At 44.5% G+C, this 144,179-nt stretch overlaps 2 protein-coding genes across 5 annotated transcripts; both read left to right on the top strand.

The window, feature by feature from the left end:
• The first annotated feature begins 3,142 nt into the window (after positions 1-3,142).
• On the top strand, positions 3,143-48,478 carry SUPV3L1 (Suv3 like RNA helicase). The gene is made up of 15 exons (XM_077259027.1): positions 3,143-3,907; positions 5,415-5,492; positions 11,530-11,637; positions 12,388-12,502; positions 12,696-12,864; positions 13,028-13,139; positions 13,227-13,304; positions 13,435-13,526; positions 20,061-20,241; positions 27,051-27,144; positions 28,306-28,525; positions 34,638-34,718; positions 34,930-35,106; positions 43,815-43,963; positions 45,015-48,478. The coding sequence occupies exons 1-15, from the start codon at positions 3,649-3,651 to the stop codon at positions 45,418-45,420; spliced, it is 2,319 nt and encodes a 772-aa protein (XP_077115142.1). The 5' UTR covers positions 3,143-3,648; the 3' UTR covers positions 45,421-48,478.
• An 11,931-nt stretch (positions 48,479-60,409) lies between these two features.
• Positions 60,410-135,630, top strand: LOC143769934 (hexokinase HKDC1-like). Of its 4 annotated transcripts, XM_077259002.1 has the most exons (18): positions 60,410-60,564; positions 73,438-73,600; positions 82,536-82,684; positions 82,791-82,907; positions 84,510-84,605; positions 85,349-85,448; positions 86,091-86,274; positions 95,205-95,360; positions 95,465-95,698; positions 98,545-98,849; positions 106,995-107,143; positions 108,553-108,672; positions 110,710-110,805; positions 123,570-123,669; positions 124,010-124,193; positions 124,743-124,898; positions 132,089-132,322; positions 135,276-135,630. In XM_077259002.1, the coding sequence occupies exons 1-18, from the start codon at positions 60,502-60,504 to the stop codon at positions 135,427-135,429; spliced, it is 2,760 nt and encodes a 919-aa protein (XP_077115117.1). In that variant the 5' UTR covers positions 60,410-60,501; the 3' UTR covers positions 135,430-135,630. The 4 variants fall into 4 exon arrangements, with proteins under 4 accessions (XP_077115117.1, XP_077115118.1, XP_077115119.1 ...); XM_077259003.1 differs by lacking the exons at positions 60,410-60,564; positions 73,438-73,600; positions 82,536-82,684; ... (8 more) ...; positions 108,553-108,672; positions 110,710-110,805 and adding an exon at positions 114,158-114,307; XM_077259004.1 differs by lacking the exons at positions 60,410-60,564; positions 73,438-73,600; positions 82,536-82,684; ... (8 more) ...; positions 108,553-108,672; positions 110,710-110,805 and adding an exon at positions 119,827-119,865.
• Positions 135,631-144,179: the final 8,549 nt, after the last annotated feature.

Below are 144,179 nucleotides of genomic sequence, written 5' to 3'. Positions count from 1 at the left end.
GGATATTGCGTTTAAGACCAAGGGATACTGGTCACGTGCCCTTAAGACCAGGGCATACTGGTCATGGCCTTGAAAAAACCCAGGACGTACTAGTCATGTGCCTATAAGACCGGGGCATACTGATTATAGCGTTTAAGACCAGGGGATACTGGTCACGTGCCTTTAAGACCAGGGCATACTGGTCATGTGCTTTTAAGACCAGGGTATACTGGACACGTGTCTTTAAGACCAGGGAATACTGGTCACGAGTCTATAAGACCAGGGCATGCTGGTCATGTGCCTTTAAGACCAGGAATACTGGTCATGAGAGGAATGTAGGAACAAGTGCCTTAAAGACCAGCAAAGCTGGTAATGTGCCTTTAAGAACAAAAAAAGCTGGTCATGCTCCTTTAAGACCAGGGATGCTGGTCATGTGTCTTTAAGACGAGGGCACACTTGCCATGTGCCTTTAAGACCAGTGCCTACCGGCCCTGTGCCTTTAAGACCAGGGCATACTGGCCTGATTAAGTACTAAGGAAAAAGAGACCGGCTTCTGGCAGAGCAGAGAATGCTGGGGATGTAACCCTTTTAAAACTAGGGGACCCTTAAGACCAGGGAATGCTGGTCCTGGGTTTAATAAAAAGGCATGGAAAGCTGGGGATGCACCTATGGGCCCAGCGACTACCGAGGCAGAGTAGCAAATACCAGGGAATGAGTCAGGAATGAGTCACCAGGGAATGAGTCAGGAATGAGTCACCAGGGAATATGAGTCACCAGAGCTTCGTTGCTGGGAACTCACAGCTCTCCGTGTGCAAGCCTGCATACTGTACTATACATTCTGTAGTGTGCAGGAGCACCAGAAAATTGCAGCCTTAAGTATATAAAAAAACAGGGAAAGCTAGTCCCTTAATGCTGCCGGGATGCGGGCAGCACCTAAGGCGATTCACCTTACTCAGGTTCTGAGTCCCCCGACTGGAATAGCGCTGACTTCAGCGCTGAAAAACCGCCGGCCGCAGCCCCCTCCAGGAGAAATAGTGACCGCAATGGAGGAGGAGGAAGATGGCCGCCGAGATCTCGTCTGGAACGAGAAGCGCCTGAATAGGGGGGCGGAGCCGCTAGAAGGGAGCAAGCGGTGGGCGGGGCCTCCCGGGCTGCGGCCTAAACAGGGCCGAAGCCGGGGACTAAAGTTATGGCTTCGGCCGGCGCGCACCCGCAGACTGAGGGGAAAAGTGCCGCGAAGCTCTGTGGGGACCCAGTCGCTATGGAGCCCTCCTCTGACCGTCGGAACACCCAAATCTCACGGAGCACTTACCCCAATATGGAGGGGGACCATGGCAGATGCTGCAGGTAGGAGCTGTGCCTGGGTAGATAGGCCGATGCAGGGTTGGGGAGCCTCCATCCACCATCCCTGCAGAAGAGGGGTGGAGAGGAACCGTCTGCCTCCTTCCATCATCCGCTTTTTCAGTGGTGATGCAGTGGGGGCTGCTCGGACGCCACGCTGGAAGGTGCCACTGTACAGCCGAGGGTAAAACCTGGTGGACAGGGCTGAATGTCCGGCAATAGGCCTGGCTGCAGAAGAGGATACTGAAGGTAAAACTCCAGTGCTCGTCTGATAAGGGAGGGGGGAGATCGGTGCCCTTGAAGGGGCCCGTCGCCCCTAGAATCAGCTCAGGCAGTGGCTTCCCACGTCGCAGGAGAGGATACGGAGAGGTAAAACTCCCGTGCTCGCCTGTTGATGGTTCGAGGAGATCGGAACATGAAAGAATCCGTCGCCCCATTCGACCGTAGTAAAAAGTAAAAAACGGAAAAAAAGAGTTCTTTGGGTCTGAATAGCAGACCCGTCCGTGTGCCTCCTACGGACACTAAGCAAGAACTGGTTAGCTGGGAGCCAGCAGAGGGGTGTATACTGCAGGGGAGGAGCTAACTTTCTTTGTAATACTTAGTGTCAGCCTCCTGGTGGCAGCAGCATACACCCATGGTCTGTGTCCCCCAATGAGGCGAAGGAGAAATATCCAAATTGGAGAAAAATTTGTAAAAATTAGCAATTTTCACATTTTGAATGATTATCCCTTTAAGTTAGATGGTCATACCACAGCAAAACATGAATACATAACATTTCCCACATGTCGGCTTTACATCAGCACTGTTTGTAAAATATTGTTTTATTTTGTTAGTATTTTAGGAGGTTTAAAAATGTAGCAGTAATTTTTAATTTTTTCTAGGAAATTTACAAAATTTATTTTTTTTAGGGACTATCCAGGTTTGAAGTGACTCTAGGGGTCCCAGATACTGGGAAACCCCCAAAAGTTATACCATTTTAAAAGCAGCACCCCTTGAAATATTGAAAACGGCTGTCAGGTAGTTTATTAACCCTTCATGTGATTTTCAGGAATTAATGCAAAGTGGTATGACAGAAATGAAAAAGTGTATTTTTACCACCTAAATGTTGCTAACTTCTGAACAGGTTACAACAGCCGGCAGATTGTAAGGCCACTATTTGGTCATGAATTGCCAATCGCAAACATCAGGATCACAAAATCATGATCTGAGGGCACCAATTGGGATTTAGAGGAAAACCCCCACACTCCGTTAACCATTTATATTATGTAGTCACTATTGACAGCAGCATCTAAGGGGTTAAACAGATATGGACGATGCCAACACTGATCGTGGCTGATGCAGCAAGTTGTCAGCTATAGTGCACAGTCTACAGCTGCTGGATTGTCACCTGCATGGGGAGGCTATTCTCTTATATCTCAGGTCAGTTAAAAGACGTATTGGCGGTCATTAAGGGGTTAATAATTATACACATGTACAATGAATATACTGCGCTAGTAGGACTAGCAACCTGGAAACGAGTCCTCACCTATAGGTGATAGCTCATTGACTGGCGGGGAGCTGACCGCTCAGACCTGCCAGATAGACTGGAGCGGCGGGGCACATGTCAGACCCACGATCCGATCATTCCCTGGGGGGCTGCTCAGCTTTTTCTGATCGCCCCATAGAGAAGGAATGGCGCACTAGTGGAGTATGTGCCCTGCCCCTCCATGGTACCTGGGCAGGTCTCAGCGGCCGACCCCACCGATCTGCAAGTTATCAGTTATACGGGGTACGTTTCCCTGGACAACCCCTAAAACTTATAATGGAAGCCAGAACTGGTTACTATGGAAACTTCACTAGGGTCATTTTAACACCTTTGAAAAGTGCAGCAAGTTCCACTATTCTGACAGAACCGGGATGGAGAATAACAGGTGTGAACAGTCGAAATATGGCAGATTAGAACACGACACGTGACTGGTTGCTATAGACACCGGCTCCATTTTGTTTTCCGTCCGGTTTTTCACGCTTCATCTATGTCTCCGGCTCTGACCTCACCAGCTGTAATCTATACGCGGCTCCCGGGCCGTCAATGTCATGCAGGCGTTCTCCGAGCCACCTAGATGTTGGGGCCTTCAGCAGACGTCATCATCCCGCAGCGCTCGCTCAAGGTTTCCGTGCTGGGGCTTGTCAGGTGACGTCATCACGCTGCGCCTCGCTGTCATGCCCCTGCTCTACTTGCTGGGTCACTACGTCATTATCCTGCGCCCAGGCAGTCATGCTGCTCACGCCGGCGGCTTGCGGGCAGGAATGGTAGCCTCCATGTAACGCTGTGTACGTGGCCTCCCCGCGATGTACACGAAGAGAGCGTCCTCCTTGGCTCGGTGCTGCCTGCAGCTTTCTATACGGAGCCTGCAGCCGCCCGTTCACCCCGGGAATGTTGTCCCCTGCTCGGTGACCGGATGGTCGAGGACGCGGCCGCTGTACAGGACGTTCTCCAGTGATAACGGCAAGCGGCTGGACACGTCATTATTCATCCCCGTGGAGCTGAAGAACACTGACAGCCCAGAGGGAGATATAGGGGCCGAGCTGACCCAGCCTCTCAATAAGAGTAAGTGTGGGGAGCCCACCGCTGTGCAGCGCAGCCGGACTCCCCAGGGGGCTATGGTGTATGCTGTGTGTTCTCACTACTTCCAACAAAAAAGATGAAAGTGGTGAAAATGTTCCCCATGGATCTGCATCCAGGTGACTATGGCCGCAGCACAGGTCGTGTGGACAGAGGCCGCGACATAATGCAGCTGAATGCGGCCACGTTGTGACTCCTGAGGTACCACGACCGTACAAACCACTCACAAAATCGGAGTCGTCTCAACTTTTTGCGCCCTTCCCACTCACGTGCGCTTTGCTGTGATGGAGCCGAGATCTTTGTCGCTGCCGAAGTCACCGCGTTCCTCCAGCCTAAAATAGGACCATGTTGTCTCTGATACTGCACCTCAGTCCAGATGGGGAAAAGCTGCAGTGTCGGCCTCAGCCTGTAGACCAGACCTTGTATCTCATCCAGTCCTTTAATGGGTTTTACCAGTGTAAGAAGCAAAGGCAGCTTTCACTCTATGTAACTGCAGCTGCTACCCCGTGACAGTGTGTGACATTCACGCTGTCACAATTACCTGTGACTCTCAGTGCGAGTGGACGGTGATGTGATCCAATGTAGACGACGTTTATACAGCTCTGGCAAAAATTAAGAGACCACTGCAGAATGTTCCGTTTGTCTGATTTTTCTCTTTATAGGTATATTTTTGAGTAAAATGTAAATTGTTCTTTTAGTCTATAAACTTCTGACAAGTAAGTCTCTGAAGTTCCAAGCAATACATTTTTTATTTATTTTCTGAAAATGACAAATGGCCAGGGCCATAATTTGGTACAAAGCATAAAAAATAGTCCTTAATCCCAAAGTAAGCCACAGGTTTGCTGCATGTAGCAAAGTCGCCAGAGTCTCTTTTACTTTTTCCCATGCAAAGCATTTTTCTTCCAAGTTATCCCTCTTCTGGATTTGCCTAAAACTTCCAAACGGTTAACCCAGGCTTGGCATCTAAAGATTGCATGCTTTGGCCTATACACAAAAGTCTAAGGACGCCCTATATTGTACATGAAGAGAAGGTCTTAATTTCTTTGCTGTTGCTTCCAGGCACAATCTGCACCAAAACTGTACAATTGGTTGTGGATTTCATTATGAACCCACCCTAATTTCTCATCTAAAATGGGTTACTGAAAAGTTTAATCCAAAGACATTTGTGAGCTATAGCATGCATTATGCCCTCCTACTTACATGCATTGGTGTTTTCCTGGTGTTCTCCAGAATTAGTCCCTGTGCAATGATATTGAGGACTGAGAGTATAGGGGTTGGCTGTGACTGTTTATATAAACACTTATAGATGTGGGATTTGTCTATGAATGTGGGACATCGAATTTTATGTGTCTCTAAGCAATCTTGGGGGGAGGGAATTCTTTATTTTTTTTTCCCAGGTGGGCTACTTTGTACATTTTTTTTTTTTTTCTTTACCTAAGGTTATTGAACTGTTACATATCCTTTATAATCCAATAAATATACTTGTTTTTAGGTGAAGTTTTGAACATTTTAAACAAGTTTTACAGAAGAAAAGAAATACAAAAACTGGCCGCAGAGAATGGTTTGGATGGTAAGAAATTCTATCTGTTGACTGAGGACAAATTATTGAGCAGTAATGTGATTGTGCTATTACTAGACTGGTGAGGACTAACTCCAGCAGCCATGTAGCTAATGCCCTTTGAACTTCTCCTCTGGAACATTAGTTGTTATGTAGTGACGTTTATGGCCATGTGTATTTCCTGGCTACCAGAATTACTAAACAGGCCAGTAAAATACCTAATACCTTCACTGGCTCTTTCAGTCTCTAGTAATTTGTCTCTCTTTGAGATAAGGCAGAACCAATCCCTCAATATTAACTGAGTGTTGCTCCACTATTCAGTCTATGTTTAATGTTGGTCAGTTGTGTTTAGAGAGAATCTGTCACCCCCCAAAAAGCTAATTAACAAAAACAGGTATACATGTGTGTAGGGGACTTCTCCCCTATGAAAATCATAGTTGTAGTGTGGATTTTAACCCCTTCACGCCACGGCCCTTTTTCGTTTTTGCATTTTTATTTTTCGCTCCCCTCCTTCCCAGAGCCATAACTTTTTTATTTTTCTGTCAATATGGCCATGTGAGGGCTTATTTTTTGCGGGACGAGTTGTACTTTTGAATGACACCATTGGTTTTACCATGTCTTGTACTAGAAAACGGGAAAAAAATTCCAAGTGTGGTGAAATTGCAAAAAAGTGCAATCCCACACCTGTTTTATGTTTGGCTTTTTTGCTAGGTTCACTAAATGCTAAAACTGACCTGCCATAATGATTCTCCAGGTCATTACGAGTTCATAGACACCAAACATGTCTAGGTTCTTTTTTATCTAAGTGGTGAAAAAAATGCTAAACTTTGCGGAAAAAAAAAAAAAAAAAGCGCCATTTTCTGATACCCGTAGTGTCTCCATTTTTCGTGATCTGGGGTCAGGTGAGGGCTTATTTTTTGTGTACCGAGCTGGTTTTTTTAATGATACCACTTTTGTGTAGATACTTTCTTCTGATCGCCCGTTATTGCATTTTAATGCAATGTCGCGGCAACTAAAAAACGTAATTCTGGCCTTTCAAATTTTTTTCTCGCTACGCTGTTTAGCGATCAGGTTAATGCTTTTTTTTTTTATTGATCGGGCGATTCTGAACGCGGCGATACCAAATATGTGTAGGTTTGATTTTTTTTATTTTATTTTATTTTGGATGGGGCAAAAGGGGGGTGATTTTAAACTTTTATATATTTTTTTATTTATATTTTTAGAAACATTTTTTTTTAGCTATTGCCACGCTTCAATAGCCTCCATGGGAGGCTAGAAGCTGGCACAACTCGATCAGCTCAGCTACATAGCAGCGATCATCAGATCGCTACTATGTAGCTGAAATGCAGGCTTGCTATGAGTGCCGACCACAGGGTGGCGCTCACAGCAGGCCGGCATCAGTAACCATAGAGGTCTCAAGGACCTCTATGGTTACCATCCTGACGCATTGCCAACCCCTGATCATGTGACTGGGGTCGGCGATGCGCTCATTTCCGGCCACGCGGCCGGAAGCGGTAGTTAAATGCCGCTGTCAGCGTTTGACAGCGGCATTTAACAGGTTAATAGCGGCGGGTGAATCGCGATTTCACCTGCCGCTATTAAGCGCACATGTCAGCTGTACAAAACAGCTGACATGTCGCGACTTTGATGTGGGCTCACCGCCGGAGCCCACATCAAAGGGGGAAACACGACATGCGCAGCACTAGTACGGCGCATGTCGAGAAGGGGATTAATGGTTTTGTTGTAAGAGAAAAAAAATCAAACGTTTTATTTTGATTGCAAATGAGGTGCCTTTGGTGCTCCCTTGGCATGACCAAGTGCTCGATACACTTACTCCCCTCAATTTGCATACTAAGTACTGCGATATCTTGATTGACAGCGATTATGCAAGCACTGCCTGAACTCAATCAGCGGCTCTGCACTTTAGTAGCGCTGATGCTGCAAGAGCCCAGCCATGCCCACATTGTGTCATTGTGAACTCTCATTGCTTGCTCCTCTCTGCAGCCGTTGCTCGGTATTGTATACATTCTGCAGACAGTGACATTGCAGGATCTTATCGCTGGCACCTGTCTGCAGCCGTTGCTTGGTACTGTATACATTCTGCCGACAGTGTTATTGCAGGCTTCCATCGCTGGCTCCTGTCTGCAGCCGTTGCTCGGTACTGTATACATTCTTCAGACAGTGACATTGCTGGCTCCTGTCTGCAGCCATTGCTCGGTACTGTATACATTCTGCAGACAGTGTTATTGCAGGCTCTCATCTCTGGCTCCTGTCTGCAGCCTCTGTGTGGTACTGTATACATTCTGCAGACAGTGACATTGCAGGCTCTCATCACTGGCTCCTGTCTGCAGCGGTTGTGTGATACTGTATACATTCTGCAGACAGTGACATTGCAGGCTCTCATCACTGGCTCCTGTCTGCAGCGGTTGTGTGATACTGTATACATTCTGCAGACAGTGACATTGCAGGCTCTTATCACTGGCTCCTGTCTGCAGCCGTTGCTCGGTACTGTATACATTCTGCAGACCGTGTCATTGCAGGCTCTCATCACTGGCTCCTGTCTGCAGCTGCTGTGTGGTACTGTATACATTCTGCAGACAGTGTTATTGCAGGCTCCCATCGCTGGCTCCTGTCTGCAGCCGTTGCTTGGTACTGTATACATTCTGCAGACAGTGTTATTGCAGGCTCTCATCACTGGCTCCTGTCTGCAGCCGTTGCTCGGTACTGTATACATTCTGCAGACAGTGTCATTGCAGGCTCCCATCGCTGGCTCCTGTCTGCAGCCGTTGCTCGGTACTGTATACATTCTGCAGACAGTGACATTGCAGGCTCTCATCACTGGCTCCTGTCTGCAGCGGTTGTTTGATACTGTATACATTCTGCAGACAGTGTTATTGCAGGCTCTCATCACTGGCTCCTGTCTGCAGCCGTTGCTCGGTACTGTATACATTCTGCAGACAGTGTCATTGCAGGCTCCCATCGCTGGCTCCTGTCTGCAGCCGTTGCTTGGTACTGTATACATTCTGCAGACAGTGTTATTGCAGGCTCTCATCACTGGCTCCTGTCTGCAGCCGTTGCTCGGTACTGTATACATTCTGCAGACAGTGTCATTGCAGGCTCCCATCGCTGGCTCCTGTCTGCAGCCGTTGCTCGGTACTGTATACATTCTGCAGACAGTGACATTGCAGGCTCTCATCACTGGCTCCTGTCTGCAGCGGTTGTTTGATACTGTATACATTCTGCAGACAGTGTTATTGCAGGCTCTCATCACTGGCTCCTGTCTGCAGCCGTTGCTCGGTACTGTATACATTCTGCAGACAGTGTCATTGCAGGCTCCCATCGCTGGCTCCTGTCTGCAGCCGTTGCTCGGTACTGTATACATTCTGCAGACAGTGACATTGCAGGCTCTCATCACTGGCTCCTGTCTGCAGCTGCTGTGTGGTACTGTATACATTCTGCAGACAGTGTTATTGCAGGCTCTCATCACTGGCTCCTGTCTGCAGCCGTTGCTCGGTACTGTATACATTCTGCAGACAGTGACATTGCAGGCTCTCATCACTGGCTCCTGTCTGCAGCGGTTGTTTGATACTGTATACATTCTGCAGACAGTGACATTGCAGGCTCTCATCTCTGGCTCCTGTGTGCAGCCGCTGTGTGGTACTGTATACATTCTACAGACAGTGACATTGCAGGCTCCCATCGCTGGCTCCTGTCTGCAGCCGTTGCTCAGTACTGTATACATTCTGCAGACAGTGTCATTGCAGGCTTCCATCGCTGGCCCCTGTCTGCAGCTGTTGCAGACCAGAAAAATGAAGGAGATTACAGAAATCTCAAGCACAAATACCTTGGTTTTTTCCTGTTTTGTCAGAAGAGCTTGATTTTTGCAAAATGCAGCATATGACTTCTTTCAGTATTTATTCCCATGTTTTTCACTCATTGAAAGCAATTGGTAGTGCAAACGCGAAACTAAAAAAAAAAAACGGGTATCAGGTTTTGCTGCCAAAACCTGATGAAGTTGAAGTAATTTTTTTTTCATGCACTAAACTTTACCAGCATTCACGAGACAAAAAGTGGTATCAACTAAGCAAACCCTGCTTTTTGTAAGTAGCTTAAACTTGGCAACGTGTGAACATAGTTTTAACTTTGTCATTCTTAGATTTTGGCAGCGAAAAAGGGATATTCCAGCTCACCGTTGCTTATTCCTGTGCTGTTTGGTGCTCGGATGATGCTATAGCACGTAGACAAAAAGGAGAGAGAATCCAGTTCTGATCGACAAGCAATCTTCTTTATTCACATAAATGTGACACAGGACATATAGCAGAACTTCATGTTAAGATAGCGCTATCATCGCTTTTCAGGTGTCGCAGCACCCTTCATCATGCTACCTAATTTTAACAGTGCATTTAAGTAATTTTGTATTTCAGTGTAGCCACCCTTGCTTAATTAATTATCATGAATAATTAAACCTTCATTCACAAAGCACGCACTGCTAAGACTTTGTACTAAAAAGTGAATATGTACAAAAAGGGTTTAAAATCTAACATTACTATGGAATATGCCAAATGAAGAAAAGAAATGCGGCACTCACCATTCATCTTCAGCTAAAAAATCCTTTATTTAGCACTTTAAAACTTCCAAAGCATATTGCGGCATCGGCAGCATAATACGAGGGAGCGGGGAGTGAGAAAGGTGGACGACGGCCGTTTCGCGCTTGAGCGCTTCTACAGGTCTACACATGGACCCGTAGAAGCGCTCAAGCACGAAACGGCCATCGTCCACCTTTCTCACTCCCCGCTCCCTCGTATTATGCTGCCGATGCCGCAATATGCTTTGGAAGTTTTAAAGTGCTAAATAAAGGATTTTTTAGCTGAAGATGAATGGTGAGTGCCGCATTTCTTTTCTTCATTTGGCATATTCATGGATTTACACAGACATAATGCTGAGCACCACTGAATCTTGAATGGAGGCAAAGGCGTGTACTCCACATAAGATCACACAGGAGATTGCTTGAACACATTACGTTGTCAGTGCCGGTTACAAATTCTCTTTTTTTGCTTTGGATTACTATGGAATAGTCCATATGATCGGGCTCTAGATAAATGATTTGTTTTTAAGATGTTTATAATAATACTGATAACAGAAGATGATCAGATCATGTCCACAATTGTAGCGCTAAGTCCAACTGGGACTATACCTGGATATTAGGATATTTAGGATTTATCGTACTTTAGTATTATTATACTAAATATATAGAATGAAAGTATACCCATTTATATGGATATTACAGTTTGTGAATTTTTTTTTTGACATTTAATAATTGGATAAGACACTGATCAGATGTATTCTTCTAGAGTGTGAGTGATAATCATGAGACATTATTTCAATTCAGATGGTGTTAAGGCTTTAGTAATATTTAGCCACAATATTGTTGTTGTTATTATTATTCAAATATATTTTTAGATCGTGGTTTAATCAATACATAATATCGTATGGTTCAACATTTGGCTGTAGACATTGTTATTGATCGGTTTCATACTACATACATGTTCAGAGGGAACATTAAGAAACCGGAGAGGACATGGTGAAAACTAATAGTGCAGCACCATGTCCTTCTTTAGATTTAACCCTAGAGGTACTGTGGTATTAAGTCTGAATATCCACCATGCCTCTCTGTTCCCAGTATCCCCTCTGCTTCTCCACCTCTTGCTGGTTTTCTTATCTTTTCAATGCCATACATGTTAATGGTAGATAAATGGCAGTGTTGGTGACTTACAAAATGTCTTGAAGCCTGAGATATATTGTTATTTATTTTTTTGTTATGTCATGTAAACTTCTTCTGGCTGCTTGATGATGTGATCTCACATCTTTTAGTTACCCGTTTTCTTTCCCTTTCTGTAAGGAGCATTTTGCACCTTTATTTCCTAGGACTGACAGATTCCAAGCAGGACACAGAGTTGTGCAGAATGTGAATACAGTGAATACATGTTGTAACTTAAGAGGTGCAAACAGCAGTTCACACAAATTGATTTGAAGTCTTATTTTCTTACAGCTCGTCTTTTTCATCAAGCTTTTATCAGCTTCAGGAGATATGTTATGGAAAGTGACCCTCTGCAGGTGGATCTGCACATTGTCTTGAACGATATTTGCTGTGGAGTTGGTATGTGTACCACAATTCATAAAGAACGGCTCCTTTTCTTATATACACATGTTCAATACTTTATTGCTCCCCATCACATTTGTCATCTGGAGGTCTGTGAACAGAGACCACTGTAATGTAGAGCCATTGAAGAAGTACAGCCTTCTGGCTTTTATCTAGCTGATCTCCAAAGTAAATATTGCTGGACTTTTTAAAGACATACATGGAGTGTTGTAAAAATGTAGTGGTCTGAATCACTAAAGTAAAAATCCATTGGGACCTCTCTGTTCTAATGATTGGTAGAGAATCAAACTCTCTGACCTCCGTAAATGAAGTGTTTCTGAAAAGTTAGAGGTTGTCCTCTACTTTAGCATTGATGACCTATCCTTAGGATGGGTGATCAATGTCTGATGGGTCAGGGTCCGGCACCCCTGCTGATCAGCTGTTATCAGCAGCCTCCAGTTAAAATATTCTCACTTGCGGAATTGGCCATCAACTGACATTGGCCACAGCTGCGTACTACACATCTGCCCTCTGTTCAAATCAATAGGAGGAAGATGTTTAGTACCCCCCCGCAGCCACTGTCCAAACACATTGATGACCTGTTCTAAGAATAGGTCAGTAATGCTAAAGTTTTGGACAACCTCTTTATACTATTTTGGTCGTTGCCCAACATTTGGACAATAAATCAGTGTGCCACTGCTGACTTCTTTGCTAAGTTGCTTGCATTGAAGCTGCCCTTCTTGAAACATGGTGTCCTTCTTTATTTAGGTCACATGGATGATATTTTCCCATTCTTCATGAGGCATGCGAGGCAGGTCTTCCCAATGCTGGATTGTATGGAGGATCTTCGGAAAATAAGCGACTTGAGATTACCTCCTAATTGGTATGTGGGTTTTTTGTTTTTTTTCCCCCATTTGGCTGCCATCGCTCATACACAGCATTTGATGGGGTCAAGAGTGTCAGAAGCATTCTTCTGACACTCTTGACCCCATCATATGCGGTGTATGAATTAGTTTGCTAATGTGCGGTTTTCAGATTTATCAGTGTGACCCATCTTTTTGTGATTTTTGATATAGGTATCCTGAAGCAAGAGCAATTCAGCGCAAGATTATTTTTCACGCTGGACCCACGAACAGTGGCAAAACATATCATGCGATCCAGAGATACATGGGGGCCAAATCTGGGATATATTGTGGCCCATTAAAACTGCTTGCGCATGAGATTTACAAGAAGAGCAATGATGCTGTGAGAATTTTTTTTCCCTTTTTAATATTGTAATTTATCTTTTCTGCTAGAATTGACGTATTGCTTCTAACAGAGCATTCACCTTCCTGTGTTTTCTCAGTCTGAAATGATGAAAACAATTCAATTCATTTAGTGTCTATCCTGTATTTTCTTCTTTCTGCAGGGTGTTCCATGTGATTTAATCACAGGAGAGGAGCTGATCTATGTAGATCCAGAAGGAAAGGCTTCGTCACACGCTGCGTGCACAGTGGAGATGTGCAGCGTGATCACACCTTGTAAGCAACCTCCTGTGCAACTAAAACGCTGCATCCGTATTGCGGTATTATGATACAATGATGTTTCTTTCTTTATATTTGTTTAAGATGAGGTAGCTGTGATAGATGAGATTCAGATGATAAGAGATCCTGGTAGAGGTTGGGCTTGGACAAGAGCACTTCTAGGTATTCTACATTATTATTTCCCCTTTCCTAATCCTCCTTTTGTTCCCTTTTCTCCTCTCTCTGTGCTCCCTTATCCTTTTCTGATCTTTTTCTTCTTTTTTAATTGAAGCTGTTGAATTTTCTGTTTCAGGCATCTGTGCTCAAGAAATCCATGTATGTGGGGAGATGGCCGCTATTAATTTAGTGACCGAGCTGATGTACACAACTGGTGAAGAAGTAGAGGTAACATTACATTACGTTTGGTTTCTTTTCTAGTTGCTCCGTATAGAGATCAGGAGTAAGAATAGCTACAGATATCAGCAGTGTAAAGACTTTAGTTTTTGCTATAGTCCTGCAAAATATATTATACTTGTTAGGTACCTGGTGGATTATTGAAGTTCTCCAGACCTGAGAGCTGCATTAGATACCTTGCCTAGATTTGCCTTTTAAAGGATGGGATGTATTTGTCCCCATAAAAAAAAATAAAATAAATAAATAATAATAATTTAATATAGAAGTTGTGCTGCAAATTCTTTCTAAACGTTAACACATGCAATACATTTTTCTTTAATAATGGCTGCTTGTTGTCACATAATAATGATGGTGCCTCGACTTCCGTCGTTTGATGCCTCTGTAACTTCGCATACTATGTCGTATGCCAGAATTTTGTCTTTTTGCAAAACTCTTTGAGGAAGAAAAAAACGTGTATGTAAAGTCTGAGGCACGCAGAGGTATAGTATTTGTCACCGGCAGATTCCTGTGGCCGCCGTGATTAGATTACATGTGACATTGATCATGGATAGGGCGGCCTTATGTTGAATAACGGGGTAAATTAGAGACCCCCTAACTGATTGCTCTGCACTTGTATTGTATACAGTGTCCTTATTTCTCCTACGCCTCATTGGGGGACACAGGACCATGGGTGTTATGCTGCTGCCACTAGGAGGACACTAAGTAGACAGAAAGATTAACTCCTCCTCTGCAGTATACACCCCTTCACGGGATACAATTTCAACCAGTTCTTGCTTAGTGTCTGTAGGAGGCACTTGGGTCTGTTTTCAGACCCCAACTTTCTTATTTTAATTTTAATTTTAATTTTTCTGTGAATTTTTATTTTTTATTCAACGGAGTGAAGGGGGCGACGGATCCTTTTTTATGGGACCCGCTCTCCCCCGAACCAGCAACAGGCGAGCACGGCGAGTATACCTCCCCGTCCCTCTCCTGCGACGTATGGCGCACGAAAAGCTTGCGCCGGGGCAACGGTTCCTATACGGTCCCGATTTAACCCCCCCCTCCCGCCTGCAATAGAGCATTGTGCTCAGGAGAAAATGCAGCCGGAGGGGAAGATGTGCCGCACAAACCCCTCTGATCAGACGAGGATGCTTCAGGGGCCTCTCCATCCCCATCCAGGGTGCATGGATTGAGTTCACACCCTCACAGACTGCAGATGTGAGAACCGGGGAGCACCACGGCTGTAAGTACATTCCCCCCCAGCTCCCCCGTGTGCGGCAGTTGTGCGCAGTTATGCGGTCCGGGTCCCTGGGGAGAGGCGCCGCCGACCGGGGGTCGGCGGTGCTGGGCGGAGGTTCAGAAAGCTCCGTCGCGGCCGCGGCCGCACATCGCCGGCAGGCCCCAAAAATTTAGTCCCCGGCTTCTTCAGCCAGAGTAGGCCGCAGTGGGAAAATCCCGCCCACGGCCGTAGCTCCGCCCCCTACACCGGCGCTTCTCGCCTGGGACGAGAAGCGCCTTCCAAATCTCGGGGGCCATATTTCCACATCTCTGTGCACGGAGCCCACGCTTCTACAGCGCTCCACCGCCATATCTCTCCCTGGGGACACAGTCTGGACCGTGGGTAAGCTGCTTCAAGAAGGCTTAACCCCTTCCCGGCGTATACTGCCCGCTCTGTTCCAAAGGCACTATGTCTCAATCCAAGGAGACTAAAAAGGGTAACAAGAAGCACACAGTGTTTTTCACTGTATGTGCCACTTGCAATACGGCCCTACCCCGTGCCTACAGTAGCCCAATGTGTGCGGATTGTGCCTCGCCCTCTGTGCAGCCGCCTCCTGCCGCCGCTGGTACTGTCGCCGATGCCGCAGCCGTCGACCCTGTAGAGCCTAGCCCCCCTGAGTGGGCAGCCTCTCTGTCACGATCTGTGGCTTCCCTAGCCAGGGCAATTGACTCCCTCAGGGGCCCCTCTCCAGGTCGGACCGCGGAGGATTCAGACGACGGTATGGATCCGTCTACCAGCAGGGGGTGTACCCGGTCACTTTCTACCCGGGGCTCTAGAAAACGTGTTCACGTTTCATCCCCTGACCATGAGCTAGCGGGCCCTTCAGTGCCTGCAAGCTCTGCTTCCCGGTCCCCTTCCCCAACCTCTGATAACTCTGAATATGAGTCCGACATTTCCTATGTTCAGGACTCCCCCTCCTCCCAAGAGTCTCTCGACTCTCTCATCGAGGCGGTCAACCAGACCCTGAAAGTGACTGAGGACTCCGTATCGGAACCCGAACACGTGGTGTCTTTCAAAAGGACTAAACGTGTTCAAAAGGTTTTTGTCACCCACCCTTACTTTAAGGAGATTGTACAAAAACATAGGGATCACCCAGATAAACGTTTCATGGGACAAAAGTCCATTGAGGCAAAATACCCTTTTTCTAGGGAATTAATCAAGGACTGGCTGCAGTCTCCCTCAGTGGATCCTGCTGTGTCACACCTCGCGTCCAAGACCATCCTGTCTCTTTCGGACGGTTCCTCCGTTAAGAACCCCTCCGATCGCCAGATTGATTATCTGGCTCGTTCCGCCTTCAAGGCCACAGGAGCGTCTCTCTTTCCGTCCTTCGCCGCCTCCTGGGTGGCGAAGGCTATGGTCTCCTGGACCGAGACTCTTTCCTCTACCATCCAAGCCAGTGACTTACCTCCAGAAGCCAGCATCCTGGTTAACCAGATAGCGCAGGCCGGAGACTTCATCGTCAACGCCTCTATGGACGCAGCCAATTGCGCTGCACAGGCAGCCGCCAATGCAATCTCCATCAGGAGAGCCCTGTGGCTCAGGGATTGGCGAGCAGATTCGGCTTCCAAGCGTTCTCTAACAGCCCTGCCTTACCAGGCTGGTCGATTATTTGGAGAAAAATTGGACCAAATGATCTCGGATGCTACCGGAGGAAAAAGTAAATTTCTCCCCCAGAAAAAACCTACCCGGCCCTTTCGGTACCAGCAGCAACCTCCATTTCGGGCTTTTCGTCCCAATGCCAACTGGTCTTCTACATCCTCTACCTCCGCATCAGGACGTGGTTCGCGCGGTGGCCGAGGCACCCAGGTCTCTTACAGACCTAATCGCAACTGGAGACCCAGGCCTAAACCACCCGGGTCTAAGGGATCCACATCCCATGGATCCTCCGCCCAATGACTCCTTGCAACAGCCGGTGGGCACCAACAAAGTAGGCGGACGCCTGCTCTTGTTCCGCCAAGCCTGGCTCTCAGTCGTTTCCGACGAGTGGGTCAGAGAACTGGTGTCCACCGGATACAAAATAGAATTTTCTTTCCCCCCCCCCCCCCCCCCCCTACGCGCTTCTTCCAGTCTTGCCCTCAAAGGTCAAAGGCCACTGCGTTTCTCCAGGCAATACGGGCACTACAAAGGGACGGAGTCATCATTCCGGTCCCCCTAGAACAAAGATTCAAGGGTTTCTATTCGAATCTATTCGTGGTCCCAAAGAAGGACGGATCACTACGTCCGATACTAGACCTGAAGCTACTAAACAGATTCGTAAAAATCCGTCACTTCAGGATGGAGTCCCTCCGTTCTGTGGTCGCGTCTATGGAAACAGGAGAATTCCTGGCATCCATAGACATCAAGGATGCCTACCTGCACATACCAATCTTCCCTCCGCATCAGCAGTTCCTCCGCTTCGCTTTTCGCGGGGAACACTTCCAATTTGTGGCCTTGCCCTTCGGTCTCGCCACCGCTCCCAGAGTCTTCACGAAGGTCATGGCGGCTGCCATGGCCATTCTTCATTCCAGGGGAGTGGTGGTAATTCCGTACCTGGACGACCTACTGATAAAGGGTCCTTCCTACCCAGCGTGTGAAGAGTCCGTCGTTCTCACGGTGGATACTCTTACTCGCCTGGGATGGAAGATAAACTTCAAAAAATCTTCTCCAATTCCAGCTCAACAGATCTCTTTCCTGGGGATGATACTGGACACTTCCCGCGGTCTGGTCATACTCCCTCAAGACAAGGCTTTGGCCTTGCAGCAGGGAGCTCAGTCTTTCCCGTCCAGTCTCCCACTCCATTCGTACCAGCATGCGAGTTCTCGGGCAGATGGTAGCTGCCATGGAAGCGGTCCCATTTGCGCAGTTTCACCTCCGTCTCCTGCAGCATGCGCTACTGTCGGCTTGGGACGGCAACCCGTCCTCCCTTGACCGCCGATTCATCCTGTCCCCACGGGTCAGGAAGACCCTCAGGTGGTGGACGCTGAAGTCCTGCCTAACCCAGGGAAAGTCCTTTCTCCCAGTACGGTGGCTGGTGGTGACCACCGATGCCAGTCTCATAGGCTGGGGAGCGGTCTTCAACCATCACACAGCCCAGGGGCGGTGGTCCACTCAAGAGTCTCGCCTTGCCATCAATATCCTCGAGATTCGAGCTATCAGGCTAGCATTGTTCCAGTTTCACCGCCTTCTGGCAGGTCACCCAGTCAGAATCCAGTCCGACAACGCCACGGCCGTGGCGTACATCAACCGTCAGGGCGGAACCCGCAGCAGGACGGCCATGCTCGAGGTGTCTCACATCCTTCATTGGGCGGAGTCAAACCATTCGCCCATCTCGGCGATCCACATTCCAGGTGTGGAGAATTGGGCGGCGGACTTTCTCAGCCGCCAGGGCCTCGCCTCTGGAGAGTGGTCCCTTCACCCGGAGGTCTTCCAGCAGATTTGCCATCGCTGGGGGACCCCGGATGTGGATCTCATGGCTTCCAGGATGAACAACAAGGTTCCTCAGTTCTTTGCTCGGTCCCTCGACCCACGGGCCCTCGGAGTAGACGCCCTGGTCTTGCCTTGGCGCCAATTCCGCCTCCCGTACATTTTTCCTCCTCTTCCCCTGCTACCGAGGGTCATCAAAAAGATCAGGGCAGAGGGGGTGCCAGTGATTCTCGTTGCGCCAGACTGGCCGCGTCGGGCATGGTACGCCGAACTGGTTCAGCTGGTAGCCGATGTCCCCTGGCGTCTTCCAGATCACGTGGATCTTCTTTCACAGGGCCCGATTTACCACCAGAACTCAGGGGCCCTGTCTTTGACGGCTTGGCCGTTGAGTCCTGGATTCTAGGCCAAGCGGGTTTCACTCCCAAGGTGTCCTCCACCATGATCAGAGCCAGGAAACCTGTTTCCATGCGCAGTTACCACCGTACCTGGCAAATTTTTTTCTCATGGGGGGATGCTCAGGGACGATCTCCTCTGGTATTCTCTATCCCTTCCATACTAGAGTTTCTTCAGTCTGGACTAGAGTCGGGACTTGCCCTTAGCTCCCTAAAGGGTCAGGTTTCGGCTTTGTCAGTCCTTTTCCAGCGGAAGATTGCCAATAGGTTGCCGGTAAAAACTTTCTTCCAGGGAGTTTTCCGTGTGGCGCCTCCCTACAAATCGCCCTTGGATCCGTGGGATCTTAATTTGGTTCTCGGAGCTCTTCAGGAGACTCCCTTCGAACCACTACAGGACGTTTCCTTGACCTTCCTTTCTTGGAAGGTAGTCTTCCTTGTAGCCATTACATCCATCAGAAGGGTTTCGGAGTTGGCTGCACTCTCCTGCCGCCCTCCCTTTTCTAATTTTTCATCCGGACAAGGCAGTATTGAGGACCTCTCCCACCTTTTTGCCCAAGGTTGTCTCTTCTTTCCACCTCAATGAGGAGATTGTTCTGCCTTCGTTCTGCCCGGCACCAGCCCATCGCATCGAAAAGGCTCTACACACTCTTGATGTGGTGAGGGCTCTTCGTCGGTACGTCTCGAGGACGGCTCCCTTCCGCACGTCGGACGTCCTGTTCGTACTTCCAGAGGGGCCCAGGAAGGGTTCTCCCGCTTCAAAGGCCACTCTGGCTAAATGGATTCGGTTGGCCATTCAAGAATCCTATCGTGTCAAAGGTGTTCCTATCCCAGAGGGGATCAAGGCCCATTCTACTCGGTCGGTGGGCGCCTCGTGGGCCATCCGGCACCAGGCGTCAGCACAGCAGGTCTGCAAGGCTGCGACGTGGTCCAGTTTGCACACTTTTACCAAGCATTACCACATTCATTCTATCTCTTCTGCAGACGCCGCCTTTGGCAGGCGCATTCTGCAAGCGGCAGTTCCTTAAGCCGTAGGCCAGTGGTACATGGGGTATTAGCATATTGCTCCCCACCCAGGGACTGCTTTTGTACGTCCCATGGTCCTGTGTCCCCCAATGAGGCGTAGGAGAAAAGGAGATTTTTGTATACTCACCGTAAAATCTTTTTCTCCGAGCCACTCATTGGGGGACACAGCACCCACCCTGTTAGCCTGTTTTTTTTTTTTTGGCTTGTTGTTACTTCTTGGTTTTGACATAGTTTGTCTTTGTTCATGCTCCTACTGCTTTACTACCGAACTGGTTGAAATTGTATCCCGTGAAGGGGTGTATACTGCAGAGGAGGAGTTAATCTTTCTGTCTACTTAGTGTCCTCCTAGTGGCAGCAGCATAACACCCATGGTCCTGTGTCCCCCAATGAGTGGCTCGGAGAAAAAGATTTTACGGTGAGTATACAAAATCTCCTTTTTTGTCTTTTGAGGTACGGAATTATGAAAGACTGACATCTCTTAAGATTTTGGATCATGCGCTCCAGTCACTGAATAATCTCCGACCTGGCGACTGTATAGTTTGTTTCAATAAGAACGACATCTTCTCTGTGAGCCGGCAGATCGAGGCACGGGGTTTAGAATGTGCTGTAATCTATGGCAGCCTTCCTCCAGGTGAGTCCTTCTGTTCTTTGCTTGAAAACGATATATGTTCCCCCATAACATAAGAGAGTGACACTTAACGAGCATTTATAAGGGCGCAGTCAGATGGCCGTATGAATCGGAACGCAGTGCGCGGGATTGGCCAGCTGCTCTCCCGAGCGTGACCGCTTTATGTATTTCTATGCGGCTGTCACGTTCGGGTCGGGAGAGCCACCAGCCAGTCCATGCACTGCGTTCCGATTTATACGGCTGTCTGACTGCGCCCTAAGGTGTGTACGTGTTGTTAGAATCGCCCCTTCTAATCGGAGCTGCTTGCTGAATCCTCTCAATAAGACTTGCATAATGTGTTTCTTAGGCTACGTTCACATTTGCGTTGTTGTGCGCAGCGTCGGCGACGCAACGCACAACGCATGCATAACGCAGCGTTTTGTGACTCATGCGTTCATTTTTTTGACGCCAAAAAACTGCATCATGCAGCGTTGTCTGCGCCCTGACAGTTGCGCCAAAAATGATGCATGCGTCACAAAACGCTAGACAACGCATGTCCATGCGCCCCCCATGTTAAATATAGGGGCGCATGACTCGTGCGTCGCCGCGGCTGCGCCCGATGCAACGCAAATGTGAACGTAGCCTTACAATGGCCCTTATTTTTAGAGCACTGTATTTTAAAGGGCTGTCTCCCACAATTGAAACCTTCTGAAACCCCATCTCTTCAGGAGAGCGTACAACCGTCAATAACCCCGCTGCCACCTCCGTCCCCTGACCTACTGTCTCCTTCTCCATTACTCTATACATTATAAGCCGTAAGGGCAGGATCCTCTCCCGTGTACCAGTGTATCACTGTTTGTTTATTGTATTATATATATCTAGCACTCTTAATTGTGCTTTAAAAATAAATTACAATAATTTCTCCTACGTATCATTGGGGGACACAGGACGAATGGGTGTTATGCTGCTGCCACTAGGAGGACACTAAGTTAAACACACACAAAAGATTAACTCCTCCCCTGCAGTATACACCCACGGGCTGGACAATCCAGAGCCAGTTCTTACTTAGTGTCTCAGGAGGCACTTGGGTCCTCTGGACCCCACCAATTTTTGGATTTAACGGAGAGAAGGGAGCGACAGGCAAATTTTCAGCTCTGATCTCTCCCGCACCAACAACGGGCAAGTACATGGAGCGTTCCTCCTGTATCCTTTCCCGCGACGATGGATGCCAGCCCTGGCTCACGTTTCAGTGTGGCGACGGTTCCTTAGCGTTCCGATCTCCCTCCCTCCCTCTCAGGCGACCACGGGGACTAATCATCCACCTAAGTTTCCTGGAGCCAGGGCACAGCCGGACAGATTGACATGGCGTCCGTGCAGCCGCCCACTGCATCACCACTGAATATAGCGGATGACGCACGGCGGCAGAAGCTCTCCACCCTCTCCCTACCAAGGTGAAGGTGGATGGAGCATCGGTTCCATCGCACAGGGTAAGTGCGGGGACCGACGAGCTGACAGGAGGGGGCCCCTTACTCTCTTACTAATGCGGCTCTGCAGCCGCGGGGCAGCGTTGTACTTCTGAGGGGGCACGGCGGGCAATCCGGCGCTCCGTTGGCGCATTGGCAACCCGGCCCGGGCCGGACTCCAGCGCCCGCCTACATGCACGCCAACGCCCGCCCATGACACGCCCCCTCCCTGGGCGCTTCTCGTTCCCGAGAAGCGCCCTTCTCACATCTCGGCGGCCATCTTGGACCGGGAAGTACGCTGGTGGCTCTGCAGCGCACAGGACTTCAGGATCTACCTGCCAGGCCACCGCAGGACTTTGGTGAGACGCACTCAGTAGGATTGTCTCCCCCCCCCTGCCAGTACGCTCTCTTAATCACAAATATGTCACAGTCTAAGCAAAAACGGACTGGAAAGACCCACTCTGTTATTTTTGCTGTGTGCACCTCCTGCAAGGTATCTCTGCCCCGAGGTCACACTGCTCCGCTGTGCACCGCCTGCGAAATGTCTGCGGCACAGGATACTCCGGCCTCTGTCCCGGAATGTAGCGAGCCTAGTACCCCCGCATGGGCGTCCTCCCTTGCTCGATCTGTGGCATCCTTGGAAAGGACGATACAGTCCCTCCGTGAGCCGTCCCTTACCCAGGGCACTTCCACGGATGATGTAACGCGGTCTAAGAACCCCTCTCGGCCTAGAGGTCGTACCGCTTCCAGAAGCCCTCACTCATCTAAAAAGAGGTCCAGGGTAATATCTCCGGTCCGTGATCAGCCCTCCGGCTCAGAGAGCGATGTCTCTCGCCACTCATCCCCGACTCATAGCAGGGAATCCTTCCTGGACGACGCATCCAACGCGTCCTGTTCCCCAGAGTATCATCACGATCAAGAGACCCTAGATTCTCTCATAGACTCTGTAAGTCAGACGCTACAGTTAGAGGAGGAAACCCCGTCCAAGGCGGCTCATCCCGTGTCATTCGGGCGAACCACAAAGGCTCATAAATTTTTTCCTACGCACCCTCAATTCAAGGACATTGTTGATCTCCATAGAGTCCGTCCGGATAAACGTTTCTCAGGTCAGAAGGCTATGCAATTGAAGTATCCGTTTGCTCAGGACCTAGCTAAGGAGTGGTCTCAGTCACCCTCCGTGGACCCGCCAGTGTCGCGGCTAGCCACCAAGGCGGTTCTATCTTCCTCCGAGGGTGCGTCCATCAAGCATCCCACTGATAGACAAATTGAACAGATGGCTCGTTCGGCTTTTGAAGCCTCCTCGGCTTCTCTCTTTCCTTCGTTTGCCGTCACGTGGGTTGCAAAAGCCATGACCCATTGGGCCGAGTCTTTAACCTCTACAGCACTACGTGCCGACTTACCCCCCGAAATTTCACACCTGACCACTCAGATTGCCAGAGCGGGGGACTTCGTAGTTTCCGCATCCTTAGACGCGGCCAACTGTGCCTCACAGGCAGCGGCCAATGCTGTCACGATCCGCAGATCCCTTTGGCTCAGGGACTGGAAGGCGGACTCGGGCTCCAAAAAATCCCTCACGTCTCTTCCATACCAGGGCGAACGCCTTTTTGGGGACAAACTAGACAAAATAATCGCAGACTCCACAGGAGGAAAGAGCAAATTCCTTCCCCAGCAACGAACTTTTCGGCCCTTTCGCAACCAACAGGGCCGAGGCCGATATTTCCGTTTTAGCTCCAATTGGTCCAATCCCTCCTCCGCGCCACCCGGCGTCGGGAGAGGTCAGCGCAAGGACAGAGCCTCCCAGCCGTCTTACAAACCTTCTCCCTCCTGGAGAGGCAGACCCAGACAACAGGGATCCCGAGGGCCCAGACCTAACAGGTCTCCACCTCAATGACTTTTGGCAAATGCCGAAGGACACCGACAGAGTTGGCGGCCGCCTACTCTTTTTTCGGGACGCGTGGCTCTCGGTAGTTCCCGACCGATGGGTCCGCGACCTAGTGTCCTTCGGTTACAAGATAGTTTGTCCTCTTCCCCCATCTCGTTTCTTCCAGTCCCCTCCTCCCAGAGCAAGGGTCCGTCAGTATTTCCAGGCCATAAAGTCGCTATGGGAAGACGGGGTCATCATCCCGGTACCTCAGAACGAGAGGTACCAAGGTTTCTATTCCAATCTTTTCATCGTACCAAAGAAGGACGGATCAGTACGTCCAATATTAGACCTCAAGCTTCTCAACAAGTACGTTCGCGTACGTCAATTCCGCATGGAGTCCCTCCGCTCGGTAATTGCCTCTCTGGAAGAGGGCGAGTTCCTTGCATCTCTAGATGTTCAAGACGCTTACCTGCACATTCCCATCCTACCGTCTCATCAGCGCTTCCTCCGCTTCGCGGTCCAGGGGCACCATTTTCAGTTTGTTGCCCTACCCTTCGGGCTGGCCACCGCTCCTCGGGTGTTTACCAAGGTCATGACAGCTGCCGTGGCCATTCTCCATGCTCGAGGCATAGTGGTGTTGCCCTACTTGGACGACATTCTCATAAAGGGCTCCTCTTTTCGATCCTGCTCAGAAGCAGTAGACGTCACCATAAATACCTTTTTGCGCCTGGGTTGGAAAATCAACTTCAAAAAATCTTCCCTGGTCCCGGCTCAAACCATATCCTACCTGGGAATGATCCTAGACTCCTCTCAGGGTCTAGTACTCCTACCTCTGGAAAAGGTTTCCACTCTACAGAGAGAAGTCCGAAAGCTTATCCAACCTCGCCCTCACTCCCTACGCTTCTCCATGAGGGTACTCGGCAGGATGGTGGCGGCGATGGAGGCAGTGCCTTTTGCTGTTTTTCACCTCCGTCCCCTACAGCATGCCCTTCTAGCAGTATGGAACAGGAATCCCGCCTCGCTCGACCGCCGTCTCCTGCTCTCTCGCCCAATCAGGCAGTCTCTTAGGTGGTGGACCAAGAGGTCCTCCCTGACTCGGGGGAAGTCTTTCCTTCCGGTGCACTGGCTGGTTGTCACAACGGACGCCAGTCTCTTCGGATGGGGTGCAGTGTTCCAACGCCACTCGACTCAGGGTCGCTGGTCCCTGCAGGAATCCCAGCTGCCCATCAACATCTTAGAGATTCGGGCAATCAGACTGGCTCTCCGCCAGTTTCATCCGTTCCTTTCCGGCCGCGCGGTCAGAGTCCAGTCCGACAACGCCACTGCGGTAGCCTATATCAACCGCCAAGGGGGCACTCGCAGCAAAGCGGCCATGGCCGAGGTAACGCTCATTCTCCGCTGGGCCGAGACCAACCACTCCATACTCTCAGCAGTTTACATCCCAGGCGTGGAAAACTGGGAAGCGGACTTTCTCAGTCGCCACAGTCTCGATCCCGGAGAGTGGTCTCTCCATCCCGCAGTCTTTCACCAGATATGTTCTCGATGGGGGACTCCGGACGTGGATCTAATGGCATCTCGCCTGAATTGCCAGGTTCCCGTTTTCGTGGCCAGGTCTCACGACCCCTCAGCCCTCGGAGCCGACGCTCTCGTCCTCTCATGGCAGGGTTTCAGACTCCCATACATCTTTCCTCCAATTCCCCTTCTGGCGAAGGTGATCAGGAAGATCAAGGCAGAACGGATTCCAGTAATTCTCATCGCTCCGGACTGGCCACGCAGGACATGGTACGCCGAGATGGTACAATTGGTCTCAGACGTACCTTGGAGGCTGCCGAGCCGCGCAGACCTCCTGTCTCAAGGGCCCATTTACCACCCGAACTCAGAGGCCCTGTGTTTAACGGCGTGGCCGTTGAGTCCTGGGTACTGAGGCAGAAGGGGCTGCCCCAGACGGTTATATCTACCATGCTCCGCGCACGCAAGCCTTCTTCCATGCGCATCTACCACCGCGCCTGGAAGGCATACTTCGCCTGGTGCAGGGATCGGAGACGTTCTCCCCTCCGTTTTTCTATTCCTCACATTTTGGAATTCCTTCAATCAGGCGTGGACTTGGGCCTTGCCCTTAGCTCTCTTAAGGGCCAAATTTCTGCTCTCTCGGTTCTTTTCCAGAGAAGGATTGCAAACAGACTGCAAGTCAAAACCTTCATCCAGGGAGTTTCTCATATGGTTCCGCCTTACAAAATGCCCTTGGAACCATGGGACCTGAATCTGGTCCTCTGTGCTCTTCAAGAGCCCCCCTTTGAGCCCTTGCATGAGGTGTCCTTGCTGTTCTTGTCGTGGAAGGTCGCCTTCCTCGTGGCTGTCACGTCTATTAGACGTGTCTCTGAGCTGGCAGCTCTGTCGTGCCAACCGCCTTTCCTCGTTTTCCACCAGGACAAGGTAGTTCTGCGGACATGTCCGACTTTTCTTCCGAAGGTCGTTTCCTCTTTCCATCTTAATGAAGAAATTGTCCTTCCCTCACTGTGCCCTGCTCCTTCCCACCGCACGGAAAGGGCTCTCCACACTTTGGACTTAGTGAGGGGTCTCAAACGTTACGTCTCCAGAACGGCGTCTCTCCGTAGGTCAGACGCCTTGTTCGTTCTTCCGGAGGGGCCACGGAAGGGTCTGCCCGCTTCCAAGGCCTCCATTGCCAAGTGGATTCGTTCCGCCATCCAAGAGTCCTACCGTGTCAAGGGTCACGCCGCACCTCCGGGGATCAAGGCTCATTCTACCCGGTCAGTCGGCGCGTCCTGGGCCATCCGGCACCAGGCATCGGCTGCACAGGTCTGCAAGGCTGCTACATGGTCCAGCTTGCATACATTCACGAAGCACTACCATGTGCACTCTCAGGCTTCGGCAGACGCGTCCGTCGGTAGGCGGATCCTACAAGCGGCAGTGTCTCATCTGTAGCTCGTAGGCACGCACAGCATTTATAACTTCTTGTTACCCTCCCAGGGACTGCTTTGGGACGTCCCATTCGTCCTGTGTCCCCCATTGATACCTAGGAGAAAAGGAGATTTTTGTGTACTCACCGTAAAATCTTTTTCTCCGAGTCAATCATTGGGGGACACAGCACCCTCCCTGTTAGCCTAGTTGGCTCGGTTATTCTCTTCAGTCCGTGTTTTGACTATAACATGTTTACTGTTTTTAACTGGTTTACTCCTACTGCTTTGTTACCGAACTGGCTCTGGATTGTCCAGCCCGTGGGTGTATACTGCAGGGGAGGAGTTAATCTTTTGTGTGTGTTTAACTTAGTGTCCTCCTAGTGGCAGCAGCATAACACCCATTCGTCCTGTGTCCCCCAATGATTGACTCGGAGAAAAAGATTTTACGGTGAGTACACAAAAATCTCCTTTTCTATATTCGCCCAATATTCTAGCAAACTTTCAGTATTCTATAGATACCTGAATCTAAAGCGCCTCTGTGTCAGGATATTGGTCCTTTGATTTTCCATTATCACTTTGTTCTTTTAGGTACCAAAATAGCACAGGCCAATAAATTTAATGACCCAGATGATCCCTGCAATATCCTGGTGGCCACAGATGCCATTGGAATGGGGCTGAACTTGTAAGTTCAAATTTTGACAATTTTACTTTATATACAACTATGTAATTAGTAATCAAATGTTTATTAATACTGTAAAATATTATATATTTTCCTGAGGATAGATGTTTTTAATGAAAAGCAGCTCAAAATCACACAAACGCCTTTTTCTGGCTTCCCTTCATGATTATAGGGGAGTACCTTCGTGAGCTGCATATCTGCTCCGTTATATACTCTTTCAATCACTTTATTGGGCTGGGCACAACTGACCTATGGCTAGTGTTCAGATTTATTTGTAGCCAGATATACTGAAATAAATGGCAAGGTCAGGAGACACTTGATAACATGTAGCTACTTTCACAGTTGAATTAATTTCCACCATAGGATGTAGTCAGAATTATTCTCCCAGAAGCCATTGAAGGTAAAAAGTTAGATGGCTGGTATGAAAGTGTTAAAGGGTAAGGCTGAATTTACACTGAATGATTATCGTGAACAAGTGTTCTTAAGAAACAGGGGGCCAATCACCCGATAAAGAATCAAAACGCATGTTCATTAGGAGAAATGATCCTTTGCGCATCATGAAAGAGCATATCTCTCTGGACGCAGGACTGACTTTTTATTTTTTTTTTACTTTTTGTTTGTTAGGGCTGACTCTTGAGAACAATGGCAGCCTGTGTGCTGAGCTACCTATTTCAGATCATTTACTGTGGCCTACCTGTGTAAACAGGTTATTAAACTGCGGTGAATGTTTACCGGTCAGCGGTTGCTTAGTGCTTTAACCTGCACTGCTTTTCTGTAGCACAGAAAATAACAAAATGTGTAATTTTTTAAAACCGTAACAAAATGAATGTGCCGAGAGAATCTGTTGCAAAAGGTCACTTTTTTATTAATATATGTAATTTATTTTTATTTTTTTCTTCTAATAATTCACGATATCCTTTCAGGAAGCCATTCTTTTCAGTTAACAGAGTTTTACTATACTGTAATTGGACTAGTTTTCCACGCAGGCTGAAGCTTTCTGATGTTGGTGGGGCCTGTAATATTCTTGTTATCTTGCACTTGGTCTCTGCGCTTGTGCCAACCATAATGTCACAGTAGCTCTTAGGTTACGAAAGCATTCTCTTGTTCTATGCCTTTGGCCTAACTATCCTGATTTACTCTTATTTTTCCTATTTCTACGGTTAGGAGCATAAAGAGAATTATTTTTAATTCCTTGGTAAAGCCGACAGTGAATGAGAAAGGGGAGAAAGAGATTGATACGATCACCACTTCCCAAGCTCTGCAAATAGCGGGCCGAGCCGGGAGATTCAGCTCTCTGTTCAAGGAAGGTGAAGTTACCACCATGGTCCAGGACGACCTGCCCCTGCTGAAGGAAATTCTGGACCGACCAGTCCAAGATATACAGGTGACGTACAATAGAGGCTGTTATAGGAAAGGGAGGCTTTATTAGCAAACACCAGGTTATCTCAGTGATCACAGAACATGTGAGTTTTCCTGGGGATTTACTTTAAAATGGGGTATCTTATCAAGACGGCACCTTTTCAAAAGGCAACCTAGTCATGATTCAGATCGTTACTGCCAGGCTGTCTGCTGACAATCCCAATAATAAGCTGGTGTTGGGGGGAACTAGCAGCCAGCCATACATTTCTCTGAATAGCCAACCATGTAATATATGGCCAAGTTCATCAACACCGGAGCTGTTTTAGTTGCTTTTCAATCTGGCGAACAATAGTAAATCCCAAGCATATGACCATTTGTTTTGATGGTCATATTCCCTAATAGTAGAGCATTGAACAGCAAGGTGGATTGTTGCTAAGGGGAAAAGAAAAATCTTTAAATCTTCAGCACAGCGAGTGTGAGCGAGCTGAGTGTGACCTGAGCGTAAGTGTGAACGGCGGTAAGTGTGACTTGTGATTCAGTGACTTTGGAATCAGGGAGTTTCCAAGGGAGGAATTGCTGAATTACTGTCTGTATTTTATTAATACTTTGTATTTATTTTTATTTAACGTTTCTGTCTGGTGCAATCCCCATTAGGAAATGTGCTCCACTATTGTTAATGCCATCCAGTGTACATCTTGCCACATGTATGCAGTCCTTGACCAGCCGGTCGAGGGTGCATACTGCTGTGCGAGATGTGAGCACGTTGTGCATTTGGAAGCCCAGATTCTGGATCTAGATGTGCAGCTGGCAACACTGAGATCCATAGACAATATGGAGAGGAGCCTTCTGCTCACTGAGCAGATGCTCAATGGGATAGATGAGGGGGGGATGGTAGGATGGAGCTGCAGGATAGTGAGGCAGTTAGCTGGGTGACAGTTAGGAAGCGGGGTAGAGGGAAGAGTGCCAGGGAGGCTAGTCCTGATCTGGCACACCGCAATAAGCTTGCTAAGTTGGCAGATGAGGGGGGGGTGCCAGTACAGGGGTAGCACTGCTGCAGCCAGGCATGTCCTCTGAATGCCGGAGGAGTGACTGCTCCAGTAAGGAGGGAAATAGGAGAGCAGGGCAGGCCAGACAGGTGCTGGTAGTGGGGGACTCAATTATTAGGGGAACAGATAGGGCAATCTGTCACAAAGACAGGGATCGTCGGACGGTGTGCTGCCTACCTGGCGCTCGAGTCCGACACATCGCTGATCGGGGTGACAGATTACTGGGAGGGGCTGGTGAGGACCCAGCGGTCATGGTGCACATTGGCACAAATGACAAAGTTAGAGGTAGGTGGAAGGTCCTTAAAAACGATTTCAGGGAATTAGGCTGCAAGCTGAAAGCAAGGACCTCCAACGTGGTATTTTCCAAAATACTGCCTGTGCCACGCCAGAGAGGCAACGGGAGATTAGGGAGGTTAATAAGTGGCTCAAGACTTGGTGTAGGAAGGAGGGGTTTGGGTTCCTGCAGAACTGGGCCGACTTCTCAGTGGGCTACAGGCTCTACGCTAGGGACGGGCTGCACCTCAATGGGGAAGGTGCAGCTGTGCTGGGGGAGAAAATGGCTAGAAGGTTGGAGGAGTGTTTAAACTAGGGATTGGGGGGGAGGGTATTCAATTTATAGGAGGGGAAGATAGTGCAGATAGAGACCTGGCCACAAATAAGGAAATCGGGGGTGGCGGTGGCATGGGGGGTGGGGTTAGAACAGTTAATAGTTTAAGAAAGAATAGAGGTGCAGAGAGGAACATTAAGTGCATGTATACTAATGCCAGAAGCCTCGCCAACAAAATGGATGAATTAGAATTAATGTTGTTGGAGCATAATTATGACATGGTGGGGATATCTGAAACATGGCTGGATGAGAGCCATGACTGGGCTGTTAACTTGCAGGGCTATAGCCTGTTCAGAAATGACCGTACAGATAAGCGAGGGGGTGGGGTGTGTCTGTATGTAAAATCGTCCTTAAAACCCATCCGGCGTGATAATATAGGTGAATCTAATGGAAATGTAGAGTCCCTGTGGGTGGAGATAAGGGGAGGGGGAAAAAATAATAAATTACTGATAGGAGTTTGTTATAAATCTCCAAAAATAATGGAAGCAATGGAGAATATCCTCGTAAAGCAAATAGATGAAGCTGCGACTCAAGGAGAAGTCATTATTATGGGGGACTTCAACTACCCTGAAATAGATTGGGGAACAGAAACCTGCAGTTCCAGCAAAGGTAATCGGTTTTTGACAACTATGAGAGACAATTACCTTTCACAACTGGTTCAGGACCCAACAAGAAGGGGGGCACTGCTAGACCTAATATTAACCAACAGGCCAGACCGCATATCAAATATAAGGGTTGGGGGTCACTTGGGGAATAGTGATCACAAAATAATAAGTTTTCATGTCTCCTTTAATAAGATGTGTAGTAGAGGGGTGACAAGGACACTAAACTTCAGGAGGGCAAATTTCCAACGGATGAGAGATGATCTTGGTGCAATTAACTGGGACAATATCCTGAGACATAAAAATACACAAAGAAAACGGGAGACGTTTATTAGCATCCTGGATAGGACCTGTGCACAGTATATACCGTATGGGAATAAACATACTAGAAATAGGAGGAAACCAATATGGCTAAATAGAGCTGTAAGAGGTGCAATAAGTGACAAAAAGAAAGCATTTAGAGAATTAAAGGAAGTAGGTAGTGATGAGGCATTAAATAAATATAGAAAATTAAATAAATTCTGTAAAAAGCAAATCAAGGCAGCAAAAATTGAGACAGAGACTCATTGCCAGAGAGAGAGTAAAAATAATGCCAAAATATTCTTTTAACTACATAAATAGTAAGAAACTAAAAAATGAAAGTGTTGGCCCCCTTAAAAATAGTCTGGGGGAAATGGTGGATGAGGAAAAAGCCAATATGCTAAATGACTTTTTTTCATCAGTATTTGCACAAGAAAATCCCATGGCAGACAATACGATCAGTGATAACAAAAATTCCCCATTAAGTGTCACCTGCTTAACCCAGCAGGAAGTACGGCGGCGTCTAAAAATCACTAAAATTGACAAATCTCCGGGCCCGGATGGGATACACCCCCGAGTACTGCAGGAACTAAGTACAGTCATTGATAGACCATTATTTTTAATCTTTAAAGACTCCATAATAACAGGGTCTGTACCACAGGACTGGCGTATAGCAAATGTGGTGCTAATATTCAAAAAGGGGAATAAAACTGAACTCGGAAATTATAGGCCAGTAAGCTTAACCTCTACTGTGGTTAAAATCCTGGAGGATATTCTGAGAGATGCTATACTGGAGTATCTGAAGAGGAATAACCTCATGACCCAGTATCAGCACGGGTTTACTAGGGACCGTTCATGTCAGACTAATTTGATCAGCTTCTATGAAGAGGTAAGTTCCGGACTGGACAAAGGGAACCCAGTGGACGTAGTATATATGGACTTTTCCAAAGCTTTTGATACAGTGCCACACAAAAGGTTGATACATAAAATGAGAATAATGGGGATAGGGGAAAATATGTGTAAGTGGGTTAAGAGCTGGCTCAGGGATAGGAAACAAAGGGTGGTTATTAATGGAGCACACTCGGATTGGGTCGCGGTTAGCAGTGGGGTACCACAGGGGTCAGTATTGGGCCCTCTTCTTTTTAACATATTTATTAATGACCTTGTAGGGGGCATTCAGAGTAGAATTTCAATATTTGCAGATGACACTAAACTCTGCAGGGTAATCAATACAGGGGAGGACAGTTTTATATTACAGGATGATTTATGTAAACTAGAAGCTTGGGCTGATAAATGGCAAATGAGCTTTAATGGGGATAAATGTAAGGTCATGCACTTGGGTAGAAGTAATAAGATTTATAACTATGTGCTTAATTCTAAAACTCTGGGCAAAACCGTCAATGAAAAAGACCTGGGTGTATGGGTGGATGACAAACTCATATTCAGTGGCCAGTGTCAGGCAGCTGCTACAAAGGCAAATAAAATAATGGGATGTATTAAAAGAGGCATAGATGCTCATGAGGAGAACATAATTTTAGCTCTATACAAGTCACTAGTTCGTCCACACTTAGAATACTGTGCACAGTTCTGGTCTCCGGTGTATAAGAAAGACATAGCTGAACTGGAGCGGGTGCAGAGAAGAGCGACCAAGGTTATTAGAGGACTGGGGGGTCTGCCATACCAAGATAGGTTATTACACTTGGGGCTATTTAGTTTGGAAAAACGAAGACTAAGGGGTGATCTTATTTTAATGTATAAATATATGAGGGGACAGTACAAAGACCTTTCTGCTGATCTTTTTAATCATAGACCGCTGACAGGGACAAGGGGGCATCCTCTACGTCTGGAGGAAAGAAGGTTTAAGCATAATAACAGACGCGGATTCTTTACTGTAAGAGCAGTGAGACTATGGAACTCTCTGCCGTATGATGTTGTAATGAGTGATTCATTAATTAAATTTAAGAGGGGACTGGATGCCTTTCTGGAAAAGTATAATGTTAAAGGGTATATATACTAGATTCCTTGATAGGGCGTTGATCCAGGGAACTAGTCTGATTGCCGTATGTGGAGTCGGGAAGGAATTTTTTTCCCCAATGTGGAGCTTACTCTTTGCCACATGGGGTTTTTTTGCGTTCCTCTGGATCAACATGTTAGGGCATGTTAGGTTAGGCTATGGGTTGAACTAGATGGACTTAGTCTTCCTTCAACCTTAATAACTTTGTAACTATATATGTATATAATGATGGGCTGTATTGGTCAGACAGCTGCTTTTAACCCCTTCACGACATTTGACGTCTTTATACGTCATTTTCAGATAGGTATTCCAAACCAACGATGTATAGGTATGTCATAACACACGTGCGTGGCACAGGAGCTATACCAGTGCGATCGCTGCCGGGTGCTCGGCTTAGGTGATCGCTGCTGGAAGCAATGCCTGCACCGCTTCCAGCTGTTTAATTCCTTAAATGCCCTGATCTATATCGATCGCAACATTTAGGAGGCTAGGAGAGGGAGGGGGTTCCCTTCAGATCGTCGCCCCCATGACATTATCGCAAGAGCCCGATGGTCATCATGGCAACCAGAGGTCCTCATCACAGCCTTCTGGTATGCCAGTGACAGTGGCCGGCCTGTGAAACTCGTCTGTCTGTCTGTCTGTCTCTATCTATCTATCTATCCTCTCAAAGTCACTTCAAATGTAATGTGGCCTCTAAAAAAAAAATAAAAAAAAGAATTGGTGTTTGAAAAATAAGAAATTGGTTATCAACTTTTAACCCTTATAACTTCCTAACAAATATTGTTTCAAAAATGATGCTGATGTAAAGTAGACATGTGGGAAATGTTATTTATTAACTATCACAATCTGGTTTAAGGGCATAAAAATTGAAAGTTTGAAAATTGTGACATTTTTGCCAAAATTTCAATATTTTCACAAACGCAAAAAAAATGTCGACCTAAATTTACCACTAACCTAAAGTACAATATGTCACTAGAAGACATTCTCAGAATCAGTGGGATCAATTGAAGTGTTCAAGAGTTATCTCCTAAAAAATGTGACACTGTTCAGAATTGTAAAATTTTGGCCCGGTCATGAAAGTGAAAACAGGCTCTCTGGTGAAGGGGTATTATAGCAGAACCCTGTTCTCCGCTACCTCCGGCACTTTCATTAGAGAATGAATGGGGCAGTGGAGCATGCACATTTCTGTTTATTTAATCAGAGGACAAGTGTCATTCTGGTGATCCCTAGGGGGTTTCTGTAGAAGTTATCTATCCTTTGGATAGGTCATAACCTTTTATTGCCAGAATGCCCCTAAAGTAAAATTATCGGTTTATAATACGGTAATTTTTTTCCAATTGGCTGACTAGTAAGACATGTTTGCTTTGTGTATATAACTACTACATGCCTGCCCAATCCCAAAATCTCAGGCTTGATACCAGAGTCAAAGTGGTAGACAAGGCTTCTTGGTCTGACTCAGCCAGATGTCCTTATTGCCGGCTTCCCATACTGTAATGAAAGTAATTATTTAATTGTATAGAACTTGTGAAGCAGTTGTTTCTTTTTGTGACTATTTTCTTCTTTATCAGGCTGCCGGGCTGCATCCCACAGCGGAGCAGATAGAAATGTTTGCGTACCACTTGCCTGATGCTACTCTCGCTAACCTCATCGTAAGTATGCTGCTGGGTCATACTCAGTTTTGCATTATAGGGTACTATTATTTAGACTATTCTACCCCTTTCACTGTGTTTGTTCTGAGAATTAGTGAGGCACTGTATCCTCATTAACCAGATATTTTTTTTTTTTTTTGGGGGGGGGGGGTATTAATCCTTTTTAGGAATTTATCACTTACCATTTTATTTACCTCTCTCCATGTTTTAGGACATATTTGTCAGTCTCTCTCAAGTGGACGGGCTTTACTTTGTGTGCAATATTGACGATTTTAAATTTGTTGCTGACATGATCCAGCATATACCATTAAACTTGAGAGTACGCTATGTGTTTTGTACGGCTCCCATAAATCGCAATTTGCCATTTGTATGCACGTCACTATTAAAGGTGAGTTACCTTCTTATATCTGAAATTATTAGCTCCCATAGCATAAATTTGTATTTTCCAGGTCATCAATCCTGACAGCACCTATGGAAGACGTCCTTCTTATTCTTAACGGGACAGGAAACGAGAGGTTAAAAGGATCCTCCCATATCGACCCCTCCAATGTTTTTTCCTGTCCCAGTGAGGATAAGAACAACAGAAGAGCTCCAGCGTATCCCTGGCTGTACCTGGCGGATCGGGGGGCCCAACCTCTCCATTCCCGCTGTCAAGCGGTCTGTGGCCAACACCCTCCAGTGGGGTGTCCCTCAGCCTACCTGGTGAGCGCTGCTCCTGGGCTGCAAGCCGCTTCCTCCTGCCAGGATGCTCACATCTTCGGCACGCTGAATCCCCTGCGGGCATGCTTTCAGCGACGTCATCTCTGCAGGCCGGGCAGAGCACTTCCGGGTTGCGTCCAGCGTGCGTTCCACGGTGGATCGCAGGAAGAAATCCAGCAAAGCAGTGATCCGGAGGGTGCCCTTGATACGGGTATCGTATAAATAGGGTCCTAGATGTCTGTAGGCTGCCCTACAGTATGCTTGGACATGGAGGAACCTGCCAAAGCTGAGGTTAGCTCTTAACAGAGCCAGGGGCGCGTGTGTAGACTAGTGAGATACCCTCTTAAAGCCTTCACCCCACACATAGAAACACATGGCATGTACTCTGAGTATTCTGGTGGGGAACACCCGCCTCGGCAACACCCAAAAGGGATGGCAAGAAAGCAGGGAATTGTAGAAGATGTGCTATCTGTAACATCAAGCTACTGGACACTTGGCAGAAGCATCTATGCAAACCCTGCACCTCAAAAGAGAGAGAGGAAAGGAGTAGTCATCTCTACTGTCGGATATGAGGTCCAGAATAAGAAAGGAGGTACAGGCCTCGATCTCGGGGCTGGTCCAAATGCATTATTCGCAGCCCGGGTCCCAGGGTGGTCACCGTGCCAAGAAGCCAAGGGAGATAGAGTTGTCCTCTGAGGAAGACATATTTTCAGGCGAATCTGACTAGGAAGAAGGGGAGATGTTTGCTGACCACCAGAGGGAGGGAATAGATACCTTTTCTCCTCAGAGGACACAGACGAACTCCTCCAAGCAGTAAGAAGCACTATGCAGGTGGAGGAAACCCAGAAGCCTCTTCTTAAAGGACGAGATGTTTGAGGTCCCAGAGGAACAGAGTCTTCCTGGTCAACAGCCACATCTGTTCAATAATCATGGAGGAGTGGGAAGATGCCGAAAAAAGGTTTGTTATTCCTAGAGACTTCAAGCTTTGCCTGCCCTTTGAGCCAGAGGATATCAAAGCCTGGGAAGACATCCCCAAGATCAATGTTCCCGTAGCCAAGGTGGCGAAGAGGACCTCGATCCCCTTCGAGGACTCTTCCAACCTAAAAGAACCGATGGATCGGAAGGCGGATGGTCTCCTGACTAGAACCTGGGAGATGTCGTCGGCCATAATTCTTGCCAACGTCGCAGCGACTTTGGTGGCTTGATGCATGCATTGTGGGTCCGCGACCTGGAGGAACACTTAAGGTCCAAGACCCCCATGGACGCTATTCTGAAATCCTTTCCCCTCTTAAGACTAGCGACCGGATTCATGGCTGTTGCATCAGCAGAATAATTTATTCGCAGCCAGGAATGGGTCCTTCTCTAATGCTGCCCGGAGGGCTATTTGGTTAAAGACATGGTCGGGGGATACACAGTCCAAAAACAAGCTGTGTACCGTTCCCTTCTTGGCAATAGTGTTTGGGCCTGTACTAGATGATATCCTAGAAAAGGCATCAGACAAAAAGAAAGGGTTCACCAAGGAGAAACCAAAGAAGTATCAGCCCTTTCGTAGACCCCAACCCAACCAGAGGTCTGGCTATAAGGGGAAGGGCAAGTCACGCAGATGTAGCTACCTTAAGGGAGGTATGGGTAAGGACTCCCATCTTCGGTTCAGGCTCAGGAAGAATGCAGTGAGAGTGGGGGGATGGCTAGGGTGGTACCTGGGAAGTTGGCAGGAGATCTCAGAGAATCATTGGGTATTGGGGATAATTTCTTCGGGCTGCAAAACAGTTTACCCATACCCCGCCAGCAAGGTTCTTAATAACAAACTCCTGCCTACAGTCAGCCGTTTTCCCCATGTGGTCAGATGTCCATGATCTCCTAAAGATCGGAGCAATAGTCCCTGTGCCCGAGCAAGAAAAATGCGAGGGCCACTACTCCAATCTCTATTCAGTAAAGAACCCTCGGGGGGAGCAAGACAATAATAATAAAACTGAAACCCCTAAACCGCTGGATAAATTGCAAAAGATTGAAGATGGAGTCGATCAGGTCTACAATCCCCCTAATAGACAAAAACGTGGTGATGTATACCCTAGACTTTAAAAAACGTGTACTGCCACTTTCCCATCCATTCTTCCTTCCAACAATACTTAAGGTTCGCTCTGATTGTCCAGGGGAGAGTCCATCACTACTAATTCTGTTGCCTTCCCTTTGCCCAAGCCTTGGCACCCAGAGTGTTCACCAAGCTGGTGGCGGAAGTGGTTGCCTACCTAGACTATTTCCTGATCATAGCTGGCCCCAAGGAACAACTCATGGAGCACTGCTGGACCTTTTCTCCATGTTACAGAAACTAGGATGGGTCATAAACTGGAAGAAGTCGGGTCTCTTTTCAGAATCCAGGAAGAAGTTTCTGCGGGTTCTCCTAGACTCCCACCTAAGAACATCTTTTTTGTCAATAGAGAAGCAGTCCGCCATAAGGGACTGGATCCGCCAATTCACGGGAAGCCGTTGTTCCATCAAGGAGGCCATGAGGATCCTGAGACTAATGACTTCATGTATCCCCTGCGTTCAGTGGACTCTGTTCCAGGCAGATAGAATGGCTCCCTGGAGCCCCCGTGGGAGGAACAAACGCCAACTGTCCCTGGATACCATGATGCCCTGTCCATCTTGGTGAGAAAATCTTTACGCTGGTGGACCATAATGGAAAACCTCCAGGCGGGAGTTCCCTGGGTTCTCTCCCCCTGCACCGTAATCACCACGAATGCAAGTCAGCTAGGCTGGGGTGGCCATACCGGAGGAAGATACTTCCAAGGAATGTGGAGCCCAGATATCGGAGCCAGGTCCTCAAACTTCAGAGAACTGTATGCAGTATGGAAGGTACTACTCCAAGTCCAGTCGGTAGACAGGGCAGGCATGTAATCCTGTCGGACAACGCGACAACGTTCTTACTCCATCAAGGGGGTCCAAGACATCTTGCCCTACAACATCTGTCAGGGAAGATCTTTCGATGGGCAGAAAGGACGGTGCTATTCGTCTCAGGAGCTCACATAGAAGGAACCAGGTGGCAGACTTCTTGAGCAGGCAGAAGTTATCTCCACCAGAGTGGAAGCTGAACGAAGAAGTGTTCAGCATGCGAAAATGCGAAGATCAGAAATTTTGTTTTCTCTAAAGCCCCTAGACAATCCGGTGGCCATCGACTCAATATCCCAATCCTGGGAGGGAAACTGTCCTATGCTTTTCACCCTCTTCTTCTGATTCCAAGAGTACTGAGGAAAGTACAGGAAGAGAGGGCAAAGATCATCTTGGTGGTACCCTTCTAGCCGAGAAGGAGTTAGTTCCCTCTGCTGAGGGAGATGTCCGTGGAAGATCCCATCCTGCTTCGAAGAAAAGACCTTCTCTATCAGGGCCCAGTGTTCCACCACAATCTGAGCAGTCTACAGCTTTCGGCATGGATCCTGAGAGGCTGGTCCTGAAATTAAGGGTGTTGTCCGATGAAGTGATCTCTACCCTTCAAGCAAGCAGGAATTCCATAACCTCTGCTATATATAACAAGATCTGGAAGCGTTTCTGCACAGACAGCGGGGAATCTTCGGTGGATATAACTCGCTCGGTTATTCCCAGGATCCTTGATTTCCTGCAGATGGGTTTCAACAAAGGCCTTAGACCAAGTACCCTAAGAGTGCAAATTTCAGCGCTAAGTGTATTCTTTGCCTCGCCCCTATCAGCCCACCCCGGGATAGCCAGATTCCACAGAGCCGTACAAAGGCTGAGACCTTTGGTGAGAAGATCTGTCCCATTTTGGGATCTGAACCTGGTGCTCAATGCACTATGTAAGCATCCATATGAACCAGTTAGCAGTATGGACATTAGCAGACTGTCGTTTAAAATGGCCTTCCTAGTAGCGATTTACATCAGCCAAGAGGGTAGGAGAATTACAGGCGCTGTTAATCAAGGACCCTTAGGCTAGGTTCACATTGCGTTAAGTACATACCGTTTAACGGATCCGTTAAACGCATGTACAGAAATGAGCAAAATTTGTTGAAAATTTGGCTTCACGGCACTGAATAAAGTTTTTTTTTTTTTTTTTTCTTCTCCTTTTGTCAGCGTCGGGTGTGGGTGCATACACATTCTCCATTTTGAAAGCATTGAGTGAACTTCTGCTAGCAAGATGTTTGTGTCTGAGCTGCAGGCGTGTTCACAATGTGTTGCAGAGTCTCTCCTCCTAAAAATGGCTGAAATCATATTTCCTGTCACATGACCACATGGACCACCCTCATTAACGCAATTCAAACGTATGGTTTATTTGGAAATTTTGCATGATTTGCATCTGGCTGCGTTTGCAATAGACTTCAATGGCAGAATTGACGCTTCCGTTACTCTTGCGTTAGCTTGACCGGACCCGAAAACGCTGCAAGCCGCGTTCGAAGATCCGTCATAAAAAAACGTAATGTGGCAAACGCATGCCAATTTTGACATGCGTCATACAATGCAAGTCTATGGGTGCGTTACAATGTCCGTTACATTGCGTTTTCACTACTTAAAAACGTGTCCGTTAGAAGGACTCCCCTAGCGCAATGTGAACCTAGCCTTATCTACAGATATTTGAAGACATTAGTACTGAGGCTCGGCCCTGCTTTTCTCCCCAAGGTGGTGTCAACCCCGAATTTGAACCAGGAAGTCGTACTACCCTCCTTCTGCCAGCACCCTAGAAACCCCAGGGAACAGTCCTTTCACTCTCTAGATGTTAGGCAGATAGTAAAAAGGCAGCAAAATCCACAATAGCAAGGTGGATCAGATCCACAGTTGGCCTGGCCTACGAGGCTGAGGAAAACCTCCTCCCGAGACCCCAAGAGCCCATTCAACTAGAGCCATAGCCACCTCATGGGTGGAAAGGGGGGGCATCCGTGTATCAGATTTGTAAGGCCACAGCGTGGTCCAGTCTGAGTACCTTCTCGAGACATTACAAACTTATTATTATTATTATTATACTATACGTATTCTCAAGGCAAGTGGCCTTCGGTAGGAAGGTTCTTCACGCAGTGGTCCCACCCTAGATCACCATACTTTGGTATTCTCCATAGGTGCTGTCAGGATTGATGACCTGGAAAACTTCAAATAGACCTACCGGTTATTGTTTCCAGGATTCCATCCTGACAGCATGGCTAGTTCCCTCCCTTCTGAGAAATTCTATACTTATGTGACGTAATGTTTGTATAAAGAATGATCAATAAATTCTGTTGCATCCATCCTGGTGTGATACTTAGAAAAGACACTGAGGGGTGGAGATGGGAGGGTCCTTTTAACCTCTCGTTTCCTGTCCCAGTAAGGATAAGAAGGACATCCTCCATAGGTGCAGTCAGGACGGATTCCTGGAAACACAATTACCGGTAGGTCTATTTATTGTTTTCTTTTGGTGAAAGGGGCTGTCCATTCCCAATTTCCCAAGCGATCTGACGTCTGGTTTGGAGAATGTCTGTTGCCGGCTGGTGGGACAGTGGCTAAGACAAGTATTTTTGTCTGAACATGTATGGGACACTTGGGGTTTGGAATTTAGCAACTTTCCCTCATGGAGTGCACCAGTGTCTCTCCACTGTCGCAACATGGGAGCAATGGGATGGACAACCTCTTTAAAGGGAAGGTGCCATCAAAAAAAAATTTTTTCCAGCCATTGAAAAAATGTGAAGAATTAATGTTCACATTTTCTTAAAAATTATGTGTTTATAATTTAGTAAAATATGAAAAATTTTAAAAGGTTTGGCATTTCCACTTTTAAACACTAGGGGGAGCAGCTGCTGAAATTTGACAAAATCCTAGTGTACAACTATCTCACATTACAGCACTGCAGTAATTATGGGCGGAGTCTGCTGGTGTGTGTGTGTGTGTGTGTGTGTGTGTGTGTGTGTGAGAGATATGTCTCCTCTCCTCACCTTCTGGGTGTTTGCTAAGGGATAAGAGAGGATGATATTCAGGAACACAGTGAGCAGCCATTTTGTTGGTGATTGCAAAGTTATACTGACAAGTAGACAGTCACCGAGGATGGCAGGCAGCAAGGATTCTGGGAGATATATGGTGGAGGGAGCATGGTGACAGGAGAGCAGTGTACTGGTCTATGGGGGGCACCCTGTTTGGTGCGCGGAGCAGCCAGGGATTGTACATAGAGCGCTGTCTTTTATACACATGGATGGACCGTCTCATCAGAAATCCAGGAAACATTTCTGCGGATTGATGGCCTGTTCTGATCCAGACTTTGCATGCAAAGACCCCATTCCCCTCCTCAGATCCTGTCTTCTCCATCCTGTCCTGGCGATGTGTGAAAGCGAGACGACAGGCGAAGTACGGGGTGACGCTGGGAAGGAAACGTAGCCATATAGTAATGATAAAAATGAGACCCCTCTCTTCAGCTGCCTCACCAGCCCTCCCTTGACTGCACCTAACTGGAGGAGGTCATGCTGCCCCCTCTATTACCCCAGACCCGTGTGCAGGTCCTCAGCCAGAACCACCCTAGAATGGGTCCCTTTTTGAAGATAATACTGCCATAGTGTTCTCACATAATACCGCCATATAGATCACACATAATGCAGCCCCATACATCTCACATAATACCGCTATATAGATCACACATAATACCACCACATACCTCTCAGATAATTCTGCCACATACGTCTCACATACCGCCACATAGATCACACAGAATTCCACCATAAAATTTTCACACAATACCGCCACATATATCACACATAATCCCACAATCTAGTTCTCATATGCCGTCGTATAGCTTTTACATCATTCCACAATACTGATCAAAATAATACCGCCATATAGATCACATATAATACAGTCATAGATCACACATAATGCCATAATACAGCATGACCGCAGCAGCTCCTGTTATCGCACGCACTGAGCTGTGTGTGCAATGGGGAAAGACATGCAGGGGGGAGAGGAGTACATAGGAGAGGATTAGATACACAGCTCAATAGACTGTATCACACAGGATAGGATTAGATACACGGGTCAGCAGTCGGTTTCACACAGTATATGATTAGATACACGGGTCAGCAGTCAGTATCACACAGTATAGGATTAGATACACGGGTCAGCAGTCAGTATCACACGGGATAGGTTTAGCACAGTATCACAGTATAGGATTAGATACACAGCTCAGCACAGTATCACACAGTATAGGATTAGATACACAGTATCACACAGTATAGGATTAGATACACGGGCCAGCAGTCAGTATCACACAGGAGAGGATTAGATACACAGCTCAGCAGACTGTATCACACAGGTAGGATTAGATACTCGGGCCAGCAGACATGATCACACGGGATAGGATTAGATGCACAGCTCAGCACAGTATCACACGGGTTAGGATTAGATACATGGCTCAGCAGTCAGTATCACACGGGATAGGATTAGATGCTCAGCACAGTATCACACGGGATAGGATTAGATACACGGCTCAGCAGTCAGTATCACACAGGAGAGAATTAGATACACAGCCAGCAGACAGTATCACACAGCAGAGGATTACATACATGGTAAAAATTATTATTATTATTATTATGGTTCGGCAGTCAGTATCACACAGGATAGTAATATACACCACGGTCTGTTGTCCTTGATCAGTGGCTGCAGTGAGAGGCAGAGCGGGAGCTGCACAGAGAGACTCTTCCCCTCCCCCGTGTTACCTCTGCAGCTCATGATAAGAGGACATCAGACCGCAGCACTTCAGCCTCTAGGGATTCTGGAGATTACAGGCAGCATAGCAGAGGACAGGGAACGGCCACTGACAGTGTGAAGGGGAGATAGATGGAGCTGCCCCTCCAACAGCACGGCTCTCAAGTCACAGTGGAGCTCACAGGTACACTCCACTGTGGGCTGAAGAAAGATGGTGCCGACCTCCTTCCTCTGCTCTGATGTGGAGACAGCTCAGGGGGCGTGGACAGATCACAGCAGGGAGCAGCTCAATGATAGGTATGGGGTCGGACGCCGACCGCAGACTCCTATGCCCAGGGCTGCCGTATTTGCAGAGTGTAAGTGTCGTGCAGCTACACTTACACTCCTGCAAAGCAAAATGGCGGCGCCCAGTGGCTGCAAAAATAATTCATAATAAAAAAGATATTAAAGTTAAAAAAATAATAATTAATTTTGTATTAAAAATAATTGTTTATATAAACAATCATTTTTAATACAAAAACAAAATTGCGGCACCTTCCCTTTAAGGCTATGTGCTCTCAGCATAGAGTAGAAGAAGCTGATGGTGAAGCTGCTTCAGGAAAGCGACTGCTGGCATTTTCCAGAAGCAGCTTCGCCTGGGAAAACTCTATGGGTGTGCTGGTGTCTGAAAAATGCCATGTGCAGAGCCTAAATCTCGTTTGCTATTCTAATAAACTTCTGTCTTGGCTATTTTAGTTTGCTCGTCAGTTTAGCAGGAATGAGCCACTTACCTTCCAGTGGGTCTGTAAGCACGCCAACTGGCCGGTTTCTCCTCCGAAAACTATCAAAGATCTGATGCATCTGGAAGCTGTACACGACATCCTTGATCTTTATCTATGGTTAAGGTGAGATTAAACTATGTTCATATTCCCATCAGTTACAGACATTTGGGTAGATAGACTGCTTTATTTTGCTTGAACTGTGAGATGTGGCTGTAGACACTTTGGCAGACAGCTTTATCTAATACCCCTACACATACATGCACGCTTTAGCTGAGTGTGAATGGTTATTTTACTGAGATTCAGTCTGCTGACATTAAATGGATTGTCTGGTGATAAACCACAAGTCTGCAGTCACTATGTGTGACTGCGGACTTGTGAATCCTCAGCACTCATATACTTGCAGTCTCATGGCTGCCGTTCCTGGTGCTTAAAGTGACTGCAGACTTGTCATTTTACACCAGACTACACCTTTAAAGAGGTTGTTCCCTTTCAGAAAAAATTACAATACATTAGCTCTTTACTTGCCCTTGCTAGGTCCGGTGCTGAGTCTCCTCCGCTACCCAAGTCTCTTTTTTTTTTTTTTTTTTGGCTGCAATGGTGGTGTGATTTGACAGTACAGAAGCTATTCACTGAGCTAAGCAGCTCTACTGATGTACACAGCTGCTGTAATTAAGAATCCTTAGGACCAAGATGAGTTGCATGGCTTTTATTTCCACTTAGTGGACGATCCAACCTTTCAGTGCCTCTTGGTCATAAGGATTTTTTACTGCAGCCCAGCCCAATATCGTGTTATAATCCAAATTATGGGGCAGGGCACAAAACATAGTACCTAGGACTTATTTTCTGGTGACACAAAAAAATATTGTGCAGATTAGTCACTATACTGGGATAGACAACACAACATCGGGCTGGTCTGCTGTAAAGAATCCTTAGTACGGAGATGAGCTTCCACTAAGTGGTAATAAATAAAAACTGTTCAATCTTTTAGGAAAGTGAGGTATGGCCTACTGTAACTAATGAAGAGGCGAGGGAGATATAGTCTTACTAGGGGGTGAGACCTGCTCTGTTTTTAGGAGGTGTTCATATGTCGTGATGACTAGTAAAGAGGACGAAGGGTGGGAACGCCAGCTCATGTACAGTATACTTAGTGTCTATCTTCCTGTTTCTCTATCAGTTACCGCTTCATGGACATGTTTCCGGATGCTGGGCTTGTCCGGGCGATTCAGAGAGAACTGGACATCATCATTCAGACAGGCGTTCATAGCATCACCAAACTCATTAGAGCCTCAGAAAACAAGGCGGCACTACAAATTGTCAATGACATTTCTACGGACTCAGAAACTGTTCTGGGAGACACTCAGAAACCCGGACCCAGAAGAGTCAGGGGAACCAAGCCCGTGTCAGTAAACTCCGAATCGCAGAAAGCATCTCTCACCTCTAGACTGGTTCAGGATGGACTCCTTACACCAGATATGTTAAAACAGCTGGAGAAAGAATGGATGTCTCGGCAGCACATTCGCGGGAGCCAGATCAGATTAAATGAACTGGATATTTTAAAAAAGAACAGAAAGAAGAAATAGCACAGCAGATTATGACCACTTTTATATTTTAGTTTTATAAAAAGAAAACACTGTATGAACAAAAATGGTAATGATTTTGTAAGGGGTGAAATTCACTGAACACGGTGTGGGACACATCAATTTAGAACAGAATCTTGCAATGAAGGCCGGATGCAATTCTCAATCTATAGAGAAGGGCACATTCTTCGTGTACCCTTAAAAGTTGTGTATGTAAATACAAAGCTTTGGCAGGATCAAATAACCGTTAGTTTTGCCAAAGCACAAATGTGTATATATCGCTATCAAATTGTATTTATTCTATTAAAAATGAGGAAAAAATATACATACTTTGCAAAATGTTAAAGTGACTACCCGCCATAAAAAAAAAAAAAAAAAAGTTTCGAATGCTATAGCGTTCTTATTACTTGTACATAGAGCAAGAATGTTAGAGTTTGAAACGTTGTTTTTATGGAGGATAGTCGCTTCAAATGCTAGCTGGATCCTTTACCTTTATTGGATATATGTACCTAAAACACCAGGCAGTGATGCGCTCTCCAGGCTTCCCCACTGCCTACCGTAGATTAATTTTGGAAAGGGTGAGCTGGCTCATTTTGTTTGACTCTTAAAAGTTACAGAACATTATTCTCTGTGCAGTGATATAAAGCACATATGGACGACTGAAGTGGCCAATATTTCTCCACGATGTCCAAGGTGCCATAAACAGTCACACTGAATATGACAAATCCCAAACAAATAGTCTTAGCATACGTTACAACGTGATTGTGGTCATTAAACAACCCTTGATCAGCTACGATTAAGTACCAAGCACAACTGCAGAGAACAGAAAAACTATGAAAATCCCAATAAAATAAGTATAACCTTTATTTGAAAACTACATAAGATGTAAAAGGACAAGGGAGCAGACAAAAATGCACATATGAACAATGGGGCACATATCCACTAGACCGCATATGTTGCTCGCAGAGTAATATAATCACATAATACAGGTCATGACTAATTCATAATTGAAATATCCTACATAGCCTGGGAGGACAAGAAACAGAAGCCGTACAAAAAAAAACCTACAAATGGCAGCAATAGAGGCATCAATCAAGCAAAAAGTGTCATGTGCATGATATTGCGATAAGACCACTCTATTCCATCATCCCATACGGCAGATGAAATATCATGTAGTCCCTGCCAGGTACTTGTATATACGTAATAGACCCAATCATGGATAAGTATCGAGGTAATTATTGTACCTGTACAGGTCGATAGAGAAACACACTGAAGTCCACAGGTGGACACGTGTCCACCCCAACGTGCGTTTCAGCAGAGCCTTCATCGGGGGCGGTGCATACATGGACAGACAGGTCTAAATAAAAAAAGGGGTGTCTAGCCAGTGAGATTGCCACATATACCGGAAGTGACGCATGCGGCACCATAGTAACCAGTCAGTGCTGGCATCATGTGGCGTCAGTCAGCACATATAGAGGCCGACGGGCGTCCAGGGACCATGACGCGCATTCGTACTAGACATACTATTACATGTTTTGGTGCCAGACTACCAAGTACGCTGATATATAAGCAAGCTTAAATGTCAGTTTACCTGACAAGCAAGTGGTTTGTTCATTCAGCGGGTGGTTGGCCGCCTGTTTACGCTGCACGCTTGTCGTGAAACAAGCCTTTCTAGAAACACCTGTTCTCGATAATCAGCCAGTGTAAATGCAGCTTTACTCCAGTAGCCACCATAGCCTATATTCAGATGCATTGTTAAAAAAAAAAAAGTAATGTTTCTCACTTCTGTAAAATTGTCATTATATAACATGAAGAAGCTCTCCTTATTTACGTGGAGTGCAGGACTTGGTTTGGCTGCTCCGGCATGCACCGCTCCTTTAAGAATCCAACTCGATGCACAGATAAAATTATAAAAAACCTTTTATTGTAGATTCTGTAATACTGCTCAGCAGATTTACAGTCGGTACAAGTCTTCAACACATTTCGATTGCGGCTGCAATTCTTATTTGTGAAAATACAACTTCTCCCCATCGTTACATGAGCTTAAATAAGGTTACTTGGTGAGACGTCCGCACCCAGTGAGAAAAGCTGTTGAATAATTAATTATTAATAATTAATAACATCAAATGTCTGCTAAAGTACGATCTTAATGTGAATAGCTAATACAGAGGAACCACACATGATAGAAAGGTTTTTGCTAAAGATAGCTGCAAATTAGTTTACAGCATACATGTTAATTACAAAAATAAATATAATAATTTTAGTTCACAAGAATATATAACCTGTGCCATTTGAGAACGTACCAATAAAGTGATGAGCGACCGTGCTGGGATAAGGTGTTATCGGAGCTTGCTCATGTGCTAACCGAGTGTCTTCGGCATGCTGGAACATTTTGTTCGAGTCCCCGCGGCTGTTAGACAGCTGCAACACATGCAGGAATTGCCTAACAGCCACGAGACATGCAGCCACGGGGACTAGAACATATTTTTTGTGCACGCCGAAGACACTAGGTTAGCACACGAGCACGCTCGCTCATCACTAATAATCTCCCTTCTGAACTTCAAGCCCAGGCAGATCTTGCTATGTATCTTAAAAAGATAGAAAGCTCTGTGATGGGAAGTTGGTGAATTTGTATTGCCCCCACAAGCAGAGCTATATACTTATTCAGTCGCATAGGTGATGAAGGTGTTTTGTATTACGTTTCTGAATGTTAATGAAATGTGTTGGGTAGATGGTTTATTATTTAAAAGAAACCTGGCAGGCAGAATAACACTATTAACCTGAAGTTATATGGTTAATCTGCAAGTTAATAGCATTTTGAAGGCTCTCTTCTGCTGAACTGAAAAGGAAGCACCTGAGAGAAAACTAACTTTATTTCTCCTGGGAGCTGCCGGCTTTCAGTCATAGTAATCAGTTACTCACCACTTAGAGCGGCGGCTGTAAGCGCACCCCGGCATTGACTGACAGCCAGCACTTAGTCAAAGAGCCTACTACTCAATGTGCCAGAAGTTGTTTACAGCCATCGCTCTCAGTGCTGTTAACGGTAACTGTAGCCGTGCTGGCATGCCTGCATGACTGAAAGCTGGCGGCTCACGGGAGAAATAAAATTTTCTCCCAGTTGCCACACTTTCAGTACAGAGGCTGGGTACCTCCATAAACTAACATGCAGATTAACTCTATATCTACAGGTCAATAGCATTATCAGACCTGATAGGTTCACTTTAGGGGTTTCCTAATTCTGACTTCATATTTACTAATAGTGAGACTAACATGTTTTAAATTAGAGGCAGACTATTTTATAATGTAGACTACGCCACATCATTTTTACAGTTGAAACATTTTTTGGTTTTGTTTTTTAATACGTGCGTCCTTTACATTATTCCATTGTTGCACAATCTTCAGTCCTCACGGCCCCCGCCAGATTATGTTTTCAGGATTTCCTTAGCATTGCACAGGTGATGGAATTATCAAGGCATCAGGAATGGCTGCAAGTTTTCTCATCTGTGCAATATTAAGGAAATTCTAAAACAATGATCTGTCTGTGAGGGCTAGAGTTTGGGTAACACTGCTTCAAACCAAGAGGCAAGATGAAAACCATACGTAATAATCACCAAAACCTGATCTGGATGCCACCTCTGCCTTTAGTTTTGCTTCAGACTTTGTTCTCTCCAGACACACGTATTGTATAGAAGATAAGACTTGATCAGTAGAATTCCATCGATATTCTACGTGAGCACGAAGGCTATTTTATCACATACTGTCAGAGCTGCACGTTATTTGAAATAATAGTTTTTGATCCAGTGATATTCAGGCCTTGCTGTCAATTATCCAGAAATCCAGAAAATGCATTCCCTGTTCTACCTGGTACTAGAGGTGACTTTTCTCAGTCGTCCTCAAATCTGAATTAACACCTTGGCACAGAACGAGGTCTGCGTAAACAAAGAATGGTGAATTTATCTTTATCAGCCATATCCTCAAATTCAGGATGTAAGTGGCTACTTGTGCGGCTCTGAGAAGAGACTAATTCATGCTGTGATTTTTGTCTTTTTTCTTTCTTCCACCCGGACCGGAGGTCTATGTGTAAAATAACCTTTCTCCTTCGCCTCATTGGGGGACACAGACCATGTATGCTGCTGCCACCAGGAGGCTGACACTAAGTATTACAAAGAAAGTTAGCTCCTCCCCTGCAGTATACACCCCTCTGCTGGCTCCCAGCTAACCAGTTCTTGCTTAGTGTCCGTAGGAGGCACACGGACGGGTCTGCTATTCAGACCCAAAGAACTCTTTTTTTCCGTTTTTTACTTTTTACTACGGTCGAATGGGGCGACGGATTCTTTCATGTTCCGATCTCCTCGAACCAACAACAGGCGAGCACGGGAGTTTTACCTCTCCGTATCCTCTCCTGCGACGTGGGAAGCCACTGCCTGAGCTGATTCTAGGGGCGACGGGCCCCTTCAAGGGCACCGATCTCCCCCCTCCCTTATCAGACGAGCACTGGAGTGTCACCTTCAGTATCCTCTTCTGCAGCCAGGCCTATTGCCGGACATTCAGCCCTGTCCACCAGGTTTTACCCTCGGCTGTACAGAGGCACCTTCCAGCGTGGCGTCCGAGCAGCCCCCACTGCATCACCACTGAAAAAGCGGATGATGGAAGGAGGCAGACAGTTCCTCTCCACCCCTCTTCTGCAGGGATGGTGGATGGAGGCTCCCCAACCCTGCATCGGCCTATCTACCCGGGCACAGCTCCTACCTGCAGCATCTGCCATGGTCCCCCTCCATATTGGGGTAAGTGCTCCGTGAGATTTGGGTGTTCCAACGGTCAGAGGAGGGCTCCATAGCGACTGGGTCCCCACAGAGCTTCGCGGCACTTTTCCCCTCAGTCTGCGGGTGCGCGCCGGCCGAAGCCATAACTTTAGTCCCCGGCTTCGGCCCTGTTTAGGCCGCAGCCCGGGAGGCCCCGCCCACCGCTTGCTCCCTTCTAGCGGCTCCGCCCCCCTATTCAGGCGCTTCTCGTTCCAGACGAGATCTCGGCAGCCATCTTCCTCCTCCTCCATTGCGGTCACTATTTCTTCTGGAGGGGGCTGCGGCCGGCAGTTTTTCAGCGCTGAAGTCAGCGCTATTCCAGTCGGGGGACTCAGAACCTGAGTAAGGTGAATCGGCCCCCCCCCCCCCCCGGCACGCATCCCGGCAGCATTAAGGGACTAGCTTTCCCTGTTTTTTTATATACTTAAGGCTGCAATTTTCTGGTGCTCCTGCACACTACAGAATGTATAGTACAGTATGCAGGCTTGCAAACGGAGAGCTGTGAGTTCCCAGCAACGAAGCTCTCATGACTCATTCCCTGGTGACTCATTCCCTGGTGACTCATTCCCTGGTATTTGCTACTCTGCCTCGGTAGTCGCTGGGCCCATAGGTGCAGGGCCGGCCTTTGCCCTGTGCGGCCGCACAGGGCGCCAAGCAGTGGCGTAGGAAGGGGGGCGCAATGCGGGGGGCGGCACAATGCGGGGGGCGGGTCGCCGGCGGCGCAGAATTTACCTGTTCGCATGTCGGCTTCAGAAAAATGGCCGCCGCGATCTCCATCTGCGCATGCGCGGCATCCCGCGGCCATTTTCCTGAAGCCCCAGGCAGCAGAGCACTCCACCTGCGCACGCGCGGCCTCAGGAAGATGGCCGCCCCCACCGATAACCAGACAGAGCAGGATCGCGGTCAGGTAAGCAGAACTTGTTTTGTTTTTTTTTTTATTGAGAGCGGCGATCGGGGGGGGGGGCCCAGGGCAGAAAGCTGGACACAGGGGGGCAGAAAGCTGGACACAGGGGGGCAGAAAGCTGGACACTGGGGGGCAGAAAGCTGGACACAGGGGGGCAGAAAGCTGGACACTGGGGCAGAACGCTGGACACAGGGGGGGGGCAGAAAGCTGGACACTGGGGGGCAGAAAGGACATTGGGGCAGAACGCTGGACACGGGGGGCAGAACGCTGGACACTGGGGGCAGAACGCTGGACACTGGGGCAGAACGCTGGACACTGGGGCAGAATGCTGGACACTGGGGCAGAAAGCTGGACACTGGGGGGCAGAAAGCTGGACACTGGGGGGCAGAAAGCTGGACACGGGGGCAGAAAGCTGGACACAGGGGGGCAGAAAGCTGGACACAGGAGGGCAGAAAGCTGGACACAGGGGGGGGCAGAAAGCTGGACACAGGGGGGGGCAGAAAGCTGGACACTGGGGGGCAGAAAGCTGGACACTGGGGGGCAGAAAGCTGGACACTGGGGCAGAACGCTGGACACAGGGGGGGCAGAAAGCTGGACACAGGGGGGGGCAGAAAGCTGGACACAGGGGGGCAGAAAGGACATTGGGGCAGAACGCTGCACACGAGGGCAGAACGCTGGACACGGGGGGCAGAACGCTGGACACTGGGGCAGAACGCTGGACACGGGGGCAGAACGCTGGACACTGGGGCAGAACGCTGGACACTGGGGCAGAACGCTGGACACTGGGGCAGAACGCTGGACACTGATGCAGAACGCTGGACACTGGGGCAGAACGCTGGACACGGGGGCAGAACGCTGGACACGGGCAGAACGCTGGACACTGGGGCAGAACGCTGGATACTGGGGCAGAACGCTGGATACTGGGGCAGAACGCTGGACACGGGGGCAGAACGCTGGACACGGGGGCAGAACGCTGGACACGGGGGCAGAACGCTGGACACTGGGGCAGAACGCTGGACACTGGGGCAGAATGCTGGACACTGGGGCAGAAAGCTGGACACTGGGGCAGAAAGCTGGACACTGGGGGCAGAATGCTGGACACGGGCAGAATGCTTGACACAGGGGCAGAATGGAGACACGGGGCAGGATGACAGACATGGCGTCATGACTGGAGACACTGGAGGCAGGATTGGAGACAGATGGGGCAGGATGGATACGATGGAGACAGATGGGGCAGGATGGGAAGATCATATGGGGCAGGATAGATACTCATTAGGGCAGGATGGGAGAATATATGGCTGACGCCAGGAATGAGACACACGGGGGCCAGGATGGCGAATATTATTACCATAGGGGCTAATTAAGGGATATTATTACTGCAGTGATGTATTTATTTTATTTTTTGAGTATACTGTTTTAAATGGAGGGGCGGTCCTATTACTGTGTAGAGTGACACTATGTCGCCTTCTTCATGTGGTGTAATGTAGAAGTTGGGAAAATTAAGTAATGTGTTCTGCAAGTGGAACTCGAGATAACTGTGTTATTTCCTGCAGAGACGAGTCCTGGCTGGATGAAGTGATGGCGGTCTGTGCGGGATGAAAGATGAAGGACTTCACCTAGAGATGTCACTGGTGAGTCAGTGTGTTACCTATACACTGACACTATACACTGTATACTATATACTGAGGTCCTGTGTATGTCACCGGTGATCACTGTATTACCTATACACAGACGCTGCATACTAAGTACAGATCTCCTGTGTATAATGGCACTTATGGTGATAGTATTGTGGTTTTTTTTATTATTGATCAGTATTGTAGTATTCAGTCACTATGTGGTGGTAATATGTGGTCTGGTCATGATGTTGTGGTATTCGTTCCTTGTATTTGATATTATTCGATCACTGTGGTGGTAATATGTCATCTGGTCATGGTGTGGCGGTGTTTGGCCTTGCAGGCCGCCGCTCTGCACTCTGATTGGCTGTCAGCCCATATGGCTTTGGACCAAGCGTCATTTTTTCCTTTTGGTCCGCTTTAAAGCACTTTATAATTCCCGTTATTGCAATATTAGTGTTTCTTCAAGTGTTTTGCAGGGAAACACAAGTTTTCTAAGTAAACGTGTTGTTGTGAATATTAAAGAGTTATTGTTTTCTTTCAAAGTTTGGAGGGGGGGGGGCGCCGTCCTGCAGTCTCGCACAGGGCGCCTTTTGGGCTAAGTCCGGCCCTGCATAGGTGCATCCCCAGCTTTCCATGCCTTTTTATTAAACCCAGGACCAGCATTCCCTGGTCTTAAGGGTCCCCTAGTTTTAAAAGGGTCACATCCCCAGCATTCTCTGCTCTGCCAGAAGCCGGTCTCTTTTTCCTTAGTACTTAATCAGGCCAGTATGCCCTGGTCTTAAAGGCACAGGGCCAGTAGGCACTGGTCTTAAAGGCACATGGCAAGTGTGCCCTCGTCTTAAAGACACATGACCAGCATCCCTGGTCTTAAAGGAGCATGACCAGCTTTTTTTGTTCTTAAAGGCACATTACCAGCTTTGCTGGTCTTTAAGGCACTTGTTCCTACATTCCTCTCATGACCAGTATTCCTGGTCTTAAAGGCACGTGTCCAGTATACCCTGGTCTTAAAAGCACATGACCAGTATGCCCTGGTCTTAAAGGCACGTGACCAGTATCCCCTGGTCTTAAACGCTATAATCAGTATGCCCCGGTCTTATAGGCACATGACTAGTACGTGCTGGTTTTTCAAGGCCATGACCAGTATGCCCTGGTCTTAAGGGCACGTGACCAGTATCCCCTGGTCTTAAACGCAATAACCAGTATGCCCTGGTCTTAAAGGCACATAACTAGTACGTCCTGGTTTTCAAGGCACATGACCAGTATGCCCTGGTCTTAAAGGCACGTGACCAGTATCCCCTGGTCTTAAACGCAATATCCAGTATGCCCTGGTCTTAAAGGCACATGACTAGTACGTCCTGGTTTTCTAGGCACATGACCAGTATGCCCTGGTCTTAAAGGCTCATGTCCAGTACGCCCTGGCTTTTAAAGGCACACGACCAGTATGCCCAGGTCTTTAAGGCACGTGACCATTATGCCCTGGACTTAAAGGCTCAGGACCAGTACGCCCTGGTCTTAAACGCAAATGACCAGCATACCCTGGTTTTAAGGGCACATGACCATTATCTCCTGGATTTCAGCATGCCCTGCTTTTAAAGGCACATGAACAGTATTTCATCTTACAAAAGGCACAAGACCAGTATTCCCTGGTCTTAAAGGCTCATGGCCAGTAACCCCTAGCCTTAAAAGCGCATGACCAGTATTTACTGGTCTTAAGGGCACATCATCTATCCTAAGCTGGTCACCCTAACTGAGCTCTGGAGCACTCACATGCTCCCTCTCCTACAATGGGAGCCGTCGGCTAGCAGGGGCCGCAAGTATTCTAGAAAAACGTACAGGTTCTAGAAAATCTCCATCAACATTTGACGGTGATGCACTGGAAGACCTCTAAGTAGGATACCATACCTGGTCGGAATTTTATGGGCGACGGGTCCCTTTAAGGGCTCCGATTTCCCCCCACACCTTCAACAGACGAGCACACGGAGTGTCGCCTCCAAGTATCTTCTTCTGCATCCAGGTCTATCGCCACAACCTGCCCTGTCCACTCGGAAACCTCAATTCTGGGGATGTACTGAGGCACACATTTGTGGCGTCCCAACAAGGAGGTTTTTCCCCCCTTTGTATCAGATGCAAGAAAGTGGACGATCCCTCTCCACTTCCCTGATAAGAGATGGTGGATCGAGGTTTTTTATTTTTTTTTCCTTATTTTCTTCTCTGCACGATGGTAGAGACCTGCTGGTTACAGTCCCGCATTCTGTCACTTGACAGACTCGCCGGGCAGAATTTCTTGCGGTATTCCTACCAGTATCCTGGCCGGTGTATCATCAATTAAGATTCCACAGACGGTCGGATAGCAGGTCTAGTTAGTTCCGTCCTGTGGTTTCGGGTTTAGCGCTCTACCCTTCCTTAGCCGCCACATGGGTTGCTTGACCAAAGGGAGAGAATGAAAGTCTCCGGGTCCCAGACCTTATCTACTTCGTTCCACAGTATAGCTGGCCAATCAAATCTTCTGAGCGGGAGACTAGCAAGGGATCGTATCTCTTCTTCAAGCTCAACCAGCAGTGGAAGCATTGGCCAGGACAGTCTAGATCTAAGGGATCTTGGTTCCAAAATGGAGGGAATGAAAAGTATCTCCATTTCTGGACCCCAAACTTCTAACAACCTTTGACAGGGCCCTCTCTTTTTTCGGATGGAGTTCCTCCGCTCAGCCACTACTTCAACAGAGAAACGTGGTTGTTTTCTGGCATCCATCGTCATCTGGGATTCTTCCCTCACATACCTATTTCTCCTCTCTACTATTCGCGAACAGTATTTTCACGACCTGGCCCTTCTGCCTGGCTACCACACCAGAGTGGTCGCAAGGGTCATGACGGTTGTCATGCGATTCCTGCACCTTAGAAACATGGTCGTCCTGCCCTACTCGGTCGACTCTCTAGCCGCTCTACAAGGACTACGCTAAGTCGTCTATATCACTTGCAATACCCTCTCTCTTGGGCTAGCAGCTAAACTTAGACAAGTTTTTTTCTCATTCCCAGCCCAGCAGATCCTCTTTGACGATTATCCTGCACAAGAAGGATGGTAATTCTCTCTCTCGAGTCAAGGTCGTGGCCCTTCAACACGGAGCTTGTGCACTTGATCACTCATTCCCTCGGTTCATTCAATTAGCTAGGAGGGTTCCGAGCAATAAGATGAAAACGGAAGTAGTTTTCTTTTGCTCCGCTCGTTTTCAGCAAGTCAATCAGGCTTTCAAAAGGTAGTTTCTAAGCTCCTTCCTCATCCAGAGCCTTCTTCTGGTCCAATGGTTATTAGGGATACCAATGCCCGTCTTCTTCTCCCGATCATTTCTCTGGGGATCTGAACAGTACGGCCAATCCCACAGCAGGTCCACTGCCCTTAGGCGGGTCAACCATCCGTCTTCAATTTGGATAATGCCACGGCTGTGCCATACGTCAATCATCTCGCAGGTACCCACAGTCAAGCGCCATGGCCGAGGTACCTCGCACTCTCTGATGGGCCGAGATCTATCATTCGGTGATCTCAACAGTACATGTCCCTGGAGTAGAACACTGGGCGGCTGACATATTCAGCCATCAGGGTTTTCTCCTCAAGTGAGTGGGAACTTCACTCGGAAGTCTTCCTTCACATCTGCCTTCACTGGAGTACTCCAGATGTAGGTCGGATGGCGTCCAAGCTGAACGCCTATGTACTCCAGTTCATGGTTTGGCTGCAAGATCCAAGTCCATCGCAGTGCATACTCCGTTTCTTCCACGGTACCAATTTCCATAACTCCTCTTCCACTACGTCTGAGACCTTTTTGGAAGCGGAAAAGGCCCCCAGTGATCCTGGGAGACCCGCACTGACCATGTCAGGTTTTCTCGCTTGCGGTACTAGTATTTCTCCGTCTTATTTCGTCAAAATTGGAAATATGGACCTTCTCGCAGGGAGTCTCCACCTGTAGTTCTTCCCTACCGCGTACCGTTAGATCTGGGGGACCTTAATGGTCCTGGGGATCTTACAGTACACTCCTTTTTCGATCCAGAAAGACTTTACGATAAGGGAACGTCACTCCCCTTTCTTCTATGCGTTCTTGTCATCCTGATGAGTCTTCAGAGCTTCCCTCTCTGTTCCTTTCAGTCTTTTTTTCCTTATTACCATCTATGCATCGTTGCCCTCAAGCCATCCCATTCCCTCGTTGCCAAGGTGGTTTTGTATTCCCACTGTTGCAGGGGCATCGTCCTCTCATCTTTCGGCTCCAGTCCACACAACGGAATGGGTTCTCCATAATCTGGAAGAAGTGAGTGCTCCAAGTGGGTACGTATCGAGGACGGCGTCCTTCCAAAGGTTGGACACTTTGCTTGGGCTTCTCGATGGTAAGTAGGCTTCCCGATGGTCACAGGAAGGGTTTAGCCGGGTTCATCGGCCACGTTAGCCTGGTGGATTCTTTTCACCATCCAGGAGTCCTTCCGTGCTAGATGTCAGCCTATCTCCCTGTCTCAGGTCCGCATGCATTCTTGAAGCACTATAATTCACACACTTCCTCAGATGTGAGTCTGGGCAGGCGGACTTTGCAGGCCGCCTTGGCGCACTTGTAAGTAGCGGTTACACGGCCTGATCTGATGTTGTCCCCACCCAGGGACTGCTTTGGGACGTCCCATGGTCTGTGTCCCCCAATGAGGCGAAGGAGAAATAGGGATTTTTGTGTACTTACCGTAAAATCCTTTTCTCCGAGCCATTCATTGGGGGACACAGCTCCCTCCCTATTATTAGTTGTATTTGTTTTTATCATTTGATATGTTATACTCTCATATATAATGTGACATGCTATACGCTTATATGTTATTGATCTCCTACTGCTTTTGCACCGAACTGGTTAGCTGGGAGCCAGCAGAGGGGTGTATACTGCAGGGGAGGAGCTAACTTTCTTTGTAATACTTAGTGTCAGCCTCCTGGTGGCAGCAGCATACATGGTCTGTGTCCCCCAATGAATGGCTCGGAGAAAAGGATTTTACGGTAAGTACACAAAAATCCCTATTTGTGCAGTTTTTGGTCTTGTATTAACATTTTTTGGACTAAATTTTTGAAAAGCGCCCTCCAGCGGAGGGCCAATAACTGGAGCACTGGGCGGAGAGGCCTTCAGATGTCTAAAATATTGGACATACAGGACTACTTGGATTAAGTGGCCAGACTCTACTGCCTTGATTCAATAAGACTGGCATGTTGTATGAAGGGTAAGTAAGCCAGAGTAAGATGTACCTAATACAATATACTTTTAGGGTATGTTTACACATTTGCGTTTTTACTGTGAAAAAGGCAGCATTTTACTGTCCTAGCAAAGTGAGCGAGAATTCTGAAATTTCATGCACATGTTGCTTATTTTTTCTTTACAGATGTGAAGCAATTTCAGATCTGCAGCATTTCAATTCTAACGTTATTCATCCATTTTAAAGGGAATCTATAACCTACTTGGATGTTTCTAACCTATTAATATGGGCAAACAGGTCATAGAATGGTTAAAATAGTCATACCTGTATGCCCATATCTGCAGGCTTGTTGTGAAGAAATCCTCCAATTAATCATTTATGTTGATGAGTTCTTCCTGGCTCTGGGGCGTGCGGTTCATAGAAGAAAACTCTGCCACCGGTCTCCATTAATGTACCTGTCGCCTCCCATCCACGTCACAGGGCCTTGTACCATCTAGTGGTTGTGCCTGCTCCCTGCAATTGTGATATTCCATGTTACTGCTCCCCTCTGTGGGCATTGGCTTCTTGTTTCTCCTGCGCAGGTATCGGTATTGAGGTAAGGATATACTTAGAGAAATAAAAGTAGGCTGGTCATCAAGTGGAGGAGCTGACATAATTTACTTTAAAACTTCATCTTTATTTTGACTTTTCGACTCATGAAAAACTACAGAAAAAGATTCTCCAATATTCAGCAGATTATAAAAAAACATTCTCGATATTGAATACATAAACCTCTCCCAGCACCATCCCTAAGGAAGCAAGAAAAAAAATAGTGAAACCTTCCCCTAGATTCTAGGGAAACTTTTTTATATCTATATCTCTTACTTAACGCTTCTGTCTACATTTTCCATTTATAATGAAAAGTGTGAGAAGCATTTTTTTTTCATAATATCCTTCCAAAATGCATGACCATATTAACCTGACCCCTCCAGCCCGAACACATTGAGACCTCTTGAGATCCGTTTGTAAATAATATTCAACCTAGCAATAAAAAGTAATTGTAATATCAAAAGTTTATAAAAAGTTTAAATTTATTGATTTGACTTGTCCCAACATCATCTCAGCTGGTTCCATCAAGTAATTATATCTTGTAATTTAATGGTAATTCATATCTCCAACCAATATCTATGCAGTTTGGGGTAGTTCCAGAACAGAGGGAACAATGTCCAACACATAATTTCCACATTATAAACACATCATCAATTCCTGACACATATCTTCAATGACTAAGGGGTAAAGTATTATCTCAAATTAAAGCACCACTCCAGCATGTGGTGTCACTAATGTAAGTTCTCTGCCCCTAGTCTTATACTTACGCGCCGCCGTCTTCTGTTCTCGGCGCTTCACTGGTTGCTTCCTGCGGTTGTGACCATCCTGGTCGCTCCAGTGTTTAATGGAAGATACAGAGGTCACTTCTCAATGCAAGTCTATGAGTGCCAGAATGAGGCCACAACGAGGATCTCATAGATTTACATTTGAGAGCTTGTGACCATCACCTCTAACTTCCGGTCAGTCAGAAGTAACAGTCACAAGATGGTGCCCGATTTGAGCGTTGACGGGAACAGCTGAAGATGGTGGCTGGTAAGTATATTACTAGGTTAGGTAACATGGATTGGTGATGCTACTGAAGCACTGAAATAAAAAAAAAAGCTGGATTGGTGCTTTAAACTTTATCTGAACCACATTAACACATTTAACGAGACCAACTGAGCTATTATATTTTTCCACTGGAACTGACATTTTCTTAATATCTCCTCGTTTTCTTTCCGATTTAATAGTATTGAATTCCACTGATGGGTCCCTATAAAATGTGTGTTGGATGTCAGGTGAAGGGGCTAAAATTACCATCCCCTTTGCTCTCAGGTGAGCACTCACATTCATGGTCATGGTCATGGTGAAAACGCAATCTCCTTTTTATAAAGAAGTTATGTTTGATTGATGATTGTACTTTTTCTCCTTCCTCACTGGATATTACATAACATAAAAACCTGCAGTATGCAATTCTTACTCTTTTGACTGGCAATTGTTTGAAAAATGATCTGTGAACAATTACAAAAAATATACTAATTTGCCAATGTGTTCTGTTAGGGCCATGTTGAAGAAGTACTCAAAATGTTGCAAATACATTAAAAAGTATTTGGTCACTCTCCACATGTCTAGTAGTGATCCTGTTGGCTCGATATGCTTAAAAGTTACTATTGATGAACTATTGATGGTCCTCCTCACAGTCAATTTTTTTTATTCCTATAAGCTTATATAGGATCATTCTATCTCAAGACGCCTGTGCACTCGCATGCCATGCACTTGTGTGCTGTATGTTGCATCATAAGAATGTGTCTGTGCAAAGGACTCATTCCTCGCAGCTTAATCAATATCTAGTCCCAGCAATAAACCCAGAAAAGAGTGTTAATGATTTAACCAGCGAAGTGAATCACTGCAGCCTTTGTCATTTTCTCAGTCTTCCGGTGAGAGTTTGATGTGGACCCTACTGCTATAGACTATTATTTTATACGCCGTGATTGAAAATGTTTGCTGTACATTTAGTATCGTTTTGGTTCACAAAACTAAAAGAAGATCAGATAAAAAAGGTAAGTACTGTTCTTCCATTTTTACCCGTCAACAAATTTATCAGGTAATAGAATTAGTAAATAGGTGTATTTTTAGGTCATTTGATCTCTCAAAAAACGTTTTTGGTTTTTTTTTTTAATACCTAATCCTAATACTTTCTAACCTGCATCTTTGGTATGAATTATTTATTCTTTGGCTAGCTTTACATTTATACCGTGCTCTCTGTTGAGAACTTTGTCAGGGTCATTATCGGACTCCTTGAAAAAACAGTATTCCCAGGGGCAGACAAATCATTGGTGCAACCTGAGCAGTAACACAGGGGCCCTTAGGTAAGGAGGCAACTTCTACCTCCAATATAGGTGGAATTGTGCATTATAATGAGCTGTTTAATTGCAAAGGGCCCATATATTGTTTTTGCTGAGTGGTCCTCTTCTGTCTGGGTCCACCTGTGAGTAAGCCAAGGGGAAACTTGACACAGCCATCATCGCGTTTGCCAATCATTGCCATGGTACCCCTGAGGTCATTTGATTACCGAGGGTACGGTGGCCTGTGAGGTCAAGCTATAAACTAGGTCTCACATGCTGTCAGTGATTGACTGACACTGCAGTGCCTGAGATCTATCGCTTCACTCCTTCCTGCAGCAGTGCCCCTACCTCATGGGTCTCCGCTTCACCGCAGCCACTTCCCTTGGTAAGCTACCGTAAAAGCAGAGTATAAGGCGCACCACCATCTTATAAAAAATTCCCCCCGCAAAAAAAAAAAAATTTGGGGTGCGCCTTATAAGCCACAAAATATGGTAATTGATATATCCACATCTGGAACGACCTGATCTATAAAACTGGCACGTTATTTTTTCATTACGGCCAATGCTGTAAGAAAATAAGAAAAACAATAATTGAAACAACAAAAATATAACTTTTTTCATCATACTGACACAAAAAAAATGAATAAAAAGTGATCAAAAAGTCATGTAAAAAATGGTATAAATAGAAAAGTTGTAGCTCTCTTAGAATATGGTGATGCAAAGGAAATTCATTTTTGTCAAATATTGTTTTTAGTCTGTAAAAGCAGCAAAGTATAGAAAAAAAATATAAATGTGGTATCACTGTAATCTTACTGACGCAACAATCAAATCAGTCTTCTCATTTTTACTGCATGGTAAACGGTGCAAAAAAAAAAAAAGGTAAAATAATTACTAAATTGCTGTTTTTTGTTTATTTTGTGTCTGAAAAATCTAAATAATTTATTTAAATAAATTAATTTTTGTAATGATATTCTAATTTTGTGAGAAGCCCTGTATATACGAAACCAGCTTGAGGAGTTGAACCATTCTTTTTTTTTTTTTTTTTTTTTTTTTTTAACCCCCTTACCCCCAAGGGCGGTTTGCACATTAACCCCTTAATCCCACATGACGTACTATCCCGTCAAGGTGGCCTGGGACTTAATTCCCAGTGACGGGATAGTACGTCATATGCAATGGGCTGCGCTCATGGGGGGAGCGCGGCCGGGTGTCAGCTGACTATCACAGATGACATCCGGCACTATGTGCCAGGAGCGGTCACGGACCGCCCCGGCACATTAACCCCCGGGACACTGCGATCAAACATGATCGCAGTGTTCCGGAGGTATAGGGAAGCATCGAGCAGGGAGGGGGCGCGTTGCTCCGAGGGTCTCTTACCTCCTCCTCGCTACAGCAGACCTGGATCCAAAATGGCCACGGCATCTGGGTCCTGCAGGGAGGTCAGAATTGTAAAAATTGGCCCGGTCATTAACGTGCAAACCACCCTCGGGGCTTAAGGAGTTAATGACCGGGCCAATTTTTGCAATTCTGACCACTATCCCTTTATGAGGTTATAACTCTGGAACGCTTCAACGGATCCTGGTGATTCTGACACTGTTTTCTCGTGACATATTGTTCTTCATGATAGTGGTAAAAATTTCTTTGATATTACCTGCGTTTATTTGTGAAAAAAAGGAAATTTGGCAAAAATGTTGAACGTTTCGTAATTTTCCAACTTTGAATTTTCATGCCCTTAAATCACAGAGATGTGTTACACAAAATACTTAATAAGTAAAATTTCCCACATGTCTACTTTACATCCGCACAATTTTGGAACCAAAACTTTTTTGTTGTTAGGGAGTTATAAGGGTTAAACGTTGACCAGCGATTTCACATTTTTACAACACCATTTTTTTTAGGGTCCCCATCACATTTAAAGTCACTTTAAGGGGTCTATATGATAAAATATACCAAAAAGTGACCCCTTTCTAAAAACTGCACCCCTCAAGGTGCTCAAAACCACATTTAAGAAGTTTATTAACCCTTCAGGTGCTTCACGGGAATTTTTGGAATGTTTAAAAAAAATCAACATTTAACTTTTTCTCACAAAAAAAATTAATTCAGATCCAATTTGTTTTATTTTTCCAAAGGTAATGGGAGAAATTGGACCCCGAAAATTGTTGTACAATTTATCCTGAGTACGCCGATACCCCATATGAGGGGGTAAACCACTGTTTAGGTGCATGGCAGAGCTCGGAAGGGAAGGAGCGCCATTTGACTTTTCAATGCAAAATTGGCTGAAATTGAGATAGGACGCCATGTCGCGATTGGAGAGCCCCTGATATGCCTAAACAGTGGAAACCACCAACAAGTGACACCATTTTGGAAAGTGGACCCCCTAGGGAACTTATCTAGATGTGTGGTGAGAACTTTGAACCCACAAGTTCTTCACAGAAGTTTATAATGTAGAGCCGTAAAAATAAAAAATCATATTTTTTTAACAAAAATTATCTTTTCACCCCCAATTTTTTATTTTCCCAAGGATAGCAGGAGAAATTGGACCCCAAAAGTTGTTGTGCAATTTGTCCGGAGTACGCTGATACCCCTTATGTGGGGGTAAACTACTGTTTGGGCGCATGGCAGAGCTTGGAAGGGAAGGAGCACCGTTTGACTTTTTCAATGTAGAATTGGATGGAATTGAGATCAGACACCATGTCGCGTTTGGAGAGGCCCTGATGTGCCTAAACAGTGGAAACCCCCCACAAGTGACCCCATTTTGGAAACTAGACGACCTAAGTAACTTATCTAGATGTGTGGTGTGCACTTTGAACCCCCAATTGTTTCACTAAAGCTTATAATGTAAAGCCATGAAAATTAAAAAATATAAAAAAATTTCCACATACAAAATTGGGGGCTAAAAGATTTTTTATTTTCCCATGGGTATCGGGAGAAACTGGACCCCAAAAGTTGTGCAATTTGTCCTGAGTAAGCTGATACCCCATATGTGGGGGAACTACCGTTTGGGCGCATGGCAGAGCTCGGAAGGGAAGGAGCGCCGTTTTGGAATGCAGACTTTGATAGAATGGTCTGCAGGCGTCACGTTGCTTTTACAGAGCCCCTGATGTACCTAAACAGTAGAAACCCCCCACAAGTGACCCCATATTGGAAACTAGACCCCCAAAGGAACTTATCTAGATGTGTTGTGAGCACTTTGAACCCCCATGTGTTCCACTACAGTTTATAACGCAGAGCCGTGAAAATAAAAAAAAATATTCCCACAAAAATGATTTTTTAGCCCTAACCCTTACATTAGCTCCAACCCTAACCGTAACTTTAGCCCCAACCCTAACTTTAGCCTAACCCTATCCCTAACCCTAATGGGAAAATGGAAATAAATACTTTTTTAATTTTATTATTTTTCCCTAACTAAGGCGGTGATAAAGGGGGTTTGATTTACTATTTATAGCGGGTTTTTATGTTTGGCAGCTGTCACACACTAAAAGACGCTTTTTATTGCAAAATATAGTTTTTGCGCCACTACTTTTTGAGAGCTATAATTTTTCCATATTTTACTCCACAGTCATGTTAGGTCTTGTTTTTTGCGGGACGAGTTGACGTTTTTATTGGTACCATTTTCGGGCACATGACATTTTTTGATCGCTTTTTATTCCGATTTTTGGGAGGCAGAATGAACAAAAACCAGCAATTCATGAATTTCTTTTAGTGGGGCGTTTATTCTTTGGGTCAGTACGATTACAGCGATACTTCACTTATATCTTTTTTTCATGTTTTGCCGCTTTTATACAATAAAAACGATTTTATATAAAAAATAATTGGTTTTGCATCGCTTTATTCTGAGAGCTATAACTTTTTATTTTTTCGCTGATGGCACTGTATGGTGGCTCATTTTTTGCGGGACAAGATGACGTTTTGAGCGGTACGATGTTTATTTATATCCGTCTATTTGATCGAGTGTTATTCCATTTTTTGTTCAGCGATATGATGATAAAGCATTTTTTTTGCCTTTTTTTCTTTTTTTTTACAGTGTTCACTGAAGGGGTTAACTAGTGGGACAGTTTTATAGGTCGGGTCGTTACGGACGCGGCTATACTAAATATGTGTACTTTTGTTTGTTTTTTTATTTACATAAAGAAATGTATTTATTGGAACTTTTTTTTTTTCTTTATTTAGGATTTTTTTAAAAAAATATTTTTACAGTGTAATTTTTTTTTTTTTTTTTACATTGTCCCAGGGTGGGACATCGCTATATATTGTCAGATCGCTAATCTGGCACTTTGCAGAGCACTGTGTCAGATCAGCGATCTGACAGTGCAGGAGGCTTCTCAGCGCCTGCTCTCAGCAGGCACTGACAAGCCACCTCCCTGTAGGACCTGGAAGGACCCCACGGCCATCTTGGATTGCGTTGTTCTAAGGGTCTCAGGGAAGCACGCAGGGAGCGATGCTTCCCTATGCCACTTGAACGAAGTGATCTTGTTTGATCGCAGTGTTCCGGGGGTTAAATTGCCGGGAGCTATGATAATCAGCTGACACCTGGCCGCAATCGGCCGCGCTCCCCCCCGTGAGCATGGCTGATCGCATATGACGTATTATCCCGTCGATGGTCATACGGGCCCAGGTCACCTCGACGGGATAGTACGTCTGATGTCAGAAAGGGGTTAATCAAGTACTTTTTATTAAGGCAGATATCAAAAATGTAATACAGTCTGACACAAACTTCAGACAGATACCAAAATTACAAAGCAGATTGATACATTTTCATTTAACATGAACTAGCCTCTTTACCCAGTACCCCACCCACCTCCCCCAAAGCTCAGCCACATAAGTACAATTTCTGCAGAGGTAATTAACCGACTCCCAACCTACTCTGCAAAAACTCAACAGACGCCACGCCCGGACAAACCATCCATCCACCCCACAAATTTTTAAATTTTGCATGTTGACCTCTCTTAACGTATATATTCCTTTCCATGAGGACAATAAAGTTTATTTTATTCACAAACTCTTTTCTGACTGGTGGTTTTTCATCTGACCAATGCATCACAATAGGCTTCCTAGCAGCATATAGTGATCTTGCAATAGCCAGTTTCCCACATTCATCAGTAGCGATATCATCCATACATCCCAGGAGGCAAGTCAGCGGGTTACGCAAAATATTTACCCCCATCACTTCTTGAATCAGATTGAGCACTTTCACCCAAAAGGGCTGAAGGCGAGAACACGACCACATCATGTGTAGAAGGTCGGCTCCTTCCTCAGAACACCTTGGACATTTTGAGTCTCCTCTCAGATCTGCCTTCATCATCCATAACGGAGTCCTGTAAACTCTATAGACTAAATATAGCTGTGACACCCTTTTAGGCTCACTTAAAGAAACCGTGAGAATATATTGTAGTATGGACCCCCACTGAGACTCCGAGAAAGGACCCAGATCTGCCATCCATTTTTCCCTCAACATTAACGGATGTCTCAGCAAAAAAGTGTCCAACAGGCCCCTGTACAACAAGGTGATGAACCCCCTCGAATTCCTCCGAGGTTCTATGAGATTCAACAAACTATCTGACTTCAAAACCACACGTGACACTTCGTTTTGTTTATTTAGGGCATGTCTCCGCTGCAGATCCTGGAAAAACATCTTCTGGCTCAGAGGAAACTCATTCCTGACCATTGCAAACGTTTTAATAAGACCCATTCTAGTTGTTAATGTGCCTTACAACATGGACATGGTTAGAGGTGCGAAAAAGGTGTCATCTATCAGTGCCTAAAAATTAAAGTAAAAAGTCGAGAAAAAAAACCTTTACAAACTATGTAAAAAAAAATACAGAAGTTTAAATCACCCCTGTTGTGAATTTGGTTTCTGGGCTCCCCCGGTGGTCACTGGTGGTACTGAACGTGGGTTTGTCTTCTCCTCTGTTCACCTGTTTCCATCAGGATGTGGGAGTTTCTATTTAGCCTTGCTCCTCAGTCATTTCTATGCCGGCCAACAATGTTACCAGAAGCATTTCTGTTGCATGTTCCTGCTCCTAGACTACTTTCAGCTAAGTTGGATTTTTGTCCTAAGTTTGTTTGCATTTTTGTTCCAGTTCTCTGTGTTTGAATATTTCTGAGACTGGAAGCTCTTGTGAACTGAAATTGCCACTCTGGTGTCATGAGTTGATATTAGAGTTCTAAAGTAATTTCAGGATGGAATTTTGAATAGGGTTTTCAGCTGGCCGTGAAGTCCCCTTTTCTGTCTTCCTTCTATCTAGTAAGCGGACCTCAATTTTGCTAAACCTATTTTCATACTTCGTATGTCAATTTCCTCTAATATCACCGCCAATATTTGTGGGGGCTACTGTCCGCCTTTTGGGGAAAATTTCTCTAGAGGTGAGCCAGGTCTGTATTTTCCTCTGCTAGGGTCAGTCAGTTCTCCGGCTGGCGCTGGGCGTCTAGGGATAAAACGTAGGCACGCTACCCGGCCACTTTCAGTTGTTGTGATAGGTTTAGCTCACGGTCAGCTCGAGTTCCCATCTTCCAAGAGCTAGTCCTTTTTGTATGCTCAACTATGTTCTCTGTGTGTTGAGAACCATGACAGTTTGGCCGGCCAAGGGTTAAAATAATTGGCTGAAGAAAGGAGAGAATTAGAAGTCTGCAGAGAATTTTTTTTTTTTTTTTCCCCTGAGTTTGCTTCTCTGCTTATACTGCAGCCTTCGTCTCTCTCTCCTTCTAATCCTTGAATGGCTCTGATCTCACCTGATTAAAATGGATCCTCAGAGTTTAGCTACTGGTTTGAGTAATCTCGCTAATAAGGTTCAGAGTTTACAGGATTTTGTTATTCATGCTCCAATATCTGAACCTAGAATCCCTTTACCTGAATTTTTCTCCGGGGATAGATCTCGCTTTCAGAATTTCAAACATAATTGTAAATTGTTTTTGTCTCTGAGATCTCGCTCCGCTGGAGATCCTGCACAGCAGGTCAGGATTGTAATTTCCTTACTCCGGGGCGACCCTCAGGATTGGGCATTTGCTTTGGCACCAGGGGATCCTGCGTTGCTCAATGTGGATGCGTTTTTTCTAGCTTTGGGGTTGCTTTATGAGGAACCCCATTTAGAGATTCAGGCTGAAAAAGCCTTGATGGCCCTGTCCCAGGGTACAGATGAGGCGGAAATATACTGCCAAAAATTTCGTAAGTGGTCTGTGCTTACTCAGTGGAATGAGTGCGCCCTGGCGGCGATTTTCAGAGAGGGTCTCTCTGATGCCATTAAGGATGTTATGGTGGGGTTCCCTGTGCCTGCAGGTCTGAATGAGTCCATGACAATGGCTATTCAGATTGATCGGCGTTTGCGGGAGCGCAAACCTGTGCACCATTTGGCGGTGTCTACTGAGAAGGCGCCAGAGAATATGCAATGTGATAGAATTCTGTCTAGAAGCGAACGGCAGAACTTTAGGCGAAAAAATGGGTTATGCTTCTATTGTGGTGATGCAACTCATGTTATATCAGCATGCTCTAAACGTACAAAGAAGGTTGATAAGTCTGTTTCAATCAGCACTTTACAGTCTAAGTTTATTCTATCTGTGACCCTGATTTGCTCTTTATCGTCAATTACCGCGGACGCTTATGTCGACTCTGGCGCCGCTTTGAGTCTTATGGATTGGTCCTTTGCCAAATGCTGTGGTTATGATTTAGAGCCTTTGGAAGTTCCTATACCTCTGAAGGGTATTGACTCCACGCCATTGGCTAGTAATAAACCACAATACTGGACACAAGTGACTATGCGTATTAATCCGGATCACCAGGAGATTATTCGCTTTCTGGTGCTGTATAATCTACATGATGTTTTGGTGCTTGGATTGCCATGGCTGCAATCTCATAACCCAGTCCTCGACTGGAAAGCAATGTCTGTGTTAAGCTGGGGATGTCAGGGGACTCATGGGGACGTACCTTTGGTTGCCATTTCGTCATCTGTTCCCTCTGAGATTCCGGAATTCTTATCTGATTATCGTGACGTTTTTGAGGAACCTAAACTTGGTTCACTGCCTCCGCACAGAGATTGCGATTGTACAATAGATCTGATTCCGGGCAGTAAGTTTCCAAAAGGTCGTTTATTTAATCTGTCTGTGCCTGAACATGCTGCTATGCGTGAATATATTAAGGAGTCCTTGGAAAAGGGACATATTCATCCTTCGTCATCTCCTTTAGGAGCCGGCTTTTTCTTTGTATCTAAAAAGGATGGCTCTTTGAGGCCGTGTATTGATTATCGGCTTTTGAATAAAATCACGATTAAATATCAGTACCCTTTGCCATTGCTTACTGATTTGTTTGCTCGCATAAAGGGGGCCAAGTGGTTCTCTAAGATTGATCTTCGTGGGGCGTATAATTTAGTGCGAATTAAGCAGGGGGACGAGTGGAAAACCGCATTTAATACGCCTGAGGGTCATTTTGAGTATTTAGTAATGCCTTTTGGTCTTTCAAATGCCCCTTCAGTCTTTCAGTCCTTTATGCATGACATTTTCCGTGAATATTTGGATAAATTTATGATTGTGTATTTGGATGATATTTTGATTTTTTTCGGATGACTGGGACTCTCATGTCCAGCAGGTCAGGAAGGTTTTTCAGGTTTTGCGCTCTAATTCCTTGTGTGTAAAGGGTTCTAAGTGCATTTTTGGGGTTCAAAAGATTTCTTTTTTGGGGTATATTTTTTCCCCCTCTTCCATTGAGATGGATCCTGTCAAGGTTCAGGCTATTTGCGATTGGACGCAACCCTCTTCTCTTAAGAGCCTTCAGAAATTCTTGGGCTTTGCTAATTTCTACCGTCGATTTATAACTGGGTTTTCTGATGTTGCTAAACCACTGACTGATTTGACTAAGAAGGGTGCTGATGTTGCTGATTGGTCCCCTGCTGCTGTGGAGGCCTTTCGGGAGCTTAAGCGCCGCTTTTCTTTCGCCCCTGTATTGCGTCAGCCTGATGTTACTCTTCCTTTTCAGGTTGAGGTCGACGCTTCAGAAATTGGAGCTGGGGCGGTTTTGTCGCAGAAAAGTTCCGACTGCTCCGTGATGAGACCTTGCGCGTTCTTTTCTCGTAAATTTTCGCCCGCGGAGCGAAATTATGATATTGGTAATCGTGAACTCTTAGCTATGAAGTGGGCTTTTGAGGAATGGCGCCATTGGCTTGAGGGGGCTAGACATCAGGTGGTGGTATTGACCGACCACAAGAATTTGATTTATCTTGAGTCTGCCAGGCGCCTGAATCCTAGACAGGCGCGCTGGTCGTTATTTTTCTCTCGGTTTAATTTTGTGGTTTCATACCTACCAGGTTCTAAAAATGTGAAGGCGGATGCCCTTTCTAGGAGTTTTGAGCCTGATTCTCCTGGTAATTCTGAACCTACGGGTATCCTTAAGGAGGGAGTGATTTTATCTGCTGTTTCCCCAGACCTGCGACGGGCCTTGCAGGAGTTTCAGGCGGATAGACCTGATCGTTGCCCGCCTGGTAGAATGTTTGTTCCTGATGATTGGACCAGTAGAGTCATCTCGGAGGTCCATTCTTCTGCGTTGGCAGGGCATCCTGGAATCTTTGGTACCAGGGAGTTGGTGGTAGGTCCTTCTGGTGGCCTTCCCTGTCACGAGATGTGCGAGGTTTTGTGCAGTCTTGTGATGTTTGTGCTCGGGCCAAGCCTTGTTGTTCTCGGGCTAGTGGATTGTTGTTGCCCTTGCCTATTCCGAAGAGGCCTTGGACTCACATCTCGATGGATTTTATTTCTGATCTCCCTGTTTCTCAGAAGATGTCTGTCATCTGGGTGGTGTGTGACCGTTTCTCTAAGATGGTCCATTTGGTTCCCTTGCCTAAGTTGCCTTCCTCATCCGAGTTGGTTCCTCTGTTTTTTCAAAATGTGGTTCGCTTGCATGGTATTCCGGAGAATATCGTTTATGACAGGGGGACCCAATTCGTGTCTAGATTTTGGCGAGCGTTCTGCGCTAGGATGGGCATTGATTTGTCTTTTTCGTCTGCTTTCCATCCTCAGACTAATGGCCAGACCGAGCGAACTAATCAGACCTTGGAGACTTATTTGAGGTGTTTTGTCTCTGCGGATCAGGATGATTGGGTTGCCTTCTTGCCCTTGGCGGAGTTTGCCCTCAATAATCGGGCTAGTTCTGCCACTTTGGTTTCTCCTTTCTTCTGTAATTCGGGGTTTCATCCTCGTTTCTCTTCCGGTCAGGTGGAGCCTTCGGATTGTCCTGGAGTGGATGCTGTGGTGGAGAGGTTGCATCAGATTTGGGGGCAGGTGGTGGACAATTTGAGGTTGTCCCAGGAGAAGACTCAGCATTTTGCCAACCGCCGTCGTCGTGTTGGTCCTCGTCTTTGTGTTGGGGATTTGGTGTGGTTATCTTCTCGGTTTGTCCCTATGAAGGTTTCTTCTCCTAAGTTTAAGCCTCGGTTCATCGGCCCGTACAGGATATTGGAGATTCTTAACCCTGTGTCCTTTCGTTTGGACCTCCCTGCATCTTTTTCTATTCATAATGTCTTCCATCGGTCATTGTTGCGCAGGTATGAGGTACCTGTTGTGCCTTCCGTTGAGCCTCCTGCTCCGGTGTTGGTTGAGGGTGAGTTGGAGTACGTTGTGGAGAAGATCTTGGACTCCCGTGTTTCCAGACGGAGACTTCAGTATTTGGTCAAGTGGAAGGGCTACGGTCAGGAGGATAATTCTTGGGTGACAGCCTCTGATGTTCATGCCTCCGATTTGGTCCGTGCCTTTCATAGGGCTCATCCTGATCGCCCTGGTGGTTCTGGTGAGGGTTCGGTGCCCCCTCCTTGAGGGGGGGGTACTGTTGTGAATTTGGTTTCTGGGCTCCCCCGGTGGTCACTGGTGGTACTGAACGTGGGTTTGTCTTCTCCTCTGTTCACCTGTTTCCATCAGGATGTGGGAGTTTCTATTTAGCCTTGCTCCTCAGTCATTTCTATGCCGGCCAACAATGTTACCAGAAGCATTTCTGTTGCATGTTCCTGCTCCTAGACTACTTTCAGCTAAGTTGGATTTTTGTCCTAAGTTTGTTTGCATTTTTGTTCCAGTTCTCTGTGTTTGAATATTTCTGAGACTGGAAGCTCTTGTGAACTGAAATTGCCACTCTGGTGTCATGAGTTGATATTAGAGTTCTAAAGTAATTTCAGGATGGAATTTTGAATGGGGTTTTCAGCTGGCCGTGAAGTCCCCTTTTCTGTCTTCCTTCTATCTAGTAAGCGGACCTCAATTTTGCTAAACCTATTTTCATACTTCGTATGTCAATTTCCTCTAATATCACCGCCAATATTTGTGGGGGCTACTGTCCGCCTTTTGGGGAAAATTTCTCTAGAGGTGAGCCAGGTCTGTATTTTCCTCTGCTAGGGTCAGTCAGTTCTCCGGCTGGCGCTGGGCGTCTAGGGATAAAACGTAGGCACGCTACCCGGCCACTTTCAGTTGTTGTGATAGGTTTAGCTCACGGTCAGCTCGAGTTCCCATCTTCCAAGAGCTAGTCCTTTTTGTATGCTCAACTATGTTCTCTGTGTGTTGAGAACCATGACACACCCCCTTTTCCCCATTCCAAAATATAGAAACTAACCAGTTCAAGTTAAGGCCATTTTCACTCGTTCCTGTTTTCAAGTATTTTCACATGTGCAGTTCAGCGCTGTAATGTAATATTACGTACATGTACGTGATTATAGAGGTGATCGCTAGTGATGAGTGAGTATACTCATTACTCGAGATTTCCCATGCACGCTCGGGTGATCTCTGAGCATTTGGATGTGCTCGGAGATTTAGTTTCTGTCACCGTAGCTGAATGATTTGCGGCTGCTAGACAGCCTGAATACATGTGGGGATTTCCTAACAAACAGGCAACCCCCACATGTACTCAGGCTGGCTAGCAGCCGCAAATCATTCAGCTACGGCGACAGAAACTAAATCTCCGAGCACGCCCAAATACTTGGAGATCACCTGAGCAAGCTCGGGAAATCTCATGTAACGAGTATACTCGCTCATCATTAGTGATCGTATGTAAGAGGGCACAGGAGCTGGGATCTATCAATGCTCAACAGATACCTAAGCTATAATAAATAGCCTGCATCTATATCTAACAGACCTGGCAGAGATGAACTCACACCATGGCTGTTAACCATTTAAACACTGCTGTCAATCGTGGGACCTTAACCTTACAGTGGTGTCCCGTGGATTCTAACAAAAAAAAATGGCCTTTGGGTTAGCATTATGGAATGGGGTTACTCCCTATGCTGATCACAGCAGCTGAATATGCAAATCCACATCAGAAACCCAAGGTTCTCCCTCAGATCTTTATCATGGATTCCTGAACAAATATTATACCTAGCAGATTTTTCTAATGTGTATATACTTCATGAGACTATAATATATACCCTGTCATTTATGTGATTAGATATCAGGGAGGAATTTGCTCCAACTGCAAATCCATGCAAGCATGTAGCAAACCAGTCAGGGAAATTGAGTTCTTTAATATCAACTGAGTATTTTAAGTTTGTAAACTTAATTAATAGTGGACGCCGGAGCAGCCATTGTAGCCCTGATATGTGGTAACCTATTCATTAAGTGTATTAATGTCAATAATTTTTAGGTTGATCGATTCCTGTACCATATGCGCCTGTCAGATGAAACTTTGCTGGATATTATGGCACGTTTCCAAGCAGAGATGGAGAAAGGCCTGAAGAAAGACGCAAACCCAACAGCAACAGTGAAAATGTTACCAACATACGTCAGGTCAACTCCTGATGGATCTGGTAAGTGATCCACTCTACTGATATCAGATATGATGGGTGGATTAGAAGGTCACATTACATCATAAGACCTCTGCGGCTCTCTTCATTTTGATATACATTTGTCCAAAGACCCACATACACCTAAGTCTAATGACAGTTAATATCGACGAGTTTGGCCGACACTCTGATGTGTATGGGTGCCCCAGCCAACTGATTGTCTGGTGAGATGCTAATCAGGCATGTCTGTTTCCGACTGCCGATAGCTTTGTTCTCCCTGAGCTGCCAGCAAAGATGTCTGTTGACGGCTTTCTCATAGAGAACAGCAGAGCGCATGGCTGAACGAGCGCCTCTGTGTATAGGAGATTTGACTGAGATGGCTGAAAGCTGAATGGTTGTCTGAAACATTGTTCAACAGCCATCTATTGTATATGGGAGGCTTTACTCTTGAAGGCAAGTGCAACATGTTGATGGAGTTTGTATGTTCTCTCCATGGTTGTGCAGCGCCCCCACTGCCGCAGGGCCGAGGGGTACCCGGTACCGGGCCTCTGAGTCTCTGCTCTGGGGTTGTCACGGTGGCTAGACCCGGTCCGTGACCCTGCTGAGGGGCGCACAATTAAAAGTGGTGGTATGGTGCTGATGTTGTAGTGGTGCGGTGCAGGTTGCAGTAAATAACGAGGACACCAGGTTGCAGTCTCTTTACCTCTTTACTCAAGGCTTCTGAGTCCTCAATCCGGAATACGGTTAACCGGGCTGCGCAAGTCCGGCCGGTCCGATGGCACCTCCAGAGTTCCCTTTGCAGGTGGAAATCTGTGCCTACCTTCCTGCGCTTGTGTGTTGTGGTCCTCCCCTGCTGTGCTTACGGGATAGTCCCCACAACTGTTGTGTCTGTTTCTCGTGTTCCCTCACAACTCGATTCTGATGTTCTCTCTCTACGTCCCCCTGATCTTACGGTTAGGACGCACCCATATGACGGGGAGGCTCGGAGCTCTTCCGGGACTCCAGCATCGCCCCACTCCTGTTGTTACCCCCCCTGTGTCTTCCTGGGACTGGGTGAGACAGCCCGCCTATAACTGACTGTCCTGCCGTAGGTTTGAAGTTTGGCTTGGAGCTCTATACTTCCTCGGCGTTCCGGCCACCGGTTATGCGCCTCAATAGGATGTTGCCTCGTCTTACAGCACGACTCCTACTGGTATTCTCCTTGTTGCGTTGATCTCGTTTCTCACTCAGCACAATAAACCTCGCTTCTTGTCCTTTCTTGGGGTACCGCCGCTATCTCGTGCAGGCGCGGTCCCGTAACGTTCTCTCTGGTTGCTGGGCCTCTGTCAGGATCCCACCCCTGACAGGGACCCCTCTGAATCTTCCCCTACAACACCCTCTGCCACAAGGTGTTGCCTGGTTCCAACCCAGTCAGCTTTCTCTCTAACTTCCTGCCTAACCCCCAGTTTTACCAGATTGTGAGGAGTGGCCTAATAAATAGAACCCTTAGCTCCCCCTGGAGGCCAGACTGTGAAATGTATTGGTGTCTGTGATACCTGGTCAGATGAACTCCTTCAGTGCCATCAGACGTACCATAGCCCCCCTTAGCGGCGGAGCAACAGTACTGCAACGACCAGGACTCTGGGGCGCTGCACTCCCCCCCGGTTAAATCCAGTACTCCTGGACTGGGAAGAAAACAACAATACATGTCAGCAAAAAGACATACAATTTTGAAAATGCAAGTACAAGTAAACTTTTTTTTAACAGAGCTTCCCTTTATGGGAGGTGAGGACACTTGAACGTTACAAACATGGTTAAATACTTTAAATACCATACTATAAATACCTTTCTTACCCAACCGGGTATTCTACTAAGTGCAAACTTTTTGAACAATAATTTAACATTGCCTTTAAGGACGTACTCGCTGAATCCACTAAAGACCTTCTTATAAGACATTATAAGGCTATTCTACATTCTCCTACTTTACGTCTGCAGGACCGCCTGTCCTAACTGCTCCAGACCTACTGCCTCTCCTTTCTGTACAGGACCGCCCCTTTCCGCCCGGGCCTACTGTCCCTCCACTACTATACACAGTATAGAACATATCATTTTTCTTTCAGTTCAAGATCACTGAGCCATCTCTGTATGGCTCCTAGGAGGACTCAATAACTAACCCCGTACGGGTTCACTTCCTGTCCTCGTTCTTCTATCAACATCATTAAACATTTCAACTAGTTAGCTACATTTAACTTTCACATATCAGCATTATTACTTTTTCTTTTAGAGCATCATCATTCTCTAAGTACTATTAATGAACATCCCCTTTAAGAGGGGACCAAGTCTCTATGAGGTAGTGCAACTTCTCAAGCTGCAAGTCTGTTCGCAATAAGGACTCCGGTAATGTTTTCAAAAACAGTATCTTCACAAAGTGTCCTTTCTTTATGTAAAACCAGTAGAGAGCACATTTAAGAAGGTGCAAACTATTTACAACATCAGTTTGTGAATCATTCACCGTCCATGATTCGGCAGTCTTTTGATAACTGAGCAAAAGTAGAAAACAAACAAAAACAATAGGGATCCCGGGTCAACAAAGGGATCCCTTTAAGAGTTAACCCTAGACGGGTTTAAAGCAGCAAAAAGCAGGGAAACAAACAGTTAACTATTTAACTGACTGTGGCCAGACTGTGAAATGTATTGGTGTCTGTGATACCTGGTCAGATGAACTCCTTCAGTGCCATAAGACATACCATAGCCCCCTTAGCGGCGGAGCAACAGTACTGCAATGACCAGGACTCTGGGGCGCTGCAGTTGCATAGATTTTATACTTGAAAAGTATACTACTATGACCCCACAAGGACAGGGATGGTTGTTCACATTGTCTTACTTCACAGTATAGGGAAATCTCAGTGCGCATAGGGCATCACCAATATAAGGGAATAGAGGATGGTTCGAAGATATCAGAACTGAAAACCTGATGGTTACATAGTTACATAGGTAGAAAAAAGACCTAGGTCTATCAAGTTCAATCTTTCTTCAACAATTATACATTTTGTCACTAATTTAACTATTACCCACAATATTATTTGTACTGAGGAAATCATCCAGCCCTTTTTTTTAAAGCTGTTAGTTTCTGCCATTACTGCCTCTTGTGGTCGGCATTCCACGTTCTCACGGCTCTAACTGTAAAAATCCCTTTCCAATTTAGCTAAAGGAATCGCCTTACTTCCACCCGTAATGAGTGCCCCTTGGTCCTAAGTATGGTCTTTGTAAGGAATAAGTAATGTACTCGTCCTTTGTATTACCCACACATATATTTGTACATATAAATGAGATCTCCTCTGAGATGTGCTTTCTCTAAGCTAAACAAGGCCAACTTTTCCAACCTCTCATCATATGAGAAGCCTTCCATCCCTTGTAATAATCTAGTTGCCGCCTTTGAACTGATTCTAACTTCTGAATATTCTTTTCAAAATGTGAAGCCCAAAACCAGATCCCATATTTTAGATGTGCTCTCACAAGTGATTTATAAAGGGGTAATAATACGTTGGGATTGCGGGATTTGTTTGCTTTTGCGGCTGCAGCTTGACATTGAGTACTGCTGCTCAGCCTACTTGTAATCAGAATACCCAAATCCTTCTTCTGTTCTGTAGTCCAGCGTATGTGCCCATTTAATGTATATGCAGCTATAGGATTATTCCGCCCTAGGTGCATTAACTACATTATATACATTATATACATTTATCTACATTAAACTTCACTTGCCAAGTGTTTGCCCATTCAGACATCTTATCCAGATCATTTTGCGATATTGTAAAGTCAAGGTCAGATTTTAGTATCCTACATAGTTTGGTGTCGTAGAAAATGGGAGAAAACTCGGAGTATATAGGTAATAAATACTTTATTAGTACACATACATAATAACTAATCCATACAAAAATTTGTTTACACGACATATAATAAAAAACCAGGATGGTAAAACGGATAGGTGGGAATCACCCAGTGTGCACCGTCTATAGGGCCAGCATGCATGCCATTATTGGTAAGAGACCTACTCCTATAATTGTGTCTAAGTCTATGAGCCAAACTGGCATAAAGTGACCGATAGTACAGGTTACTCTTACCGCTGCTGGGCACCAAGGCGGCGCACACCGGGTCAGATCCTCAAGCACAGTCCTCGGTCGGCCGCGGAAAAAAAGCAACATGTGCACAAAAATTGCAGATTGCATTCTAATAATAGGATGCTTAATGTATGCTTTTTTTCGCGTTTTTATCGCGTTCTTATAGCGAAAAAAAACGTGAACATTCCTGAACGTGTGCACATAGCCTTATGGTTGCTGCTTCCCAAATGCTCCATGACCTGTAGATCTGAAATTGTATCTGGTTTATGTGACAGGACCTGATCCAGCAGATTACCTCCCCTGGTTTGTTCATTCACCAGCTTAGAGGGTTGTCTTGAACTGCGGATAAGAACATGCAGTTTTTAGCACAGCCAGAAGATTCTATGCCCCATTGAATGTCTGGATAGCTAAAATCCCCAATACTAAGGACCCTATTATTATTTGCTGCCTTTTTAATTTGTTGCACCATTTCATCCTCAACCTGTTCAGCTATATTTTGTGGTTTGTAGCAAACTCCATTATTGGAGCAGCTTTCCATAATTGTCATTCTCATGTACATTTACCCATACTGACTCTATATTGTCACAGCTCCCCCCCCCCCCCCCCCCCAATGTCATAATTGCACCAAGGTCTTAAGTTGGATTTAACGAAAATACACCCCCACCTTTTTTTGTCTTTCCTGTTTTTTTCTGAATGTAATGTAACCCTGTGTGGCTGACATAAGAGTATCCAATTCATTAATTTTGTTTGCAAGACTTCATGCATTTGCCAGCAGACATTTAATACTATTAGGACATTTATTACTCCTACTCACCTCCCTGCTTTCCTTACATGTCCCAGACCCCTAATCCTCATTAACCTGTACTGTCTCACACTCTCTCTCTCTCTCTCTCCATATATCCCTTTATATGCACAACTATCCTCCCAACCCCCCAGATCCTAGTTCAAAAGCTCCTCCATCTGTCTAACCCTTTTTCCCCAAGCACAGGTGCACCCTCCCCAGGGCCGGCGTCGGCCCCCAATGCACCCGGGCAAGTGCTGGGGCCCTGGCGAGACGGGGGGGGGGGGGGGGGGGGCCATTCACAGTACGAACTCTCAACCATCCCGGATCCAGCGGGGCAGTCCCGATTTTGAGAGTCTGCCTCATGGTCACGGGCGGGATCGTACTTTTCCCGCACTGCACTGACTGTGATGGATCACCGACTAGTTGCTAAGAGACTTCGGGAAACCCGGATGGCTGCTGTATGCGCATAGGACCTGTGATGAGGTCATAGGAGGGGAGGAGTCATGGGTCACATGATCAAGGGCTCCTTGTATGCAGGACTCTGCTGTGCTGGACTGGTTGTCATTGTGCTGGATGAGGATAAATTTATGTGTGGGGAGGTACGGAGAGGAGCAGCGTATGTGAGGTGTACAGAGTGGAGCCGCGTGTATGAGGTGTACGGAGCGTAGCCGTGTGTGTACGAGTTGTACGGATTGGAGCCACTTGTGTACGAGGTGTGCGGAGCGGAGCCGCGTGTGTATGAGGTGTTCGGAGTGGAGCCGCGTGTGTACGAAGTGTATGGAGCGGAACCGCATGTGTACGAGGTGTACGGATCAGAGCCGCGTGTGTACGAGAAGTATGGAGAGGAGCTGTGGGTATGAGGTGTACGGAGAGGAGCTGTGTGTATGAGGTGTACGGAGTGGAGCGGTGTGTGTACGAGGTGTACGATGCGAAGCCGTGTGTGTGTATGGAGTGGAGTCGCGTGTGCATAACTCCCAACCATCCCAGATCTGCTCCAATCTGACACAGCTAGCAATCGCGCTAGCAGTTTAAAGCAACGGTGCATTTGGTTTGAGGCCATGTGGGAAAAGGAGGATCCCGAGCGGGACAGAGTCTCAAAATTGGAGCATCACGTAGGGCCATTAAACAGTATGGAGCATCATGTGTGGCCATTATACAGTATGGAGCACTATGTGTGGCCATTATACAGTATGGAGCACTATGTCTGGCCATTATACAGTATGGAGCATCATGTGTGGCCATTATACAGTATGGAGCATCATGTGTGGCCATTATACAGTATGGAGCACTATGTGTGGCCATTATACAGTATGGAGCACTGTGTCTGGCCATTATACAGTATGGAGCACTGTGTGGCCATTATACAATATGAAGCATCATGTGGGGCCATTATACAGTATTGCGCATCATGTGTGGCCATTATACAGTATTGAGCATCATGTGGGACCATTATACAGTATAGAGCATCATGTGTGGCCATTATACAGTATGGAGCATCATGTAGGGCCATTATACAGTATTGAGTATCATGTGTATCCATTATACAGTATGGAGCACTGTGTGGCCATTATACAATATGGAGCATCATGTGGGGCCATTGTACAGTATTGCACATCATGTGTGGCCATTATACACTATTGAGCATCATGTGGGACCATTATACAGTATGGAGCATCATATGTGGCCATTATAGAGTATGGTATGGAACATCATGTGTGGCCATTATACAGTATGGAGCATCATGCGGGGCCCTTATACAGTATGGAGCATCATGTGTGGCCATTATACAGTATGGAGCATCATGTGTGGCCATTATACAGTATGGAGCACTATGTGTGGCCATTATACAGTATGGAACACTGGGTGGCCATTATACAGTATGGATCATCATGTGTGGCCATTATACAGTATGGAGCACTATGTGTGGCCATTATACAATATGGAACACTGGGTGGCCATTACACAGTATGGAGCACTATGTGTGGCCATTATACAGTATGGAGCATCATGTGTGGCCATTATACAATATGGTAGCGCATCGCTAACGCATGTCATAATCTGCATGCGTTAGCAATGTGCTGTCATTCTGTGATGGACCCTCGGACGTGGGCTGCAGCGTTTCCGGGTCCATCACAGATAGTGCAGATGCTCCATGGAGCATCTCCGCTATCGCGATCGCATAAAGCGATCTTGAAAAGGCACTAGCATTGCGCAGTCCGTTTAACGCATGCGCTGAACGGACTGCAGCAATGTAATATGAACCTAGCCTTGTATACTACGTGGCTGTGCTATATACTATGTGGCTGTGCTATATACTACGTGGGCTGTGTTATATGCTATGTGGGCTGTGTTATACACTACGTGGGCTGTGTTATACACTACGTGGGCTGTGTTATACACTACGTGGGCTGTGTTATACACTATGTGGGCTGTGCTATATATTACGTGGCTGTGCTATATACTATGTGGCTGTGCTACATACTACATGGCTGTGCTATATACTACGTGGGCTGTGTTATATACTACGTGGCTATGCTATATACTACGTGCCTGTGCTATATACTACGTGGCTGTTCTATATGCTACCCATTTTGCACTTTTACAAATGTTCTACGTTAATACTTTCTAATCTTTACTTTAAAAAGTTTTCCATTAAAACATTGTCATATTCAATGTATGCAGTTTTTTCTTTACAGCAAGTTCAGCTAACAATAAAATGTCTACTGGTAACTGAGGAAGAGGGAGTATGTCACAAAAATTGGCATATAAGGGGTTGCCTTATATAAAGCCCCTCTGCTGTATGGTATTGTAGAATTTACAATACCTATCACTCATGTAAGAAGTTAAATCTGGCATTGTACTATACCTATATTTCTCTGCTGTATCTGTGCATCATGAATCGTGGTATGTGTTAAAGGTGAAGCCCACTGAGACTCTTTCGCCCAGGGCCCTTAAAAATCTGAAGCTGGCCCGGACCCTCCCCATGCAGGTGCAGCCTGTTCCTACCATAGAGCCTGTAGCCAACAGAGAAGTCGGACTAGTTCTCCATGAACCGAAACCCTTCCTTCCTGCATCAATTTCTAAGCCACATATATTCATCTCCCTAAGCTCCCTCTGTCTTTCAAGTGACGCTCATGGCACTGACAGTATGTCTGAAAACACCACCTTGGAGTTCCTGACCTTCAGCTTCTCTCCTAGTTCCCTGTAATCATTTTTAAGAACATTTCACCTCCCTCTAACTTTGTCATTGGTTCTAATATGTACCATGACCGCTGGGTTTTCGCCAGCCCCTCCCAGCAATCTGTATATCAGATCCACATTATTCCAAACCCAAGCACCCGGCAGACACCCGGTCTTATGCTAGGTGCAGGACAACCATGAGAACATACAATATTGATAACAGGATGCTGCCCCTACGGTCTCATCAGAATCCAGCCATCAGATAGAGCAGTGATCCCCAACCTTTCTTACCTCGAGAGTCACATTCAGTTCTAAGAGAGACTAGCGAGCCACATACAGAGCTCCCCTGTATAATATCATCCAGCTCCTGCCTCCTCCACAGTAAAATGGTGGGGACATCTAGAGTTCCAAGGAGTCCTCATAGAAATCACACAAAGGCAGAATACTTTCGTCTAGGTGTTACCACCTTAGTAGGTATTCTTGTTTCACCTACTCCCACCAAGCTATCACATGCAGATTGATGTGGTAATATGGTGGGGTGCCTGATATGAGAATACCGAATCGGGGTGAGGTGGGAACCCCTAGATGTAAGTAATCAGTGTGATTACTTTGAGAAAACTTTGGCTGTCATTATACCTTCAATGGGGGCTTTGTGTGTCGCTACTTTTGAGGGGTATGGAAGCAGTATGTCACAACTCCAGAGGGAGGTCTTCATGTGGTTTGCAACCCTCTCTCTGAATGTTGCTCTTCAGGTAAAATAAGATTGGGGACTACTGATATAACATATTAAAATGAAGTTGTTTTATAGACACAGTTGTATGTCCTCTAACCTACATCCAGGCAATCCAATGTATCCTAACTTTGACACCAAATTATTTCTTCATCACTTGATGTACAGAAAAGGGGGACTTCCTTGCTCTGGATCTTGGAGGATCAAAATTCAAAGTTCTTAGAGTGAAAGTATCTGAAGATGGAAAACAAAATGTTCAGATGGAAAGTCAGTTCTATCCCACGCCCAGTGAAATAGTAAATGGAAGCAAACATGAGGTATGTCTGACTACAATTCACACATTACTACACACATTTATAAGGAGCAATATAAAATATATAAGTAGTTACTATTATTCATACACATATTTCTGTGCCTTTGCAGCTCTTTGATTATGTTGCGGACTGTCTGGGTGATTTTATGAAGAAAAGACAGATAACAGAAAAGCTTCCGCTTGGTTTCACCTTCTCATTTCCTTGCAAGAAGACGAGACTCGATGAGGTTAGATGTTTATTGAGTCTTATACTGGATTTTACCATAGTTAAGTAACCAATAATCATTTCTAAATAAAAAGACATTTGTCACTTCTACAGAGGCTGGACAGACATCCGTCTGAGATGGTTTAGTGAATCCTGCATTGAGCAGGGGGTTGGACATGATTTTGTTTTTCACTCCCCTCCTTCCCAGAGCCATAACTTTTTTATTTTTCCCCTCAATATGGCCATGTGAGGGCTTGTTTTTTGCAGGACGAGTTGTACTTTTGAACAACACCATTGGTTTTACCATGTCGTGTACTAGAAAACGGGAAGAAAATTCCAAGTGCGGTGAAATTGCAAGAAAAGTGCAATCCTACACTTGTTTTTTGGTTGGTTTTTTTATTAAGTTCACTAAATGCTAAAACTGACCTGCCATTATGAATCTCCAGTTCATTACAAGTTCATGGACACCAAACATGTCTAGGTTCTTTTTTATCTAAGTGGTAAAAAAAAATTCCAAACTTTGTTAAAAAAAAATAAATTGCGCCATTCCCCCGATACTCGTAGCGTCTCCATTTTTCATGATCTCGGGTTGGGTGAGGGCTTATTTAATGCGAGCTGAGCTGATGTTTTTAATGTTACAATTTTGGTGCAGATATGTTATTTTGATCGCCCATTATTGCATTTTAATGCAATGTCACGGCGACCAAAAAAACTTAATTTTGGCGTTTTTACTTTTTTCTCGCTACGCCGTTTAGCGATCAGGTTAATCCTTTTTTTATTGATAGATCGGGGTGATTCTGAACGTGGCGATACCAAATATGTGTAGGTTTGATTTTATTTTTATTGTTTTATTTTAAAGGGGGTGATTTGAGCTTTTATATTTTTTATTTTTTTTTATATTTTTAAAAATTTTAAAAACTTTTTTTTTTTTTAGTTTTGCCATGCTTCAATAGCCTTTATATGAGATTAAAAGCTGCCATAGCTCGATCGGCTCTGCTACCTAGAGGCGATTGTCAGATCGCCTCTATGTAGTAGAATTGCTGACTTGCTATGAGTGCCGACCAGTGGGTGGTGCTCACAGCAATCCGGCACTGACAACCATAGAGGTCTCCAGGAGACCTCGGGTTGTCATGCCAACACACCGGTGACCCACGATCACGTGACGCAAGGTCTCCGGTGTGCGTATTTCCGGCGTGATTGCTGGAAGCACCATTTAAATGCCACTGTCAGCGTTTGACAGTGGCATTTAAATAGTTAATAGCCGCGGGTGGCTTGCGATTCCACCCGCGGCTATTGTGGGCACATGTCAGCTGGTCAAAACAGCTGACATGTCCCGGGAAAGATGTGGGCTCACCGCTGAAGCCCACATCAAAGGGGGGGATACCGACATCGGTGTACTATTAAGCCCAATGTCAGTAAGGGGTTAATATGACAAAAAAAATCGAAATATGAAGAATATTAGATTTGCATAACTTTTAATTTTCATGATAATTAGGCATTGTTAAGGATCAATATCTTGAGGAATCAATCCATACATTGATAAAAGACTGATGGAAATGTTTAGTTTACAATGCGTGTATAAGAGGAGCAGATTTGACTAAAATGAATTATACTTTTGGTGTAGGGAGTCTTGTTATCATGGACAAAACACTATAAAGTAAGAGGGGTTCACCAAACTGATGTCGTTAAAGCACTGAGGAAAACGCTGAAAAAGAAAAGGGTATGTAAAAAAATTCTCAATATGATGTATAGTAGGAATGCACAAGCTTTTCTGATCTCTTGTTCATGGATGGCCTTTTTGACATATCGAGCTACAAGGAAAAGAATTGTCTATTACCATCCGAGACATTTATGTCATGTCATAAGTATATACTATAAATGTCTTATAGGTGCAGGTTCCACTTCCACATCCTAGTCAGGACTCCAGGAAAGAGAAGAATATGCATGTGGCTCTCACCATAGAAGACTATGAGTATTGTAATAACAGTCCAGTATTTCACAGCTCTTATCTTCCATAGAGAGAGCTGTATGTAACAGTCTCTCCTATAGTTCTTCCTGGCTTGCCCAAAAAAGGGATTTAGAGACTCCATTCCCCTTAGAGGACACCATGAGGGAGGGCTAGGGTACTATAAAGTGCCTGTATCCACTACATTTGCAGCCATGCACAAAATATTGTTTGTGTCTCAATGGTTTGAACTGTATGGTATGACCTTGTGGGCCACATGTGGTACACCCCAGATGTGTGACTATCAAGATCTCAGTTGCTCGTAAGATGCTGAAAATTGTCTTGTACTAGAAAACGAATAAGATATGTTATGTTTGATTTCTTTGACATTAGGGATATTTTCTATGTATATTGTTTGATTTCTTTGACATTAGGGATGCTTTTTATGTATATTGTATACTTTTTACACAATTTACTGCCCTTTGTTGATTTACATGTGAATATTTTTCTCTTATCAGAACAATAATGTGGAAGTTCTGGCTTTGGTTAATGATACAGTGGGCACCATGATGACCTGTGGCTATGACGACCAGTTGTGTGAGGTTGGCGTTATTGTAGGTAAAAGAACTTTATCAATGTTTGGATCGGGGTTTTAATGGGACAAGATGTAAAATAGCCTGATTATTACTGCCATGTAGAAAATAATTGTAAAGTTATTATCCTCTAGTACTTCCTTGGACCTGGTAAAACCTTGATGTATTTGCCTATGAAGGCAGAGACTATTTCCCATCAACTGGAAGTCTTAACCTAACCCTCTTCAATCACAATAACGAACTGATTGAAGGACTTTTTTTTTCTATTAGTTGGAGAGACAGTAGTTGTAACCCTGACAATCAATCTTTGGTTGTAAATACTTCTGAAATGCCTTAATTTCTCAATTGAGACAACTTCTTTAGTTTATTTCTAAGTCTCAAGGAATTGCTTTGGTCATATGCATTTATGAAGGACATGTGCATGTAATGTAGGCCTGTAGGGAATGTGTGTGTCACTGCAAAAGGTCTAGTTCACATCATAAATTTGGCTGTACTTACTTTGCGCCACTGGTATGTCTGACTTCCAGCACGATCAGTGGACTGCAAGCTCCATTTATAGCCACTATATTCCATTAACAAAAATGGAAAATAAATCCTGCAATCAATGTATATTAGTAAATCGATAACTTGCATATATTACTAACATTTCTGATTCCTTGTTGTGCAGGGACTGGAACAAATGCCTGTTACATGGAGAACCTGAATAATATTGACCTAGTAGAAGGTGATGAGGGGAGGATGTGCATTAATACAGAGTGGGGAGCATTTGGAGACGATGGTGTCTTAGATGACATCAGAACAGACTTTGATAATGAAATAGATTTAGGATCAGTGAATCCTGGCAAGCAACTGTAAGTGTATATTAAGTATATTTATTTTTATAATTGTGATATGGACACAATAGATTTTTTTTATAACTTAAAATAAGAAAAAAAGGACATATTACATGCCCCATTAGTTAAGATGTTCCACCTTGAAATAAAAAAGCAGCATAATACTTACGTATCTCATTAACAAACACTTGTCCAGGCACAAATAAATAAGATTTAGCACAGTAATAGAAATAAGACTCAGCGTTCCGTTAAGTCTATACCGTTCTGTATGTACACACTGTAATGATAACTTAAAGGAGTTTTCCCGGACTATGAAATTGATGGTTTCTCCTTGACTTCTAACATCCCCAATCTTATGATTTATGTGCCTGCTAGGCTTCAGTGGCTATAGGCTACAACAATGACTAATAATGAATGTACAGTGGGGCAAAAAAGTATTTAGTCAGTCAGCAATAGTGCAAGTTCCACCACTTAAAAAGATGAGAGGCGTCTGTAATTTACATCATAGGTAGACTTCAACTATGGGAGACAAACTGAGAAAAAAAAATCCAGAAAATCACATTGTCTGTTTTTTTATCATTTTATTTGCATATTATAGTGGAAAATAAGTATTTGGTCAGAAACAAAATTTCATCTCAATACTTTGTAATATATCCTTTGTTGGCAATGACAGAGGTCAAACGTTTTCTGTAAGTCTTCACAAGGTTGCCACACACTGTTGTTGGTATGTTGGCCCATTCCTCCATGCAGATCTCCTCTAGAGCAGTGATGTTTTTGGCTTTTCGCTTGGCAACACGGACTTTCAACTCCCTCCAAAGGTTTTCAATAGGGTTCAGATCTGGAGACTGGCTAGGCCACTCCAGGACCTTGAAATGCTTCTTACGAAGCCACTCCTTCGTTGCCCTGGCGGTGTGCTTTGGATCATTGTCATGTTGAAAGACCCAGCCACGTTTCATCTTCAATGCCCTTGCTGATGGAAGGAGGTTTGCACTCAAAATCTCACGATACATGGCCCCATTCATTCTTTCATGTACCCGGATCAGTCGTCCTGGCCCCTTTGCAGAGAAACAGCCCTAAAGCATGATGTTTCCACCACCATGCTTTACAGTAGGTATGGTGTTTGATGGATGCAACTCAGTATTCTTTTTCCTCCAAACACGACAAGTTGTGTTTCTACCAAACAGTTCCAGTTTGGTTTCATCAGACCATAAGACATTCTCCCAAAACTCCTCTGGATCATCCAAATGCTCTCTAGCAAACTTCAGACGGGCCCGGACATGTACTGGCTTAAGCAGTGGGACACGTCTGGCACTGCAGGATCTGAGTCCATGGTGGCGTAGTGTGTTACTTATGGTAGGCCTTGTTACATTGGTCCCAGCTCTCTGCAGTTCATTCACTAGGTCCCCCCGCGTTGTTCTGGGATTTTTGCTCACCGTTCTTGTGATCATTCTGACCCCACGGGGTGGGATTTTGCGTGGAGCCCCAGATCGAGGGAGATTATCAGTGGTCTTGAATGTCTTCCATTTTCTAATTATTGCTCCCACTGTTGATTTCTTCACTCCAAGCTGGTTGGCTATTGCAGATTCAGTCTTCCCAGCCTGGTGCAGGGCTACAATTTTGTTTCTGGTGTCCTTTGACAGCTCTTTGGTATTCACCATAGTGGAGTTTGGAGTCAGACTGTTTGAGGGTGTGCACAGGTGTCTTTTTATACTGATAACAAGTTTAAACAGGTAAAGGAAAATATACACTGGCGCTGCACCAACAGGACAAAAATTAGGGGAAATGAATGGATGTATACGATAGGGGGGAGGGGGCTAAAGAAATCGAAGCTGCTGGTGATGTGACAGAGTCTGTGCTGAACTCTGTCTGAAGTTAAACAAGGAAAGTAATAAATAAATATGAATCACCTGCGCTGGTTGATGGTGTAGATAGTGTAGGACCTGTAATAATAGTTACACTGTAGGAAAACTAGAAAAGGGCTAAGTATAATGGATTGGCAGGACGCCAAATGCTAAATGTTCGTTACACCAGTGCACAAAAATATATTAGGATCGGGGTGAATCACAGCTAGAAGCGATTAGTTAGGTTAACCTGCTTATAGGTATAAACACATGCACTTACTAGATACTGTGCCTCAATGGTTCCGAAACAGTAGAAGGTAGCGGTCCTCCTTGCAAGAGGGTGCCTGCAGATTGCACCGTGAGATTGCGAGGAAATGACAGGACTGACTGGACTATGAACGTTGTAGATGGCGCGGTGCAGCAGTGAGCAGATGCCGCCAGCTCCTGGCGTGCTCCGGCCGGAAGCTACGCCGGAGCAGTGGCGGAGTGTGTAGGGGGCGTGCTACCTGTTGTGACGTCACAAGGTTGAGAGGCGGGCGCGTGTCAGGGGCAACCAATCCGACGCGTTTCGAAGGATACACTCCTTCTTCGTCAGGGCTGGAGTTCCCTGTGTAGCCCGGCCTTATATAGTGAACGCCCCCTTCGCTCAAAAACTGCCTATGTAGCCCATATGTGAGAACTTGTACACAGTACAGGTATCATGATAAATGTTGGTTTAACTTTGAATCTGACATACAGAATCTTTAATATAGGTAACGGACCTGGATTAGTAGGGAGAACAACACTTAATAATAAGTGGCTCACTGCTGCACCGCGCCATCTACAACGTTCATAGTCCAGTCAGTCCTGTCATTTCCTCGCAATCTCACGGTGCAATCTGCAGGCACCCTCTTGCAAGGAGGACCGCTACCTTCTACTGTTTTGGAACCATTGAGGCACAGTATCTAGTAAGTGCATGTGTTTATACCTATAAGCAGGTTAACCTAACTAATCGCTTCTAGCTGTGATTCACCCCGATCCTAATATATTTTTGTGCACTGGTGTAACGAACATTTAGCATTTGGCGTCCTGCCAATCCATTATACTTAGCCCTTTTCTAGTTTTCCTACAGTGTAACTATTATTACAGGTCCTACACTATCTACACCATCAACCAGCGCAGGTGATTCATATTTATTTATTACTTTCCTTGTTTAACTTCAGACAGAGTTCAGCACAGACTCTGTCACATCACCAGCAGCTTCGATTTCTTTAGCCCCCTCCCCCCTATCGTATACATCCATTCATTTCCCCTAATTTTTGTCCTGTTGGTGCAGCGCCAGTGTATATTTTCCTTTTCTTTATTCCATATCTGTGCATTCTACACTTAGGCAGCTGCACTATGACATTAGATGCATTGAAAGATGACAGGGATTTCAGACGGAGATACATTCAAACTCAATTTTCTCACCAGAAATTGTCAGTAAACGAATTTGATCAAGTGAAAACTTTGTTAAGATCATTAGAAAAATTGTTAATTAATGAAATGAGAAATTTATGGGAGATTGCCTCATTAGAGAAATACGTTGAAGCAGGCATCGTCCCTAGAGGTCTTGTTATACAGAAAACTCTTGCAGGGGACTTTGGGGACCCTGTAATTCAAAATCAATGGGAATCCATGTTCAGAACTTTTTCCAATCAAGCCCTTCATTTTATAATTGATAAACGCCGCGCCAATTTGGCTAAAATTAACCAATCAATTATGGAATTATTTGACCAACTCAATGCGTATAATCATATTGAAGATATGCATAACCTTATCCCTAAAATCATGTATAGAATAAAAGAAAAGGAAAAAGAAATTATTAACAAAAAAATGAAAAAATTAGCAAGAGATAATGTACCCTTTTCTAATATCTCATCCAGTAATTGTCCTACAGAATTAACATCCTTTTCCAATAATCAGTTCGTAACTCTGGATGAATATCATTCATCCCCGCCAAACAATCTGGAAGATATATCCCTGTTTTTTTCTACGTATACCAATACTAATTCCACGCAATATACTCCTATGACCACCCGTATTAGGGACAATGGTGGTGAGGTACAAATGAACTCCCTAGACATTAGAGATACCCCTGATGCCCATACTACCAGGGCCAGCCCTCCACCCATAATGCCTCATATTGTAGAGAGCATCCAAATTCCTATCTCTAATCAATTCTCCCATCTACCCAATATGGGGGACGATGTAGAAACAACCACGGAGTGGGAAGATCCTATTCCTTCTACAAGTACAAATATCCATGTACCTTATCAACCGTTAATGCCCAAATCCAATGGAACTACTAACTCCAATACAAATCCAAAAAGGGTCCCAAGTAGGTTAATTAATAAAAATAAAAACTACATAACTAATAGAAAAGGCGTAAAACCCATTGTGCACTCCACAATTAAACGGGATTTTTTCCACCCCCAAAATTCAAAACCAAAAGAGGTAAGAGGGGTGGGAAACTCGCCAAAAAGAAAAACAAAAGTGTAAATAAAGCTATCTTATCACATGAATATACTCAAAAAATTTTCAACCTGAGTACACACCAACTAACCAAGAGTGAGGAGAACCTTTTACAGAAAGGTCTCAAATTTGCCCCCACTATTAAAGCTAATCCATTCAATCTATATATTAGCATTAAAAAATTCATGCGTAATTTGGCTTTAAAAAAATATTTTTTTTAAAAAACGGTTAGCACAAACAGCATTCATCCTAACGTAACCACTAACTATATCCATACCAATTTGGCGCTTAAATCTACTTTCAACCCAATCAATGAATATTCCAGTTCTTTCCGGACCTTTGAAACCTTAGTCACAACAGATATTAAAAAGATGAAAGTCAATAACTCTAAATACATGCCACATAATCTCAATACAAGTGAAAAGAAGGCAATTATTGATCTCCAGTCCAATCACAGCATTGTCATCCGCCCTGCAGACAAGGGGGGTGGTATTGTGGTGTTAGACTGTCTTTCATATCATAATGAATCATTAAGACTCCTTGGCGATACCATAACATATAAAAAATTAAAGTCTAATCCCACTGACAATTATATCAAAAAACTTAATTGTCTGGCGTTGAAGGGTAAATCTCTGGGAATCCTAAATAAAAAAGAATTTCATTTTATTAATAATCGGACCCCATCAATAGCCATCTTCTATCATATCCCAAAGATTCACAAAAGCATCACAAACCCGCCCGGTCGCCCAATTATATCGGGCATAAATTGTCTCACTGCTAATCTTTCCGAGTATGTGGATCTGCACTTACAAAAGTGTATGCCACTGATCCCGGCTTATTTAAAGGATACCACTCACACTATACAAACCTTGGAATCTATTAATTGGCAGAGTAACTATATCTTAGGTACTCTTGATATTAAATCGTTATACACCGTAATTAACCATGAGAAAGGATGTGAATCAGCACAACTATTCTTACGTGCGTTAGGCATATATAAAGAATGTCAAATCCATTTCCTTCTGAAAAGCATGGAATTCATACTCAAACACAACTACTTCCAATATGAGGATCAGTACTACCTGCAAACGTGGGGTACCGCAATGGGCACACGTTTTGCTCCCAGTTACGCTAATTTGTACGTAGGTAACTGGGAGCAACAACACATCTTCAAGTCAGGTTCACTCCATACAGGCCTTAAACTTTGGCGTCGCTTTATTGATGACATCTTGTTTATTTGGGAAGGCACGCCAACTGAGCTCAACTCATTCATCTCCAACTTAAATATTAATCAGTTTGGTCTGGAATTCACCCCCACTATCAGTAACACCAGAGTAAATTTTTTAGACCTGACTATTTATGTGCAAAATAATACATTAAAAACCAAATGTTTCCATAAAGAAGTGAATTCTAACAGCTTCATACATTTAACGAGCTGCCACTTACCCATTTGGTTAACAAATATTCCCAAGGGTCAATTTACTCGTATCAGGAGGAATTGTACGGATTTGGGGGATTATAATGATGAAGCGGCACACATCACTAAACAGTTCGAGGCCAAGGGATATGATCCACAAACTTTGGATCAAGTCAAACAATCAGTAAGCCAAATATCTAGAGACAACTTGATTCATAAGGAAAGTCCAAACAATCTCCCTCCAGATATTCAACAGCAAATAAACAACCTACCTATAGTGACACAATTTCATTCAGGTTATAAAAAATTTACAAATATAATCAGAAAACACTGGCCAATCTTACAGGGGGACAAATGCATTGGGAACCTTTTGCCCAGGAATCCCAAATTTGTCTACACAAAAGCACAAAATCTAGGTCTCCTTTTAGCGCCAACTACGAAATCGGTCTTGTTAAGGGATAAAAAATGTACAACAGTATTAAACCCCCGCAATTTGGGTTTCACGTCATGTGGTCATTGTGCGTGCTGCAAACGGACGTCCTGCAATAGATGCGTCCAAACCACATTTTTGGACTCAAGCGGTACCAAAAGTTTTTCTATCAAAAACAAGATCTCCTGTGACACGTCAGGGGTTATTTATATACTTACATGCCCATGCAATAAAATCTATGTGGGTCGAACAAAAAGACCCCTAAAGGTCAGGATAAAAGAACATCTTGACAATATCCAGAAAGGATTTAAAGGGCACCCCCTTTCCCGCCATTTTGTGGAGACACACAGTCAATCATGCAAGAATGTCTCCTTCTGTGGGATCCAAATAGTTCGACAAAACCCTAGGGGAGGTGATTTCCTAAAAAAGATGTCCAAGGTTGAATCCAAGTGGATTTTTACACTAGATAGCCTGGCCCCCAAAGGGCTCAATCAAGAGATAGAGCTTTATGCGTTTTAATGCAATACAATTTTATCTATTTGCTATTTTTATTCTTTTAAATTAGTCCGACACACGATTTGTTATATACGCGATTTGATTCAACTATAGTAACAATACTAGGGGTTTATGATCCTGGACCCATTTATTGATCACCCCTGACAGATACATAGTTCATGATAAATAGTAGAGGACTATAAAAAAATTTTTTTATATAAATATCCAAATACAGATAACTGTATGTATTTTATATATACATTTTACAACGCACATAAGAGGATGCACTTTACACATTTTTATATATCTATTTTTTATACTCCACTGTAGTTTCATTATCGCATTTTAATTTAATTTAATTTGATTATTCTTTTCTCATGATTATCATCATGAGGCAAACAGATATACCCGAGTATGGCTTTTTAATGTGTATGTATTTTAGTATAAATTTGAATAAACTTATAGTTTTAATTATTGTCACATATGTCCCCTCTTTTTTTCTCCCCTTTTTTTTTTTTTTTTTTTTTTTTTTTTATATCATGCCTTTAGATATCCATATAGTATCCAGCAACAAATTGAGCTGACACCCTCAATGGTCTCTCTTAAAGTTATTATTAAGTGTTGTTCTCCCTACTAATCCAGGTCCGTTACCTATATTAAAGATTCTGTATGTCAGATTCAAAGTTAAACCAACATTTATCATGATACCTGTACTGTGTACAAGTTCTCACATATGGGCTACATAGGCAGTTTTTGAGCGAAGGGGGCGTTCACTATATAAGGCCGGGCTACACAGGGAACTCCAGCCCTGACGAAGAATGAGTGTATCCTTCGAAACGCGTCGGATTGGTTGCCCCTGACACGCGCCCGCCTCTCAACCTTGTGACGTCACAACAGGTAGCACGCCCCCTACACACTCCGCCACTGCTCCGGCGTAGCTTCCGGCCGGAGCACGCCAGGAGCTGGCGGCATCTGCTCACTGCTGCACCGCGCCATCTACAACGTTCATAGTCCAGTCAGTCCTGTCATTTCCTCGCAATCTCACGGTGCAATCTGCAGGCACCCTCTTGCAAGGAGGACCGCTACCTTCTACTGTTTCGGAACCATTGAGGCACAGTATCTAGTAAGTGCATGTGTTTATACCTATAAGCAGGTTAACCTAACTAATCGCTTCTAGCTGTGATTCACCCCGATCCTAATATATTTTTGTGCACTGGTGTAACGAACATTTAGCATTTGGCGTCCTGCCAATCCATTATACTTAGCCCTTTTCTAGTTTTCCTACAGTGTAACTATTATTACAGGTCCTACACTATCTACACCATCAACCAGCGCAGGTGATTCATATTTATTTATAAGTTTAAACAGGTGCCATTACTACAGGTAATGAGTGGAGGAAAGAGGAGACTCTTAAAGAAGAAGTTACAGGTCTGTGAGAGCCAGAAATCTTGATTGTTTGTTTCTGACCAAATACTTATTTTCCACCATAATATGCAAATAAAATGATAAAAAAAACAGACAATGTGATTTTCTGGATTTTTTGTTCTCAGTTTGTCTCCCATAGTTGAGGTCTACCTATGATGTAAATTACAGACGCCTCTCATCTTTTTAAGTGGTGGAACTTGCACTATTGCTGACTGACTAAATACTTTTTTGCCCCACTGTATATGTAAAGACGCTATAACCACAGAATATCTGTCATGCTAGACTACATCCTTCATGTAAGCAGCACCTAGGTTTTTTGTCAGTCCCTTTTTACTTGCCCTCTTGTCTTTCTTGTCCCACCAAATTAAATAAATGTCCAAAAACACAAAATTCAAGCAGGTATTTATATGCCAATTTTCCCTCTAGCTAGCGCCCTTCCTGTGTGGCCACTAATATCCTCATATCTATTGTGTTTTCTAGGTAAATCCTGCCCTACACTTATACATTAAGTTATTGCTGGCTGAACCCAGTAATTTTGGAGAACCATCTGATCTGTATACCCGACAGATGATATTGGGGGAGATAATGATTGGGCAGTTTAATGTAATGTTCAGATCGTTTTGTTCGTAGGACAGATAAGCCTAGGCCAAAAGTGGTTGGCAGCTGCTTTCTCTCCGCGCTCTACTGAAAATACATGAATTCTCAGATAAGCAGATATGTGTATGGAGGAATCAGGAGAGATAGCTGTTGACAGCTATCCCATGAGTTTGGGTTACACTTTCATGTCTGCAATTTTTTAAATTTGTTTTATTTAAAAAAATTGCAATTGTGTCTTGTTTTATGATAGATTCGAGAAGATGATCAGTGGTTTGTACATGGGAGAACTCGTCAGACTCATTCTGCTAAAGATGGCAAAAAAAGGTCTACTTTTCAGTGGCAAGGTCTCTACTGCTCTCCGTACCAAGGGAAAGATCGAAACAAGTCATGTGGCTGCCATGGAAAAGTAGGGACTGCTTCATATATGCATTTGCTACTTCTAGAGAAATGGCACAGTATGGAGGTCTAGCAATTCCTGCTTATACATGTGTATTTGGTTTCCTCATGCAGATATAATGAAGGTCTAGCTAACACTAGACAAATACTACTGGACCTTGGCCTGGAAATATCAGAGGATGACTGCATTGCAGTTCAGCATGTCGCCACTATAGTATCATTCCGATCAGCCAACTTGTGTGCTGCTGCTCTTGCCGCCATCTTGACAAGACTTCGTAAGAATAAGAAGTTGGATAGAATGAGAACAACTGTTGGAATGGATGGCACAGTTTATAGAACACATCCCCAGTAAGTAATCATATATGGAATAATTTGATATATATAAAATAATAAAAATATAGTAATATTTTTACCATCTTGCCAATTCTGGGTCATTAACTATTGCAAGGTGGCCATACACATTAGGTAGCACAAGGTTGATGGTTGAACCAATGACCATCTGGTGAAGAATTGCTTTAAACACCCAGTGTCATGACTCAGCTGTTGGGTGGCCTGGGACCAGGGGCTCCTGCCCTGTCCCTAACACTAGTTAGTGCCCTAGCTCGCCCTATTCCCCAGGATACTTCTGAAGGTGAAGATGCTGGGGCTGCCACCCTTGCCTAATCTGAGTTAGCCCTCCGTCTGTTCTCTATCCCCACCCAGGGAAGAGGAGCACTACTGTGCACCGTAGTACACCAACCCGATAAACTAGGCTACACAAACAAGGGTAAACTGAAAACATCAGCCATACAAATATTCACTCACATATAACAGAGGAATGCACATGGGAGTGGAGGATGCGAAAAAAAAAGCAAAGTAGAGGAGGGAAGGGAATTATCTCACTTACAAACCACGCAACAGTCACAGATAACTCCTCCAAAACTCCTCATATGAACACCTCTCCTCCTACGCCATGCAGCAAATGCTAGCTCTGACATGGATTTGAATCAGGACCTAGATTATAAAGGGAATAGGAGTGGTTAACTGAACTCAGCTGAGAGCTCAGAGTTTCCAACATGGCTAATTAACCCCTGTTCTGTCAAAAGAAATAAACACTATTAAAACGAAGAAGTGCTTCTCAGCACAGGAAAAGGAGCAATCATACGCTGTGGTCTACTGGCTCCTCTCTGTTGCGGTAACCCCCGTGACACCCATGCATACATATTTGTTCCTTACATTTGATGAGCCTGGCCATACATTTCTAATTATACTGGGCCAAGAAGGAAACATATTTCTGCAATGTCTTCAAAGAGATAATAATAAGTGTTACTCCGTAATAATAAAAAATAATTCAAATGTATATAAACAATAAATATTTTGAGGTACACAACTATACAATAAAAATAAAAATAAAAAGTTAATAATTAAAATCAATAAGCAATGAAAGTAAAGGGAGGCCAATAAGACGCACAATAATGAAGAGAAGAAGAGAATGCAAGGGGTAGCCAGCAGATGACAGAATACTACCAAAGAATTATGCTAACAGGTATGTACACTCACCGGCCACTTTATTAGGTACACCTGTCCAACTTCTTGTTAACACTTAATTTCTAATCAGCCAATCACATGGCGGCAACTCAGTGCATTTAGGCATGTAGACATGGTCAAGACAATCTCCTGCAGTTCAAACCGAGCATCAGTATGGGGAAGAAAGGTGATTTGAGTGCCTTTGAACGTGGCATGGTTGTTGGTGCCAGAAGGGCTGGTCTGAGTATTTCAGAAACTGCTGATCTACTGGGATTTTCACGCACAACCATCTCTAGGGTTTACAGAGAATGGTCCAAAAAAGAAAAAAAATCCAGTGAGCGGCAGTTCTGTGGGCGGAAATGCCTTATTGATGCCAGAGGTCAGAGGAGAATGGGCAGACTGGTTCGAGCTGATAGAAAGGCAACAGTGACTCAAATCGCCACCCGTTACAACCAAGGTAGGCCTAAGAGCATCTCTGAACGCACAGTGCGTCGAACTTTGAGGCAGATGGGCTACAGCAGCAGAAGACCACACCGGGTACCACTCCTTTCAGCTAAGAACAGGAAACTGAGGCTACAATTTGTACAAGCTCATCGAAATTGGACAGTAGAAGATTGGAAAAACGTTGCTTGGTCTGATGAGTCTCGATTTCTGCTGCGACATTCGGATGGTAGGGTCAGAATTTGGCGTAAACAACATGAAAGCATGGATCCATCCTGCCTTGTATGGAGCATCTTTGGGATGTGCAGCCGACAAATCTGCGGCAACTGTGTGATGCCATCATGTCAATATGGACCAAAATCTCTGAGGAATGCTTCCAGCACCTTGTTGAATCTATGCCACGAAGAATTGAGGCAGTTCGGAAGGCAAAAGGGGGTCCAACCCGTTACTAGCATGGTGTACCTAATAAAGTGGCCGGTGAGTGTATATGAACATAAGTATATGCACAAAGTTAATTACAATGCAATTCTGAAAGTTAAATCTATAGAAATTTGGTATAATATAATGCACACAAATAGTGCAATGTAATATAGAAAATTAAATCAATAGTAAAGAGATAGATGCATTATGGTCAGACATACTCAAAAATAAAAATAGAATGTGTCATCACATCAGCCTCCACCTTAGACCCCGACACGCGTTTCGACGCTACTTCATTTGAGGGTCCAATATGGTTGTCTAAAACGATAGCGCATTGTTTCATTTCGCCGACAGACATTCGTTATAATTGGATTTGTCCATTTCCATCATCTTTACATGAATTTATTCACAAGAAATATCTGTTGGTCAAATACTTGCTTAACGGAAAGTTATATTTCCCATTTCTCCCATACTCATCAGATAGTTAGCCAGTCTTGCCAAAATTCGCAAGTGTGGCAGACTTTGAGTTAATGTGTATGGGAGCCTTTAGTGTTCAGTTATAGAGCAGCATATCCTAATCAAATATATCAGAAAAATTCTCCAAATTATTCCTGGTGCTTGTTAGAAAAAATAATGTAATAATAGAAAAATATAAGATGTGACAACAAAACTTTTGATCTTTCTTAAAGGGACACACTAAACCTTTAAAATTAATATTTAAAAAATATATAAGCGAGTCATGCACATTTTATTGAAATGTCACTGGAGATCTATATACACAATAAGAGCAAACAATGTAGAATAACCCCAAATAATTTATTTTCCAGGTATGCTAAACGATTACACAAGGTTGTAAGGCGACTTCTTCCTAACTGTGACGTGCGCTTCCTTCTCTCCGAGAGCGGCAGCGGTAAAGGAGCAGCTATGGTAACAGCAGTGGCCTGTAGGTTGCTCTCACAACGCAAACAGATTGATGAGGTTCTAGAGCAGCTGCAGGTATCAGACGAGAAACTTGTGGAAATTAAATTAAAGATGATTGCAGAGTTAAAATATGGACTTAAGAAAGAAACACATGACTCTGCAACTGTGAAAATGTTACCGACTTATGTTTATGGAACCCCGGATGGTACAGGTAATTGCTATAGTTTATTCTTTTATTATGATCAAGACGCTTTGGCCCCGATTCATCATTATTTTTTTTAGACACTTTTATTTTTCTTGCCTTAGCATATTTGCTTTTTTGTGCCAAATTTTCAAAATTGTGCATGTGGCTAAATAATTTATCTCAAAATCAAAAATGCTCCTTGTTGTTGTATTTACCAATTTTTACTGACTTTTTAGTGCAAAAAAATCATAAATTCTTTAAAAAGTTTCACTGAGAGTGTACCAAATTAAAAGTTCTGCCAGAAACTTTTCTTCAGGTAGAGACTGGAATGATATGCGTAAAAAAAAGTGAGGTTCGGTAAAAGTCACATATCATTACCCCTTCTCGATCTTTGTCTATTTACATCCAATGTCGTGTCCCTGCCTTTGATGTGGGCTCACACGCTAAGCACACATCTTTCCCGCACATGATGACTGATCTAAATGTTTGGCCTCTATGAAATAAAAAAGCTTATACTCTTGCAGGCGCCATTCCAGCGGTGTCATCACTCGTGTTCCCAGGGCTCCCGTGCAGTTGTTATATGACATGTGAACAAGGCGCCAATCATGCTCTGATGTCACTGTCCCCCCTTCATACGAACTGAACATGAAGCGGAAGTCCAGGCTGCAGCTAATCTCTCAATTCCTCTTCATGTTCAATCCATACAAAGGTAGATACAGTGACGCCATCGCTGATTCGGCGCAGGGCTCACATGTCATAACAACTGCACGGGAGCCCCGGTAACACAACTGCTGACACCGCTGGAACAGGGAGGTGAGTATAGGCTTATTTATTTTCTCGGGGCAAACATTTACCGTAGATCAAGAAGGGGTTGTCCTAGTAGTGGACAACCTCTTTAACAGCCGCAGGTGGAGCAGTGATCTGCCTGCAGCTGTTAACCAGCTAAATCCTACTGTCAATCACAGACAGAGGGATTTAACAAGCACTTGGCCCGAAAGTGCTTAATTCATTCTGCTGATCAGCGCCCCTGTCCCGTGATTGAGAAGAGCTGCGGGGTTGTCATGACAGATGGGGGTCTGCTGATGACCCACATGTCTGTCATTTTGATTCTCCTCTGAAAGCCGGCCCATACCAGCTGAAGTGCTGCTTTGTATAGCACAAGTGATCTGACAATCGCAACATCAAGTCTCCTAAGGGGACTATTAAATAAAGTAACAAGTAAAAAAAAAAGGGGGTTTAAAATATATGAAAAAGATAAAAGAAACATAAAAGTTCGAATCACCCCACTTTGACCCATTAAAAATAAAACAATTGAAAAAAGTAAATTATATGTACCGTATATACTCGAGTATAAGCCGACCCGAGTATAAATCTAATTTTGCCACGGAAAACTGGGAAAGCTTATTGACTCGAGTATAAGCTGGATATGCATTGTCCCCTCATCTCTGTCCTGCTATGTGTGGCTCCCCCTGTTGTATGCATGGCTCGGCGTCCTCCCCCTTGTATGCATGTCTCCCCCATACTCCCCCGTGTATGCATGGCTCCCCTGTGTATGCATGGCTCCCCTGTATTCCCCCGTGTATGCATGGCTCCCCTGTACTCCCCCGTGTATGCATGGCTCCCCCATACTCCCCCATGTATGCATGGCTCCCCCGTACTCCCCCGTGTATGCATGGCTCCCCCGTACTCGCCCGTGTATGCATGGCTCCCTCGTACTCGCCCGTGTATGCATGGCTCCCCCGTACTCCCCCATGTATGCATGGCTCCACCGTATTCCCCCCGTGTATGTGCATGGCTCCACCATACTCCCCCGTGTATGCATGGCTCCCCCGTACTCCCTTGTGTATGCATGGCTCTCCCGTACTCCCCCATGTATGCATGGCTCTCCCATACTCCCCCGTGTATGCATGGCTCCCCTGTACTCCCCCATGTATGCATGGCTCTCCTGTACTCCCCCATGTATGCATGGCTCTCCCATACTCCCCCGTGTATGCATGGCTTCCCCGTACTCCCTCGTGTATGCATGGCTCCCCTGTACTCCCCCGTGTATGCATGGCTCCACTGTACTCCCCCATGTATGCATGGCTCTCCCATACTCCCCCGTGTATGCATGGCTCCCCCATACTCCCCCATGTATACATGGCTCTCCTGTACTCCCCCGTGTATGCATGGCTCCCCCGTTCTCCCCCATGTATGCATGGCTCTCCTATACTCCCCCGTGTATGCATGGCTCCCCTGTACTCCCCATGTATGCATGTCTCTCCTGTACTCCCCCATGTATGCATGGTTCCCCGTACTCCCCCATGTATGCATGGCTCTCCCATACTCCCCCGTGTATGCATGGCTCCCCCATAATCCCCCGTGTATGCATGGCTCCACCGTACTCCCCGTGTATGCATGGCTCCCCCGTACTCCCCCATGTATGCATGGCTCTCCCGTACTCCCCCATGTATGCATGGCTCTCCCATACTCCCCCGTGTATGCATGGCTCCCCCATAATCCCCCGTGTATGCATGGCTCCACCGTGCTCCCCCGTACTCCCCCATGTATGCATGGCTCCCCGCACTTCCTTGTGTATGTGTAGTGAGCTGGCCGGCTGTGACTGTTCTATTATCATTGACATAGAATCTGTGACAGACACTGCCCCCGTGTGGCCAGAAGTTATACCTATGCCGAATGTGATTACAGAGAAACAATCTGTATTGGCTAAACTTCCCCCTGTTGTGTCATGTGAACTGGAAGGGGAGGGGAAAAGAGAGCCCGGGAAACTTTTCTGTGCAGAGAGAGATCTGGGTGTGCTGGCGTCCTCCTGTAGATGCGATATAGAAGATTGCCTGGATGACCTCTCTCTCTTGGAAGCTGACATCCAGATTGTTCCCAGCTCCCACACTGCGGAGCACTCAGCGGTGACATCTTCACAGATCCTGGAGCCCATGAACTGTAAGCGGGTCCTCTGTTGAGAGGCCGAATATCCCACCCTTACCTGCTGAACCCCAAGGACTACAGTCTGGACCTGAGAGACAGAGTTTTGTTTACTCCCTGTTGTTTTCGCTTTGGCTGGAGCGTCTCCCTGCAGTGACAGACAGGCCTGCGACGTGGGAAGATAACCTCCTGGAGCAAAGGAACTGGTAACGTGTGGATAGGGACAGTGAGGGACAGTTTGTTATTACACGTTATCTCTGTGAATAGGCATATTTTGTATTGTCTATTATTGTGTTCCGCTGTGTTAAGGAAAATGTATAACAGTAAAGATACGTTTGTTAAGATGGAATCTGAGTGTGGAAGTTTTGCTGGGCCAGATCATGGATATACATGGGCGACCTTGCCCTCGGCCACTTCATCTGGCGTAGTCGGCAGGATCTGTGCCCAGCAAGATTCCCATCCAGGCCCCGTCTACCAAGTACAAGGCGAAGACAGCAGCAGCCTCCGCACCCTGCACCGTAACATGTTGCGCCCCTGTCGTTCTCAGCCTGACTCCCCTCCTGTGATACCTAGAGAGATGGATATCACTAATACTGTGGGAGACACCGATACCGGGGATGTAGAGGTGGAAGACATCCCTACCCCTGCTCGCCTGACTGACTTACCAACTGGGGTAGAGAGTGGGGTGACCGATCGGGGAGAGAGACTAGCACCCGTTAGGCGGACGGCGAGGACCACCGCAGGAGTGCCCCCGGGACAGTCCTACAGAGACCAATATGTGTGGCCCTCTTCACAGCCGGGTCCTACAACTTCCACAGCCATCGCCGCCCTGGAGTCGGTCGTTGACAGGGACTGCCAACCTTTGAGTGGGGGGGCGTGTAGTGAGCTGGCCGGCTGTGACTGTTCTATTATCATTGACATAGAATCTGTGACAGACACTGCCCCTGTGTGGCCAGAAGTTATACCTATGCCGAATGTGATTACAGAGAAACAAACTGTATTGGCTAAACTTCCCCCTGTTGTGTCATGTGAACAGGAAGGGGAGGGGAAAAGAGAGCCCGGGAAACTTTTCTGTGCAGAGAGAGATCTGGGTGTGCTGGCGTCCTCCTGTAGATGCGATATAGAAGATTGCCTGGATGACCTCTCTCTCTTGGAAGCTGACATCCAGATTGTTCCCAGCTCCCACACTGCGGAGCACTCAGCGGTGACATCTTCACAGATCCTGGAGCCCATGAACTGTAAGCGGGTCCTCTGTTGAGAGGCCGAACATCCCACCCTTACCTGCTGAACCCCAAGGACTACAGTCTGGACCTGAGAGACAGAGTTTTGTTTACTCCCTGTTGTTTTCTGTTCGGCTGGAGCGTCTCCCTGCAGTGACAGACAGGCCTGCGACGTGGGAAGATAACCTCCTGGAGCAAAGGAACTGGTAACGTGTGGATAGGGACAGTGAGGGACAGTTTGTTATTACACGTTATCTCTGTGAATAGGCATATTTTGTATTGTCTATTATTGTGTTCCGCTGTGTTAAGGAAAATGTATAACAGTAAAGATACGTTTGTTAAGATGGAATCTGAGTGTGGAAGTTTTGCTGGGCCAGATCATGGATATACATGGGCGACCTTGCCCTCGGCCACTTCATATGCATGGCTCCCCCGTATTCCCCCGTGTATGCATGGTTCCCCTGTATTCCCCCGTGTATGCATGGCTCCCCCATACTCCCCCGTGTATGTATGGTTCCCCTGTACTCCCCCGTGTATGCATGGCTCCCCCGTATTCCTCCGTGTATGCATGGTTCCCCTGCATTCCCCCGTGTATGCATGGCTAACCCCATCCTCCCCCTTGTATGCATGACATGGCTCAGCTCCCCTGCCCTCCCCGTCATACTCACCCCCTCCTGGCACGGTCTCTGCACTTCCCTGCTTCTCTGTTGTCCCCGGGACCGGCAGCTTCTTCTTGTGCAGAGCGGTCACATGGTACCGCTCATTAAGGTAATGAATATGCGCTCCACGCCTATGGGAGTGGAGACGCGTACATATTCATTACCTTAATGAGCGGTACCACATGACCGCTCTGCACAGGAAGAAGCTGCCGGCACCCAGACAACGGAGATGCAGTGATGGAGATCCAGCGATGGAGGGTGAGTATTGATGTCTGACTCGTGTATAAGCCGAGGGGGCGTTTTCAGCACAAAAAAAATGTGCTGAAAATCTCGGCGTATACACGAGTATATAGGGTATCGCTGTGTTCAGAAATGTCTGATCTGTTAAAATATAAAATAAATTAATCTGATCAGTAAACCAAAGGAAGATTGCCAGAATTGTTTTTTTTTTACCACTGCAACATTGCAATAAAGCACAATAAGAGGCAATTAAAACATCATATCTTCCTAAAATGGTATCAATTAAACATCAGGTGAGGGCACAAAAAATAAGCCCTCACCCAGTCCCAGATCTCAAAAAATTTAAACGTTATGGGTCTAGGAAAATGGCTGCACAAGCTTAATTTTTTTTCTTACAAATTTCAGAATTTTTGTTTTTACTACTTAAAAAAAACCTATACATGTTTGGTATCTGCGCAAGAGTACTGACCTGGAGAATCATATTGCCAGACACGTTTTACAATATGGTGAACATGATAGGTAAAAAAAAAAAAAAAACAATTGTGGACTTGCACTTTTTTTGTAGTTTCAACACACTTGGAATTTTTTTCCTGCTTTCCAATGCATTACATCAGAAATATGAACGTATGAAATTACCTTACCTTAAGTCCAAGACTGCTTATGTTTCAGTAATTATAAAAAACAGCAACCCAGGAGCAGACTGGGAGTCACCTAGGCCTATGGGCAATAAGGGTCAAAGGCTCCTCACAGCACAAGCTAGGCTTTTTTAATACTTTTAAGATATATTATATTTTCCAAAATCCTTGCATTCTTTTCAACAACCAGAATTCTGTTTGCTTGAATCTGTCACTTTGCAGTGTGTACAGATTTATACAGCACCTATTGAGCATCGTGAGAGGCGTATAAATCTGTATGCAGAAAGCGCCCCCTTCTAGCAGTTGCAGGCAGCAGAATTTCACCAAGAAGCAGGCTATTGCACGGTCGATATAACGAAAAAAGCTCTTACCTATCAAACAGTTATAGAATTCATGTCACGCAGTGCCTTGGGACTGTGGGTGCTAACCAGGTCCCTAGAACTAGGAGCGCCCTTTCTATCCCTGTCTCCTGGATTACTCCTAAAGGTGGATACACCGGGTTCACGTGCCTTGCTATGCTCCCATATCATCACTTACCTGTCCCGTCCCCCCACCCAGGGAGGTGGGAAGTAAAAGTGTATAGAATAGCACTAACCAGACAAACAAGGAAAGACAGACAGAGATAAATGAAAAAAACAGTAATAGAAAATATATTCATCAAACAACAGAGTGGAACACAGATGAGGATGTTCACACAAACAAAACTGCAAGCAATAAATCTCCAAACGCCAACTCCAACCATGAACTACACTTCCAACTCCAAACCAGGCAGTAAGAACTAACACTGGAAATCACTAAGTGCCAGAGGCGAGTATACAGTTGAAATCAGAAGTTTATATATACTATATAAAAAGACACTTATGCATGGTTTTCTCAAACTCTGACATGAAATCAGATTAAACCTATCCAGTTTTAGGTAAATTAGGATTACTATAATTATTAATATTTGCCAAATGCCAGAATAATGAGAGAGAATGTTTTAAGGCATTTTTATTACTTACTGCAATTCAAAAGTTTACATACATTTCATTAGTATTTGGTACAATTGCCACTTTGTTACCATTTTGGCAGTATGATTCGGGGCAGTGTCCATTTGGAAGACCCATTTTCGCCCAAGCTTTAACTTCCTGGTTGATGTCTTGAGATGTTGCTTCAGTGTTGCCACATAATCTTCTTTTCTCATGATGCCATCTATTTTGTGACGTGCACCAGTCCCTCCTGCAGCAAAACAACCGGCTGCCACCCCCTTGTTTCAAAGTTGGGATGGTGATCTTAGGTTTCCAGGCTTCTCCCCTTTTCCTCCAAACGTAATGATGGTCATTATGTCCAAAAAATTCCATTTTAGTTTCATCAGACCACAGGATATGTCTCCAAAAATTAAGGTCTTTGTTCCTGTGTGCATTTACAAACATTAATCTGGCTTTTTAATGTTTCTTTTGGAGTAATGGTTTCTTCCTGGCTGAGTGGCCTTTCAGCCCATGTTGATACAGTACTCATTTCACTGTGGATATTGACACAATCTTACCAGCTTCTGCCATCATCTTCACAAGGTCTATTGCTTTTGTCCTTGGGTTGATATGCACGCGTCGGACCAAAGCACGTTCATCTCTGGGACACAGAACCCATCTCCTTCCTAAGCACTATGATGGCTAGACATTCCCATCTTGTTTGTACTTGCGTATAATTGTTTGTACAGATGAATGAGGCACCTTCAGGTATCTTGAAATTATACCCAAGAATTAGCCAGACTTGTGCAAGTCCACAATTCTCTTTCTGATATCTTGACTGATTTCTTGGGACTTTCCCATGATGCTACACAAAGAAGCAGTGTGTTTCAGGTGTGCATTAAAATGCATCCACAGGCCTGTCTCTAACTTAGATGTTGCCAAAAAACCTAGCAAAAGCATCCAAACACATGACATCATCATATGGGCAGTCCAGAATTGTTCAAAGGCATAGTAATCTTAGTGTAAGTAAACTTTTGACTTTGCAGTAAGTAATGAAAAATGCCTTAAAATATTCTCTCTCATTATTCTGGCATTTAGCAAATATTAATAATTATGGTAATCCTAACTGACCTAAAATGGGAACGGTTTATTCTGATTTCATATCAGAAACTGAGAAAAACATGCATATGTGTCTTTTTATATAGTGTATGTAAACTTCTGGTTTCAACTGCATACAGCAGAGGGGAATGGCCAACACTGAACAGCTGAGACAATCCAGGTAGGAAAGCTCCATGAGCTTCAACTGAACAGGTTAACCCTTACACTGCCAGCAAATAAATAACCTGCACTGTTTAATAACATGGTGACGTTCTTATAATAGTGCAGGAGTTCATGAAACCAGACATCGTGATCTTCCTGTCTCTCTCTGCCATGGTATCCTCGTGACAATTCAGTTTCTGGGAGATGAGCTATGGACTCTTGGGTAGTGGTTGGGAAAAGTACAAATGTATAAATTGATTTACTGTAATATTTCCAATTTGTATCCTAGAAAATGGAAATTTTCTAGCTCTGGACCTCGGGGGAACAAACTTCCGGGTTTTGCTAGTTAAAATCAGGAGTGGAAGAAGACGTTATGTAAGGATGTATAATAAGATCTTTGCAATACCACTAGAAATAATGCAAGGCACTGGGGAAGAGGTAAGAGTACTAGTAGCTACTAAATAGCATGTAAGGTGTACTATCTTTCTGTACCATAATTACATTGAAAAAAAAAAAACTGCCCTGAACATGTGATGCCATATTGGCGGTGACGAAATTCTTTTTATATTCTGTGTAGTGTTAGGTTTTAATGTTAAAGATTTGCATATATATGCACAAGATAAAAGACCTTTAAAAATAACAATACTTCTCTATTCCTGCGCTGATCCAGGCAGTAGCTCCTGTGGCCATTGCTTATAAGAGGCCAGCTAGGGATCACCATAGACAGTCCGTGGTCCCAGTGGTCACGTGACATGTTACTGTATATGATACAGCTCCCATGTGACTTCTGAGGCCACTGATTGGCTGTTTGTTTTACTTTGGTATACAGTTGTGCTCAAAAGTTTACATACCATGGCAGATTTTTTGCTTTCTTGGCCTTTTTTCAGAGAATATAATAATTAATAATAATATTTTTTATTTATATAGCGCCAACATATACCGCAGCACTTTACAATTAAAATATGAATGATAACACCAAAACTTTTTCTCCACTCATGGTTAGTGCTTGGGTGAAGCCTTTTATTGTCGAAATACTGTGTTTTCTCTCTTAAATCGTAATGCCAACCCAAAACATCCAAATGACCCTGATCAAAAGTTCACATACCCCATTTCTTAATACCATTTATTGCCCCCTCTAACATCAATGACAGCTTGAAGTCTTTTGTGGTAGTTGTGGATGAGGTTCTGCCGGGATGGGTAAACTTTTGAGCACAACTGTATTACTTTTGTAATTAATCACTTTAATTTGTAAGAAACCCTGCACAGAATCATCTATTGATTATCTACCCCTAATTGTACCATGTAGTGCCCAAATAACAATTATACAGTATCTGTAAATATTGTATTGAATGTAAAAAAAAAAAATACCATAATCCCGCCAGCCCCAAAGGTAACAGATATCTTAAAATTTGTTCACATGCCACATTCTTGCACCGTTTTTTATGCAAATTAAAATCTGTGTTTTAAAGTACCAACAAAAGAAAACTGCAGCATTTTTTTTATTTTGCAGCATGTCAGCATTTTTGCAGTTTTTTTTTCCATCCATAGAAAGCAATTGAAAGTGAAAAAATGCTGCAAAAACGCAACAAATGTTTTTTCAGCATTTTTTCAGTGTTTTTGGTGAATAAAAGTAACTTTATTAAACATGTAGTGTAGACATAGCGCACATGTAATACACGCCAAAAACAATGCTGTAAAAAAGAGATAAAAACACAGCAAAAAATGCTGTAAAATCACCACAACTAAGCCTTTTTACTGCCAAGAAAGCAGGTTTTGGCTGCAGCAATAACTCTGCGTTTAAACATCCCCTTACTTCATTAACTGCAGCTCCTCTTCTTGTTTTCTAGCTGTTTGACCACATTGTGGAATGTATCGCAGAATTCCTAGATTACATGGGAATTAAAGGGGCCCCACTGCCCCTTGGATTTACATTTTCGTTTCCATGTCAGCAAGATCGCATTGACAAGGTATGCATATCTTTGTTCTATCCTACATGCTGTATTAGTTCTCTGTGACAGCAGTAAAGAAGATGGAGTAGACAACAAAATAATATAATTGAGTGTTTGTACAGTTTAATCAACCATTCACCTCACAATAAATGCATAATCACTTGCCTGGGAAATACCTCCTTTTTAGGCCATGTTCACATGTGGTATACAGGCTGCTTTTTCCTTCTTTTTGTCTGCATGCTTTCTGCAGGTGTTTTTTGCACCAACTACTCAATAACAATCACTTGATTATTGCATTTTGCTGCTGTGTCAGCAATGCTCAGTGTGCAGAGTCATGCTCATCCTCTGCTCTAGTAGACCACTCTGGAGCAATGGAAGTGTCTCAGACTTCTACAGTGCAGCGTGCAATGGATGCCGTTGACAGTCATTGTGCAGCTCCCCCCCAACACACAGTATAGTGCTGCTCCCCCAACACACAGTATAGTGCAGCTCCCCAAACATACAGTATAGTGCAGTTCCCCCCAACACACAGTATAGTGCAGCTCCCCAACACACAGTATAATGCAGCTCCCCCAACACACAGTATAGTGCAGCTCCCCCAACACACAGTATAGTGCTGCTCCCCAACACACAGTATAGTGCAGCTCCCCCAACACACAGTATAGTGCAGCTCCCCCAACACACAGTATAGTGCAGCTCCCCCAACACATATTATAGTGCAGCTCCCAACACACAGTATAGTGCAGCTCCCCAACACACAGTATAGTGCAGCTCCCCCAACACACAGTATAGTGCAGCTCCCTAACACACAGTATTGTGCAGACACACACACAGAATAATGCATACACACACACTCGCACAATACTCACCCCTCCTCCTTCTTCCATGTGCTGCTCCAGGCTCTGCTGCTCCACACTAATGGCACAGCGTGGAGCACGATGAAGAGATGTAATTGCTCATCTGCTGAGTCACAGGCAGGGGGAGTGATGGGAGAGGGAGCGACAGCTGACGTTCTCTCCTCCATCAATGCTTTGAACTGTATCGGCATCTATCATAGATGCCGATAAGTTGAATCAGCGATGGGGGGGTGGCGCCGGGCCTCTCAGCGGCCATGTGGTGTGACGCTATTAGCGGCACACCACTGGCTCAGCTGGGGGCCACTGGAGGAGCGCCCTAGGCAGCTGCCTTGTTTGCCTGCCCCTAACGCCGGCCCTGCTGGGAGGGGAAGTGGAGGAGCAAAATGAGAAGTCGAGTAAAAAGAGGAGACAGTGACACATATGGCCACTATCGAGTAAGTGTTTATCTCACCCCAGAGCATGATTTACAGTTACACTGCTCAGTAGTGCTATTAATGTTCATCATGTGCTGCATAGACATTGGAGAGCAAGAATACCTCATGTCTATGTTTAGTGTGTAGGAAATCTAACAGCTAGTCTCCACCCACTAACTCAGAGACAACTGAAAATAAAAGTAGAGACTTCAGGGGAAACATCTGGTTAATAGTTCAGGAGATCAGTCAAATAATAGCCAGAAATAGTGTTATTACTTATGTACACGAACAGCATATTCTAGATCTAGACAGTGATGTTAAGAGTTATATATATATATATATATATATATATATATATATATATATATATATACACATACATATATATATATTATTATTATTATTATTATTTATTTATATAGCACCATTGATTCCATGGTGCTGTACATGAGAAGGGGTTACATACAGATTACAGATATCACTTACAGTAGACAGACTAACAATGACAGACTGATAGAGAGGGGCGAGGACCCTGCCCTTGCGTATATATATATATATATTTATATATATATATATATATATATATATATATATATATATATATATATATATATATATATATATATATATATATATATATATATAAAATATATTTCACTTGTAATACTTCCCCATAATAGAGACCAACTTGATAATAAATATGGTTATCCTCATTACAAGTAGCCTGATTAGATATAATAGAAAATTGTATAGTTTAATAATCTCAGTATTGTTGTGTTTCATAGGGAAAATTGGTTGGATGGACAAAAGGCTTCAAAGCCACCGACTGTGAAGGACAGGATGTCGTTGACATGTTGAGAGAAGCCATTAAGAGAAGGAATGTAAGTAAGCCTCACGATTCTACAGGTTGTTGTACCACTAAAAATAATAATAATAGTGGAAACTTCACACTAGACCTCAAGCAGCTTGGATTGTCTGTCTGTCTCTCCATTCTTCCTCCAGACTCTGGGAACTTGAGCACAAGGTCTAGTGTGAAGTTTCCACAATCAGTGATGGTTTGGGGAGCCATGTCATCTGCTGGTGTAGGTCCACTGTGTTTTATCAAGACCAAAATCAGTGCAGCCGTCTACCAGGAAATTTTAGAGCACTTCATGTTTCCATCTGCCGACAAACTTTTTGGAGATGGAAATTCCATTCTCCAGCAGGACTTGGCACCTGTCCACACTGCCACTAGTGCCAATACCTGGTTTGTAAACAACAGTATCACTGTGCTTGATTGGCCAGCAAACTCGCCTGACCTTAACCCCATAAAAAATCTATGGGGCATTGGCAAAAGGAAGATGAGACACCAGACCCAACAATGCAGACGAGCTGAAGGCTGCTATCAGATAAGGCCTTATCCGAGCACATTCGCTCATTACTAGAAACCATCTAAAGGTACCTTCACATTAAGCGACGCTGCAGCGATAGCGACAACGATGCCGATCGCTGCAGCGTCGCTGTTTGATCGCTGGAGAGCTGTCACACAGACCGCTCTCCAGCGACCAACGATGCCGAGGTCCCCGGGTAACCAGGGTAAACATCGGGTTACTAAGCGCAGGGCCGCGCTTAGTAACCCGATGTTTACCCTGGTTACCAGTGTAAAATGTAAAAAAACAAACAGTACATACTCACCTTCGCGTCCCCCGGCGTCCGCTTCCTGCACTGACTGTGAGTGCCGGCCCTAACAGCAGAGCGGTGACGTCACCGCTGTGCTGTGCTTTCACTTTACGGCCAGCGCTCAGTCAGTGCAGGGAAGCGGACGCCGGGGGACGCGAAGGTGAGTATGTACTGTTTGTTTTTTTACATTTTACACTGGTAACCAGGGTAAACATCGGGTTACTAAGCGCAGGGCCGCGCTTAGTAACCCGATGTTTACCCTGGTTACCAGCGTAAAATGTAAAAAAAACAAACAGTACATACTTACATTCGCGTCCCCCGGCGTCCGCTTCCTGCACTGACTGAGCGCCGGCCCTAACAGCAGAGCGGTGACGTCACCGCTGTGCTGTACTTTCACTTTCACTTTACGGCGCTCAGTCAGTGTGGGAAGCGGACGCCGGGGGACGCGAAGGTGAGTATGTACTGTTTGTTTTTTTTACATTTTACACTGGTAACCAGGGTAAACATCGGGTTACTAAGCGCGGCCCTGCGCTTAGTAACCCGATGTTTACCCTGGTTACCAGTGTAAAACATCGCTGGTATCGTTGCTTTTGGTGTCAAACACGACGATACACGCCGGTCTGACGACCAAATAAAGTTCTGAACTTTGTTCAACGACCAGCGATATCACAGCAGGATCCTGATCGCTGCTGCCTGTCACACTCAACGATATCGCTATCTAGGACGCTGCAACGTCACGGATCGCTAGCGATATCGTTTAGTGTGAAGGTACCTTAACTTGAAGGAGCTGGAGCAGTTTTGCCTTGAGGAATGGGCAACAATCTCAGTGGCAAGATGTGGAAAGCTCATAGAGGCTTATCCAAAGTGACTTGCAGCTATAATTGCCGTAAAAGGAGGCTCTACAATGTACTGACTTTAGGGGGTGCATAGTTAAGCACACTGAAGTTTTCAGTTATTTTGTCCTATTTGTTGTTTGCTTCACAATAAAAAGAAAACCAAATGGTGTAGGCATGTTCTTTACATGAACTGATGCAAACCCTAAAAAAAAAACAAAAGAACAGTGAAGTTCCAGTTTGTAAAACATGAAAAATGCCAATGGGGTGAATACTACTGTATATCGCTAGAATCAGGGTCTCTCCCTACATCATACTGCTCCAGGATTACATAACAAAAACCAGTTTACAGATTTCTTTTAAAGCTTTTCATTACTATACGAGCTCAGAGAATGTTTGACTGTTTTATAGTTCACCCTATGATAATAAAAAAAAGTACAAACAACTTAGGAGCACATATAACTGTTAATTCTCTAATATCGAAAAAGGAAATGCTTAGCGCTCAATATTGGGGTAACACATTTGGCCACTGTAGTAGAATATTAAAATGAACCCTTTTTGATAGCCTTATTTGATAAATGCAGTATACTATGCTATGCAGGATGCAGTATACTAGTATAAGTTTTATTAGACTTGACAAGCTAAGAGGGATCCAGTCGTGTAATTATTCCTTACCCAATAACAGCTCCTTCCCGTATGTAAATAAAACACATGACTTCTTGTGATTTGGGTAAAATGGCCACAGCAGCCTTTTATTAAATTATAACTTAACAAAACCCGGAACGGCCCCTAAACATTTTTAGCTACCTAAAGGCTAATGGGCTCAGGACAGAGGCAAACCCCATGTCCTAGAGAACGTTCTCTGGCCGCACCACACTGGCCCAGGGAGTAAGGTATTAACACCACACGGTTAATACCCCTGGCCTTGCAGGAGCTACGACCGCAATTTATATTGGGATATAACCAAATAAACTATCCCCCAATAGAGCCCTTCATGCAAAAGGACACAACATATAACAATAATACACATGTGAAAACATCCCCTTCATCAACTGTTAATATGCCCACATATCCATTTTCATTCTTTTTTGTACACTTTCATTTTAAACGCACATTTTTATTTATTTTTAATTAATTATTTTATTTTTATATATACACTAGGGGCAGGTGGGCGTTATGACAATTCCTGCTGGATCAAGAGGAGGTACCTGCTCACCCCTCACCTTATAGTGTCCCCTATAACCCAACCCAATTCCATTCCCCTTGCCAATCAAGTCCACCAATAAACAATGTATTTAACTCTGACCTTTAAAAACCCCTTTAACCCTTTCACTCCCACCTTCTGTCTTGTCATGTTGCCTGTATGCCCTATTAGGGCTCCCTGGCTTTTCTGAGATAGAAATCGCAAAGGATATGGGTGTGGAAAGTCTGTTTAAAGAAAGAACGAAAGACTGAGCAAAGAAATCACATGGGTGTGAAAGGATGGAGGGGAGATAATTAATTTAGATAGAATAGTAAAAAGTGATAGAATGGGGTGGACATATCATTGGGGCATCATCTGCAGAGGTAAGGGGGCACATTTTTACGTCCAAAACAGTAATAGAGGGAACTCACGCACGATTGCAGCATATTAGGAATATAAATGCATACTCTTATGTCTGGAATGTAGCTCAAATTCTGCTGACATAGGTAATTGACAAAAATGCTGACAAGTCGTCAAACATAGAGATAAGAAGGGCGGGCGGGAACACCGAAAATGACTGAAAGGTCCATTGCAAGTAGAAAATGTAGCAACTATATTATAAACAATGCAAAAAGACAGGTGTGGGAACACATGGGACAATTTCACATGGAACTGGGTGCACAAAGGCAGAAGGGCGCACGGAGACCGGTAAGCCAATAAAATCCCACAATGTAGACATAATTGTACCATTCATAAAAAAAAGGTATTTAACCAAATATATAGATACAGGGATGTTAGTGGGAAAGCCTATCCTATATAAATGTTTAACAGTCAACAGGCATGCCCCCTGACGAAGGAACAACATCGGAAAAACGTGTTGAGGCGGACGTACGCACCCGGTGAGCCCCTGCCTGCCTGCCCAAACACAGGTACTATGCAATGCCATTGAGTTTAACCTTTTTACACAGGTCACCTACCTGTATATATTGGGCACATTAAAAACAACATCTAGTTTCAGTTTGATTGTTGAACATTTATGTACAGTGGGTACGGAAAATATTCAGACCCCTTTACATTTTTCACTCTGTTTCATTGCAGCCATTTGATACATTCAAATAAGTTAATTTTTTTCACATTAACCCGTTTCTGACATCGGACGTACTATCCCGTCGAGGTGGGGTGGGCCCGTATGACCACCGACGGGATAGTACGTCCAGCACGATCGGCCGCGTTCACGGGGGGAGTGCGGCCGATTGCGGCCAGGTGTCAGCTGACTATCGCAGCTGACATCCGGCACTATGTGCCAGGAGCAGTCACGGACTGCCCCCGGCACATTAACCCCCGGCACACTGCGATCAAACATGATCGCAGTGTTCCGGCGGTATAGGGAAGCATCGCGCAGGGAGGGGGCTCCCTGCGGGCTTCCCTGAGACCCCCGGAGCAACGCGATGTAATCCAGGAGCTGTGCACGTCAGAACGCCGATCTGACACAGTGCACAGCAAAGTGTCAGATCAGCGATCTTACACTATAACAATGGGGGCAATGTTATAGTGTAAAAAAAAAAAATTTCACATGTGTGAAAAAAAAAAATCCCCAAAAAATGCAAAAAAATAAAAATATTGTTCCTATAAATACATTTCATTATCTAAATAAAAAAAACAAAACAATAAAAGTACACATATTTAGTATCGCCGCATCCGTAGCGACCCGACCTATAAAACTGTCCACTAGTTAACCCCTTCAGTGAACACCGTAAAAAAAAAAAAACGAGGCAAAAAACAACGCTGTATTATCATACCGCCAAATAAAAAGTGGAATAACACGCGATCAAAAAGACGGATATAAATAACCATGGTACCGCTGAAAACATCATCTTGTCCCGCAAAAAACGAGCTGCCATACAGCATCATCAAAGAAAAAAGAAAAAAGTTATAGTCCTCAGAATAAAGCGATGCAAAAATAATTATTTTTTCTATAAAATAGTTTTTATCGTATAAAAGCACCAAAACATAAAAAAAGATATAAATGAGGTATCGCTGTAATCGTACTGACCCGAAGAATAAAACTGCTTTATCCATTTTACCAAACGCGGAACGGTATAAACACCTCCCCCAAAAGAAATTCATGAATAGCTGGTTTTTGGTCATTCTGCCTCACAAAAATCAGAATAAAAAGCGATCAAAAAATGTCACGTGCCCGAAAATGTTAAAAATAAAAACGTCAACTCGTCCCGCAAATAACAAGACCTCACATGACTCTGTGGACCAAAATATGGAAAAATTATAGCTCTCAAAATGTGGTACCGCAAAAAATATTTTTTGCAATTAAAAGCGTCTTTCAGTGTGTGATGGCTGCCAATCATAAAAATCCGTTAAAAAACCCACTATAAAAGTAAATCAAACCCCCCTTCATCACTCCCTTAGTTAGCGAAAAAATAAAAAATGTTCCCATTAGGGCTAGGGTTAGGGCTAGGGCTAGGAAAAAGGCTAGGGATAGGGTTAGGGTTAGGGCTAGGGTTAGGGTTAGGGCTAGGGCTAGGGTTAGGGCTAGGGTTATGGCTAGGGTCAAGGCTACAGTTAGGGTTGGGGCTAAAGTTAGGGTTAGGGTTGGGGCTAAAGTTAGGGTTAGGGTTTGGATTACATTTACGGTTGGGATTAGGGTTGAGATTAGAGTTAGGGGTGTGTCAGGGTTAGGGGTGTGGTTAGGGTTACCTTTGGGATCAGGGTTAGGGATGTGTTTGGATTAGGGTTTCAGTTATAATTGGGGGGTTTTCACAGTTTAGGCACATCAGGGGCTCTCCAAACGTGACATGGCGTCCGATCTCAATTCCAAACAATTCTGCGTTGAAAAAGTAAAACAGTGCTCCTTCCCTTCCGAGCTCTCCCGTGCGCCCAAACAGGGGTTTACCCCAACATATGGGGTATCAGCGTACTCAGGACACATTGGACAACAACTTTTCGGGTCCAATTTCTCCTGTTACCCTTGGAAAAATACAAAACTGGGGGCTAAAAAATAATTTTTGTGGAAAAAAAAGGATTTTTTATTTTCACGGCTCTGCGTTATAAACTGTAGTGAAATACTTGGGGGTTCAAAGTTCTCACAACACATCTAGATAAGTTCCTTGGGGGGTCTAGTTTCCAATATGGGGTCACTTGTGGGGGGTTTCTACTGTTTAGGTACATTAGGGGCTCTGCAAACGCAATGTGGCGCCTGCAGACCAATCCATCTAAGTCTGCATTCCAAATGACGCTCCTTCCCTTCCGAGCTCTGCCATGCGCTCAAACGATGGTTCTTCCCCACATATGGGGTATCAGCGTACTCAGGACAAATTGGACAACAACTTTTGGGGTCCATTTTCTCCTGTTACCCTTGGTAAAATAAAACAAAATGGAGCTGAAGTAAATTTTTTGTGAAAAAAAGTTAAATGTTCATTTTTATTTAAACATTCCAAAAATTCCTGTGAAACACCTGAAGGGTTAATAAACTTCTTGAATGTGGTTTTGAGCACCTTGAGGGGTGCAGTTTTTAGAATGGTGTCACACTTGGAAATTTTCTATCATATAGACCCCTCAAAATGACTTCAAATGAGATGTGGTCCCTAAAAAAAAATGGTGTTGTAAAAATGAGAAATTGCTGGTCAACTTTTAACCCTTATAACTCCCTAACAAAAAAAAATGTTGATTCCAAAATGTGCTGATGTAAAGTAGACATGTGGGAAATGTTACTTATTAAGTATTTTTTGTGACATATCTCTGTGATTTTATTGCATACAAATTCAAATTTGGAAAATTGCGAAATTTTCAAAATTTTCGCCAAATTTCCATTTTTTTCACAAATAAACGCAGGTAATATCAAATAAATTTTATCACTGCCATGAAGTACAATATGTCATGAGAAAACATTGTCAGAATCACCGGGATCCGTTGAAGCGTTCCAGAGTTATAACCTCATAAAGGGACAGTGGTCAGAATTGTAAAAATTGGCCCGGTCATTAACGTGCAAACCACCCTTGGGGGTAAAGGGGTTAATGTACACTCTGCATCCCATCTTGACTGAAAAAAAAAACAGAAATGTGGAAATTTTTGTAAATTTAATAAAAAAGAAAAACTGAAATATCACATGGTCATAAGTTGTCAGACCCTTTGCTCAGACACTCATATTTAAGTCACATGCTGTCCATTTCCTTGTGATGGTTCTACTCCTTCATTGGAGTACAGCTGGGTTTAATTAAACTGATAGGACTTGATTTGGAAAGGCAAACACCTGTCTATATAAGACCTCACAGCTCACACTGCATGTCAGACCAAATGAGAATCATGAGCTCAAAGGAACTGGCCAAGGAGCTCAGAGACAGAATTGTGGCAAGGCACAGATCTGGCCAAGGTTACAACAGAAGTTCTGCATGCAGTACTCAAGGTTCCTAAAAGCACAGTTACCTCCATAATCCTTAAATGGAGGAAGTTTGGGACCACCAGAAGTCTTCCTAGACCTGACTGTCCAGCCAAACTGAGCAATCGTGGGAGAAGAGCCTTGGTGAGAGAGGTAAAGAAGAATCCCAAGTTCACTGTGGCTGAGCTTCAGAGATGCAGTAGGGAGACAGGAGAAAGTTCCACAAAGTCAACTATCACTGCAGCCCTCCACCAGTCGGGCCTTTATGGCAGAGTGGCCCGATGGAAGCCTCTCCTCAGTGCAAGACATATGAAAGCCCGGACCGAGTTTGCCAAAAAGACACATGAAGGACTCCCAGACTATGAGAAATAAGATTCTCTGATCTGATGAGATGAAGATACCCGTATTTTCCACTTTGTAAGATGCACTTTTATTTCCCCCAAATTGGGGGGGAAATGGGGGGTGCGTCTTACAATCGGAATAGTGAAAAAAAATAGGGAAAAAGTGAAGGAATCTCTTACTGTGGTGCTGGCGGTGGCTGCAGAGCGGGCGGGCTGGCAGGAGGCAGGGTCACCGGTGGGGCAGTGCAGCAAGCCTGGAGCTGGGGGTGGCGGCGCGGTTTTCTCAGGTGTTCGGGCGGCACAGTGCAGGGCAGTGCTGTTGCGCCTCCGGTATCTGGAGTTTCCGGTTTCCAGAATAAGCGCCTGTGCCTACTGCATAGGACTTCAAGAAAATGACCACCGAACCAGCGCATGCGCAGATGGAGCTCTCTGTCACTGAGCTCTCGATCTGCGCATGCGCTGCAGTAGTTCTCGGCAAATACTAGCTGGCAGCAGGGTGAATTCTGGGCTCCGCTGCACACTGAGTCCTAAAGCAGAGGAAGGAAAGAAGCATGATTCTCCTCCCCTGCAGGGATAGATATTGATTGGTGGAGGGAACTGTTCCTGAGCTGCCTCCACCAATCAGATATCTGTCCCTGCACAATGTATGGTGTGTCATCTGCAGATCCCCCATAACAGTGTGTCATCCGCAGATCCCCCATAACAGTGCATCACCACAAATCCCTCAACAGTGCATCACCACAGATCCCCCATAACAGTGCATCACCACAAATCCCTCATAACAGTGCATCACCACAGATCCCCCATAACAGTGCGTCACCACAGATCCCCCATAACAGTGCGTTACCACAGATCCCCCATAACAGTGTGTCATCCACAGATCCCCCCTTAAGTGTGTACCCTGCAGATCCCCCATAACAGTGCATCACCACAGATCCCCCCCAAACAGTGCTTCATCTGCAAGTTTTTTGCACACTATTTGGCTCAAAATATTTTTTTTCTTCCTCTAAAATCTAGGTGCGTCTTATAATCAGGTGCGTCTTATAAAGCGAAAAACGTGGTAGACCTTTTTGGTGATAATTTTAAGTGGTATGTCTGGAGAAAACCAGGCACTGCTCTTCACCTGCCCAATACAATCCCAAAAGTGAAACATGGTGGTGGCAGCCTCATGCTATGGGGGTGTTTTTCAGCTGCATTGACAGGACAACTGGTTGTCATTGCAGGAAACATGAATGTGGCCAAGTACAGAGATATCCTGGATGAAAACCCCCTCCAGAGTGCTCTGGACGTCAGACTTGGCCAAAGGTTCACCTTCCAACAAGACAATGCCCCTAAGCACACAGCTAAAATAACAAAGGAGTGGCTTCAGAACAACTATGTGACCATCTTGACTGGCCCAGCCAGAGCCCTGACCTAAACCCAATTGGGCATCTCTGAAGAGACCTGAAAATGGCTGTCCACCAACGTTCGGCATCCAACCTGACGCAACTGAAGAGGATCTGCAAGGAAGAATGGCAGAGGATCCCCAAATCCAGGTGTGAAAACCTTGTTGCATCATTCCCAAGAAGACTCATGGCAGTGCTATCTCAAAAGGGTGCTTCTACTCAATACTGAGCAAAGGGTCTGAATACTTATGACCATGTGATATTTCAGTTTTTCTTTTTTAATAAATTTGCAAAAATTTCTACATTTCTGTTTTTTTCCAGTCAAGATGGTGTGCAGAGTGTACATTAATGAGAAAAAAATGAACTTTTTTGAATTTACCAAATGGCTGCAATGAACCGAAGTGTGAAAAATGTAATAAAGGGGTATGAATACTTTTTTCCGTACCCACTGTAGGATAGGCTTTCCCACTTCCATTCCTGTATCTATATCTTTGGTTAAATATCTTTTTTTGAAGAATGGTACAATGGCTAGAAGGTTGGAGGAGTGTTTAAACTAGGGATTGGGGGGAGGGTATTCATTTTATAGGAGGGGAAGATAGTGCAGATAGAGACCTATCACAATAGGGGAATAGTGATCACAAAATAATAAGTTTTCATGTATCCTTCAATAAGATGTGTAGTAGAGGGGATACAAGGACACTAAACTTCAGGAGGGCAAATTTCCAACGGATGAGAGAGGATCTTGGTGCAATTAACTGGGACGATATCCTAAGACATAAAAATACACAAAGAAAATGGGAGACGTTTATTAGCATCCTGGATAGGACCTGTGCACAGTATATACCGTATGGGAATAAACATACTAGAAATAGGAGGAAACCAATATGGCTAAATAGAGCTGTAAAGGGCGCAATAAGTGACAAAAAGAAAGCATTTAGAGAATTAAAGGAAGTAGGTAGTGATGAGGCATTAAATAAATACAACAAATTAAATAAATTCTGTAAAAAGCAAATCAAGGCAGAAAAGATTGAGACAGAGAGACTCATTGCCAGAGAGAGTAAAAATAATCCCAAAATATTCTTTAACTACGTAAATAGTAAGAAACTAAAAAATGACAGTGTTGGCCCCTTAAAAATAGTCTGGGTGAAATGGTGGATGAGGATGAGGAAAAAGCCAATATGCTAAATGACTTTTTTTCATCAGTATTTACACAAGAAAATCCCATGGCAGACAAAATGACTAGTGATAAAAATTCCCCATTAAATGTCACCTGCTTAACCCAGCAGGAAGTACGGCGGCGTCTAAAAATCACTAAAATTGACAAATCTCCGGGCCCGGATGGGATACACGCCCAAGTACTGCAGGAATTAAGTACAGTCATTGATAGACCATTATTTTTAATCTTTAAAGAGTCCATAATAACAGGGTCTGTACCACAGGACTGGCGTATAGCAAATGTGGTGCCAATATTCAAAAAGGGGACAAAAACTGAACTTGGAAATTATAGGCCAGTAAGCTTAACCTCTACTGTGGGTAAAATCCTGGAGGGCATTCTAAGAGATGCTATGCTGGAGTATCTGAAGAGGAATAACCTCATGACCCAATATCAGCATGGGTTTACTAGGGACCGTTCCTGTCAGACTAATCTGATCAGCTTCTATGAAGAGGTAAGTTCCGGACTGGACCAAGGGAACCCAGTGGACGTAGTGTATATGGACTTTTCAAAAGCTTTTGATACGGTGCCACACAAAAGGTTGATACATAAAATGAGAATAATGGGGATAGGGGAAAATATGTGTAAGTGGGTTGAGAGCTGGCTCAGGGATAGGAAACAAAGGGTGGTTATTAATGGAGCACACTCGGACTGGGTCGCGGTTAGCAGTGGGGTACCACAGGGGTCAGTATTGGGCCCTCTTCTTTTTAGCAAATTTATTAATGACCTTGTAGGGGGCATTCAGAGCAGAATTTCAATATTTGCAGATGACACTAAACTCTGCAGGGTACTCAATACAGAGGAGGACAATTTTATATTACAGGATGATTTTTGTAAACTAGAAGCTTGGGCTGATAAATGGCAAATGAGTTTTAATGGGTATAAATGTAAGGTCATGCACTTGGGTAGAAGTAATAAGATGAATAACTATGTGCTTAATTCTAAAACTCTGGTCAAAAACCGTCAATGAAAAAGACCTGGGTGTATGGGTGGATGACAAACTCATATTCAGTGGCCAGTGTCAGGCAGCGGCTACAAAGGCAAATAAAATAATGGGATGCATTAAAAGAGGCATAGATGCTCATGAGGAGAACATAATTTTACCTCTATACAAGTCACTAGTTCGACCACACTTAGAATACTGTGCACAGTTCTGGTCTCCGGTGTATAAGAAAGACACAGCTGAACTGGAGCGGGTGCAGAGAAGAGCGACCAAGGTTATTAGAGGACTGGGGGGTCTGCAATACCAAGATAGGTTATTACACTTGGGGCTATTTAGTTTGGAAAAACAAAGGCTAAGGGGTGATCTTATGTTTAATGTATAAATATATGAGGGGACAGTACAAAGACCTTTCTGATGATCATTTTAATCATAGACCTGAAACAGGGACAAGGGGGCATCCTCTACGTCAGGAGGAAAGAAGGTTTAAGCATAATAACAGACGCGGGTTCTTTACTGTAAGAGCAGTGAGACTATGGAACTCTCTGCCGTATGATGTTGTAATGAGTGATTCATTACTAAAATGAAGAGGGGACTGGATACCTTTCTGGAAAAGTATAATGTTACTTGGTATATATACTAGATTCCTTGATAAGGCGTTGATCCAGGGAACTAGTCTGATTGCCGTATGTGGAGTCGGGAAGGAATTTTTTTCCCCAAAGTGGAGCTTACTATTTGCCACATGGTTTTTTTTGCCTTCCTCTGGATCAACATGTTAGGGCATGTTAGGTTAGGCTATGGGTTGAACTAGATGGACTTAAAGTCTTCCTTCAACCTTAATAACTATGTTACTATGTTACAATTATGTCTACATTGTGGGATTTTATTGACTTACCGGTCTTCGTGCTCTCTTCTGCGTTTGGGCTGACTGGTTCCCTTTAAGAGGGTTATCCGGCCTTAAGCTACAAGTCTGCAGTCACTCTGACTACAGACTTGTGAATCCTCACATCACCACGTGCACTGCACTTTTTTTAGGATTATTTAGCGCTTGCACCAGGAGCGGCGGCCTTGTGACTGCAAATATGTGATTTGCATACATGCAGTCACATGCCGACTAGAAGTGCACAAACTCACTCAATGCAAATGTATGGGGTAAGACCAGACACAGTCTAGTCGGAATGTGGCTGGGAGTATGCAAATCACATACTTGCAGTCACATGACCGCCTGCTCCTGGCGCCGACACAGTGCCTGTGTTGGTTGGGTGAATTGGGGTGTCTGTCCTTGCAGGGTGCACTTATATAGTGCTGTGCAGCCACCTAATCTAATAGTATGGGTGTCATCAATAGGCTTTTAGCCAAACACCCTGCATCTGGTTTATCTCAATAAAACAGCGTGTATAATGGGGAAATCCAGGGAAAATAGTCAGACAGAGTATTCTAAGCAAAGAACCAACTGAATCAATAGCGGTATATTAGTATGTTTTCGACACAAGTATGGGACATCCAAAATAGTGAGACTGTAGAAAAAAGAAATACAAATCGTATGCTTTGGTTCATGTTTGATTACGAATGATCAGGTAATGAAATCCAACTGTGCCTGGGGATAATATTTGCAGGTGTTGTGCTGTAGTTACTGTACTAGTACAATATGGAGGTGTTTGACTTCTGAAATTTTTTATTTTTTTCTTTGCTGCTTTGAAGGAATTTGACTTGGACATTGTGGCTATTGTCAATGACACTGTGGGAACCATGATGACCTGCGGGTATGAAGAGCCAGACTGTGAAATTGGGCTCATAGCAGGTAATTCATGTTGTTAAATATATATTGTGATCAAGCCATGAGAAGCAAACTGTATTTCAGATACTGTGAGAATGCATGCATACATAATGGAAATGCAGTAAACAGTCCTAAAAACATAGTTACTACGTTTTCGGACTTTACTACTTCTTGGTTCCCAAAAAATAATGGAGCTTGGGAGTTTTTTCCTTCATTGGATTCTGTTGGTAGTTGCAATGCAAGTTTTTTTTAAGTACGGTATGGGGTGAAACTGTAGCACCTCTCTGTCCACTATACAGTACACACCTACACAACACAACAAAAAAATATGCACTATGAGGTACTGTATGTCTTACTTCCCCAGGTACTGGGAGCAATGTGTGTTATATGGAAGAAATGAAGAACATTGAACTTGTAGATGGAGATGAAGGGAAAATGTGTATTAACACAGAATGGGGAGGATTCGGGAACAATGGCCGTCTCTCTGACATCCAGACACAATATGACATACATGTGGATGAAAAGTCTTTAAACCCTGGAAAACAAAGGTAAACTAATAATAATATAAAAAAGTGCAATATGATCTGTTTCTTTGGGCATCTGTTTTATTTTTCCCTTTTACTACTTTTGACAAATTTTTGCAAAAGTGTTTTAATGGGGTTAAATATTGATGACCTAACAGAGCTTGAAACAACTGATACCTAAGGATAGGCCATCTGTATGTTTTGATCAGGCATCCCCTTCAAATGGTTTGTGTAGTCAAAATTAACCCACTAAATGCCTTGTAACATTTGAGTGATGGTCCAGACTGCACATCTTAGTCTACTCTATAACAAACAACTTATTTCTTTATGCGTACCGATGGTTCCACAAATAAGGCTGAGCAGAAATTCAGGGGGGGGGGGGGGGGAAATATTCTCTTACTATAAGACAGTGTTACTTGGTATGATTCTAATTATAAAAAAATGCATGAAAATAATCCTTGTAAATGTTGATTTTATATACTGTATATGCAGAAAAGATCATGCCATGCACTGAATAGTTAAAATCTATTTTTTCTGCAGCCTGCAAATAACTTATGTGTATATTTCATGCAGATATGAAAAGATGACAAGCGGGATGTATCTGGGAGAAATTGTGAGGCAGATCCTGATTGATCTTACCAAAAGAGGCCTTTTATTCCGAGGACAGATTTCTGAGCGGCTGAGGACGAAAGGAATATTTGAAACTAAATTTCTGTCTCAAATAGAAAGGTTATATGTCTTCTGAGACCTCGTATGGACTAATGTCCAAGCATATTTAAAAGTAAAACTACACCATTAAAAAGCATATGTAACAAGGTGGCACGGGGTGGTAGTCGTGGCGAGTCTACTAAGTCACAGTCAGTGAGCATCCCGGCCCCTTGCACATGAAACAGGTAAAGTCCCAGTTCTGCAGTACAGTCAGTTACCTTCAGCTCACAGTCACTCAGGATGCAGGGGACGAATTCTCAGGAAAACACCACAATCCAAAGTTCTGTTCCAACGGCAAAACTTTACTGAACACGGTGCAAACAAGACAATGCTCCCTGCTCTTTCCCTGTAGTTTCAATAGCCTGTACGATAGCAGCTCCTGTCCCGGTCCCGATCCCCGTATTTCTCCTGCCGTTGATCCCGCTGAGCCAGTGTCCAACAACGCTGCCCGTCAAGCTAGGGAAGCTTCTATTCCCCCGACCGGGGAATCCTCTGTCTTTGCTATGGTGCATGTCCTGCCCTGAGCAAACCGGCCGGGCTCTGTTCTTGGAGCAGGAAGTCCTCTTCCTAAGTTCAGAGGCTTTGCACTGTCTCCCTTTTAACTCCTCCCAACTGTTTAACCCTTAGCTCTCTATCCCTAAGCAAAACATGTACAAATGCATTCACATTACAGTGTAAAACATTAAGAGAACATATACAACACATTACATTCATAAAACATTAGGAAGCTGCACGTAACACATGTGCTCTTTACTCAGGAGGGAGAAGGTAACTGAGGGTATCCGCCACCTCCTTACACATATTTAATTAATACAGTGGGGGGAATTAGTATTTGATCCCTTGCTGACTCTAACCCATGCTGTAGAGGTTAGAGTCTGACTAATTAATTGAGTCTGTGGACAGGAGTCTTTTATAAAGGTGACTATGTAAGACAGCTGTCTTTAATGCAGATAACGAGTTGATTAAGAGCGTCTAAGGCTATGTGCACATGTTGTGGATTTACTGCAGATCCACAGCGTTTTTTCCGTGCAGAAATGCTGCAGAACCGCATGTGATTTACAGTACAATGTAAATCAATGGGAAAATAAAAATGCTGTGCAAATGGTGCGGAAAATTCCACACGGAATCCACAGCGGATTAAAAAAAGGACCATGTCAATTCTTTGTGCTTTTCTGCAGCGTTTCTGCACCCATTCCATTATTGGAACACGCAGGGGTAAAAACGCATGAAATCTGCACAGAATCCGCAGGAAAAACACACAAAATCTGCATTAAAAAACGCAAATGTTTTGACCTGCGTTTTCTGCTAAGAGGTGCAGAATCCACACGGAAAATTCCACAGGCAAATCTGCAACGTGTGCACATAGCCTTACTGTTCTGTAGGAGCCAGAACTCTTAATGGTTGGTAGTAGATCAAATATTTATTTCTCACTGAAAAATGCAAATAAATTTATATAATTCATGCAATGTGATTTTCTGGATTTTTTTTTTGATATTCTATCTCTCAATGTTAAAATTAATCTAACCTTAAAATTATAGAGTGTTCATGTCTTCGTCAGTGGGTAAATTTACAAAATCAGCAAGGGATCAAATACTTATTACTCCCACTGTATACTATGGAAAGAGCATGACCACCAAATGCTAAGTTGAGTAGCGAACACTTGCGCTCAACGCTAGCAGTCATATCGCCATAATTTTTTTTTTTACTTTTCAAAAAAAAATAATTTCTAACTCCAACCCTAACACAACCATAACCTCAACCCTAGCCCTAACCACAGCCTCAAACCTAACCCACACCCTAACCCCAACCTTAACTGCAAAGAATGGAAAAAAAATTATGTTAGAATTTTTTTTCTAACTAAGTGGGTGACAAAGGGGTATTTGATTTACTATTTTTGTTATCTTGGATCTATCACAATGATCAAAATGAACCAATAGGAAAAATTCCCTATTGTTGCCGGGTGCTGGGCGGCAGATCTTGGCAGACGCACTGCGCATGCGCCTGCCATTTTTTTCCAGGATGATGACGCAGATGGCCAGTGGACAGATGCAGAGGCCGGGGCACACTGGGTGAACCCATTTCTTTCTTCCCTGATATGCTAGATCCTATCAGACTTTTTTTTTTGTGATCACCGTTATTCAGTGAATAACTTTGATCACGTGACAGGGGACCGTACTGTAGAAACCAGCCCTCATCATGTTCTCAAGAGACTCTGCTACTCCTGGTAGCCGAGACCCTGGAGATTTTCCGACACTGGGGTGCGGTGAGCTATACCCTTATTTCTCAGAGCCGTTAAAAAGCGACGCAGAGTAATAAGTATCCTTTACTGCCACGGTTAAAAGGCGTATCGGCGGTCGTTAAGGGGTTAAAGCATGACACACCAAAAAGAGACCAAAAAACGCAATTAAAACGCATGGTAAAAAAACGCAATAAAAACTCAAGTAACCTAATTTAAATAATAGGTGCACTGTAACATAAAAAAACACACCAAAACTCATCGTGGGAACGTAGCCTTAGGGTATGTTTCCACGGTCAGGATGGCCGGCGGTATCGCCGCAGCGGCTAAGCCGCTCGGCGCTAAGCCCCGCCCCCTTAATGGGACGCGATCATGCCGGATGTGTTAACTCTTCACATCCGGGATGATCGCTCTCTCCCATAGGGCCCTGTGATATGCCTTGCGGGGACGCTGCGTCCCCGCAAGGTGTATGGACATGCTGCGATCTGAAAAGACGCGCAGCATGTCCGTAGTCGCAGGGCCGCCGCGTGCGGGTTTCCACGCATAGTGGAGACGGGATTTCATCAAATCCCCTCCACTATGCTGGAACATCTGGACGCTGCGTGTTTGACGCTGCAGCGCTGCGCAGCGTCAAACTCGCAGCGTTTACTGAACGTGGAAACATACCCTTAAAGTGTTTTTTTATGTAAATTTTTGGGCAGATCCACTTCAAAATCCACATAAACTGTATGTGAACATACCCTTACTTACTTTACATGTGAGCCAAAGAGCAGTCATTGAATAGCCAGTTAAGACTGGCTGACCACACTTCCAGGTGCACAGAATGATCGTTAAAGGGAATTTATCACCTACTTTTTCGCATATAAGCTGCGGCCACCGCCATCAGGGGCTTATCTACAGCATTCTGTAATGCTGTAGATAAGCCCCCGATGTAACCTGGAAGATAAGAAAAACAAGTTAGATTATACTCACCTGGGGGGGGCGGTCAGGTCCGATGGGCGTCGCGGTCCGGGTCCAGCGCCTCCCATCTTCATGCGATGATGTCCTCTTCCTTGTAGCGGCTCCTGCGCAGGCATACTTTATCTTCCCTGTTGAGGGCAGCGCAAAGTACTGCAGTGTGCAGGCGCTGGGCTTCTCGGACGTTTCCCGGCTCCTGCGCACTGCAGTACTTTGCTCTGCCCTCAACAGGGCAGATAAAGTACGCCTGCGCAGGAGCCGCCACAGGAAGCTAGGAAGAGGACGTCATCGCATGAAGATGGGAGGCCCCAGACCGGATTGCGACGCCCATCGGACCGGACCGCGACGCCCATCGGACCGGACCGCCCCCCCAGGTGAGTATAATCTAACTTGTTTTTCTTATCTTTCAGGTAACATCGGGGGCTTAGCTGCAGCATTACCGAATGCTATAGATAAGCCCCTGATGGCGGTGGCCGCATCTTATATACGAAAAGTAGGTGACAGATTCCCTTTAATACAGTCATTCTATGTGCATAGAACGTCACGATCTCCACAGCACGTGTCCTGTTTACACAGATCAATGGTTGAGAAAGCTTAAAAATAATTTCACCTGACAAACAAGCATGTTGCTGTGTCTACAACTGCCTGCCTGCTTAGAACAGCAGATAATCGACATGCAAGTATTCCTAGGAACACTCTTTCCCGATTATCGGTCAGTGAAAATGGACCCCAAGGGCTCGCTCCCACTTGCGATTACATTGGACAAATGCATTCCGATTAAAAATCGGATTGCGTTCAAGCCAATTTAATCCTATACTTCTGTTCTCAATTGAGTTTTTTTGTTGTTGCTCCGATCAGATTGCGATTGCACAGGAAAAAAATCGCAGCATGCTGAATTCGGATCGCACGCATCCATATAAGTCTATGGGTGCATGTGAAACATCGCACTGCACTCGGATTCCCGCCTACGCTAGCAGCAGAGAAAATGGAGAAATTACTTTCTCCGTCTCCTCCGCAGCTGTGCTGTAATCCCCACCCCTACCGCTGGTAGCAGAGCAGGAGCCAAGTGCCATTAGCATATCGCATCCGATGCTCTCGCCTGAGTGAATAAATTGGATGCCATGTGCTAATGGGACATCAGCCTTAGGCTGGGGTCACACTTGGCGTAAGACAATACGCCACGTATTATACGTCCGTACTACGGCCGTAATACGGAGAAATGTTCACAAAATATTGATCCGTAGTCAGGGTGTGTCAGCGTATTTTGCGCATGGCATCCTCCGTATGTAATCCGTATGGCATCCGTACTGCGAGATTTTTGCGCAGGCTTGCAAAACCGACATCTAATGGATTTATGTGCTCAAATGTTCGGGAAAACATATATACAGTGTATATATATATATATATATATATGTCATTGAGACACATATATATATATTCTGTATTTAGATTTCATTCAGCACGTTATCTGTGAAAAGCCGGTAATTCAATTGCCGGCTTTTCATTTCTCCTGCACAAACCCGACAGGATATGAGACATGGTTTACATATAGTAAACCATCTCATATCCCCTTTTTTTTTGCATATTCCACACTACTAATGTTAGTAGTGTGTATGTGCAAAATTTCAGCGCTGTAGCTGCTAAAATAAAGGGTTAAATGGCGGAAAAAATTGGCGTGGGCTCCCGCGCAATTTTCTCCGCCAGAATGGTAAAGCCAGTGACTGAGGGCAGATATTAATAGCCAGGAGAGGGTCCATGGTTATTGGCCCCCCCTGGCTACAAACATCTGCCCCCAGCCACCCCAGAAAAGGCACATCTGGAAGATGCGCCTATTCTGGCACTTGGCCACTCTCTTCCCGCTCCCTGTAGCGGTGGGATATGGGGTAATGAAGGGTTAATGCCACCTTGCTATTGTAAGGTGACATTAAGCCAGATTAATAATGGAGAGGCGTCAATTATGACACCTATCCATTATTAATCCAATTGTCTGAAAGGGTTAAAAAACACACACACACACATGATTAAAAAGGATTTTAATGAAATAAACACAGCAGTTGTTTTAATAATTTATTGCTCTCTCAATCCATTTCCAGGCCCTCGCTTGGCAAAACAATAAACACACAAGATACATACCTTCTGGTGAACCGTCTCGTCCCACGAAGTAATCCATCTGAAGGGGTTAACTAATATTACAGGCAGGAGCCCTGCTAATGCAGCTGTGCTTCGTGCTTGTAATTCCCCGGCGAATGAATGAAATGTAGGTAATTGACCTACATTTCCTTCAGTCGCGTTGATGCGCCCCCTGGTGGATGTCCTCATATGACCTGGAGCGTGGGAAAAAGTTCCCAGGCTGCAGTTCATGAGAACATCCAGCAGGGGCGCATCACCGCGACTCAATGTACAGATCCAGCTTTCCTTTCAGCACCCGGGGATTACAGGCACGAGCGAGTGGTTTATCGCAGCTCGTGCCTGTAATATTAGTTAACCCCTTCAGATGGATTACTTCGTGGGACGAGACGGTTCACCAGAAGGTATGTATCTTGTGTGTTTATTGTTTTGCCAAGCGAGGGCCTGGAAATGGATTGAGAGAGCAATAAATTATTAAAACAACCGCTGTGTTTATTTCATTAAAATCCTTTTTAATCATGTGTGTGTGTGTTTTTTAACCCTTTCAGACAATTAGATTAATAATGGATAGGTGTCATAATTGACGCCTCTCCATTATTAATCTGGCTTAATGTCACCTTACAATAGCAAGGTGGCATTAACCCTTCATTACCCCATATCCCACCGCTACAGGGAGTGGGAAGAGAGTGGCCAAGTGCCAGAATAGGCGCATCTTCCAGACGTGCCTTTTCTGGGGTGGCTGGGGGCAGATGTTTGTAGCCAGGGGGGGCCAATAACCATGGACCCTCTCCTGGCTATTAATATCTGCCCTCAGTCACTGGCTTTACCGCTCTGGCGGAGAAAATTGCGCGGGAGCCCACGCCAATTTTTTCCGCCATTTAACCCTTTATTTCAGCAGCTACAGCGCTGAAATTTTGCACATACACACTACTAACATTAGTAGTGTGGAATATGCAAAAAAAAGGGGGATATGAGATGGTTTACTGTATGTAAACCATGTCTCATATCCTGTCGGGTTTGTGCAGGAGAAATTAAAAGCCGACAATTGAATTACCGACTTTTCACTAACACCGCTGCGTATTTCTCGCAAGTCACACTGCAGGTCCGTGTGGAATCCGTATTTTTCTCGCCCCCATAGACTTTCATTGGCGATTTTTTTGCGCAATACGGTGACAAACGCAGCATGCTGCGATTTTGTACGCCCGTAGAAAGCCGTATATTACGGATCCGTAATATACGGCTGATAGGAGCAGCCCCATTGAGAATAATTGTGCCGTATGTTATGCGAGTTTTACGGACGTAGTTTCTGCGCTCTTACGTCCGTAAAACACGCATGTGTGACCCCGGCCTTACTCTGCAAATGGCCTCATCCTTTTAAATGATCCAGGAACTCCTCTACTTAGGCTATATTCACAAGATGCATTTTTGTAACATTTTTTTCTGCAGGCAAAACCTGCTCTATTGGCAGCAAAGAAGCTGCTTACAAAAATCAGGTTTTGCTCAGATTGTGCTGCATTTTTATTGTCTCTTGTGCATGTTGATAAAGTTTAGTGTCCTCAAAAAAAAAACAACATGATGCAACTTCTTAAGTTTTTGCACCAAAAATGTAGCAAAACCTGATGCCTGCAGTTTTTTTGTGTGGTTTGTGTGCGTTTTTTCACTTACCCATTGCTTTCTGTGGGTGAAAAACCGCTGAAAAAAACACTGAAAGAAGTGACATGCTGCTTCATACAAAAATGCAGCAGTTTTCCAATTCAGTCAGGAAATAAAAACAATTTGCTGGTACTGTAAAATGCAGCTTAAAATTTGCATTAAAAACGCAGCAAAAATGTAACGTGTGAGTCCATTTTGTAGATATTTTTCACTGATCATTACTTTTTTCTTTACACAGTGATCGTTTAGCTCTTCTCCAGGTTCGGAAGATCCTTCAACAGCTTGGTTTAGACAGCACATGTGATGACAGTATCATTGTGAAGGAGGTCTGTGGTGCAGTGTCAACAAGAGCAGCAAAATTATGTGGAGCCGGCTTGGCTGCAGTTGTAGATAAAATCAGAGAAAACCGTGGTCTGGATCATCTTAAAACCACAGTTGGTGTTGATGGTACTTTGTATAAATTACACCCTCAGTAAGTTATTCTAGTAATACACTATAGATTCAATAAAGTACATGGGGATCGAACCCAAGAAAACTCATAAAATGCTCTATAAATGATCTGTACCGTATGTATCTATAATACCTATTCTAAAAAGTAACAAAGAAGTCAAAGTAATTAGTACTGGCTCCATCTACGACGCTATCACTACTCACGGACAAGCTGTGAAACAGGGTAGTCTGGAGGTCCAAGGCCAGAAACCAGGAGGGCTTGTAGTACAGTGGGGCAATACAAAGGGGTGGTCAAGTAATAGTTGGGAGTCAAATGCCAAGACAATACGTCAAGCTAAGGGGATAAAACAAACGGATAGTCAGAGGCCAAGTCCGGGGTCAGGTACCTGAGGTCAGAGTGCGTCAAGAGCAAAAGGGATAACACACACACGGTAGTCACGGCAAGTCCTAGGCCAGCAGCAACATTAACATCAGATTGGGCAGCTGGGCTTTCACTCACAATACAGGCAGTCCAGCACACTTCAAATCCCATAGCATCCCTAGGCCACAGTGAATGATGAAACTGTGACACCATCGTACAGTATCTGTCTCTCCTATACTGTTCTCTTGTGGAATTCTTCAAGACAGCCCATACAGACCCAGCATACTGAGGGCAAAGTATAGATATAGATTTTAAAGAGAACCTGTCAGTAGGTTTTTAGACCACAAAGTAAAATCATCATCACAGTAAAATACTTGTAATGGTGATGATTTCCAAACTTTTAAATTATAAGTCCATGTCTATGCTGTCTAGTAATCTGCCAGCAATTGATAGGTCACTTCTCTCTGCACCTGCTCCCCCAGCCAAAATCTCAAGCAGGTGCCGTCATTTCCACGGGCAGCACATGCACTGTAACATTCTGATGATGCATGCATAGGTGCCCCCTGGGAATTACGGAGCGTGCTGCCATTTTGTGGACAACATAGTTGTTTAGTCCATGAGAAAAGCTGTTAGTACACAAAGAAAATCTGTAATACTTAAATATTAATGTTAATATGTTAGAAAGTGCCACAAAATCATGTCATAAACACATTTGCCAAACCAACGAAAAAGTGTCCTCTCTCTTTAAATTCAATGAGGACAAAGTAGCAGGCAACTTGCAACCTAAATTACAATAGTTAGATTTTTTTTTCCATGTTTGATTTGCAGTTGCAACACAAGTCTGTTGACAGTCATTATATTGGTGGCCTTTGCATTCATGTTGTCCTCCTTTAGTTACAATCTAATGGTCCAAACGTAAAATATCAAGACAGCAAATAATCAGGTTTATCAATACCAAATGTGTAAAGTATTTGCCTCAGCAGATATGATTATATTAAAACACCAGAACCGCCGAAAAATAACACAAAAATGTTTTCCATACAAATTCAAAGTCACCCCTAAATTACATTGTCCAGTGAGGAGGTACTGTCACGACTCTGTTGTTGGGTGTCTCGGGACCAGGGGCTCCTTCCCTGTCCCTAACGCTAGGGGTGCCCTAACTCGCCCTGCTCCCCGGTTTACTTCTGATGGTGTAGATGCCAGGGCCACGTACCTTGCCTTAGCTCCTGAATCCGCTCCTATGATATTTTTTGCACTAGAAATCAAGAAAGCGATTTAAACAAGTAAAACTTGTTTTGTGGATAGTCAGCAGCAATGTAGCAATTTTCAATGTGGGACTGCTGTGGGATAATTATAGACGATCCATCTGTGAGCAGGGGTACAAAACTATGCATTTAGCGTGACAAACCCCACCACAAAACAGATGATGGGTCTATAGGCTAATCTGAGGGCAGTTTGGTCTCTATTGACTATATTGATTTTATCCTCTTGCTACCTGTTACTACACTCCACCTTTATATTATTATCTATACAGCCCTGACTATAATGTGGTTCTTCCCTTTCTGATATAAGATATATAAAAGTAAAGATTATTATTATTATATTATTTATGGCTATTTATCATGTAATCTCTCTATACATCTGCCCTATAGTCTATATTAGGGCCTTGCAGGGGCAATAGGGGCAGCTGCCGAGGAGCGGGGGCACCACTGTCGTTTACCATAGGGTGCCAACCTCCGCTGATAGGCAGGCAACAGTGGAGGGTCTTGTGCAGGGCTATGATAGCTGACGGCACACTGCAGTGTACTAAAATTATGGATTAGTCACTCACTATCACCAGCCGCTCCCGTCATCTCTTTATTGGTCCCACTGCTATATTAGTTCGTGTTGTTTACTATATATCCTTGGACGCATTAGCACCATACTACTACCAGATTGGTTGTCCAGGTAACAGGTTTTTTTTTAAATTTTTTTACCTAGGTGTGCACACACCTACATGTCTCTCTTTATATCCAGGGTCATTTAGGGTTAACAGGGACATCCGCCGAGATTCGGGAGAACCACTGTCCTACCCCCTAGGGTGCCAACCTTTGCTGGTAGGCAGGCAACAGAATAGATCATTGGCTAGGGCAGAGGTAGCAAGTCCCTTATTTATTCGTATTTATACCTTTATCACAATATATTCTTTTTGCATGAATGTCTGTTATTGGATGTTTTCATCCTTTTAATGCATATCTAATAAACATAATTTTAGGTCTTTTTCTCTATCCTCACTAATAGATCATTAATCAGTACACATAGGCTGACAATGTTCTCTGTAGAGCAGGTCCTGTTTAATTAGGACAATGCACTGCCGAGATCGATGATCTTTTGTGCAACCAAAAGGCCATTTAACCAAACGAATGAGTGGTGATGGGCAGCCTGTTTAGACTGTGCGATTAACGTGAACTAGCATTCACTCACAATACTCTTGTAATGTAAATGCACTATACTTTTTAAATGTACGCATATACATAATGCAGACGTTATGCATGTATATTTATATTTGGCTACAACTTAGATTTAATTTCAATCACAACTTCCAGACATGTTTCTTTTTTTCTTGTTCTTATAGTTTCTCTAGAATCTTGCAAGAAACCGTGAAGAAATTGTCTCCACAATGTGATGTGACATTTATCCTCTCTGAAGATGGCAGTGGGAAGGGAGCGGCGCTAATTACAGCAGTGGCCAAGCGGTTTCACAGTCAAGAGGAAGAAGACAAGAGTTAAAAATGGTTTAATAAATGAGAACTATCAAAGGTGCTCATAAGTTTAGGATTAATAATAAGATCTCTGCATTGCACACTATAATAATGTGTTAAAGCGTGTGAACACCTTCAGACTTGCATTGTTTTTATATTGTTCAGTTGCTTCCAAAATGCAAAATTAAACAATTTTCTAACTAGCCCTTATTAAAAATCTCATGCCATTTTACTGTTGTAGAGTCTGTGTAAATCCTTCACTTAGCCAGCTGTCCTGCTGAGTCTGATAAACATCTGACTTCTCGTCGCTGTGTAAGCTTTCCCCTTCTGTTCTTTCAGTGTTAGAAATATTAGCATGGAGGGGAAGAAGGTTGAACACAGCAGATCAGAGTATGGATAGTTTAGAAAGCATGCAAGACTTCTGTGTTGGCAGGTTACATGTGCAAACACATAGCAGACTGCAGAGGAAAGGGGAAAGATCACACAGGCTGTGGATTGGTGTAGGAAAAAAAGGCGATAAGAGTCTGCAGTGGGAGAAAAACAGAAATCATACTCTTCAGCTTCCATGTCTTGTCTACACAATGTACAGTTGTGCTCAAAGTTTACATACCCCAGCAGAATGTTTGCTTTCTTGGCCTTTTTTCAGAGAATATGAATGATAAAACCAAAACCTTTTCTCCACTCATGGTTAGTGGTTGGGTGAAGCCATTTTTTGTCAAACTACTGTGTTTTCTCTTTTTAAATCATAATGACAACCCAAAACATCCAAATGACCCTGATCAAAAGTTTACATACCCTGGTGATTTTGGCATGATAACATGCACAGAAGTTGACACAAATGGGTTTGACTAAAGGTAACATCCTCAGCTGGGACCTGTTTGCTTGTGAACAGTGTGTGTGCATAAAAGCTGAGTGAGTTTCTGGGATCCAGAAAGACGCATGTTTCATCCAGCCACTGACGTTTCTGGATTGTGAGTCATGGGGAATGGATCTACGGGAAAAGGTAGTTGAACTGTATAAAACAGGAAAGGGATACAAAAAGATATCCAAGGAATTGATAATGACAGTGAGTAGCGTTCAAACTGTGATTAACAAATGGAAAATCAGGGGCTCTGTAAAAACAAAACCATGGTCAGGTAGACCCAAAAAAATTTAGTCCACAACTGCCAGGAAAATTGTTCAGGATGCAAAGAAAAACCCACAAATAACATCAGTTGAAATGCTGGACTCTCTGAAAACTAGCGGTGTGGCTGTGTCAAGATGCACAATAAGGAGGCACTTGAAGAAAAATGGGCTGCATGGTCGAGTTGCCAGAAGAAAGCCATTACTGTGCAAATGCCACAAAGTATCTTGCCTACAATATGCAAAACAGTACAGAGACAGGCCTCAAAATTTTTGGAACAAGGTAATTTGGAGTGATGAGGCCAAAATTGAACTTTTTGGCCACAACCATAAACGTTGCAATTGGAGAGAGGTCAACAAGGCCTATGATGAAAGGAACACCATTCATACTGTAAAGCACGGAGGTGGATCGCTGATGTTTTGGGGATGTGTGAACTACAAAGGCACAGGAAACTTGGTCACAGTTGAAGGAAAAATGAATGCAGCACATTATCAGCAAATACTGCAGCACATTGGAAGTCCTTGGACGTTCCAACATGACAACGATCCAAAACACAAGGCCATGTCAACCTGTCATTGGCTATAGCAGAACAAAGTGAAGGTTCTGGAGTGGCCATATCAGTCTCCTGACCTCAATATCATTGAGCCAATCTGGGGAGATCTCAAGCACGCAGTTCATGCTAGACAGCCCAGGAATTTACAGGAACTGGAGGCTTTTTGCCAAGAAGAGTGGGCAGCTTTACCATCTGAGAAAATAAAGAACCTCATCCACAGCTACCACAAAATACTTCAAACTGTCATTGATGTTAGAGGGGGCAATACACAGTATTAAGAAATGGAGTATGTGAACTTTTGATCAGGGTCATTTGCATGTTTTGGGTTGTCATTATGATTTAAAAAGAGAAACCACAGTAGTTTGACAATAAATGGCTTCACCCATCCAATAAACATGAGTAGAGAAAAAGTTTTGGTGTTATCATTCATATTCTCTGAAAAAAAGGCCAAGAAAGCAAAAATTCTGCTGGGGTATGTAAACTTTTAAGCACAACTGTAAATGTAAGAATTTGATTATGCCTTCTTTTGAAAAGCATTCTTTAATATGTTACAATACATTTGTGTGCAGCTTCTCTCAGCAATTTCTTGAAAGAATGCAGCCTTCCATAAATTGTATCAATACTCTGTTTTAAACTAGAACACAGACATTTTGCAAAATAATATAGGATTCAGAGTGTTAGAGATTTGAAGTTTCCCAATGAGTCTTAGTTAACTCCATTAGGAATAAAGAACGGTGCATACAGTCACTTAGTAAAATTGTCTTAGTCTTATTGGATGGAGCGACTGTGACTGGAAGTAAGTACGGTCTCATTTCAATCTCTATTGAAAGCAGTTTACATCAGTTTTTGGAATAAAGAAACCCCAAAAAGTTGTAATTTTTTAAAAGTCATAAATGGCACATTTTATATTTCTGCGTTTTGCTTACAAAAGTTGAAAAAAGTGGGATTGAGTACTTAGAGGGGTGCAGTCAACAACTTTTACACTGATTTATTAGACTCTGTTCTAACGTTGTGGGTCACTGCATTTTGTTACTGAATCACTGGTAAAATGTATTATTTTCCAATATCCCGGCAAAAACATTGCATTTCTGCCTAAATCGCTGCAAAAAATGTAAGGCAGCAAGCTTTATGCCAGAACATGTTGTAGATTTTGAAGCAAAATCTCCTCCTGGTCATGGGTGGTGTAGATTTCACGTAAGGAATTTACTCTTTTTTTTTTTTTTCCTTAAACTGGGATATAACATGTGAGTCTTGACAAATCTGTCCTACAGTGTTTCTTTAGAGGGAGGGGTTCTCCACTTTGGACAATTTCTACTTGCTACAAGTGTCTCAGAACATTAAGATAATCACAAGGGTTCACCTAATGTGACCCCCAGCAATCATCTAGAATCTGTGGGGAAACATAGCAGTTAGTGTTCAGTTTGCCATCAGTGCCACTATAGAGTAAGTATACATTACAGTCACAGGTGTGACAGGCAGTCATGCTGGATCCAGCTGTAGAAAGTCATTGCGGTTAGCTCTACAAGCACCTTCTTGATGTTTGCATCTGTTATGCAGTGATATCCTTCTCCCTCTAGGACCCAACAGTTACCTCCATCTTCTGCTGCTAATCAACACACCCTTGCTGAAGGCTTAAATACCTTCAGTCGCTTCAGCAAGGTGCTGGTGTTAGATCAATTTCCCTCTGTCTGGTTGGAAGTACTAGAAGTCGGCTAGTGTTGTCTTGGAGGATTGCTGACGTGTTATCTCAGTGGTATTCTCAAGCTAAGTGTATCCCCTCGTTTGTCTTCACTCTCTGTCTTTAGTTGTAGTGGGGACTGACTAGCGCCAGCCCTGTCCCCTCCCTATCCAGGGCCTATCGCTAGGGTCAAGCAGGTATTAGGTTCCTGCTCAGCAATTTGTGCGGAACCTATTTAGGGATGTCAGGTGAGACAGGGTGTTGCTAGATCTGCCTAGGGGTCTCCACTCCCCTCTTCCCTAGTGTTTGGGCTTCCCCTTTCTCTCCCCGTTGTTGTGCACCTTGCTACTCCCTCACCCAGCAGGACATTTACACACTGACCATTGTGTTGTCTGTGTAGGACAGGACAGACAGGTCTTCCAGAGCGAAATAAAGTCTTTCTAACCACTCCACAGCTTGACCAAGAGCTAAGGTTTCCTGTACAGGGACCATCTGTATTAAAGGGAACCTGGCATCAGAATCATGCTACCCAAATAGTGGTCAGCATGAATCCGAGCCAAGCTGCAGGTATTTTTCTTCAAAACTCTCCAGCATTTCAGAGAAAGTAAACTTTAAAGATCTGACTGGGGACCATAGCCGGAGTTGAGATTAGTCCAGCTCTGCTCCCAGGTAGCTTCTCCCAATGCCACTCCAGGCCATTGAATGTTCTCTTTCTCATGTATACATAGGGAGAGACCTGTCAATCACCTGCAGCAGTGCAAGGAAGAGCCGTCAGGGGGCAAAGGCAGACTGGTCTTATCTCTGTCAATGGCCGGATATTTAAAGTTTATATTCTCTAACACGCAGGAGCATTACAGAAAGAAGAACACTTGGCTGCAAACGTGCCATCTGCCCCTGATTCATGCTGCCCATGGTTTGGAAAGCATGTGTGGCGCCCCAGGGTCCTGGTCGTCACAGTAATGTCGCTTTCCTCCCGGGAAGAGTGATGCTACGTTTGGAGGCAAGAAAGGATAACTGTAACCAGGTACCACAAACATGCAATACATTCACACTCCAGGCCACCAGAGGGAGCTTTTGATCCTATTTACTAGGTGACTCCCCATATATATATATATATATATATATATATATATATATATATATATAACTGGTAGTCTGTAGGGAAAGTTAGTGAGTTCCAGAAATTAGTCTGAGGAGGACAGAGGGTTTACGGAGCTGTGCATGCCACAGAGCTACAGCTCCTGGAAAGATACATTTAGAAAGCAGAATTGATTGCAGTGAGCATGCAGGAGAGGAAGCACAGGAGAGGATACCAAAAGGGGACCAGCCCCGAGCAGGCTGCCTCCTTCTGAGGCGCAGAACACCAGTAGCCGGAACACCGAGGTTGTGAGGACCTCCACACCTTACATCAGAATCCGGCAGGACAGCAAATTACACATTACCTGTCCGCACCCACACCCAGGAGGCACGGTGACACCCTTCAGAGCCGGGTCATCTAAGAGACCCTGTTAACAGGCTCAAGTCACCAGTCATACAGGGTTTGTCCTATCCTATCCGGGGGAGAGAGAAAGATATAACATCTGTGAGGACCTTATGTGAAGCTTCTAGCAGTAAGGGACTACACCACTACAGCGCAAAGGAAGGCTTCTATTTTCCACCTGGATAAGGGGACTTTGGACTTGCCTCCAAACCGGCTGGACCCTACCAGCCCTGTGATCCAGTGCCCCAGACTGTGGCTGATGAAGTCTTCAGTAAACGTGGTAAAGGGACTGCAAACCTGTGTCCTCGTTCCTTACTGCACCCCTCATCATTCCACCATCTACACACTGGGAAGCCCTGGGGACATACTTCACCTGTGGGAAGGTATACCATCTAGCTGCCATAGCATCACCCCAGAGGTCCCCTTAAAGCAGCGTCGGTCACCCTGGCCGAATACCACAGGTGGCGTCACGAACATAAACTTTATTCCCTTAAAAGACCTTTCCCTTTTACATGGGCGCCCAGGGCCACGGACTGGGTCGCAGCCACCGTGACATCCCCCTGTGAACACCAGACCCGGTACCGAGTACCCCACGGCCCTGGCGGGTGACTCACATGAATCAGACGACAGGTTTCCTTTAACTCCAAATTCACTAATAGGTCAAATGACCACAGATTTTCATGCATTTTATTTTACCTTTTTCTTTATTTACTCCTATTATTAATAAGAAAAAGTAGGAATGACTTCACAACAGATAAGCCAAGGAGGTAGGTGGGGTGAGGACACAATGACTTATGCTGTTTGCACAAAAAGATGCAAATCTCAGATCTCACTATCCAGACTACTCACCATGCCTGTTAGCTATCATTCCCAGGTATAACTTTTAGGCCTCATTAAAATATCCATTTTTTTTTACAGGAAAGCATTTTTGGTCAGATTTTCATCAGTGTTTGGTTAGTTTTTACCATCAGTGTTACATAAATGATTTTGTGGTATAAAAAATAATTGCAAAGCTTCTACCAATGTTAAAAACAAACAGCACACGGTTTGCACTTGGATGGCATCTATGTGCTGTTCATGATTTTATTGGAATTTTTATCCATTCTCAAAATCGGACATATCTTAATGATGCCCCCTGGGTTATAATAGGTATGTTTTCTATCTATAAAAATATGGATCCAACACGTACCATATGAGCCCTTACACTTTGACCCTTTGGCTTCATACCAATTTACACATTGATAAGGCAGGAAAAAAATAATTAATACCCAGTTATATGATGAGAATAGGATATAGTATACACTTGATTGTATCAGTCAGATCCAAAAAGCTAACACGTTAGGTTAGTCTAACCACAAAAAGAGTTTTCATTGAGTGCCAGTATTGTCATTGAGGAGGAAAGTAATGTGCAGGGCTTGGCAGTGCTGATCATGGATGTGACCCAGCTGGCACAGATTAATACCGAACTCCATCATCCTTAATGTAATCTCATATATACAATAGATATACCCATTCATACCACTATATGTGTTTGGCCGCCAGGATCGTTAAATCATTTAATCACAACATAACACATTAGTCCAAAAAAAGAAAACACATAGGTCTAATAGTGATCCTCAGCACTGGGCATGAGTCTTGTTGTTATAAAGTGTATTCACAGCCAGGCTGAAATTTGGATAATTTGCAAGGTCATTTATTTTATACAAAAAGCAAAATGCCATTCCAAGCAGAGGGCTGAACAGTGGAATTGTTAAAGAATGAACTCTGCTTATTCAATAAGGTCACTTCAAGGCAGCTCCCAGGAGCAAAACAAATGTTATTTCCAGTAGACGTCTAACAGTAAAGCAGGGAGACCTGTACGTGAGCGTCTCTGCGCACTAATCGGCATCACATGACAGAGGAGGTAAGTGCCTCACGCGCTGGTAAGATTATTATTAATATTTTATAAGACATCAGTACCCTTAGACCTGTTTTACACAACCAAAATGTATGGTCCATGATGTCCAGACCGGCCACGTGTCTCCTGATAACACTCAACCACCTCATCTATGTCTTTTGGGGTCAGGAGACCCACGGCCACTCTGGTTATCATGGTCTGTTGAATGCTTTTTGCAATGGGCTGATGTCTTAATGTCTCTTGTTGGGTTCCATCATGTTTTTCCAAAAAGGAGGTTGATGGATCTTTTGGGAAAACCAAAGGAGATATTTTCCTGAAATGAGTTTGGTTACAGTAGTGGGAATTGGTTCTCTTATGTTATTAAAAAGCAATATTGTTCTCTTTCGATTTAGCCTTAAAATGAAACCTATCATAAGTTTTTGGACCATTATACCATCAGTTCTCAGCGGAGTGATGCGCCTGTGTATGGGAAAGACGGCTGAGGTGGCTGTTGGCTGAACGATCAGCGGATGCATCATTCGGCTCACAGCCATCTAATGTGTATGACCAGCTTAATATTCGTTTTTTGTCAGTTAGTGATTTCATCAATTCACCACTTTGCATAATCACTAAAGGTCTCATTGTGCGTTTGTTATACCAGAAGTTTCCATGCCATCATTATGATTCTTACAAGTAACCACTTCAACCTTCGAATAATTATTATTACAGCCCATACAAATCAATTATTTATACAGTGGGGTCTAGGTATAGAAGTAATTATCCACGCCATTGCAGTGGCTGGTGCACTCTCTTACCACAGACACAAACGACATGAAAGTAAGGCAAAAAAAAATTATGATTTTGTACAATTAGGCAATTTGTGCAATTATTGCATAATCCTAGTATTTTATTGTGACATAACAATAGCCTTGGATGCCTACATAGAGCCATTTGTACCAAGGCACAGCACAAAAAAGAAAAGTTAAAATATATTCCTTAAACAATAATTTTAAGAGCATGTTCCATGAAAGTGCATGAGCTCCATAATGTACCTGAACATTGCTTTGATCTTTTGTGATGGGACTGATGGCATAACGAGTTTTTTTCTGCTGAAAAACAAATGTGCCATCAGACTCCATAAATATGGAGCAGGGCCGGACTGGGACTAAAAAGCAGCCCTGGCACACAAATCCCTCCAGCTTACATAAAATAATCCCTCCTATCAATGATTAATAGCAGCACACAATGCAAAATTCAGGGAATTTTGCTTTACTTTATAATTTCTCTCAACTTGACCTAATACCAAAAAAAGTTATCCTCTATCCTAAGGATAAGGATAACTTGCTGATTGTTAAGGGGTTGACCACTGCGACCACCAGTGATCCCAAGATTGGGGCTTTAGAACTATACCACCAAGTCCTGTAAGGAATAAAGAAGGGCATGGTCGGCCTTTGCTCTAATCATGGGATTTCTGGAAAGAGCTAACTGCTGTAGTTGGCAGTTTCATATTCAACAAATGGAGCAGAGGTAGAACATGTTCACCTGCTTTATTGAGGATGTGGGTTGTAGAACACCATTCTCAGAGTTCAGAACCCCTAACCTTCAGATCGTGGGTGGTCCTGCGCTCGTACTCCTAGCGATCAGCATGTTATGCCCAATCAGTGAGCTCAGCGGCAATGAATGGAGCAGGATACAAGTATGTGTACCTCCACTTGTTTTCAGGATCTCTGTGGTCCAAACATTTCAAGTCAGCAAGGGGATCAGCAAATTATCCCTATCCTATGCAGAGGGGATAACTTGTTATTTCTGGAACCTACAAACCTTACAATCTCACTCTCCATCAAATACATTGCATAAATCCAGAACAAATAGTGACATATATCCCAAAGATAAAATCTTAACTGCACTTATAAAATAACATAAAACACAGATAATGTTCCCAAATAATGACAAATGTTTGACACCCAAAGGATTCTCTGTTTGCCATATAATGGGTACATGTTTGATGTATAAGATAAAGTGTGGATATAGCTTTAACTATGTTGTAGATGGAAACAAAGGAAAAGAT

This window comes from Ranitomeya variabilis, chromosome 4, assembly GCF_051348905.1.
Source record: "Ranitomeya variabilis isolate aRanVar5 chromosome 4, aRanVar5.hap1, whole genome shotgun sequence".
Taxonomy (NCBI): domain Eukaryota; kingdom Metazoa; phylum Chordata; class Amphibia; order Anura; family Dendrobatidae; genus Ranitomeya; species Ranitomeya variabilis.
This window is presented reverse-complemented; position numbering and strand designations above follow the sequence as displayed.

Bases quoted from the DNA above. Each gene is read 5' to 3' on its own strand.
- LOC143769934 (XM_077259002.1), top strand. From the start codon at position 60,502: ATGTTTGCTGTACATTTAGTATCGTTTTGGTTCACAAAACTAAAAGAA. The intron at 82,685-82,790 runs GTATGTCTGACT...GTGCCTTTGCAG, and splicing joins TAAATGGAAGCAAACATGAG to CTCTTTGATTATGTTGCGGA. The intron at 82,908-84,509 runs GTTAGATGTTTA...CTTTTGGTGTAG, and splicing joins AGAAGACGAGACTCGATGAG to GGAGTCTTGTTATCATGGAC.
- SUPV3L1 (XM_077259027.1), top strand. From the start codon at position 3,649: ATGTACACGAAGAGAGCGTCCTCCTTGGCTCGGTGCTGCCTGCAGCTT. The intron at 3,908-5,414 runs GTAAGTGTGGGG...ACTTGTTTTTAG, and splicing joins GACCCAGCCTCTCAATAAGA to GTGAAGTTTTGAACATTTTA. The intron at 35,107-43,814 runs GTGAGTTACCTT...TGGCTATTTTAG, and splicing joins TATGCACGTCACTATTAAAG to TTTGCTCGTCAGTTTAGCAG.